Source organism: Mustela putorius, unplaced genomic scaffold (assembly GCF_011764305.1).
Source record: "Mustela putorius furo isolate JIRA1106 unplaced genomic scaffold, ASM1176430v1.1 tig00000508_pilon_pilon_pilon, whole genome shotgun sequence".
Lineage (NCBI taxonomy): Eukaryota > Metazoa > Chordata > Mammalia > Carnivora > Mustelidae > Mustela > Mustela putorius.
Window position 1 is genome coordinate 3,968,189 of NW_025421402.1, and position 127,735 is coordinate 4,095,923.

Sequence of the window (127,735 nt, forward strand, 5' to 3'; positions counted from 1 at the left end):
TGCCTTCAGCTCAGGTCATGATCTCAGGGTCCTGGGGTTGAGCCCGCATCTGCCTCTCTGCTCAGCGGGGAGCCTGCTTCCCCCTTTCTCTCTGCCTGCCCTTCTCCCTACTTGTGATCTCTCTCTCTGTCAAATAAATAAATAAAATCTTAAAAAAAAAAAAAAAAAGAATTCCATGGATGGTTTCCATAGAAGGTGCTATGTGCTCCCCCTTATCCCTGCAATCTTCTACCAGCTGGGCAGGAGAGAAGCAGCACAGGACAGGCAGAGGCTTATTTTGGACCTGGTTCCCCGGATGGATGACACCAGACAGTCTCCATCTTGGGGAGCTCTAAGTTCTGTGCCCAGCGTAACAAATCTAAAACAGTTTCTTTCTTTTTATCTGTTTAACTTTCCCTGGGTTCAGAAATAGGATGAGTATGAGTTACTGAGAAGCAGCGGGATAGGAAAGTAAAGAGAGGAGAAAAGGACCCAAATGTTAGGAAATCAGAGACGATGCTAAAGGACAGAAGGAAAGTAGACCCTAGGAGTCTAATTCACAGGTCTGTTTCTCCTTGTGCCTATGGTTCTCCATCCCGGGGCGGGGAGGACAGGATGCAAAGCAGGGCAGGGATGGTGTGAAGGGCTGGATTAGGCTGAATGGATCTAAGAGGCCTTTTCCCGAAGCCCTGAAGTTCTGCTGGGTCACCTTTTTCACTGCACAGTTGACAACCCTAACCTGTGAAGTATAGATCAACGTGCCTTCCAGAAGCACATGAACATGAATGAGTGGTGTGCCGAGGTAGGTGTGGGAATAGATCAGTTAATGTAGATGTGTTGTGTGAATCAGTGGATGGTACATGTTTGTACTTGAAAGCTACAATCAAAATCCAGGCAAAAGCTATGGGTGGCACTCTTGCACAGTGCTGGTGGGGGTGTGGCTGTGGAGGCGTGATTAACAATTTATAGGCTGTGTATAAGTGTGCATGGATGCCGGAGTGAGGGCAAATGAACATGGAAATGTGTGTTGGAGCAGGACACAAGCACAGGAAAATTCATGGACTTTGGAGTCGGTCTGACTTAGCTTTGCATCCTGGCTCTGTCCTTAACCATGTGTATAAATAACCTTGGGCCAGACACTGGTCCTCAATTTCCCCAACTCTGAAATGAGGATGATAATAAGTGCCTGCCAAGATTGCCGGGAGCATCGGAAATAATACCATGCATGCAAAGCTTTTCTGCTTTAGCCCACACACAGTAGGGCTCATAAGAAAGCAGCTATTATCATGCACTGTGGATGGGCCCCTGGTAGGTAGGGAGGCAAGAGGGAGCAAAATATGACCCAGGATCCTGTGTGTGTGAAGTCTGGGTGAGGAGGTGTGTGCTACGATATGTGTGAAAGCAAAGAGTGTGCATCCAAAGCAATTCCTTCTCCTCCAGGGAGCCCCCTATTGAGACGGGGGAAGGAGGGTGGAGGGCCAGTGACCAAGGTGTAGCCGACACCTTGGGTTTTGAGGTCCTGGGTCCAAGTGAGTAAGAGGATGAGAGGCCCTTCGGAGCTGCAGGAAACCAACCTCCCAGCAGAAGCTTCCTTTTTTTCCCTCCACCCAGCAACGGTAGAACACCACCACCCACATCCACTCCCCACCTCCACCCCCCACCCTACTTTCCTTCCCACAAGCGACAGCAAGGGCGGGGAGGAAACCCGAGAGAAGAGAGGATTCCTCCCCTCCATTTCTCCATTCCCCCTTAAGACAAACCAGGAAGCAGCTGCAGCTCGAAATCGTGCCACCTTAACAGTAGAGTAATGGTCTGGCCTCCAGCCAAGCCCCACCTCCGTCCCAGCTCTCGCTCCTCCCCCTTCTCCTCCCTCAATGCTCCAGAGCTGGTGAGCAAGATTCTGGCCGGAGTTGGCTGGAGCTGTTGCCATGACAAGCATTTTCTTAGGAGAGCTCTGCTGTTGAGACCGTCCAAAGCTGAGGGTTGAGGGGGAAAGCACGAACTTCCTGGGGAACCATCCCTCTGAGGAGAGCAAGGCCAGAGACACCGGTCCAGCACCCATTTTCTTCCCGGAACCTGAGCGGTCCTTCCCTTGGCCGGGGGAGGAGACCCAGCCCACTCCCCGGCGGTAGCTGGAAAGGCGAGAGAGCAAAGCCAGCATCAATAACGTGGTTGCCACACTGGGGAGACCAGTGGGTGGTCACCCCCATCCTACCCCGTCCATGGAAACCCGGAGGGAGAGTCCCGCTTGAAGAAGCCTGGATCTTTGCTAGAAAGAGAGGTAGGCTTGCAGAGAATGAATTGACTCGAGATTTGCAAACTTTGTTTCTTTCTTTGCTCTCAATGGCTTCTAAAACTCCCTAGCATGTTTCTTGCCTAGCGGGTTTCTTGCCACTGGGTTTGGAGTGTGTGTGTTTGTGTGTGTGCATGTGTGTCTGTGTGTGTGCACGCACAGATTTGTCAAACACTGTATTTCCTAGATTCCGTTCTGAGAGACCGCGTAATCAAACAAGTGATTTCTTTCTCTTTTCCTAGTTTTTGTCATTCCTGGGCCGTGGGGGGTAGGGCGATGGAGAGACTGTCTTTCTCACACCCAAACTGCGCTTTTGGAAAAAGCATTTATTTCCCTCCATCCGTTCCTGCCCTCCCCCTCCCCCTTGGCTTGGGAATGAGACGCAGAATGGAAAACTGTTGCAAAAATATTTTCCGCGTCTGTTCCCTTTCTCCAAAGCCCCAAAGAGAGATGGAAAAAAAAAAAAAAAAAGAACTGAGTAAGAAATTTTCAACAGGAAGGAGGGCCTGCGATGAGGGACTGGGAGAGGGGCTCACTGGGGGGGGGGGGGGTGGAGGTTGGAGAAGTTGGGGGGTAGGGAGGGTAGTGCACAAATTCACAAATTAAATTTCTTTAGCTTCGTGGAGAAACCTCAGCAGTTTCTCTGCCGCTTGCAAAACATCCTCAGACTTTCACGTCTATAATTAGCTGTGGAAAAAGCTGGGAGTTCCCTCGCCCCGCTGTTGTTGAGTGTGTGCCGAGCGTCAAGAACCAACTGTTTGAGTGTCTCTGAGGGCACCGCCCCACACATCTCTGGTCCCACGGGGGAGGAAAGAGCACGGGGTGAAGTTGGAAAGTTTGCAGTTCCAGGGCTGGTGCCTGTGGAGCTGGTGAGCGTTGGGCGGCTGGGGGTTGGTCACAGGCATCCTGGGGAGGGTCCCCAAGCGTCCTGAGCCAGGGCGCCGTCTTGCAGAAGAGCTGGAAATGGGGCCGGGATGGTCCCTCCCGCTCTCCTGCACACGCTCGCTCCCTCACATACTTGGCTGGCTCTTGGGGTGGAGGAGGCCGGCTGGCACCCTCCCCAAGGCGAGGCCCGCCTCCCGCACTCCCGCGTCTCCGAAGGACCCACCGCTCTTCTCCAGCTGCGTGGGGCGGGGTGGGGGGGACGCGGGAGTGGCCTGCGCATCCCGGGAGCGAGTGGGCACTCTGCTGGCCAGAGGCACCTCCCCCGGGCATTCCTGCCGGACTTACAACAACTTGCAGACGCGGTGTCGGCGCCGGCTGGCCTGGTAGGGGGGATGTCGGATGGAGAAATCGCGGGCACGCAACTGACGCGGCGGGGGAGGGGAAGTGAATCCCGGGCTACAGCGCCATCTCCTCTGGGTGGGGTGTCTGGCTGCAGATCCTCCCCTCCCTTCTAGAGCTCTTCCCCAGAGCTGCCCCTTCTTGCCCTTCCTATTCCGAAGCCCCCTTGCAGCCCCCTCAGCGCCGGCTCTCTTTCCGTGGAAGAAAGGGAAGAGACCAGGGTCATTCTAGGCTGGGACAAACCGTGGAGGGGGCGCCTAGGCGGTCAGGACGGGCTGGCTGGGGAAAGGTGAAGGAGGAGGAGGGCAGGAGGAGGTGGTGGCTCCAGTGGCTTAGTGAGGGGGTCCGGCTTGGCTAGGGGTGGTGGCGTGGGGAGCGGGCGCTGGGAGGTGGGTCCTGGACCTGAAGCTGACGGATCAGCGGGGTCGGTCTGGGGGAGGGGTGGGGGGGGAAGGAAGCACCTGCCTTCTGCCCCAGCTGGTTTGGTTGGACGGGTACTAAAGGTGGGAGCTTAGCAGCTGGGAAGAAGGAAGCAAAGGATTGTTGGAGGAGAGATTAAATGGGGGCCCAGGGAGCAACAGGAACCAGTTTTTATTTTGAGGCGTTGGATGACTGATCTGAGTGCACTCCAAGGCCAGGCAGCTTCTCCCTCCCTGTCTCCTGATGGAGAATGAAGTGAGGCCTTCCCCAACGGGCAGGTGACCGAAGACAGGATCCGTGCTCTTGCTCTGTAGGAAAGGGGGAGGAGGATCCATTTCTCCCCTCCTGCTGGGGAGCCCCATCCCCCTGCCACCATCTTGCTGAGGTTCAACCCGAAATCACCCCTCCCCCCCGCGCGCCCTGCCACCGCGGGGGCCCATAATTCCACCATCCCAGCGGCTGGCCTTCCTACTTTCAGTGCTCTGACTAGGGGTAGGTTCTGGTGGGTTCGGGGAGGGCTTGTCCCCGAGGAGCAGGTCCCTATCTAGAGCGCGCCGAGGCGCCGGCTCTCCCATCCCCCGACCCCGCCGAGGCCTGGAGTTGCGGGGCTCGGGCGATGGGGGCACCTCTCCTCTGTTCCCGCCTGTGCTGCAGCACACCCGCGGCCCCCGGGCTCCTGGCGGCCGGCGCCCCGCCCCGTCGCGGCCTCTCCCGCAGCTCGGCTCCGCCCCCCGGCGCTGCCTTCCCGCGAGTACTCCGCGCGGGAGGCGCCGGAGCCGCCGAGCCCAGGTTTGCTGCCTCCCGGCCTGTGCTGAGTCTCCAGCCCCTCCCCGGCCCGCCGCCACCTCCGTGTCCCCGGCTGGATTCAAGGGCAACTCTGGATTCGAGGCTGGATCGAAGGAGGCACAGTCTTAGCCCCGGGACTCTCAGCACAGTACCTGACATGTTACAAGGTGCTTGGTCAACGTTTGTTGAAAGAAGGAGTGACATTTCGGGAGAGCCGGAGAATCGCCCCTCCTCGGGGCTGATGCCTAGCTAGCCCTGTGGGCTTCAGTTCCCCTCCGCACAATGGAAAGACTGCGCCCGCTGTAATGGTGGGAGGGAGTGGCTGAGTCAGATTTGTCCGATCTCTGTGGTCTTTGGTGTCAGAACAAAGTCAAAATGGGAACGCCCAGTCAAGGGCAGAAGGAGAGCAGTTAGTTTGCCCAGGGTCTGAGTGCGGGGAGAAGGCACGTGGTGTGGAGGAGGGGGTGGCGGTCCCTGAGCAATGATGCTGGGAGCCTCAGTCTTCCCCAGCCTGGGCTGGAGGGTCTTCAGAGGGAAGAGAGCCCCTGGGGCTACTGGCCCAGCCCGGACTCAGCTGCCACCTGTCAGCTACTCAACATTCCACGGGAAACTGCCTCTATTTCAAGAATTTAGCTGCTCCCAGTAATCCTCATGGGCCCTTTTCTCTTTTGGTTTATGTTCTTGGTCTGGGACCCAGTGCCCAAAGACATGGATAAACTCTGCCTGTTTGGGGCCTTCCAGATCCATGAAGCTTTGTAAGGAGGAAAGAAGGGCGGTGGTTCTGGCTCCCCAGGACCTTAAGGAGCATGTTTGGCTTAGGTGTTTGACCCAGGTGTTCTGTCCAGGTGTTTGATTTGACCTTGAAGAGGAATGCTGGACCCTGAGCCCTCACTGCTTTCCCTGGAGGAATTCTTCTAGCACTTTGATGTCTTCCCCCAGCCTACCCCTCAGATAGCACTCCCCTCCCAGCCTAGGTCCCTGCTCCTCCGACTTGATTCCCATCATTGGTCAGACTGGGAGGACTTCCTTTCCCCTGCTCATTTCCCTTTTCCCCTTTCTGTAGAGTGGGTCATAGAAAGAGAGCAGCCCCTGGGGCTGGAGTCTCCAAGGTTTGTGTGGAATGTTTTGTGCTTCCTCTCCCAACATCTCTCTTTGTCGCCTTTTTCCTCTTTCCCTGGTATGAGCCAGGCTTGCTCCACTGACTTATTTCCTCTGCATGTGTTAAAAGAGAAATGACAGGGACTTCTAGATTCTGCCTCCACCTTAAGCCAGCCCACTGCGGTCAGCCCACAGTCCTGTGGGAGGGAAACCAGGCAGGATCCAGTTAGGACCAGAGCCAAGGGCTCCTGGTCAGCACAGGAGCTCTTGGAGCCAAGTTGTGTTGGGGAGTGGGCGGGGGTGAGATGTGGAGAGACCAAAGGAGAGAAAAGGGAGGTGAGAATCAGGCAGCAAGGGGCAAGGATCCCTTCTCTCCACTGCCTTCCCCACTCTAATTCCTCTCTGGCTGATGTCTTCAGCTTCATCCCTTCTCCGTGCTCTGATTTCCTAAGTGAAGTACAGAAAGCTCTAGGATAATTCAGGATGATGAACTGGGATGGCATCGGTGAGACCCCTTTGCCAGATCACTAGGGCAGGGGCAGTGTGAGGCTGTGTCTTTACTGGTGGGGAGGTCAAGGACTCTCAGATAGAGGCTCAGGGAAACTCTCAGCTCAGAACACCTCTCCCAGGATCCACCTAGGTTGCAAAGTCAGTGCTAAAAGTGCAATCCAGTACAACTCCTAGAGAGGGCAAGCCAGCAGTATCTAACCAAACAGCATACGCATTTACCCAACAGTCCTACTTCTAGGAACTTATCCAGAAAATGCACATTCACAGATACAAGAAGACATATGCACAAGGTGATTCTTTAAGGCATATTTGTAACAGGAAAGGAAATCACTGGAAGCTACCCAATGGCCATCTTTAACAGACTGGCTGAATGAACAACAGCACATCTACTCACTGGAGTACTATGCAGCCAAAAAAAGTAGGAGCTCCGTGAACTGATATGACATGATTTCTAGCATATGTTAAATGGAAGATACGAGATGGTAAAGAGTCTGTGTAGTATGCCACCTTTGCATTGAGAAAGCAAGAGAAGTAAGAATAGTTTTTTGCAAACACTCACACTCACACACACACACACACACACACACACAAACACAAACACATACAAAGGTTAAACCCGAACTTAATTTAAATGGTTACCTGTAGGGTGGGTGGGAACAAGGTAGAGGAGATAGAGATGGGAATGAAACTTTACTATGACACTTTTTTAGACAGTTTTGGGTTTTGTACCCGTATAAATATTTTACATAGTTACCAGTTAAATTAGATCGCAGAGAAAGAAAACAGTAAACCCCAAAACCGACCGCAACAGAAGTAATGAACCTAACTGAATGTCCATTTGATTACTCGTCAAAGAAAATAATTAATTCAAGTAATTTTTTTGGTGTAATGCCTCAATACTTAGTGGAATGTATATTCTTGGTATAAAAAGAACTACAAAAAAAATCTTGAACTTTACTTTATCAATGTGTTATTAGTCATGGTTGGAGTCAGAAATTGGAAACAGTTTTTTGTTTATTATAGGATAGATCTAATGAGTAACCATATTGATAGCTTTGGAAATGAGGGTTTCACTATGGAAGAAGAGAGACAGAAATACAGAACTGGGGAAGGTGAGGCAGAACCCCGTGATCCTTTAACTCCTAGGCCTATTCCCTGGAAGGGTCTAGAAGCAGTGCTACCCGGTAACGGTGAGCACATCTGGCTCCCAGATGTTTCTTTCTAAGGACCACTGCCCCCCCCCCAACCAGAAAGCAGTGCTCCCTGGAGAAATGGCAGGTTCTAAGTGTGGGACTGGGGACATACACGTGAATCATGTGATGCCAGAAAGCTAGAACATGCTCGTGGCCAAAGGACACCAGAGTTGGCTTCAGAAGGCTCCCCCACCGAATGCAGTTTTGGGACACATTGAGCCTTGAAAAGAATAAGAGTAGTAGATTGTGAGACACCGAATAAAAGATGTCGCGAGTCCATTCTGATGGTTAAAGTGGGACAGGGAGGGAAACCGCTTAGCAAAAAGATGCCAACTAATGAAAGATGGCGGCACTGACAGACCTTGACATTTCCCAGTTTGCGACCCCTCATGTAGTAGCTGGTACGCGCCAGGCTTTACTAATGAATGCTAAACCCGTTGGGTGAAAGGTTGATCTATCTCAGTGCCTGTCACCTCATGAATTACTTACTCCCTGCAAAATGAAACACCTGCCTTTGCGACGGGGACATTCAGCACTGATCCCCATAACCCAATAACCAAACATCGGCCCTAGCGGGCCCACCCAGCCCAAATTCCTCCTGATGAGTGAGACGTCACCTGTAGTCTTGTCAAAAATGCTTATCTGGAATCTAATCGTGAGGAGACCACAGGCAAATCTAAAATGTGAGCCATTCCACGTGACCGCGGACTGAGGCTTCAAAAAAGTGGATGTCATTAGTAGAAACGTTGAAATTGTGTGCCAAGGCAGAAGGGCAGGAAGGCAGAAGCCAGGCCAGATGTAAAGAAGCTAAAGAAACATTATAGCCAAAGGCCATGAATAAACCTTAAATGGATCTTGGGTCAAAAAAAAGAAAAGACCATAAGAGACATTCTGGGACAGGTATGAGATGATATGTCATTATTAATTGTTAATGATGTCACAGTGGTAATGAGAATGGTTTTGTAAGAGAATATTCTCATTCTTAGAGAGTATGCAAAAGTATTTAGGGGCCAAGGGTTTGCAGGTGATTGTCCAGTGGTTCAGCAAAAATAGTACGGTGTGTGGTATGTGTGTGCGTACAAAATAGTAGCAATCAGTGATTCTCAGTGAAGGGTCTGGAGTTGTTTATGGTACTGTTTTTTTTCTCAGTTTTGGAGTTTTTCTGATACTAAGCTGGGGAGAGACATCAATACCCAGGAAGGACCCTTAGGTTCCGGGACTCCTCTCTCTCCTCTCCCAGACTCCTGACCCACAGGACCACCCTTTCTCAGTTCCCCCAGCCCCATACAACACAGGGAGGGGGCATCTGGACAGCGTGGTTTCCCCTGGGGGTCCTCCTTCTCTCCCTCACTGCTGTCAGCACCACGCTTTCCAAACTTCCGGGTGGGAGCAGCTGGGCACAGTTGGGTGGGCCAGCTGGGCCAGGGGCAACACGTGGGAGCAGGCATTTCCCCACCATGCTGCGGGCCAGCTGAGAAAGGGTAGGAGCTGCAGGCTTTCAGAATCATCCACCTCCTTTTTGGGGAGGGGTCCCAGGCTAGGAGAGGAGGAGTCCACTGACGGCCCCAAGGCTGTTTCTAACCAACCTTTTGTATCCCTTCTGAATTCTGTAATTCGGTGATTCTCAAAGAAGCTGGCAGTGCCTGCCCTAAGCCTTCATGCTTGGGCTAAGCAAGGCCTTCCCGGCCCACGCCCGCCCCCCGCCCTCCTTGGCAGGGACCTGTACCCGCTGCACTGTCAGTGACCCAGATCATCACCGTGCTATCCACCCCCGCCTTTCCAGCCTGGTCCCAGCTCTGGAGAGAGATCAGGTTTCCAGGACTGCCATTCTCTCTCTCTGTGTCTCTCTGTCCCCTCCCTGGAAACCCTGGCATGACTCAGGGCTCTTTTCATGCAGGGGAGGGCTATCGATCCCTTAGTCAATTCCCCTTCTGTCTTGCTAGGAAGCCTGTAAGAGCGCGAGCCAGGAAGTTGAAAGGGGGCAGACAGGGCAGAGTTTGTCCTCGGGTGCTGCCACGCCTGCCAGAAGAGCATGGGACCGGGAGTCAGAAAACTGGTGATCTGGCCTTCCTGTGTGACCTTGACTAAGGCGGTGATGTCTCTGGGCCTTTGTCTCCCCCACTGTAAAATGAAACCAGGCTTGGTTGGACAAGGGCATTTCTGATTCAAGGCTCCTTTTCTACAAAAGGGTAAAATTCTCAGTGCCCAAACTGAACTCTTTTTATCTTAGGGCCTAGCACAATGTAGCACAGAAGCCTGTCGCCCAGTTGAGTCCTTCTATCAGGATGACCAGAGGTAAGGAGTCGTAAAGGAATCTGTCCTGGGGACAGCCATTCTTGAAGTTCGGGAGTAGGACAGGCCCTAAGACACCCCCACCTCACCTGCCTGGATGGTGGATTAAGATGTATCTATGCAGTACCTTTCAAAGCCACAATTCCGCTCTGTCCTAAGCCAGAAATGAAGGAAAATCAGCTAGAGATACAGAAGGTCCAAGCCTTCGGGGGTTTGCTCTCTCCTAGGGAACGTGACAAAGGTATGAGACTGAACCACGGACCATATGAAATTGCCACCAGATGCAACCACTTTGGACCTATAAAAGGCAATCTCATATGGTGCATCCTCGCAGGAACGTTAGCAGTTATTGGAAATCAGTGACTGCACTCCGTGCTGTGAGATAGATGTTTTCATCCGAACTGTGTGTCGGGTTTGGAGAAATTTGGCCATCTGCTGGGCCAGCCTGCCCTCCCTCTCAATCCAGACTTTTGGCCTTGGAGGTAGATACATCGGCCAAACCCTTGTCCGGACTCTGGCCGAGATTCCAACATTAGCCTTTCTTCGTAACTGACCAGGTCAGCTGCCCACAGGGGAGAGAGGGGAGTGCTGTCCATCCACAGTCTACTATTCCTCTGCCCCGAATGCCCTGCCTCATGTCTTGGGAGTTAAGGCTGGACAAAAGTCAGAAAGGAGCAAATCAGAAGTACCCACTCTGTTCTTCGTCTCCCTGCCCCCCCCCCCAAGTCTGGTGGCCGACAAGAGCAGGATCGCACACTTGAAGCCTCATCTGGCCCAGGACACATGACCCAGTGATGCTCGGTCTACAGGGTACTAGTGGGAATTTCGCGGGGCTCACCTGGAATTATTCTTGGAGGAGGTGATTGCCAGATGGGATCTGAATGGGGAGAGAGGATAGATTTGATGGAGTTGAGGTTGGGGGAGGGGAGGTGGGTTGGGAAGTAGACCTGGGCTGCTGCATGCAGCCAAGGGCAGAGGACACTGAGCATCATGGAACGTCCAATGCTGTCTGTTGCCCACCCACCCCAGTCCCCCCCCCAACCCCCGCCGCTGGAATGACTCCAGCCTTTGTCTGAGCCAGCACCCGGGTCGCAGTCAGGATGGCATCTGGCCTCAGTAGCAGCCCTCTGTGTGTATGGTCTCCTCGTGCTTGTGGACCATTAGGATGATTTTTTTGATGTTTCCTCCCTGCCGTCTGTACCACAGCCTTCTTTGTGGGACACACTCAGATGACATCTGTTAGCATGCTAGGATGGACACATCTGGCATCCACGTTTCCAGGGGCTCCCTTGACCTTGGTGCAAGTTACCGGCTTGGCCTGGAGGGCGGAGTGGATTGTTCATTTTACTGAGCCAGGGCATTCGAGATGGACAGAGTAGGGGAATGGGGCCATTGCTCTCTTTTGCAAGGGAGAAAACTGAAACCCGGAGACTTACTCACCCAAGGACACCTAGTGAGTTTGATAGTTTGAGGCCAAGCCGGAACTAGACCCCACTTCTCCCCACTCCATGTCTGTGGCTGGGCCCCTGATCCCATCAGTGCCATACATGTGACCCAGATCAATGCCCAACCTCCTCACTACCCAGTCTTTCTACCCAAGTCACAGAGAGAACCAGCCCAGCCCTTCCAAGGATGGCGTGTAATGGCATGGTGAGGTCATGTGTTAGAAGCACTTTGGAAAATGTCAGAAACCATAAAAGCGCTGTGCCATGGTTGTTATTGTTTCTGCTTTTCTTAACAATCAAGGTCATTAGCACTGAGGAAAATGCAAAGGAGAAGCACTTGCTGGCCCCACCCTCATCACTGTGGCGCTCCTAATGGAGCTGGGTTTCCTCTCTTGGAACTTTCTGCGGCTCCTCCCAGTGAGTGGGCCTGGAGCTAGGAGAAGCGAGGTGATTGAGAGGGGGAGCCGAAGGCCTGGGGAGGGGTGGGCAGAACTTCTCCCGTCTGGATAACCCTGGCCCTTTCCTTTCCACAGGGCATAGCATCTCTGAAAGGTCAGAGGAAGTGTGCAGGGGAAGCCCTCTGTTCTCCCCCTCTGTTGGGTTGGCTGCAGAGCTCTGATTTGGGGGCTAAGAGTCAGCCGATTGGGGCTGCTGTTGTGTGACAGACAGCACAGGCTGATGTGATTGTCAGGCCAATCTGTCATTCATTTGCTTGTTCGTTTATTCATTTGTTCTTTCAACAAACATGACGTGAGCACAAACTGTATGCCAGGCACTACGTTAGGATTTAGGGAGAGGTCATGTCCAGGACGCAGAGTGGCTAAGAATCACCTCCTTTCCGCTCAAGGGCAAGTGTCATGAGCCCTGGGGCCCATAGCAAGCCCTAAATGGCACAGTGTTCCAGAGAACTTGAATTTGTGTCCCTGGAGAGTGGGATAGGAAAACCTTTGACCTCAGAAACATAAGGCCTAGATTCCATACATCATTGAGCTGAGAGGGGGCTTTGGACACCACTGCTGGGCAGCCCCATGTTACCTATAGACTTCTGGCCAGATGGTGAGAACTTGAATTTGTGTCCCTGGAGAGCGGGATAGGAAAACCTCTGACCTCAGAAACATAAGGCCTAGATTCCATACATCATTGAGCTGAGAGGGGGCTTTGGACACCACTGCTGGGCAGCCCCATGTTACCTATAGACTTCTGGCCAGATGGTGAGAACTTGAATTTGTGTCCCTGGAGAGTGGGATAGGAAAACCTCTGACCTCAGAAACATAAGGCCTAGATTCCATACATCATTGAGCTGAGAGAGGGCTTTGGACACCACTGCTGGGCAGCCCCATGTTACCTATGGACTTCTGGCCAGATGGTGAAGGCTGTGCCCTTGTCCTTTACCAGAGGAAGTCATCTTCTGGGCCAGGGCGCAGTACAGAAGCTGGGTATCCATCTACCTGCTGTATCAATCCTTAGCCTACCCCGCACACCCACACCGTGTTGTCTGAGTTTGCAGTCCCTTGCTTACTACATCCAGGAGCCCCTGAGCTGGACTGGCCAGAGCTGTTCCATTGCTGGGATGCCCAGAAAGGATCTAAATGAGACCTTGGAATGAAAACAAACTTCGCAGAGAAATCCTCCAGTTTCTCTTCCAATCCTGACTTCCCATTTCAGCCCCTCTCTCCTACTTTTGAGAGGCACTGTGGTATCACCGGATAAAAGAGTGGATGTAGATTTGGTTGGTACCTATGACACAGATCTTTTTTGAACTTCAATGTTCCCCTCTATAACGTGTATATATTATTACCCTTCCTGATCTGCCCTATAGGGTGTTGTGATGGACAAAGGAAACGCAGTGGGGGAAAGCCTGGCATACACGCTGAATGGCTGGGGATGTGCGAGTGCTAGGTAGGCATAAGGATTCGTATTCCAGGGCCTCCCCCCATTCCCCACTGCTCCTTCCTTTCTTCCTTTCGTTCTTTCTTTTTTAAGATTTTATTATTCATTTACAGAGAGAGCGCAGGGGCAGGGGCAGAGGGAGACAGAGAGAGAGAGAGAGAGCACTTCAAGCGGACCCCGCACTGAGCACCGAACCTGATGTAGGGCTCGAGATCATGACCTGAGCCCAAATCAAGAGTTCATGACTGAGATCATGACCTAATCCCAAATCAAGAGTCGGATGCTTAACTGCCTGAGCCCCCCTGGGTGTTGCCACGGCTCATTTCCATTCCTTCTCTCTGCTGCCCGGCCCCTTGATGCCACTACGGAGCATATCCTTCTCTGTTCTCTCACTGCCCGCTCGGGATGCTGCTCTCCCTGAGTCCTCCTTGCTTGCCTAGATCAAGCCCCAACACAACACGAGTTGTGTCTTCAACAACAGCGATAGCAGCAGAAATGATAGTCTGACACACCATTCATTCATTATGAGCTAGATCCTAGGGTTCGCGCAGGTAATATTTGCAACAGGCTGTCAAGTCTTCGTTTTACAGATTAATGAAGGCTGAGGTCCAACCCTAGCCTAAAACATACATAGATTTCCTCTCTCCATTGCCAAGCGAGTGACTGACTGGTTGACAGGAACATGGGGAGATTCGACAACATTTATCGAATGTCAGCTAAATGCCAGCTGCTTTCACATTATGTCACAACAACCACCTTCTGAAGCAGGTACAGGATTCGTCTTCTAGTTCATCTGGTTACAAAGCAGGAAAAAGTGTGGGGGGGGCTTTATTAGAAGTTTATAGAAAAATATCACAAACCTTAGTAGGGGAAAGTGTAGCCCCCCTGGGTGGGCGCTTCTCTCTGGGGCTGTGTGCCCTCCCTTCTCCTCTGCTCCCTTGTCTGCAGGCATGGCACCCACTGTGGTCAACCCAGGCAGTGGGGTCAGCCTCTGAATCCATATGAACTTCCTGCTTAGCTCTCCAAGTAGATGAACAGAGTCGCTCAGTCCGAAGGGATGCCGAGAGATGCTGATTCCAGCATAGGTCCCGTGTCCCCCCTTGCCCCAATGATCTGTGGCTTAGGTCCTGAGTCCACAGGCACCAATGATCTGTGGCCTGCTGGAGGGAAGTGGGGAGGAATAAGATGTGGCCACCAGGCCTCTCCCTTCAACAGTGGCTCTAGGAAGGAGCAGGTATTTCTAGAGGGGATATTCTTTGACCTCACGTAGTGGATTCAAAACCAAATACTCTCTCCACCACACCAAACAGTGTCCAGGACATTGTAGACATGATGCCCTGGTCTCAGCCTCTAACCAGAGGACATGTGATTCTGTTGTCCCAGAATCTGGGTGTCTAGCTAGAAGGCCTAGAAAAATAAGATCAGCATTTGTGAACCCTGCTATATATCAGGCATTTTGTATACATGATTTATTTTTTAAGCTTTTATTTTGGGGGTGCCTGGGTGGCTCAGTTGTTTAAGCGTCCGTCTCTTGGTTTCAGTTCAGGTCTTGATCTCAGGGTCAAGTGTTGGTCTCCATGGGCATGGACCCCACTTTTAAAAAAAAATATGATTTTATTTTTAAGTAATCTTTACACCTAACATGGGGTTCATGACCCCTAGATGGAGAGCCGAATGTTCTACTGACTGAGCCAGGCAGGCACCACCCCCCCTTTTTTGCATGTATATTATTTTTAATCCTTACAGCACTATTAGGACATGCTATTGTCCCAACTTTTTTCTTTTCTTTTCTTTTCTTTTTTTTAAGATTTTATTTATTTATTTATTTGACAGAGAGAGATCACAAGCAGGCAGAAGCAGGCGGGGCGGGGGACTGGGGAAGCAGGCTCCCCACTGAGCAGACAGCCCAATGCGGGGCTCCATCCCAGGACCCTGAGATCATGACCTGAGCCGAGGGCAGAGGCTTTAATCCACTGAGCCACCCAGGTGCCCCATCATGTCCCAATCTTGTAGGTAAGAAAGCTGACACCCAGGGAGTTAAGTAGCTCGCCCAGAGATCTTCTGGACTGATCTTTGACCCAGGCCTGTCTGACACTGAGACTCATATCTTTTCTCTCCTGCACCATGGCCTCCCCCCAAAAAGGACTGTTTTACTTTGATTATGCTGGAATATACACTCCACGAGGGCAAGGGTCTTCTCTTTGTTCCCTGATGTTTCCCAGGCAGCTGGAATAGCACCTGGCATGTAGGAAGGACCTAGGGAAAAATTTGAGTGGATTTTGCTTTGGCACTCCTGGGCTTCCCATGGTCAGAAGACAAAAGGGTAATAATATTCTAACCCCTGGAGAGTGACCCACCGGGAGTCCCCTGATCCCCACTCCGCTCCCACAGTCCGTGTTGATAGGGGACATTAGGAGCCGTCCCTCAGTGTGGAGGAGACCAAAGAAATCTATGGTTCCGGAACCTTCTCTGTTTTCTGGCAAACATATCTGACCTAAGAAACTTCGTCTTGTGAGGGGAGGAGGGGAAGGAGGTTTCCCTGACACTGGAAAATCTGTTTCCTGGAACTAGGAAATGAATGCCAAGTTCCTCGAGGCTACAGAAAAGAATGCTAATTTCCATTAGGTTTTCAGCCCCAGGGGTCAGAGTTTACCAAATCCTGGATCTCTACCCACACCCCTCTCCATAGCAATGCAATGCTCTGTGTTCTCCGTCATCCCCGTCAGCATTCCCAGTCCCAGCAGCATGGTACCATATAAGGATTTGGGAGCAACCAATGGAACTGGGTTCAAGTCTGCCTGGGCACCTGTGTGCCCCTGGACACATCACTTGACCTTCTGGACTCAATCCTCTCACGTTCCAAGCTACTGGCACAGCTTAAGTGTTCACCAAATTTTCAGTTTTCCTCTTCCAAACCTTCATTTCTCTCTCTTCTCCATGGATCCTGCCATGAGCCTGCCTACCTGCTCCCCACTAACCTTTGGGCTCAGTACATTGACAGAAGGATAATAGCCCATTATTCCCCAGTAACCAAAAAGCCCAGACATCCCAGCCTCCTGCAGCTGTCCACAAGGGCCCCACCAGGGCTAAGCATGGGTTCCATCATTGCCTGTGACAGCTTACCCTCCAGGGATGTGCTGGAAATTTGTGCAACCACAGTCCTGGTAAAGAAGACAGAATGGCAGCAACCAGTCTTTCCTGTGCGCTCCTACCCTGCATTACTCCCTTGGAAGAAGACGCCGTTAAGAGCCAGTGCTGGGAAATCCCTTGTCGATGGAGGAAGCCAGGCTGGGTCACACCATGACCCAGGGATGTCATTACTCTTCGCTCACCCAGGTCAACTTCCCGCTACCATTGGAATTGAGCAGCACCCCTTGATAAACAGGCAGGAGAGTCCCAGTCAGGGAGCCTCCCCTCCCCTCTTCCCAACACATACGCACACAGAAAACTCTAGCAGGGAGGGATAAGGTGGCAGCTCAGCCAAGGTAGTACATAAGGCAGAACTTGTCTTCCCTGAGCCAGGAGGGGCTTGGCACCGAGCAGCTGGGTTGGGTCCCAGTTCTCTCTCCTGCTTCCTATGGATCGCTTAAGTGTTCCTGGTCCTCTGGGAGTGGGGGCCATGCTCCAGTCCCCTCCCCGTTTCTCAAGGATGGCATCTAGTAATGGAACATGCTTTCAGAGGAAACAAGGATGTAAATTTGAGCCAGGAGTTCATGTGAGCGGGCCCATGGTGGCGTGGTTGGCGGGCTACTGGCCGGTGCTGGCAACAGCGTCAGCCGAGCCCACTCACAGCCTGCGAGCCGCTTGGGAGGAGGGACGGTTCCTTAGTCATCCCTGAACACCCAGTGTTTATCACAGCGCTGGGTTCATAGGACGATCAGCACTAAATGTTGGGTGGATGGATGAATAGCTAGATAAACAAATAAAAATTTTTCATTAAACTAGAGTCAAGATTGTGGCCAAGTTTACCTTCTTCCTTCCAGGGTCACTGTCCCTGTTCCGCACTTCCCGAGGCCAAGGCCTCCTGCTGCCAGGAGGGCCATCTAGAGGCACGAGTTCTAGATTAGAAGTGGGGAGACCTGGGATCGGAGCCATTCGAGTTGCCTTATCATGTTTGGGAAATTGCTGAGCCTGTCTTTCCAGGCTTCAGTTTGCTCACGTGTGATCTGAGCAGTTTGACCTTGATGTTCTTCAAGGACATTTTGACTTGCAAATATCTGCCTCCTCCTACCAAACAAGCCTGTGGATTAATGAGAATTGGTTACCAACATTTGAAAATCTGAAGATTTCACATAGAAATCCAGGTTTCTTGCTTTGTCTCAGAAGTGACCAGTGCTGACACCATGGGCCCCCTCTCTCTCAGGGCAACAGTTAGCAGGAGCCGACAAGCCGCTGTCCCACTCAAACAAGCGTCTGCCGGGTTCTTTCTCCCCCTGTCACCTACTGCTCAGCCTGCTTCACTTACTTTTGTGCCTGCCTGGTCCCTTAGGCATTTGAATTTGCAAACCTAGAATGAGAAAAATGAAACTTCTAAGTGTGGAGGCAAGGATACCTAGGATGGGGTGACAGGCCCTGGGTGGGGAGAGCGTCTCGTGCTCAGCTGGGCTTAGGTGGCAGAGACCGGAGGTCACTTCCTGGGGAGCGGGGTGATGGATGTGTGAACAGAAAAAGGAGCCAGTGTCCGGGGACACTTTGCTTAGGGACTTGGTGCCCCGGAATTGTCGAGCCAAGCTGTGTCTCCCCATCCTTGACCTCTCTCCCCCTCCCGGACCCGTGCCGGGAGTGTAATTCTCTGTAACTGTCTAAATATACCTCTGTGGCCACTATTTCAAAGTGGGAAGAAGGCTGGGGCTCCATTTTAGAATTTTGGCCATGGCTGTAATTCCCTTTTTGCTCCTCTCTGCTGTCCAACGCCCCCTGGTATCTTTGGCACGAAGCAGGGCAGGGCATCGGAAGACCAACGGTTCCAGTGTCACATGAGGCATTCCAGGATCGCAGCTGTACCAGAACAAGTGGGGTGCACATTCTCCCAGTAGCTAGGCTCTCTCCTGCGCCACTGCAGTGAACAGCTGCCTGCTAGAGCTCCCCAGGGCGGGCCCAGTCCGTGTCCCGATCCCAAAGTCCCTTATCTACTGGCAGCTAACTTGTGCCCCTGTTGAAGTCAGGGCTGTTTCCCAGTCTGCTCCTTAGTCACCCTGTCTGAGCCCCAGGCAGCTCTGCCTCTGTGACCTCAACCAGGGAGCTCATCCCGGGCTTACGCACCCACCGAATCTTTTCTTTGTACTTTCCGCTTTGTATACTTTTCTTTAGCGTGTGACTTTTAGTTTGATCAATTACTCCATGGTCTGGCCTAGTCTTGTGTGCACGTGTATTTTGTTCTTAGAAAAAAAAAAGTCTATATTTCCTTTCCCCAGACATCATGACCATACTCTTGGTCATCATGCCTCATTGGACACCTTCTATACGGACAGGACATATCTAAACTCCAGTGCGCATGACAATTATGCTTGTCCTAGTCACTTTCAGAGACACGGCAGGTTCAGGCGGGCTTTTGTTGTTTTCCTAGTGTCTCTTCATCCAAGTGGTGGCTATTGAGCGAAGTAGTTCGTTGTGTTTTTACAGATTCTAACCTCCCCACCCCCGAATAACAGGAATGCGTAAAAATCTCGGACATTTACTGAGCACTAACTTTATATTAGGCACCCATACCAAATGTTGAAATTGCATGACCTCCTTTTCCTCCTCAGGGCAATTCTGTGAGGAAGGGGTCATTCCTATTCTCCCTTTTTGAGAGAAGAAACAGGCTCAGAGAGATAAAATATTTTATCCAAGGTGCCATAGCTACTAAGTGGAGGATATAGAATTCAAACCATGCCTCTCGAGTTCAGAGTTTGAGCTCTACTGCTTCTGTACAAGATCGTTCTGGAAAGTTTGGAAAATTCAGAAAAGCATAAAAGAAAAAATAAGATGTCTGTAAGTCTAGAGATAACTGTTAACATTTTGGTGTATTCTCTAGTATTCTTGTAAATCTTAGGTGAGCATATCCATATCTTTACATTGGAAACACATTAAATATTGATGTTTTTAAGATTTTATTTATCCTTAAGATTCTATTTTTAAGTAATCTCTACACCCAACATGGGGGCTTGAACCCCCAACCCGAAGATCCAGAGTCACATAGCTCCACCAACTGAGCCAGCCAGCCGCCCCTAAATATTGTGGTTTGGGTTCTAATTTTTTCCTCCCCGATCCTATCTGTATCATGAGCATTCTCCTGTGTTATGAGGAATGGGTCACAACTCGGTCTCAGATAGGGCCCGGGGAATCTAATAATAGCAGGCAACCAGAAGCAAAAGGTTGGTGTGATTTTAGAAGAGAATTAAAGATACAGATGCCCACAGCCTCTTCCTTCAAAGTGGACAGTCTGGAGCCAGCCGGGGTGGGGCGCAGAGGTCTGAACCTGAACCTGGGATGAAGAGATCAGAGAGGAGAGAAAGCTTGCAACTCCTGAACTGCCTTTGAGACGCTCCGTCCCTCCCTCTCTGTCTGGATCCCACATGGATATGCAGGCCCACTTGTGTTTGAAGTGAGAGTCACACATGGGAAGTGGCTTTTACAGGGGCTCAGGTAAGGGCTGGGAGTTCTGGAAGAAGATATGGAACACTCTACATCTAGCCCCCTATAAACCTGGGAGTGGAATTACTCACGAATGGCAGAAAGGCTGCCCTGCTTGGTGCGTGTGTGCTCATACACTGGCCTCTGGTAGGACAGAACCATGAGGCCTTCCTGCCTGCCTTCTCTGAAATGTGTATGTGTGAAAGAGGCGGGTAGATTTTATCTGTGGCTCTATTTTGAAAGAAAAGACACTTTTTTTTTTTAATTCATCCAAGAATAGAGCAAGGAGGGGCAGAGGAAGAACAGGAGGCTGTCACTAGCCGTAAGAGAAGGAGCAAATGCAGGACCAGCAGCAAAGACAGCATCTAGCCTATAGGACAAGCCAGACTGATGCTTGTGGTACGTGACTCGACAACACCTCTTGGGAATGACAGCTGAGTCGCCAGCCTCTTGAAGGTTGCACCAACCGCCTGTTATAAATTCAAGAGTGACAGAGTCCTGGTGGCCTCCATGACAGACACAGTCTTATCGGAGGAATGTTGGCGCGTGTTCAGTACAGGTTCCAGAGCTGAGATAGGAGGTCTCGGGTTTATCCACGAGCTGGTGTCACCTCACTGTGTGACTCTGGGGAAGACAGGCCACCTCTCAGTGCCCGTGATCTGTCCTCTGGTGTACAGGGGAGTTGCCCTCCTTCCTAGGCCATCTTAGGGAGAGAGATGGGAAAAATGGAGAGAGATGCTTTGAGTTTCCATTATGAATGTAGAGGAATCTTTTGATCACATTGGTTCTTCCAGAATTTTCTACAGCCACACAGGAAGAAGACAGGGTGCTGTCATTGCACATGTCACTTAACTGCTAAACGGTAGCCTTTTCATTCTACTTAAGCTACCAGATAATAGAGTCCCGAATAACTTACAGTGTTACTACAAGAATCGCATGGGGTGATGGATATGGAAGTGCTTTGAACACTGTAGAGTGCCTACAATATGTGGGTTATGATGTATGAAGAGTCTCGGATGGGGACCTGACTCCTCTGAGGTTTGGAAGGCCACTTCTCCAGTTTATATAAAATTTGACCCCTCTTCCTTGGGTGCGGTGGATTCTGTCTATGGCTGTAGATGGGAGGGCACATCCTAGCATGACTGAGTCACTCAAAGAGGGTGAAGAATCTGGGACCTTAATTGAATTCCACTCTTGACCATGCCCCTAGCTCACAGCGTGACCTTGAGCAAGCCCTTAACCTCTGAGGTCAGTTTCCTCATTGGTTATTTGTTCCTAATCACAAAGGATTGTTTTGATAACCTGGGGGAGAGTATAGAATTCACACATAAGTGTAGGAGAAGTTAAAAGCACTCTCTCTGTGTGAAACTACATCGTTAGAGCTCAGAGATGTTCCTGAGGATACTGAGCTTAGCCCAACCAGGGATCCATTAAGACCCGAAGTCCTAGAATTCTATTACCTGTCAGTGCTGGATGGAGCCACACCTCCAGCCCTTCAATCTTACAGCGGAACTGCAGCCACGGAAAGCACCTGGTTCCCACTTGTCCCCTGACCAGGCCAGGCTCTACCCTAGGGCTCAGGTCCCCCTCAGGCACAGGGGGATGCCCTCCAGTTTACCTCCCCCTCATCCCAGCACCGTTGAGTGAGAACTGAGACTGAGACGTTCTCTCTGTATATACTGTAGTAGCCTGTGTTAGAACATCTGCAATTTACCTGGGCCTTCCCTTCTAGGAGGTTGTAGACCGGGTCTTTCCTGCTGACATCCCAGAATCACCCCAGTTTCCTCCTAGCCTTCTGACATCATGCAAGCACTGATCATTGGCATTTAGGGAGCCTCTGCTCAGCCTGGCTAAGTGTGGGGCTAGTCCCTGCTGCCAGCGGCCAGGGCCTCTCAGGGTTGGGGTTCTCCCTGCTGCCAGCGACCAGGGCAGAGGGCAGCTCAGGGTCAGGACTGTCCGGAAGAAAGGAAGAAACCCTGCTGAGCAGTGGGCTGAGCCGCTGAAACCACAGGGCGTTGCTCTTGGGGTGTTAGGGAGGCCAGGTGAAGGGAAGGATGAGGTGGGGTGAGAACTGGCCGGCTTCCCCGAGGCCTCCGGAGGCTGAAGGGTGGAGATTCCTCCCCGGGGCGGGGCGCGGGGAGGACGAGGGTCCTGGGGGAGGGAGCCGGTCCGCAGTGAGTCACGGCTCCCTTGGTGAGCCATCGCTAGCTGGCCAGGGTGGAGCCGCCCGCCTTCCTGGGGGGCTTGGGCGCGGAGCGAGACTCGGAAAGGGCTATAGCGTTGGTGACCCCAGCTGCTCCCCGGGGCGAGAGGGGCTGGCAGACTCATCTACTGGTCCGAACCAGCCAGCCCCCTACCCCACCCCCGGGGGGGGGGCGAGGGTGGGTGCCCGGCCTAGTGGCCGGGTTAGCCGAAGGGGAGGCGCGGGGTGCACCAGCCGCAGAGCCGCGCCCCGGGACTCACGGGTGTGGGGCTCTCCGCCTGCCCGCCCACCCGGCCGAGCCACCGCGACGGGACTGGGTGCCGGGGTGTGGGAGGAAGTGCTGCGGCTCATCCCCTCCTCGAGCCCTGGGCCCAGGGCTCCCTGGCTGGGTGGGGTTGGCACCAGCTGTAGGATCCCAGAAGTCTCAGAGGGAAGGGGTTTGCTTTCTCCCCAAACTGTTTCACTTTGGATCCAAGAGGACACGGGCTCTTGGGCCTGGACCCCCAGTTGCTAATTCCCCGAGTCTCCCCCCTCATGAAATGATGCTGCTCTTCGGCCTCTCCCCACCCCAAGAGGAGACCAGGTCGCCGCTGCCTCTGCCTCCCACCTTCCTTCTGTGCGCTCCCCACTTCTGGCTCTCAGCCCCTAGAGGAATACGGGCCCCTGGGCCTGGTTTCCCTTTACTCCCATCTCTGCAACCCCCACCCCCGCCTGCACCCTCACCCCCAGAATCAGAATTTTTAAGTTGATTGATAACTTTCTTTTTAATCTCATAGGGTCCAATGCAGTATACTGTGTTGTTCAAGGACAATTTTAGACCATGAAATTGACGATGGAAGTTCTCATCTAAAACAGTCTTGCTAAGTTTTGGTAGATCCATGGCTATCTTTGATCGTGCAGATTAAAAAATGTCACAGGCAGAAATAGTGGAAACCTATTTTTCTTTTTCTCTCATCTCTAGCTTTCTTTATTTCTCTGGTGCACAAAATTGAATATTCAGGATACATTTTCTTCACTGGTTATGCATGTCTCTCTTCACTAATTATTTATGTAGTCATTTAGTATTTTAATAACCTAATGAAGACACCTGTACCCACAACCCAAGCCAAAAATAAGACCACTACCATAACTTGCATCCACCCATGTGCCCTTTCTAGCCCATGTCCCCCCTCATCACCCATTCCATGCACTATCCTAAATTTTGTGTTTATCATTCTCTTGATAAATATATGTATACCTAAGCAAATATATTACTTAGTTTTGCTTTATATTCTTTATTAAAAGTATATACTATGTGGAGTCTTCTGGGGCTTTTTTATTTTCATTCACTATTATGATACTAAGACTTATCCCTGTTGAATGTGGCTGTAGTTCATTCATTTTCACTGTTATATGATATTCTGTCAGTGAAGGTATCATCCTTTTTACATTTATGGACAGAACTGCCACAGGCATTCCTATTCATGTCTCCTGGTGCATGTGTGCAAGTCCCTCCTGAGTATAGCTCTCAGAAGGGAATTGCTAGGTCTTGGTATATGAATATTCAACCTTACAAGATAATAACAGGTTATTTCCCAATACACTGGTGGTGGTTTTGTCCCTATCAGTGAAGTATGAGAAATGCTGTTTTTCCATGTCCTCTCGAGGACTTGAGATCGTCAGACTTAAATTTTGGCCAACTGAGTGGTATAAATAGCATCTCTTAGTGGTCTTGATTTGCAGTTCCCTGATTACCAATGGAGTTGAGCAAAAGAAATAACACAAATAGATCAGACCCACAGAAATTGCAGATATTGGGGTTATTAGATATAAAACATAGGGACGCCTGCCTGGCTCAGTTAGTGAAACATGAGACTCTTCATCTCAGGGCTGTGAGTTTGAGCCCCACGTTGGGTATAGAGATTACTTAAAATCTTTTTAAAAATTAAAATAAATAAAATAATATGAAATATATATTTTAATATGTCCAAAGAGGGGTGCCTGGATGGCTCAGTTGTTTGAGCACGTGACTCTTGATTTCAGCTCAGGCCATGATCTCAGCTCCTGAGATCGAGCCCCATGTCAGGTTCTGTGCGGATCTCTTCTTGACACACTCTCTCTCTCTGCCCCTCCCCCGACTCTCTCTTCTCTCAAATGAATAAATAAATATTTTTTTAAATGTTATAAGAAGGAGTGCCTGGGTGGCTCAGTGGGTTAAAGCCTCTGCCTTCAGCTCAGGTCATGATCCCAGGGTTCTGGGATGGAGCCCCATGTCAGGGTCTCTGCTCAGTGGGGAGCCTGCTTCCTCCTCTCTGTCTGCCTGCCTCTTGGCCCACTTGTGATCTCTGTCTGTCAAATAAATAAATAAAAATCTTTATTTAAGAGAAATGTTATAAGAAATAAGAGGGTACTGAAAGAATGATGGACAGGAACTCCACTGACCAGGCAGATGCCCAAAGGGAACCTCTAGAAATGAAAAGATTTTCTATAATCACCATAAAGGAAATTTAAATTTCAGTAAATAGTTTAAAAAATAACATATTACAGGGGCGCCTGGGTGGCTCAGTTGGTTAAGCAGCTGCCTTCGGCTCAGGTCGTGATCCCGGCGTCCTGGGATCGAGTCCCACATCGGGCTCCTTGCTCCGCAGGGAGCCTGCTTCTCCCTCTGCCTCTGCCTGCCTCTCTGTCTGCCTGTGCTCACTCTCTCCCTCTCTCTCTCTGATAAATAAATAAAATCTTTAAAAAAAAAAAAAAAAAAAAATAACATATTACAGCTAAAGATAAAAGTAGTGAATTGGAAGGTATTTCTGAAGAAATTATATGGACGATGGAGAAGAAGATGGAAAATGTGGAAGAGGTGTACAGGCAGGAAAATAGAGCAGGGGTTGACAAACTTTTTCTTTAAGGAGCCAGAGTAAACAGTATAGGCTTTGTGACCTGCTTGTCTCTGTCGTAACTACTTAGCTCTGCTGTATGGAGTGTGGACGCAGCCGGTAGTTGATCTGTAAATGAAGGGCTATGGCCTCTTGCTGACCAAACTTCCTTTACAAAAACAGGCAACAGGCTAGGTTTGGACCCTGTGTTATAATCTGTCCATCCCTAGAATAGAGGAAAAAGACCCCAGTGTGCCTTTAGTTAATGTTCCTGGAGGAGATAATAGAGAAAACAGGAATATGACAATATTTGAAGAAGCAGTGGTCAAGAATTGATGAAATGCAACCATATTTATGATACCTAATGAATCCCAAAAGGGATAAATAAAATTCACCCCTACACGCATCAAAATAAAGCTATAGAACACCAAGGAGAAATTATTTTAGAATAAACCCAGAAGGTAAATTGCTCTCCAGGGAATGACATTTAAACTGACAACCGATTTCTCAACCTCAACGAGAAAAGCCACAAGACAGTGGGATATCTTCAAAGCACTGAGAAGATAACTGCTAATGCAGAATTGTGGCATCAGTGACAATCTTCCAAGAATGAGGGCAAATAAAGGCTTTTGCAGACAGACAAAAACAAGTTTCGACCAATAGGGACTTCTGAAGGAAATAGTTCAAGAAGAAGAAAAATCATCCTAAAAGAAGTCTAAAATTCAAGAAAGAATGATGAGTGAAAGAAATTTTAAACATGGTGCTCAATCTGAATACTGATGTACAGGAAAATAAAAACAACAATGTTTACTTTACAGGGATAAAATGAAAGTACAGTTAAAATCCCCAGTAACAATAGCATATAAATTGGAAGGTGAGTAATTGAAGTTCAAGTGTTCTGAGGTCCTTGTAGTGTTTGGGAAGAGGTTTCAGATATTGAGTATCAGGAGTTTTTAAGTTAAATACACATATTAAGATTTCTAGGCTAACACTAAAAACCAGGACTAACGTAATGTCAAACTAGGGAAGAAAGAAAAAGAAACATGAAGACAATAGAAAAAGGTTTAAGGTGTGATCTAGAAAAAAATAGTAACTATTATCATTTACTGAACAGCTACCATGGAGTCCTTTTGATTCATTAACTTTCATAATTTCATGTGATATGTGTAAGAGGACCAGGCAAAAAGAAAACATGAAAATCATAGTTTCTATTGTCATTGCATCTTTTTTTTTAAAGAGTTTATTTACTTATTTGACAGAGATCATAAGCAGGCAGAGAGTGAGAGGGAAGCAGGCTCCCCGCTGAGCAGAGAGCCTGATGGGGGGCTTGATCTCAGGATGGGGGTTAATCCCAGTACCCTGAGATCATGACCTGAGCTAAAGGCAGAGGCTTTAGCTCACTGAGCCACCCAGGCACCCCTTCATCTTTTTTTTTTTTTTTAAGATTATTTATTTATTTGACACAGAGGGAGAGATCACAAGTTGGCAGAAAGGCAGGCAGAGAGAGAGGGAGCTGAGCAGAGAGCCCGATGCGGAGCTCAATCCCAGGACCCAGAGATCATGACCTGAGCCAAAGGCAAAGGGTTAACCCACAGAGCCACCCAGGCATCCCTCATTGCATCTTCTGTATTCAAAACAGGATCTGGAACCCAGTAGATATTCATTAAACAATGAATGAAATGGAAGTGAGTATTGATTCCATCTAAAGATGAGCAAACTGAGGTCCTGAGAAATAGCATGGTAAAAGGGAAGGTGTCAACATGGGTATGAAACTCGCCTTCCCTACTTAAGAACTTTGTGGTATTGAACATAGACATGCCCCTCAGTCTTTTTTATTTATTTATTTATTTATTTTGAGAAATTTTATTTATTTATTTTGAGAGAAAGAGTGAGCACATGCGTGTGCTTGTACATAGTGAGGAGGGGCAGAGGGAGAGAATTACAAGCAGAGTCCTTGCTGAGTGTGGAGCCTGACGTGGGGCTTCATGCAAGGCTCGGTGTCGGGACTCAGGTTGTATCCTGAGCCCAAATCAAGAGTGGGTCGCTTAACCGACTGAGCCACCCAGTCTTCTCCTTGGTCTTCTTACCTGTAAAAATGAGTCATAGAGTCCTTGATGCCAACGAATGCTGATTAAATGCTAGATGCTCTCTAAATGGTAGATTTGGAATTTCACCATAGCTGCTTCCCCTTCTACCATGTCATCGGTTTTTCCTCTCTTCTCCAATACAGAAGCATCCTGTAACAGCTTGAGACTATGAGCTTTGGAATCAGGCAGACCCAGGTTCATGGCACATCGTGACCGCTACTTAACTGTATGACTCTGGGCCTCAATTTCTTCAACTGTTGAGAGAAGATAAGAGAAGCTATCATGAACAGGTCGTAAGACTCAGAGAATATGGACCAATTACTGGGGGATCACAAATTAGGTCCCAATTTTTTTTTTTTTCCCTTAAAGACAGAGATCACAAGTCGGCAGAAAGGCAGGCAGAGAGAGAGGAAGGGAAGCAGGTTCCCTGCTGAGCAGAGAGCCTGATGTGGGGCTCCATCCCAGGACTCTGGGATCATGATCTGAGCTGAAGGCAGAGGCTTTAACCCATTGAGCCAACCAGGCACCCCCCAATTTTTAATATAAGGGAGAGTAGGAGCTATGAGTAGGCTCATAGGGAACAGCAAGATGAGAATGGTTCCTAACACTGGACAAGAGATTAGTCTAAATGACTTTAAGTCCCTTCCAACCGTAAGGTTCCTTTACGTAGAAGCCAAGGAGATACTGTGCTACTTCCACACTTGCCTTCGGACTGGTGAGCAGGCCCCTCGTGGCTTCATACCTAACAGGTGAAATGGGCTGATGGATAACATTCCATAATAACCACCATAATTATTTGAGTGCTTACTCAAAAGTGTGCCTTTATGTGGATTATTGAATTATCGCAAAACATTTTAAATGAGCTACCCAGTCTTCTCAGTCTTTATTACTATTATTTTCCCCTGTTTATCACTGCCAAACTGATGAACAGAGATATTAACTGACTTCCTTAAGGTCAGACAGGTAATGACAGTGAAAGTGGGGTTTGGGTCTGTCTGCTCACAGAGCCCGTGCTCTCGATCACTGCCTTATACCCTAAGAGAAAAAAAGAATACGATCCCTCGCCTCTGGAAAGCACCTTCAAGGCAATATTGTGGAAGAAGTGTAGCCTTTGCCAAATTCTGGTTTGGATTCTAACTCTGCTTTACTATGTGGCCCTAGACAAAGTATGTAGCCAGTTTTCTTCTCTGTAAAAAATAAATGGGGCCGTGTAATCCACTTCCCAAGTTTGCAGGATGGATCAAATGAGATAATATATAAGGTCCTCGGAAAGGCTGGAGACCCTGTATTTCCACCGTGAGTCGGGTGCCTGTGTGCTCTGAGCCAGTGATGGGGTAACTTTGGGAGAGTGAGTAGGTGAAAGCCAACTTGTTCCGTCCTGCTTGAAAAGAGAACTGGTCCATCCCCTTCAGTGCCCTTCCACCACCACCTCTGCTGTCTGCACACACACATACACACGGAGCTTGGTGTTCAGAGAGCCCAGTCTGTTTCCCCTCCCCTTGACCTTGCCACTCAGCCTTGCCAGGTCACCTGTTGTGTTGTTTGATGTTGCGCCAGGCCCTCCCTGGGCTCCTGGCCCTGGACGTGTCAGAGGCCACGGTCTGGGATAACTGACCTCCGGGCCACTGGGCCTCCATTCACAATGCAGCTGAGCTCCTGGTGGCAGCTGTATCTGGGCTTCTCGGTCTTGAACTTTGTTCTGCTCTTTCCTTTTGCTGCTTCTTACCTGTCTGCACCAGCGCTTCCATTTGCTTTCCTATCTTTGTTTCTCTTTTTCTTTTAAGATTTTATTTATTAATTTGACAGACAGAGATCACATGTAGGCAGAGAAGCAGGCAGAGAGAGAGAGAGGAGGAAGCAGGCTCCCCGCTGAGCAGAGAGCCCAATGCGGGGCTCGATCCCAGAACCCTGGGATCATGACCTGAGCTGAAGGCAGAGGCTTTAACCCACTGAACCACCGAGGCGCCCCTGCTTTCCTATCTTTTTAAAAAATTTTATTACAGCAAAATAAGAGAATGTAAAATTTAACTTTTAACTATTTCTAGTTGAACAATTCAGTGGCATTAATTACATTCACATTGTTGTCCAGTCATCACCACCATCCATTCCTAGAGCTTTGGCATCATCCCAAGTAGAAACTGTACCCGCTAATCAGTAGCACCCCAGGGCTCCTGGGGGGCTCAGTTGGTGAAGTGTCCGACTTGATTAGGCTCAGGTCATGATCTCAGGGTTGTGAGATCAGGCTGTGTGCTGGGTGTGGCGCCTGCTTAAGATTCTATCCCTCTGGGGCACCTGGGTGGCTCAGTGGGTTAAAGCCTCTGCCTTCAGCCTGGGTCATGGTCCCAGGGTCCTGGGATCGAGCCCCACATTGGGCTCTCTGTTCAGCAGGGAGCCGCTTTCCCCTCTCTCTGTCTGCCTCTCTGCCTGATTGTGATCTCTCTCTGTCAGATAAATAAATAAAATCTTAAAAAAAAAAAAAATTCTATCCCTCTCCCTCTCCCCCTCCTCCCACTCTTTCTCTTAAAAAAAAAAAAAAATAGTACCCCACCTTCTCCCTCCAGCCCCTGGCGACCTCTGCTCTACTTCCTGCCTCTGAATTTAGGCTTAGAGTAGGTGCTTCATCTAAGCGGAATCTTAGTCTTCTGAGTCTAGGCTCTTTTTTTTTTTAAGAATTTATTTTATTTATTTGAGAGAGAGAAGAATATGAGAGAGAAAAAGAGCATAAGCAGGTGGGAGGGGCAGAGGGAGAGGAAGTAGCAGACCCCCCACTGAGCAGGGAGCCTGATGGGGGACTCGATCATGACCTGAGGCGCCCAAGTGCCCTGGCTGAACCTAACGTCCTCAAGGTTCATCCATGTTGTAGCAGGTGTCAGACAGTCCTTTCTTTTTAAGGCTGAATCATACTTCGTTGTCTGGATAGACCACATCTGTTTTGAAGCAAACCTCCTCTAGTAGCTCATAGCTTGCAGTAATATGGAGAGAACCGTCTCTTTCCTACAAGCAGGAAACTGAGGCAGTGGCCGGGGCAGGGGTGCAGCCCCAGGCGCTGTTTGTAAACTCTGCTCTGGGACCTCTTCTGGGGTTTTGCCCTTCCAGAGGTCTCTCTTCTCAACAGATAATGGGAGTGACTCCATGTGGACCTGGATGGCTTGCTGGAAAGGAGAGCAGGGGCTGTCTGGAGCCATGACCTCGCCTTAACCTGCCTTCCAGGGGACAGAGACTGTTCTTGGCCCCAGGGGGGCTTTGTTCTCAGTACAGCAAGCAAAGGGGCTGAAGTCTCCAGAGCAGCTTTTGTTTTCTGTGCTTGTTGTGGAGGGTTTCTTCTTGTGTGTTTCTTCCCCCGTCAAGGTGTCATCTCTGGCGTCCTGCTTGGCTGGATGCCCTTCAGGATTTCTGTGTGTGCTGTGCTAGGACTCCAGGCCTTCTTGGTACAGGCATGTCCTGTCTTCTTTATGAAGACTTCGGGGTCTGGGAGTTCCCTTCAGGGAGGGGCCCCTTCCTACCTTTCCCTGACTCTTCCCCGCCCTTTTCTGTTCTCCTTTCTCTTTGTCCCCCTTTTCTACCCCTTGGTACACCAGCGGCCATGGCGTCTCTGTCTGAACCACAGTCTGTATCCTCAAGGTGTCCGGAGGCTACGAGGATGACACACACTGACGTCACACATACCATCAGCGTGTCTCACAGATACCTCTGGGAGGAAGTGGAAGAATCTATATTAATCCTGTGAGCTCGTCAGGACAGGAATCCCCCAGCTCCAGGGTCCTGGGTGCGGCCTCACATTACCTGACGGGGGAACACAGGCTGCTCTCTTGTTCTCTTTCTCTTGTTTCTCCCCTTGTCACAAAGGACTCTGTGGCATGTGGTGCGTTTCAGTGTCTTCCTGGCTCTTCCTGTGGTTGCGTGGCCTTCACGGAGGCACATCACCTTTAAGACCACGTGTTATAAAATCGGTAGAAAGAGTACTATCATCCTTGCTGTCTACCTTAAAAAGCCTTCCCCCATGAGCACACGTCAGTGCTTTGAAATGGCGAGGCATCACCCGGATGTGAGTTCTTACCACAAGCGTCTTTGACTGTCATGAGCTTTTCTGCCTTTCTGCTTAGTCTTGCTGACACCACTTCACAAGGAACCTCAGGCAGACTGTTCCCCAGACGGAGCTGTGAAAGTTGGTAATTCTGGAGAAGTCCATGAATGGGGAGTACCAATGACTTCCTGGTACCTAGAGTCCGTGACCCAGATCCAGGACTGGGAAGCATAGGAGCCAGGTGGCCAGAGGCGCTGGGAGCCTCTGACAAAGACACAGCCTCCTGGCTTGGCTGTCATGGCTCAATAGCCTCTCAGTGCAAGGGCCATGGGCCTTTGTACACAAAGGAAGTGACAGTCCTCTCAGCTTTCATCTAAGGTAGGCTATTCTCATTATTCTTGGTTTTCAGCTGAGGATTCTAAGGGCTGGGAAGAATGGATTTGGAGGAAGGTGAGCGGGGGGTGGGAAAGACAAGCCCAATGGCTTGAGAAGAGCTGGTATGGGGAAGCCCGTGAGCTGAGAGGGGCAGGAGTCTGGCCAACGATGGGCCACTGAGGCCTGCAGGCAGAGCTTCCGGAGGGACCGGGGCCATGGCACTGGTTGCCTTGGCACATCATCCCTTCCGGTGCGTCCCCTGGTCAAACTGGATGCACTTCCGGTTTTCTTCCTTAGATATTTCTTAGGGCTAGGGACCCAGGGCCACACACCAGGTTGACAGCTAAGAGCAGCTACAAGCCTAAGGCACCCCTGTAGAGATGTTCGAAAGATGCCCCTTCATATGACTACAGCCCATGGGCACATGACCTGTCCGGTGACCTGTCCTTCACTCCCAGCCACCTCCTTCCCTGGTACCCATGTTCAGGGCACACTCTGCACGGCTGGAAAGCCCTAAGAAATCTCCCCAGCAGCAGCTGGATGGCTGCGAGCCATCCTGCGGGGCAGAGTCTGGGGGTGTTGGACACACACGGGGGAGCAGGTAGAGGAGAGATCTGAACCCTTGATTTGACACCCGATCACGGATTTCTTTGCCTCCTCGGCCTCTGCCTATATTCTGCTTTTCTGGTAGATTACGTAGCCTTTTTGTCCCAATGCCCAGCGCTGTGTTGGACTTGTCGGTGCTTCGCTGTAAAACAAGGGGAATTGTATTATATTTTCCTTGAAGTTCCCTTCATGACTGTGATTCTGGAATTCTGTGAGATGTCTGATATAGTGGGTAGGAAAAGCAGAGGGTCTGATTCCCGAAAAGGCCAGGAACTTTCTGGCTAGTGCAGTTGCCAGGGATGAAATTGGGACTAGGTCTGGCCCGCCTCCTAGCATGTGGTCAGTCGATGCCGGGCCCTGCTTGGCTTGGAGAGGACAGCAGAGCATGCGTGGTCCCTCACCTGCGGAGCTGCCGTAGTCGCTGCATCCGGGTGTGGCAGAGGCCAGAGCAGCTCTAACTCCTTCCCGTCTCCCCAGTGTGAGCTGAGCTGGCACCAGCTCTGGAGGAGACTGCCAAGGGGTTCTCCTATGATGCAGATGGCTGCCCGTGAGTCTGAAAGGGCAGTCCTGGGTCAGGTGGCCCTGTTGCCCAGACTGCTTCTGCTAGGAGGACATAGTAGCATTTTTGGCACCTGCCAGTGTTCTGCCGCATCTGGCTCCTTTGGAAAGAGAGTGAAAGAGTCCTGACGGGGGGCCTGGGAAGGTGGGGCATTAAGGATGGGCAGTGGGATGGGCTTCAGTTATGGGGATCAGCATCTCTCCACATCACTTGTGGGGATGGTCATCTCCCTGCCCTGCTTGCAAGAAAAACTCAGTCTTTGGAGGTCCTTGCCTTTCCCAAAGCAGCTCAGCCCTGCCTCCTAGGTTTGGTTGGCTGGGCCTTTTTTGAGAACGTGGTTGCTTGTCTTCCTATTGACTTCCTAGGTTTTTTCTCAGCCCCTGAGAAGTAAGTACCTTGTTGTTCTATTAATGGGGCCTTCCACCCTAGCCTTCCCGGGAAGAATGGGAGCTGTCAAGGCTGTCCGTTTTCTTTCCCCTAGAACCTTCTGTAACCTCAGCATTTTACCATATCCCCCTCTTGTCTTGGCTCTTGAAACTATTCCCACAGGAAGAAAAGGCAGTTCACCCTTGTAGCCCTCTTTAGATCCAAACCTCTGTTTGTTCTCTTGGAAACCATGGCAACCTGGCCTCAGAGACCATTTCCACCATCTTGGAAGTTAATGTCCCAAAGCCTCGCACTCGCAGCTGTGAGCTCTCTGGCTCCTTTTTCCAAAGGGGGACAAGAGCCTCTGATCTTTCAGACCTGCTACGGGGAGAAAGTTTCCGACAAACCAGCCCCTAGACGGTCTTTTCACAAGCAGGTCAGCAGTGGCAGCGACGTATTCTGTAGGGTCTGGAGTATGAACACAGGCGACGTTAGCTGGGAGCCCTGAAGAACATTCTGGAGTGTGGTCTGTGCTTCTTTTTCTTCGGCTCTTTTCTTCTCCTGCCCTCCTCACATGTATTCCATTAGAAGACTGGCGGTGGGGGCAGCTATCTGTTCGCTTCCACCAACTGTTTTGTTTTTTTTTTTTTCTTTTTCTTCTCCTCAACATGTTTGTCCTTCTTGCTCTGGTGCTACCTTTTAAAGCCCAAATCGGGCATCCAGGGAGCCACAGTGATTAACTGCAGGAGCCCAGTAGGAGAATTCCACAGCCTTAGACGGCAAAGTTTCCAGGCCTCGCTGCTCTGGGACTTCCCCCGTGGAGGAGTCCTCTTTCTTGCGCTGCCTGGAGGAGGGGGGTGGGGCAGGGAGTGCGGCTGCGTGTCCTCAGCTTCTCCTTGGACTTGGCTGCTGGCAGAGGGAGGGTTCAGCGGCTGAGACCCTGAAGGGAGAACACTGACCCCTCCCCCCGAACCGAAGAGGGTTGTTCTCCGGTGATGGAGAGCTTACTGATTTGGAACAGCTGGCCAGAGCATGTGAGCCCGGGGACATGGGGAAAGAGTGCCCCCACAGACTTTCGCAGAAGCCAGCATTAGGCTGATACCAAAAGACCCCTGCAGAGGTCTGGCTCGGCTGGGTCACGGTCCGTGAATCGTCGAATCCTCACACAGTGCTGGGACAGAAGGCGGCCCTGTCTTTCCTGGGAGCTGGATCCAGCCGCCATCTGTCTGTTCCCCACGCATGTGTTACAGGCTCGAGTGAAAATTAAGTGGGAGACTGGAATTATCTTGCAGCTTGTGGTGGGGCAGGACCAGCTTATTCCGTTCAGTTTTTGACTTTTCCACCTCTGTGGACGCATTGAGAGGAGCCAGAGTCAGAATGTGCCCCCTGGTGCCTTTCAGTCTGTCGAGGCTCCCAGCCCCTTCCTCCATCAGGCCCCTTCTTTATGCCAGGTTGAGAACCTGGCCGAGCATACTCAATCCCGATTTTAGTTTATAATCCATGCAGTGGTCTCGTATCCTTCCTCGTTCCCCATCTCGTTAGGGCTCCCCACTTCTGGGACCTTGGTGGTAGCCACTTACTTGCCTGTACTTCAAGCACAGTTAGATGCATGCCTTTGGCTTAGCCAGGCAAGCTCCAGAAGGCTGTGTGTGTGTGGGGGGGGGGGGGATGTAGGTAGCCTCACAGACTTCACGCCCTGTGCCCTTGGTCCATCATCCATGATCCCAGGGCATGGATTCGGGCTGTGTTAATGCTCACGGTGATAGCCCACCTGCTTCTCAGCGTGCCCATGCCCCTTCCGCTCCTCGTGCCAATGTGCGCCGGGCAGGGTCGATCGGTTCCAGAAACTACTACATAAGGAGAATGGAATTCCATCCAACTGGGCTGCTGCTGAAGATGTCGGGAGGAGAATGAGAGATTTTGAGATTGAGATAGACAGGGTGGGGGGAGCTGGGTGGGAGAGATAGAGAGGGAGAGAGGGAAGGAGGGAGAGACGGACTGGTAGACTGGGAGAGGGCGAGAGAGGAGGAAAGTGATCTATGTACATAGAAAAAAATAAAGCGAGAAGCTTGGGACTGAGGTATAGGGAGAAAAATGAGACCGAAAGAGTCTGGTGCTAGGTATTTTTCCAATGATTTCTGGCAGCACAGTGCTTCAGAAATAATCCAGAAAGAATCCTATTTTGCCACTTCCTACAGGCGTCCCCACTACCACCATACCGTACATCGTTCTCCCGGGCTTTTCCTTGGAGGTTCTGCAGTGGTGTTTAAAATGCTGTGTGTGGGAGTCGAGAATCGAAGGCGTGTTGGGAGAACTTCAATTCTTGATGTTTACCTCTGCCTCTCCCCTGAGAGGGGGTGATTTCTGCAGCGATGGGTGGTCTGCCTCTGCCTGCACCCGGAGATCCCTGGGACTGTGTCCTGGAGAACGAGCGAGGCGCCAGTCCAGCCAGTCTCTCGGGATCCCAAGAGGGAGGAGGGAGAGTGGGGCGAGTGGGGAAGGAGTAGTTCTTGGAACTCTCACAGATAACCGATTCTCCCTGGAGTTTGGGTCCCCTTCTGGGACTTATACACTTCTCGTTCGCTGGGAAATGGAAGCGAACTGGAGCAGAGAAGCTTGGTTCGCTCATTAAGTCCGCGTGAGGTCAGGCCCTGGCACGGGGGCTGGGATGGAGAGGTGAGACCACCTTTCTGCTCATTTGGAAGAGTAAGACAGAACTCTCCACTTTCTTGCCTCTTCCATCAACAATGACCGGCTGGAGCTGAGCCACTGCTTCGCTGGCCCTCTCTGTCTCTCAACAATGGGCTCTGTGTCTGTCACCACGGATCTGGGCTTTTTTGAATAGATGTTCTTTCTAGCCCCGTGGTATTTGGAAGCTTCCTCTACCTTGGGGGTTCTGAGACGTGTCTGCTTCTCTTTGTCTTCTTATGTATCCCTAAGTAGTGGCCACTCAGCTTGAATCCATACACTGAGATTTAGGAATAGAACCACTGGGATCTGGGACACCATTAGACTCCTCTCAACTCTCGGGGACAGTGCTCCATACTGGACCCTTTCCTCCCTTCCTCCCTCCTCGCTTCTTACCCTACAGGAACAATGGGACGTTTGATGACAGTCGGTTTGACAGGCTTAAAAACCGTGACTGCTCTGCTCTTTTGACCCCAAGGTGCTGCCATGACTGATTCTGTTCCAAGTTCTGATTTTCCCAGCAACACTTGGTCAGCGAACCAGGGCTGTCAGTTAGGACTTTGAGCTCTCCTGGGGCAGCCGAGCATGCTTCTCCCTTCTCCTGTCCTCTCCCCTCTCTCCTCCTCCCCATGGAGTTGTTTTCCTCAATATCCTTTCAGAGTTACAGTGGCATCTGGAAACACTCAGTTATAATCTGAGATGGAAGGGATTGGAACAGTTTGTGGGATTTTCTCTTCTTAATACCGCCCTAACTTTATCTGATTAACATGCCCATCAGCAGTGGGGTGGTTTGTGTTTTTTTCTCCTCTGAAGGATATGCCAAATCCTAAAGGAGCTGGAGTAAGGGGGAGAAAGAGGAATGATAAAATCTGTGGCATCTTTTGTATTCCCACCGGCTGTTTCTGGAAGGCGATTCTCTCTTATTTAGATGTCATTTAGTGATGGTCAGCCTATAGCATGTTTGACCAAGTGGGTACACACTCTTGGCTTAGGGGTATGTGTGTGCGTGTGATTAGCACATGGATTAGTTCCCTCCACTCTCTTGCCCTTCTCGAGCTACCTATGACCCACAGCCCATTTCTTTTTTATTTGTTACTTTCTTTTGGGTCGGACGAGTGGAGAGGGCAGAAGGCCACAGTGCCCCCAGCCCATGGCTACTCTCTGATCACTCCCTTCCTTCTCTGCCCAAAACCTTTCTCATGTGCCTGGTCCCTCGTGTGTGTGTGTCTGAGGAGGAATCAGTCTCACTTGTGGTCCTCCTTCAGCTCTGAACCTTGAGTGCCAACTCTGTGGCACCAGCTAGGGGTCCTCGCCACCCTGACTCAAACCTCCTGTCTTGTGCAGGACACCCCTTCACCCCAGAGCTCCCTGAAGGGTGAGCATTGGATGGAAGTTCTCTGTGTAAGTGGAGAAACACATGTCCTTGCCGAGGCACCTCTAGAGGTCAGTCCTGGCAGACCTCCAGCCCCGGGGGTGCTCTGGGGCTCTCTCCCCCTGACTCTTGGTGGAAAGCACCCTGATGACATTGGTAGCCAATGGGTGCTGATGGTGGGGGTTGGGGGGCGGCAAGAGGGGGGTGTGAGGAAAGCTGCTGGCTGGAGCTTGCCTTTGACAGGAAGATAGAAGACAGAGGGGCTGTGTCTCCTTTTCATATCGTAAGTGGCACAGAGGAGAAGGGACACGGAGTTTGGCCTTCCTCCTTGAGGAGGTGAGGCATAGGCTGGTAGGAGCAAGAAGACGCACATTCCCTGCTTGAAAGGAATACCATATTCTTTACATCAGCTTCCCTTTCCAGGACCAAGTCCTAAACTCTGTTCCCCAGCTACCCTCTTTTGGTTCCTGAGAAAGTTTCAGTGGTTCTTTTTTTTTTCTTTTTTTTTTTTTTTTTTTTTTTTTTAAGCTGTATTAGGGGGGTTGGGAAAGGAAAGCTTTAAAAGTAAAATAATAAAAAACAGACCACTCTGCCATTACAGGCACATAAATAGCTTCACCGTAGCCAGGCTGCACACTCGCTTTGCCATAGCAACCTGGAGCGCGTGTTTATAGCAGCCTGTCACCCCGACAGGGAAACAGCTGCTTCTCCCCCAGCCGCACCCCCAGCCTGGGCCTCAGAGCTGTGGGCAGCCGCCCGCACCCGCCCCACCCAGGGGCTACAGGGGTGGGGGGGTGGCGGGGAGGGCAGCCTGGGGTCCAGATGGGCCAGTGGCAGGAACACTGGGGGAGCCCAAAGCTCCCAAAGACGAGTGTTGGGCGCCTTGGGTTTCCACATTTCCCATCACCTGCATGCGGCCCACTCTGTCTCCCATCTCCTGCTGTGGGCTGTAGGAAACAGGGGTGCAGGGGGGCTTAGCTCCACCTGAACCTAGGAGAGGCCTGGGTGTTCTCTGAAGCTCACGGGGTAGCTTGTTTTGACGTTCCCGATAAGCCTTATCTCCTGTTCCAAGTCCCTGGAGGTCCTCTGGAGTCCCATTTTCTCAAGGACTCACAGGAGAGGGGCTTTCCAAGGGAGGATCGTGGTCTGTCTGGGAAAGGGGGAACCCTGAGATGACTGGAAGGAGAGACTGGTGCTCTGGGAGAAGGAAGAGCAGGAGGGGCTTTGTGACAAGATCTCCTCCCGGGCCTCTGCCATCAGCCTAGGTCCGAGAACCCCGTCCGAACCAGGCCCCCCTTGGACACCTGCGAAGGGCACTCCCCGGGTGTTATGGGACGTGTTGTTTGCAGAGATGCTCTGTCTCCTCTGCCGTGTCCTCTGCTGTGGGCCCCAGACGGGCAGCGGCAGCACCCTTGTTAGGGAGCGTGTTAGAAATGCGTATTCCCAGGCCTGCCCTCACACCACCAAATCAGAAAGTCTGGTGGCAGCAGCAGGGCCCACACCACGCATAGGTTGTACTCAGCCCTCCCAGAGGTTCTGATGCTCACCTGAGCTCCACAACCATGACTCTGAGGCCGGCTGCCAGGGCAGCCCCCTTTCCTGATGCCCACCATCGTCTCCAAGTGGAGTCCTTGGTCTTCTGCCTGGGACTTGCAGGAAATAGGTGGGCTGAGTGGAGGCCTGGGGGCAGGGGGGAGGTTCTCTGTGCTCTGTTCAGGGGAGACTGTCATGGAAGGGAGGGGTGTGATGGGCCTGTCCCCCAGGCATAAAGTCCAGTGTGCGGTACCCTGACAGCCGTCTGGGTCATTCAGAAATAGTCCTTGGCTTCCTCGGCTGCTGAGCTCTGGGGACAGAGCCGCGGCCCGCAGCACCCCCTCCTGGGGGATGAGCTGTGCCTTCTCAGTCCCAGGCCAGGGGCTCCCACCTCTCCCCCACTGCCCCGAGGACTCCACCAGCACCTGAGCCTAGGAGCTACAAGATCCTGCTCCAAGAGCCAAGGGAGATCGACCCTCCTCTTCCTTTCCACCAGCCTGGCATGACTCTGCTGAAATTTGTTTCTAAAAATAACCCAAGATCCAATCCCGCTGCTAAAAAGCCCCTTTGTTCCCTTGGAACCAAAATGTGGAAAAACCACAGAAAGCAGCCGCAAGAAAGGCCATGTATGTTGTCCAAGAGAACATACATAATGGCCATTTGCATGTCACTGCCCAAGGTCTATGTCCCGCCCCAGTTCTGAGGAGCTGCTCCCCACCTGGGTGTGAGAAGCAGACAGCCTTGCAAACCTGGATCCTGAGCATCTCCGTGAACAGGTGGGAGGGACTGGGAGAGGCTGTCGGCGCCCTTTTCATTAAACAGCAGACCTTCCGCGAGGCCCTGTCCCTCCCTCCTGAAATGGGCTCTTATCCTCCTTAAGCAGCTGAAGGAAATGGTCATTGTCACGGTTCCATCCTGCACCTTAAGCTCTAGCTTGCTGTGAACATTTCCCTGCACCCCTGGGGTCACAGGAGTGACCCAAGCCAAATTGACTCAGATTCTATGGAAGAGGGCACATTCCCCGTGGCTCTGGGCCTGAAGGGCTGCCCTTTTTCATCTTGATGGATTGATGCTATTTTAGGATAAAGCTAGAGGGGGACACTGCCCTCTCAGGCACACTCTGCTCTAGCGTCCCGACCCATGCCTCGAAGCTTCCTGTCTTCATCTCGATGGTTTCTGGGTCTCTGACGGGAGCTGAATCTCAGCAAGCCAAATGATTAGGGACAGGCTACCAACCTCGGGTCAATTCTTGGTATCACTGTGTAGAGAGAGTTTAAGCTTTCGATGGGCCCTCCCTCTCCCTGCCCCTTGAAGCCGTTAAGTTCGGTCCTCTTCGCCATGGCATATTTTTGACAGTACAGCCCTTCTAGGATTGCAAGTTTTCAGGATCATGGTAGGTTTTGTTTTTATTTGTTCAGATCTCAAGTGCAGAGTAGGAGGATGACCATACCATTGGTTCATGGCCCCTCTTATCACTGGGCCACGTGAGGCCCTCTGCACGCTCACTGGTACCCCACATCCCACATCTGTCCCCTTCTCCGCCCATGAGCAGCATTCTCATGGCCTCATATGTATCTTTTTGTTTAAATACATCCCTTAAAATGGATAGCATCCCTTTAGAGTATGTGTTTTTAATTTGCATAGACGCCATCAAAGTGCCCTGCCCCACCCCAGCGCTTTTTCTGAGATCACCGGCATCACCGTGTGTACATCTGATCTGTGTTTCTAACTCTTGCCTAATAGCCGCTGTTATCTAGAGCACAGATTCTGCCCGCCCATGCCTGGACGGGCAATCTCAGGTTGCCTTGACCAGCAGTAATGTTCCAGTGAACACCCTTACACACGCCCCCCACCCCGGCTGAACTTGCTTGATCGTTTTATTTGGAAGACGTGCCCTGGAGTACAGGATGGGGCCAGAGTGTTCATGGACATAGTTTTGCCTTAGAAGTACCAGCTGACTCTGGAGAAGAAGGAAGAATTCTGGATCCCTAAGGCTCAGGGGTGGACGGTGACCCTTTTTCTCCAGAAAGATGGCTTTGATTCTCGCACTCCATTCCTGCTGTGGGACTGAAGGCTTGCTCAGCGTGGCAGACGGGGAGGAGAGGGGTCAGTGAGCCAGCCTCGTGGGTGCTGCCTTCTAACCAGGAGGTGAGGTTCTCTCTTCAGGAAGGGAGAATCCTCTAGAACCCAGGTCCTAGGAACTGGCTGAGAACTAGCATGGGGTTGTAGGGCCTAGACCACAGGCCACATCATGCCATCCTGTGGTCAGTACAGAAGCCTGGTTTTGATGCCCTGGCCCTCACTTGGCTTCTTGGCATGAACATGGTTCTTGGGCATTCTGATGGGGGTGATGCCCACCACCCAGACTTTAGCCTATGTTCTCTGCTTCTGACCTTCTTCCCTCATGCCTCCAAAGGTTCTCCGAAGACTGAAGGAGGGCGTGTGCTCAGATATGCTTCTGCAGGGCAGCAGGCATTGGAGGAGCCACAGGGCAGGGCAGGCCTGGGGAGGGAAGGAAGAGCCTGGGACCGTGCTGGGGATAGGCTGCCAGACCTGAATGGCAAGAACTAGAGTCATGGAAATGAGGGGCCTGTAAAGAGGAGGGAGCAGAGAAGCCTGTGTGTGGGGTTTAGACCTTCAGAGAGAAGGGCCGGCCAGGAAAGCTTCACTTCACGCCAGGCAGCCCGCTGTGGTCAAGCGCTTGCTGGATTTCTTGACAGGGCATGGCCCTCTCAGAAGCCTGGGAGGGCCCGAAGGGCAAAGTAAAGCTTCGGAAACGGGAGGCGGCAGCCCAGGCAATGCCCCTGCTGGAGACAGGAGAGAGAGAGAGGCTAGAGCAGGGTCTCTGTGTCTCCAATCACCACAGAGGAGGTGGTCCCCTGCCCTGTTTGAGAGCCTTTAGGGCTGGCTCTTGGGCAAGGCATGGAAAGCTTTATGTGGACCTTCTCAGCAGGCTTTCCAAGGTAAAGCCATTGCTTTTTTTTTCTTTTGTGTCACAGGATGGTCCTTGTCCTTGGGGCAGGGTGGCTTGGATTCAGCCTGGGGCACTAACCCTGGCTTTCTGAAGCTGTTTCCCTGCCACAAAACAGCAGCGCTGCGGGTGAGGATTCAAAAAACAGTATGCGCAGTGATGGTAAGAGCTGCTGTGCACGGACCAACCACTCCACGTCCTCGGCCGCTCTGCCAGGCCCCATATAACACACACGCACACGGCCGCGGCTCTGACCTCTCTCGTTCCCACACAAGGTGCCTGCTGTGGTGCCCGGCTCGTTGTAGGTGCTCCAGTACTGTTATTTCCCTCCTGTCCAACCCCTGACCCCATTGCCTCCCTGTTCCTGCAAATAGGGAGGAAAACAGAGCCTCACTTGGGAAAGGGAGCCTCCAGACCAGAGAGAAGGGAACAGGGTATGGGAGGGGGTTGCTGGCACAGGTTTCATATTTCAGTTTGGTGCTATCTAAGGTGGGACTGGCCTCCCCTCCTCTCCCTGCCCCAGCCCACAAGAAGTCTTCCCTCCTCGAAGCCCGGAGGCCAGTGTTGAGGGCCGCCTTTAACTATTCCAGGCAGGTCCAGCTGCAGAGCGGAGCCAGCCTGATTCCCCAGCTCCTGGCCCCTCCTGTTTCCTTTCTCCCGTTTCCATTCATACTTCATTTCCCATGCATCGGGCCAGATTCAATAGGAGCCTTTGGCAGAGGAGATTGGGGGGGGTGGCGGTGGCTTCCTTTTGGATCCTCAAAAGACCCCACTCTATCCCCTACACGGAGCTACCCTTTCTCCTCGTAGTCTGGGGCTGTACCTCTTCCTTAGCGCTGGGAAAGCTTCCAAGAATAAGGGATTCCTTGGACAAAATTGGAGGAAACAGAGTGTCTGACTATTGTTTATGGTTTGGTGGCTCAGGGCATGCGGTTCTTGTCTCTGGCAGCTCCGTTTTGGAGCTCTGGAGCAAGCCCAGGAGGCCTGAGGCTTATCACTTTCCAGGAAGTGGGGGGCAGTTTGCTTCTCAGGTGCGTATGGGAGAGGGAGAGGGTCTGTTTTGGCCCTTGTAATGGAAATGTAGTTGATTCCCAACCAGAACGAGAAGGAAGAGGCCGCATTTCCTCTAAGTGGAAATGGATGTTTTCCAGTGGAAATGGATGTTTTCAGTACTCCAGAGATGCTGCATTTTAAAGGACCTCTTAGATGTTTGTCTGAAAGTGAGGAGGGAAGGAGTAAGGTGTCACAAAAAGAGCGCCAGGCAGCCAAGGATGCTGACTTGCCAAAGACTAAATCACTTATTTATTTTTTTGGACTTCAGTGTCCTCTCATCTGTAAGGGAGTGGTGGGAGGGGGGAGCTCCTAGCTGTCCTCCCTAGAACTGATACATGACCGCACTTTCACAGGTCATCCCAATTGTAGAACAGATGTTATAGGACTTTAGGAAGACAGACATTGAGATGATTCAGTGATCATGTAAAGGAATATGATCACTTGTCCCTGAAGGAGGCGATGGGAGAGGGTTTGCTCTCCCATGCTATCAACCTTTAAGCAGGCACAATGTTAGAAACCGGGACTGAGAACATACCTTACCCAGAATGCCCCAAGCTAAATGACTAATCCTGACCTGATGAGAGGTGGTACCTCCCAGGCGTCTGAGCGTTGAGGCTGAGGCTGAGGCCAAGGCTGAGGTGGTGTGAGCGCTTACATATGATTCTTTGCCAGTTGCCTAATAAGGACAGGGGCCAGGCAGGCTCGGCAGTTGCAGAGAGCTCACATTCTAAGAGCTCAGAGAGAAGCATGGGTCCCCGCAACGCCTCCAAATTCCAGAAGAACTTTCCTAGAGATCCCACCTTAAACCAGGGCCCCAGCTGACACCGCCTGCCTTGACTCTAGTGCTTGCCCTTCCTCTGTGAGTGTTTCTAGAGCTAACCTGAAGCAACAAACCTTGTTCCCACAAACCACATGCCCCATATGTTCGTGTCTGAAGTGTCCTCTTCTCACTGGTTGCCCAAGTGAGTGAAAAATGTCTCCTCTTTGATATCTTGAAGAGAGGGTCAAAGTAAGGAATTCTGACTCAGACTTGGCCTTTTCTAGAAATCTAGGCTGCCTAGCCTAGTGGTATTGCCAGTGGTTATACCCTAGCTAATGGTTATTGCTGATGAAGCTGCTTGGAATTTTCCATTCTTTTTGAGGGTTGGGAGTTCCCTCCGGCAAGGAAAGATGGAGGGGCGCAAGGAGCTTATTGGCCTTCTGCTTAAAGGGCTAGATCCCAGAAGTTCATTAGGATCAAAGTAAGCCTTCTCCCAGCACTTGAGAGCAGACATGCTGGACGCTGGGCATCTTTCATCTAAGCCTTCCAGCACTAGTTCTAGCTCTCATTTGCTGTCCTTGATCACTTTCTGAGGATGGCATGAAGAGGTAGGGCTCATTCCCTCCCCCACCCCCAGGTAAAGGCAGGAGGAACTGAGCCCTAAGAAGGACAAGAGACTTGCCCAGAGGATGCCTGGGAAGATGGTAAATCTGGTTTAGAATCTGCTCCCAATTATTTAACAACGTCAGATTAACTGGATGCCTACTGTGTGCAGGCTGTCTTCACGCACTGGGGATGAAGCCCTGGACGAGACCAGTGCAACCTTTGCTCTCAAGGAACATAGAAAACAAATAAATAGAAAAAAAGTAAAATCTGATTTCCGGTTTAGCACTCCATCAGTTTGGTTCTCAACATCCTCTTGAAAGGTTAAGGAGCTCTACTTAAGGGTCAAGATGGGTTTCTTACGGCTAGAGCCCTTCCCACTGCTTCCAGGCTTAGGCGGGAGGCCGAACTGGAGGGACATTCTGTGGTACCCCTGGAATCCTTGGGCCAGCGGGATGATGGGAATCTGACGCACTGCCTCACGTTCCTCCCGGACCTCTGCTCCCCAGGCTGCTGGACATCTAAAAAGAAAGGCAGAAAGAAGAAAAAGAAAGGCAGTATGATATTTGGAAAACAATAGCAACAACGAAACAAAACCCTGCCTGCTTAGCCCTCTGTCGGCCAGAGTCGCTCTAAAAATCTCTGGGAAAAGGAAGAAGCAAAGGGTACACTAAGGGGGGAAGCAGGAGTGTAGCCAACTCCATCCCCTGGGACCTGCCGGGAACAGGATTCATGGAAATCAGCCGCAGCTTTGGCCACATGTGATTTTTGGAAAAGTAACTGGTAAAAGGGGCAAGCCTTTATCTCATGGTTCTTGTGCTTCTCCATTCACCTTCTGGCAGGGAGGATGTCATCTGTGTGTTAGAGAGGGGCTGTCCAGAGCTCCTTGGCACCCCCTGGTAACTGAACTCAAGTCAGCGGGTTCTGGTGCTACATTTAGAAAGAGCCCCTTTGGGATTCCTGGGGTGGCCCTGTTGGGTATGCATCTGCCTTCAGCTCAGGTCATAATCCCAGGGTCCTGGGATCGAGTCCCATATCAGGCTCCCTGTTCGGCGAGGAATCTGTCTCTCCCTCTGCCTGCCGCTCCCCCTGCTTGCACCCTCGCTCTCTCTCTGACAAATAAATGGATAAAATCTTTTTTTAAAAAGGGGAAAAAAATACCCCTTCATGTTTTTTGAGACTCTTCACATTTAAATGATGTGGAAGCGCCTGGGTGGCTCAATCAGTTAGACGTCTGACTCGGGTTGCAGCTCGGGTCATGGTCTCAGGGTCGTGGGATCAAGCCCCACATCAGGCTCCGTGCTGAGTACAGGGTCTGCTAAAGATTCTCTCTCCCTCTGCCCCTCCTCTGCTCTCTCTCTCTCTCAAATAAGTGGCTGATGTGTGACAGTGGGTCCCTGAGAGCTGGCAGGAGCTGCTCTCTGAAGTAAGGACAATGCGGGGATGAGCCTTGCCACCGTCAGCCCTTTATAGCCTCACTTGCTTGTAGCTCGGCCCCTCCCCAGAGTCAGAGGGGGAGCCCCTGGCTCTCTGAGGAGAGAAATGCTGGTCTGAGATAATCTAGTGCTCGCCCACTTGCAGGCTCACACTGCTCTCGTGCTGACCTTGCTGTGGCCTTGGGCTCCAGCCGAACTGTTGCTGTCTTATCCCTGCCAGCGCAGTAACTTTAACTCTCAGATTTACCCTTAAACTGTCTTCCTGCTCCTCCGAGGTCCTTCTGTCCCGTTTATGTAAAAAGGCTCTACCCCATATGGCCGACTGCCGGTTCATTTTACTCTCCCCTTTCGGACTGAGGGGAAGCTTTTTGGAGGTGTGGGGCTTCACTCCCAAGACTCGAACCCAGTTCCTGACCCATTGAGGGCAGCAGCGGCGGGCTGTGGTATTTCCGGCTGGCCAGAGGCTTAGTATTCTGAGGGGCCCCAGAGGACACAGGCATTGTCTATGAGGTTACCCTCCTGGTTTGTACCTGTGTATGCTGGGTACAGGGTGTGCGGGCGGCAGACTGGCCGGCCACCCTCCAGGTCACTCTGGTCTGGACTCGTCTTCTGACCTCTTCTCCCCTGTTCGAGGCAAGGTCAGACCAAAGGATTTCATGGCGGGGCCCTCAAACTGACAGACAAGGGAGAGCATGAGAGCTGTTCGTTTCTGGAACGGCCGGATCCGTGTCCCTTGGCTTGAGAGCACTGTGATGGCAGGACGGAGATGTATCTAAAATTACTTCTCTACAAGGGGGTTCACAAGCTGCGGGGGCCTCCCAGGGAGGAACGGGCCCCTCCTGAGTCCGTCTGCTCAGCCCGGGCCTCTGCCACCGGTTGGGCTCAGGCATCAACTGTCACCTAAACCCTTGTGCTAGAATGAGTCCCTCTTGCCGTCGCAGATGCCGATCCTCGTGGCCGTTCTAATTGTTTTTGTCTGTCTTTGAATCTTTATTCCAGAGATCCAGTTGTCAGCAGTATCCAGGGAGCCCTCCTCTTCCTCCTCCTCCTGCCGCCTCTCTACCACTGCCGTTGCTGGTTGTTGCTAAGGTGGCCTCCATGGTAACATGCACATCCTGTTTATACCTCCATCTGGGCAAGTTGGTCTAAGCTAGGAACCTACCTACCCTGGACAAGTGCTTCCGTCACTCCCTGGGGACACCAATCATCGTGACACGTGGTCCGGCTTCCACTCGGTTCCCCCATCCTCTTCCTCCTCTCGCTGCCAAGCTTCACACACAAAAAAGGATCTGGGCTAGAGGCTGCTCTGGTCCCATCTATTTCCTCACTGGGCTCCCCGAGAAGCAAGAAGTAAGAAGAAGTGAGGCAGAAAGGCGGAAGTTCCCGAGCATTTGAAGGGAAACTCCTCGTTTTCTCTGGTCGAGGGGCTTGGTAACAGCAGGCAAAATGACGAACCCAACAGAACATGCCTTGCCGGCCAACTCGATGGTTGAGAGCCACGAAGGGGACTTTGGCTGCACAGTAATGGAACTGAGGAAGCTCATGGAGCTGCGTTCCTCTGATGGAATCGACCAGATCAACGTCCACTACGGGGGGGTGATGAATCTGTGCAGTAGACTGAAAACCAACCCCGTGGAAGGTAAAGGCCGGACCAGGGGCGGGGACCCGGAGCAAGGTGGCCGGTGTTCCAAACCGTTGCTTCCTTAGCTCCTGGAGGAGGCAGGGAGAGACCTGCCTGGTGTACCTGTGTCTTTTGCGAAAAAAGTGGTCTCTGAAGCACCGACGGGGGGTGAGGCCATGGAGAGCCATTTCTTTCCTAGAGATGGTGTTCTCTGAAGATCAAGCTTTTCTTCCTTTTTCTGTATCAACGTACAGAAAGGAGACGGTTCGTCTCTATTTTACAGATGCTTGTGTTAGATGCTTTTATCAGCAAACAATCAAGTCTCTGATTCAGGATCGGTCTCTGATTACCAAAGAATTTAAGATACGGTTCTGCTCCACACTGATCGTACAGTGTGACTGGGGACAAGGGGCACTGGAACAATGGATGAGTCCATCTACCTAGTGTGCCTCCTCTCCATCGTGGACAGTTAGGAATAGGGTGGAAAGTCATAGGGTATATGGGTATACCTACCATATCTTTGGATTATTCACTTTATGTCATGTCAGGGAATTATTGATGACTTTTTCAACCCCGCCTGGTGTGCTTTACCAATCATTCTTCTTAATCTCTTCTTAAAAGAGAAGGGGAAACCTGGCTTCATGCTTTCTGCCTCAGTTCAGTTGCCTGATAAGCCATGGTAACACAAAATTTTGCCTCCTCAAAATGGAGACAGAACCAAAGGGACCTTCTTTTCTTACGTACACATGGTTATAGCCGCCCTCTTACAGGTTCTTACTTGGTCCTGTCAGTGAGGCGGGGCACAGCTGAGCAGCACGAGACAAAGCAAAGATCTTGCCCTTTAGATGCCTTTAACCTCTTGACGTGTGCTATTTTTGAGCCTTTCTTGGAGGCTACATCATTTTTCTTGCCAAGTCTAAGAAGTTTTGACCCCTGGCCAATGCTGTAATTTTGTGACTTAGAATTCAGACTCTTCAGAATTAGAGAGAGAGAGAGGTTTCTGTCTATTTCTGTACATTGCCCGTGTCTTGCTTTCTTTGCAATCAGAGAGAGCTGCCCTCCGTGTTCTCTTTCCTTCTAGAATTCAGTTTCCTATCTCTCATGAGTTCAAACTCTAGCTCCATCATTTTTTAGCTTACAGTTACTAGTGTTCATATCACGGAACAGTTTTCTTAGCCTCTCTGAGTCTCTTTCTTCTTTGAAACTGATGTTAGCACTTAGCCCGTACGGTTATGGGAATTAATCATTGGGATTACATATACATATGATGTGTGTGCAGTGTTCAAGCTTATAATGGGTATTTGATAGATGGGCTGTCTCAGATTAAAACAGAGCCCATGTGTCTGATAGCCATTTGCCGGAACGTGAGTGCCCGTGGAGTGCAATGTATTACCTTCTCTGGAAAGGCTCCCTTAGCCGGCGGCCATTTCCTCCCTTCACCTCTTGATGTCGGAGAGATGTGGTTCGGATGCTTAGCTGCTTTGGCGAGGCTCACTCTTTGCCTTCTGGCTAGACTCTAATGACTGCCCTTTGGGCACTGCTTACTTCTTGTCAGCAAGATTTCTTTATTCTGCCACTTCTCTAGTAGTTTTGGCCTTAAATAAAGGCTATTCATATTATATGTTGGCTGAGGAGCTTGGGGACACCCGTCAGAATTTAGGCGGGACCTTTGTTCCCTTCCTGCACCATTCATGATTCTTGTGTTGAGCTGTCTGTTTCACAAAGTAAAACTCAGGTGTCCAAATCAGCTGGAACCTGGGATGCATTGATGTAGTTAATGCCCTTTGATTCTTTCCCAGTGCTAGTTTCAGACCTATAGTTGAAAGCCATGCCTTCTGATGGCAGGCGCCTCTGCTGCTTTGGACCCTGGCCGTGTCTGAACCCCGGGACCCCTACCATGGGTGCCGTTGTCTGTTGCCATCCCCCTGCTTCCTTAGATCATAAATCTGTATCCTGATCTGTTGCAGTGTAAGACTCGTCAGAGGGCTGCTGCTGGAGCTAGGGATGCGGGGTGTCCGAAAAAAATGTTTCCCTGAGTAATATTTACTCCCCAGTGCCGACAGTGACCTCCTCGTGTGTGAGAGGAATAAAGGCATCGAAAAGTAGATACAGAAGAGCTATGACACAGAAGTCCCCAGACAAAGATGATGCTGAGCTATTTAGTGGGGCAGGCCGAGAAAAGAGCATCACTTTCCGGGTGCTTCAGTGAGCTGATGCTATAAAAAGCCAGCCGGTTCACAGAAGACCACACTGAGGTGCCTGACAGCCTTGCATAGTTCTGTCACCCGTGGGAGGCCCCTGCGGACTAAGAATAAGAATAAAGAAATTCACCTGGTGTTTGAATTCTGCCAGTTGGAAACCTGGTGACATCTGGGGAGACAGGTTCCTAGAGGATGACCCTTCCCTTTTATTTTCTGCTGGGTTTTGTGTAGGTTTGACAGATTGTTTTACACCATAGCTAGTAAGGGGCCTAATGGAACTTGGGGTTTATAATATTTATGACACTGATGTGGTTTTATTATTGGAGATTTACACAACTGTGGAGGCAGGGGAGGGGGATTTAGTGCTACTCATCCCCCATGCCCCCTCCCAGGCCCAAAGGCTTAAATGACCCGCCTAAGTTCTTATGACTGGGTAGACTGTGATGAAGCAGAGATAATTTAAAAGTTTGTTTTATCTTTCATGGCCTGATAAAATGTCTAATTGTGACGCAGTGCTAATATTAATGTAATAGTAGCTTATGTGCCTTGAGCATGCGGGGCTAGTTGGAGCAAGAGCCATTGCCTCAGGGGCCGAGGGCTGGTTAGACGCGAGGATGCTGGGAGGCACTCAGCTTCCACAGCGTCCGTCCGGTAACAACAAGACGCCAGGCTGAGAGTGTGTGCAAAAAAGGGAAGGAAAGTTAGGGAAACCAGAAGGGGTGGGAGAGACATGAAAGAGGATACGAGCTTGTGTCTCAGTGACTAAAGGCCTCCGCCTTCATGGCTCTGTCAGACAAAAGCAGAGGCAGGCCTGAGTGAGTGAGCTGTGTGGCCTGGGCTTCGTGTAGGGAAAATCTGAGCATTTCGCATCAATGGTTAGTTGGCCTGTTTCTTTCTTCATTCCAATGTTTTCATCCCCCTCCTTCTATTATCTTCTCTCGCCCCACTCCATCACCCCCTCCCCAACCAGTCTCTCCATCCCCCAAAGAGCAGAGTGTCTGGATTGCACCCCCTGGGGGATAGGCTTTGGCCTCCCAACTGGCTTTCCATGGTTCGGTGAGCAGGAGAAAGCTTTGTGACTCTGGAAAGGGAATCTCTGGGGCATAGGGAGAAGGAAAACGTCATTTTCCCGAGACTCAGTCTCTCTTTGTGTGTAGGAAGAAGAGATAATCCTCTTGAGATTCTTTGGGTCTAGACAGAAGAGTTGCATGAATCCTTCTTCCTCCGTAGTACTTCTCCACATTGGTCCTCAGCTCTGCTTGCCCTCTTCGGAGGAAGAGTGATGTCTCCTGAGGGAGAGCTAGGCCAACAATCAGGAGGAGGGTCTGAGCACAGACCGGAAAGGGCAGACAAGGGAAGCCCTGATTGAATAATAAAGCATTGCCTGTGGGCTTCTTTCAGAAAGCTAAAGATAATTGCTGTGGATTTGGATCTAGTGGAGCAGAATGTTGGTGGGAACTTCCGTTTCATCTTCCCTCTGTACCCCTCGACTTCTCTGCAGAGCAGAGGCCGTGGCAGGGATCCAGAGGACTTCCTGTTCCCTTTCAGCCATATTCAGAAGCTGGGGACCCCATGGCGGATACGACAGACACGGTCCCTCCTTCCCTCGAGTTGATAAGAGGATACACAGAAACTAAGGCAATTTCAGAAATACCATCATGGTGCTATGAAGGGGAAGAGCTGGGTGTGATGGAAGCAGCCAGGACAGGGACCTTAGCTAAAAGGACTGCAAGGGAGGGGAAGGGACTTGGAAGGTGAAGGTGACGCCTATACATCTGATTGTCTGGGGAGGCTCTGGCCTGGCCTCGTTCTGTGGTAATTGCTACTGCTCACCAAATGCTCCTGATAAAAGATGCAAGCATCTTTGCCTCACAGAATCACTGAGCAGCCGCTAGGTTTGGGGAGCTGAGATTGTCTGGGGAATAAAAAGCAGGAAGGGAAAGAATCCAGCCCAAATTATGATTCTGGTTCATAAACTGCAAGATTTGGGGTAACACTTCCTGCCACCCTAAGATCTCTTACATTCCTGTTCTCAAGCCTTGGGTCAGTGGCTTGTTTTACCAAGTATTATCCATTTTTTCCACAAGCTGGGATGTGCAGAGATGGGCTCTTCCTCCATGGGGCAGATTGAAATTTCCAGTAACATCTTCAGTCTGGAGAAAAACTGATTAATGCAGTACTACTGCATTATACTATTAATATACTATTAATACAGTACTACTGCATTACTATTAGTACCTCCAATGCTAGTATTATTTATATAGTAAGGTAGGCAAGAAATGGAAGTGGATGAAGTAATATAAAAAGTTCTGGTATTTCTCCCACACTCCGGCAGACAGATGTATGCGCCCTACTTAGAGACCACTGCTGTAGAAAATGCTAGTGTTGGGGGGGAGGAAAGAACCAGGCGAGCGAATATGGGATTGGGGAGGGATGTGAGAGGAAGACGGCAACTGGTTTCTTTGGCATTTCCCTCCCTATCTTTAGAGCGTATGGTGTGTTTTAGAATATCTGTATTTAGGAGTGCATCAATTTCAGAATAGAAGTATAGCCAAGCTCCGTCTCTTTCCTCCAGCCCGCTGCCCTGTGGCCATCACCTTGAACTCTTGCCCCAGCTTGACTAAAGATGCCAAATAAGTGATCCCAAAAGTCGTGTGTGCGGGCCCGGCTGCAGAGGCCAAGAGTCTGGCCCGCTCTGCCCATCGTGCTTTGGGCAGATCTATTAGCTCTACTTCGAGATGTGGGAAGGACGCAAGCCAGAAGAGTATCTTGGCGGAAAGGGAGCGAGAGTGGAGGTGGGCAGACCAGCTCAAACAGCCAGAAAGCAGCTATGCCGTGATGGAAGTAGTTGAGGCAAGTCCAGTAGCTTCATAAAAAAAAAATACTTAGTACTGTATAGAGGAGTGGGAAAGGCTTCCTACCGAAGCCCGGGAAGCAGCATCCACGGCTGGAAGGAGGAGGGCGGGTGCTGGAGAAAGAGCAGAGTGAAAGTGCCCTACCTCTGTCCCTCCTTCCCCTGCAGGGAGTTCCAGAGTTGCATCCTGGGAGTTCCCTGTCGGATTTGACTTACACGCCCAGGGCTGAGCGAACAATGTGTGACCATGACCGCTCTGGGCCTTCTCTTCCCAGCCCAGCTCCCCAGGCTCAGTGAAATCTGTTCTGCCCCTCCTTACCCAGAGCGGGGCTTCTGGGCTAGCTGGCATAATGCTGCCAGGCAGGGGCCAGAGAAGTCTTGAGGAGAAGAGCGAAGGCCCCGAGAACCCTCCCCTGCCACCTTGCCAGGAGCCCTTTGTGCTGCATTCCTTTGGGAGTTCTGCAGAAACTCCTGCAAGTTCAGTGTTGTTCTGAACTTTCTTCTTGCCTTGCATTGAACATCGGCTGGGGCTGGGAAGAAAGATCGCACTCCCTCCTTGGCTGAGGCAGATGTCGCGTCTCCCCTCAGAAGTAGGGCTTTCGCTCTTTTTATTTAGCTCCAAGGTGTGAGCACCAGGGAGCGTGACACTGGAGGGACACGCGCGCACACGCATTCCGTGTGGGAGCAGGTGGCCGAGCAGAGGGCTGCAGGGGGCAGACGAGGGGGCTTTCTTTCTCTGCGCCCCCTTTGGAGTGTGCAGAAAAGGCGTAGAGTGGAGGGCCAGACAGCAGGAGACGTGCTGCCTTTCTGAACTGAGAATGAGGTAGAAGCCCTTCTTCCCGTAGTCTGAAGTCTGCCACCCGGGACAGACGGCTTTATCTCTAGGGGCTGGAATTCCCGCAGACTGAGAGCACATCTCCCAGCTCTGGGTGTGATGAGCCGCAGATGCTGATGTGGGGAGATGTTCGGTTGGTTATAACCTGTGGTCCCTGTACTGATTTTGAACTCCTCCCCTGAGCCCCCAGTCCGAAGTGTTTCAGGTAGGACTTGAAAGGTGTCTTTCTTTCGTCGGACTTGAGAGGTACTCCAACGTCTGTTCTCATGCACCAAAGCTGACTGCCTTCGAATCAACGCGAGAAACCTCTCCCTTGTACTAGCTGTGTGGGGAAAAGGTTCTGCTGTCTCTTTGGCAAGGCAGCATAACTCAGACAGCTGGGAAGTCCCTCCTGATGTCTAACCTCACCCCACCCTTTCTGGGGCTAGGCTGGTTCTCATAAGGGTTGCCTCTGCCGCAGTCCTTGGCGTCCTAGGGAGGATGGCCATGGCCCTTCCCTGCTGGACCCAGGCCACTGAGGGCTGGGCTTGCAGCCTCTCCTCCCAAGCGCTGATTCCCTGCACAGGCTCACAGCAGACGCAGATTTTCCACCGCTGCCTGCTGGCAGAGGCCGAGTAACTCCCCAGCATGGGGTGGGGTGATGACCTCACAGCCTGACATTCTTGTCGCCTCTCCCGGCTCATGTGTTCAGTCTGGTTCTTACGGCCAAAAGTACTCCTGCTTTGGGTGGGGCTTTCTCGCTCATGTTCTTGGGGACAAAGATTCCTCTCATTTTTATTTTTTTAATGTATTTCTAAGGGAAATCCTTTTCCTGCGTTTCTAGCGTTCTCTCCCTGCCAAGTGTTCCTTCCCCTCTCCAGGAAGCTGTGCGAGTATTTTAGAAGCAACTGCAAAGATCGGGGACTCATACCCTCTCCTTGGTTGGCCGAGTATTTCTGTGAAATTACAGCTGCTGAGAGCAGGGCCTGAGAGCCTCTGGGGGCAGGAAGAATGGAATGGAAAGCCCAAAATTGGGGATTGGCTGAGCTCCCAGTCCGGCATGGCTTTCCCGTGCCCCGCCACAGGTCCAGAGAGAGGATTCCCAAGGCTGTGAGGCTCCAGCCCCTACCCACCCCTCCCTGCCCAGGGCACGCTGGGAACTGGGACAGCCACTTGCCGACTTAAGGTAGCCACCACTACAGCTGAGGGTCGCTTAAGGTGGAGCAGACAGAGGAGAGAAAAGGGCAAAAAGGCAGTAAGCGTGTGACTCAGAGCATCTAGGCAGGAGCCAGTCCTGGTCTTTTGTTGCTGTCCTTAATGAGGCTCATTTGGTTTGCTTGGGTCCGAAAGGGCCATCATGGACCTTTGATTGAGTACCAGATCCATAGGCTGGCCTCTAACGGGCCTGGCATCACCAGCTCTGAGGACAGGAAGAAGGCAGGACTAATTCAGCGCAGGCGCGAACAGTGGGAACAGGGCTGACTGGCTTCGAGGCGCAGATGGGAGCAGCACGTGGGCTGCTCTGCCCCGAAGGAAGTGGGGTGACTGACCATCCTGTCATCCTGAGACTGAGGGGGGCTACAGTTTCTGTTAGGGGGGAGCGGGGAAGGAGCCTGAGTGACAGTGCCCAGGAGGTCCCAGGCACACCAGGGGACCAGTCAGTCACCCACAGTGCAGCCTCAGTGTAGCTGCTCCCCACCCCCAGGCCCCTTCGGTGTTGGGCCTGGCATCCAGCTGCGGCCCAGGGTGTGGTATCACCTCTGCCGACGGCTTACATAACCTCCCCAGGCCTTAGTCCACTCCAGCGTAAAATGGGGTTCATAGTAACTGCCACCTAGGGGTTTGCGGTGCTTGGATGAGAAGATACAAGCGTGCCCGCTGAAGCATCTGGCACATAGTAATCACTTAGATGTTAGCAGCCTGATTTATTACTCATCCGTTCAGTTCATTCAGCACATTGGTATGCGTGCCATGTGCCAGACACTGCTATAGACCTAAGGGACAAAGACGAAAGTCCTGCCCTTGTGGAGGGCGACAGACAGACCTCCTAAGGGAATGCGTCATAGGCTGTCTCAGGGAGAAGACCTGTGGAGGAGAACACTGACATAGGACAGGGGCATGGAGTCCTGGAGCAGAGAAGCCACAATATTAAATAGGATGGTCAGGGTCGGCCTCACTGAGAAGGGGACATGTGCTCAGAGACCCCAAAGATATAAGAGAATGAGCCCTACCTAGCCCGTGAGGAGCCCACTGAGCCAAGGAGAGAGCTCGTGCTAGGCCCCGAAATAGAAGCTTGTCTAACGCACTCAGGGAACGGCAGGAAGGCTCGCCAGGCTGGAGCTCAGCAAACCAGGAGCAGACAGTAGGAGTTAAAGGGCGGGAAGCCAGGGGTTCTTTAGGGGCCTTACAGAGCATCATAACGGCTTCGGAGCCCAGTTTCAGTCCCAGTAAAAGCCAGCAGAGGATTCTGGGTCGGCGAGTGGCCGGGGTGGGTTTGAAGAAGATCATTCTGGCTGCTCTGTTGGGAGGACTGGGCACAGGACAGCTAGGGTGAGAGCAAGGTTACTGTTTAGAGGACGGCTGTCATCACCCAGGCGAGAGGCAGTGACAGCCCAGACCAGGATGGTCAGTGGAATGTGAGACGTGAGAGGACCTTTGGTATTACTGCCAGGACGTGCTGGCTTCATGGATAGAGTGAGGAGAGAGCGAGGAGGCAAGGGTGGCCATGGGTATTAATCTGAGACCAGAGAGGGCGGGATGACCTGAGATGGGGGCTTTCAGTCCGATCTTTGTGGTCACTGCTCTTGTTTTGGCCTCTGCTGGGCCCTTCCGATGTACCTTGAGATGATCTCTAATACCTGCTGTGTGCTTTGCTCTCACTTCATTAGGGGAGGAATGGCATCTCCTCGTGGCTTCCCAGGGAGATGAACAAAGGATCAGAATTCCTTTCCCTCAGGCCAACCTGGCCTCCAGTACAGCAGCCCCAAACTGGCAGAGCCCTGGGCTCTCAGGTCCTTGGGGAGAAGGAGCCAGCCAGGACCCCCTGGCTGCTCAGCCTCTGCCTGCCTGGGGGTCAAGAGGCCCTGCCCAGAAACACTCCTTTCCCAGGCCCTTGCTTTCCCTTCCCACTGGGAACCTGACTTCCCAGAGCAGTGGACACAGGGAGCCTCTGGGAAGCAGCCCAGTTTGCTTCCAGTGCTTTGGCCAAACTCCCTCCCCTGTGGAGCTTGGCTGTGCCACTCAGCCCTGTTCAGCTGGAGGCTAGTGTGGTGCATCTGGGTACCAGAAGGCAGGAGGGCCCAGATAAGAACATCTGCCCTGCTCCCTGTTTTCCCTCTCTGAAGCACTGGCCGCCCAGAGGGACCTCCCTTCCCCGACTGCACAAGTGCAGATGCCCGTCCATCCCCTGACACTTCCCCTCCACGGAGAGTCCTGCGTCCATCCTCCCGGACAGCTGAGGGTCTCGAGGACCTCTCCTGTTGGTTTTGGTTTTTGGGTAGAGAAAGGGAAGCCATCTCAGGCGCTGCAAGCAACACCCCCTTAGGGACCTATTTTCCCATTTTTCGAAGACTTTTTCTGTCCAAATGTCTTCCTTAGGTCTGGCCCAGATCTCTCCTCTCACCATGTAAGGTACCACTCTTGGTTCCTATGGAGTGGAGAGGGGGAGTAGAGGTTTGCCCACACGCCATGCCCCAGTCCGTGCCAGGGTAATAGCGCCTCGCACGGACCCCAGTGTGAGGACGTCCTCGGCCTCAGTAGCTCCCCGTTCTCCTTGCTTTCCCTCGTGTGCTGTGATGCTTGCTGGAGTGCCCCTGTCCTCTGATTCTAACTCTCCTCTGCAATGACTTTTTTCCAAGACAAAGGTCAACCTCTCCTCCCCCCCGCCTATGCATGGGAACCCATGAACAGGGCCGCCAACAACTTCACGTGTGAAAACCCTGCCTTACTTGCTGCTGTGTGTAAACAACTTTAATTGAAGTCTTAGGATTTCCCTCCTTCCCTGACAGCCCAGCAGAGGGGCCCAAATATAAGGCCTGAAATAAAGAAGGCCCAGGAAACAAGTCTGCCTGTTCTTCCCCTCTCTGGGCATGTGCCTGGACCCGGCAAGTGTGCTCACATAGGACGTGTGTGGTCATGGGGAGACACGGGTAACCGAGCACTGTGTACTGTCTGACTTCATGGTTTCACCTTTTTGTTCTTTTTTTATTCAACATGAGTAACAGTGGTCCTGTTAATGCCTAACTTAGTCTCAGTAGTACTAAGTACACAGTACTTAACAGAGTGATAGTACCTCTTAGTGCTAGGTGTCTGTGTCTGTGTGTGGGTGGGGGACTGACAAGGAGGGAATGGACACTGCACCTGGGCACCCAGAGTAGGAGGCTAAAAGCCCCTCCCATTGATCTCTGGAAGCCCCTGGAACTTGGAATCAGGACAGCTGGTTGGGCCCTGTCTGCCAGCCTCCAAGCGTGACCTTGAGCAGAGAGCTGCTTCTTTCGGGCCTTTGTGTGTGCGCCAGTGGATGGAAGCTAATTCAGTTTTGAAATCAGCAACAGCAGATACATGTTTAATGTGAGAGAAAAGTTCTGTCAGCGCCAGGAACCATTTGAATGTTTGTGTTCTTAGAGCTGGAACTTGCAACCTACTGGTGAGAGGAGGTGAGGTTCCAGATCCCGGGGAGCTCACCCTGGACACTAAGAGCAGTGAAGGACCATCTTGTCCCAGTTTGCCCATTTTGAGACTGAAGGTTTCACAGCTCTCTGCGTCCTGGGCAAACTAGGTGGGGGGGGAGGGGGACTGGTCACCCTAACTGGATCTCCTACCTGGGCAGAACAGGAAGCAGGCAGGTCTTTATTTCAAGAAGCTTTGGACCTCCTTCTCCCATCATTCATTTCTTCCCCCTTGTTTTTCTTACCTGTTCCTCCCACTCATATCTCCCATTTCAGGTCTATCTGGGAACCCTACGGATCTGGAAAAACGTAAGCAAGTGTTTGGACAGAATTTCATCCCCCCCAAAAAGGCCAAGACCTTCTTAGAACTGGTGTGGGAAGCCCTTCAAGATGTCACACTCATCATCCTGGAGATCGCAGCCATCATCTCCCTCGTCCTGTCCTTCTATCGCCCCCCTGGGGAAGAAAATGAACGTGAGTGTCTAGAACAACCTGGTGTGACTCTGATCCGTGTTCTTTCCACCCCCACCAAAAAAGCACTAGTATTCATGATTGACACGTGTAGCTTAAAAGTTGACCCTTCTTTCCAGAGTGGGTCCTCCAAAGAAAACCAACGAGTAGCTGGTCAGCCATTCCTCAACCCATCCTGATTCCAGAGTCTTCTTCCCCTTCTCCTACCAAATCCTTATGCAGAATACTTCTACCCTCACCCAACCACCAAAACCTGCTTCTCAAAGTGCTCCCCACCAATTATCTGGCATTATGGGAAATAGCAGTGACCTAGAGCCTGGAGCAGGGGCCTGGCCTTGTTGGGAATCGTGAGTTCTATGCATATGCTGGCCAGTAATTTGTACTGATGTGCTTTGTGCTACTTACTCGTTAACTTCTTTTGGGTTAACATAAATGCTTATATTGGTGTTGACATACATGACGCCCCGCCCTGCTGTCCTTCAGTGTCCTCGGAGGATAGATCACCTGCCCAAGGGTTGTGTTTTCTAATTATTCTCTTTCCCTGACTTTCCATTCTGGAGGGTTGTGGAAGCACTCCTCCCATTTTTAGTGTTCACCAGTGCCCCCCGATGACCCTAAAGTTCTGTCCTTTCCCTGGGCCAGAGTGTGGTCTGCCTGTCAGTAGCCCAGAAGATGAAGGAGAGGCGGAAGCTGGCTGGATTGAGGGCGCAGCCATCCTGTTCTCCGTGATCATCGTGGTGCTGGTGACGGCCTTCAATGATTGGAGCAAGGAGAAGCAATTCCGGGGGCTGCAGAGCCGCATCGAAAAGGAGCAGAAGTTCTCTGTGATCCGAAATGGCCACATCATCCAGCTGCCTGTGGCCGAGATCGTGGTGGGTGACATCGCCCAAATCAAATACGGTGAGAGCTCATGCTTCTCGAACCTATGTCGTCCTCCCCACCTGAGCGCTGGGTCCTTTGGCACAGGGGGCTGGGAATCACTGAGGACCTAGAAAGATAAAACCCCAAGCAGCATTAGCTTCTGGGTTAGTCGAAGGAGGTTGTTGAGAAGGACTCAAAGAAAGAAAAAAGTCTCCCCAAAGAATGTCAACTCTTTGAATTTCTAAGGAGTCTTATCTCAGGTGGTGAGAGATGAAGCCGTCTTTCAGATGAAGCCTGCCACAGGCTTTCCCAGTGCTGTCTGGGCCATTGTCCTATAGGTAGGGCCTGTGGGAGCAGACCTAAGACAGGGTTGGATGGTTCCCACCCTCTGACAAGCTCTTCCGTCCCCTTTCCCTGTCGCCCCTTCCCCTCTGCACACTAGGCGACCTGCTGCCTGCAGATGGGATCCTGATCCAGGGGAATGATCTCAAGATTGACGAGAGCTCTCTGACTGGGGAATCAGACCATGTCAAGAAGTCCCTGGAAAGAGACCCAATGCTGCTGTCAGGTATGGCTTCTGGTTGCTCCAGGCCTTGCCCTCTGTTCTGGCCCTGCCCCATCTCTTTCCCCTGGGTTCATTTGGAGCAGGAACATATTAGTGGGTTGAATACAGGCTATCAGTCAATGGAAAAGAAGTTCTCTGTGAAGTGAGTGTTATAGGGGCCTTGATAGGGCTCTGCTGGTTAGTGGTTGGGGAAAGAGGGAAAGAGCCTTGCTCTAAAGCAGCTAGACACATTTTTCTTCTTACCTCCCAATTTGTTTGGTCTATTTTAAATGGGCCCAGCTCTTGACCTTTTCCTGCTATCTGCTGGGTATATCATTATCCATGGGGGAAGAAGGAAGAGGGACTGTTTTTTTCTAAGTTTGTATTCCACACCGAAGCATGGCTAGGTATAAGAAACAACCCTCCTTCTATCTTCTCCATTCTCATATAGGAACCCATGTCATGGAAGGTTCTGGCCGGATGGTAGTAACTGCTGTGGGTATCAACTCCCAGACTGGAATCATCTTTACCCTTTTGGGAGCCAGTGAGGGAGAAGAGGAGGAGAAGAAGAAAAAAGGTAAGGTCATGTGGGATGAGATTGTGAACCCTCCCATCCCCATGGCCAGACTAGGAAGCAAGGGACCAGGCGTGCATGGGATGTCTGGTGGGAAGAATTTGCTGGATGAAGAATGCAGATATCCAGACTTCTTGCGGAGATAAAGATGTCGAGCCTGGCTCCCCAGGGTGCTCTGATGAAAACCAAATCAGGTCGCCTTTGAACCTCAACTCCTGTGTGTCTGTTCGTGGGTTGTAAAGGCGAGAGATGTAAAGCTTGCCCCAAATGAGCCGGCTAGGTGCTGTGACCCCAGCAGGCCTCTGCGTAGTCCCCCAATGCTTGCCCCTTCCTCCCTCAAATGTGAGGCAGTGAGCGAACCGTCCAGGCTGCAGGAAGGCTGCTGAAAGCCTGGGCTCACAGTGGGAGAGAGGTAACGTCTACCCCCAAAGTTAGTCCCATCTTTGCCATTCACTTGCTCCTAAAGGAAAGACAAACAAGGAAGGAAGGTAAACAAGAAAAAGATACTAAAGACGATCGACCTTTCCCTCAGCATTCCTTCTTTCCTTGGAGAAGAGAAGGATTTCTGTCACTTGGCCAGAGGACCATCTGGGCTGTTCCGTGGAGGGCAGTATATCAGAAGGAAGCAAAACCCGTTCCGTCGGGAACTAGACTGTAGGCCAGCTGCTGATGCATAAGGAGGAAGCCGGCCTGGTGCTGGCGAACGGACACAGAGATACACCTCTGCCATCAGGCAGAACCGGTTCCAACCTCTCACTTTCTAACCCCTACCCCATTTCTGTGAGTGATGGGACTCGAGCTGGGAGCAGCCTCCTAGCGGCCCCGGCGCAGGTGTGCGCTCACCTTTGTGAGAGGTCTGGTCCGCATCCCGGTGGTCCTGCGCGCCCCGAGGAGGCATGGATGTGAGCAGAGACATGAACTTCCTTTCCATTTCCCTGCCCCGCCACTCCACCCCTTTCTGCGGTGGCCCTTTTGGGCTCGGAGCGGGACCAGCAGATCATATACCTGATCTCTTAATAGTCACCTTGGGTCTCCACCCCACTTTTCTCTTTCTTGTTCAAACAGGTAAAAAACAAGGAGTCCCTGAAAATCGCAACAAAGGTAACCTCTCCACCCACTCATTTACCATGTTTACCTGCCCACACTAAAACCAGACCTTTCCAGGCCATCTGCCTTCTCCCTTTCCCTCTCCATAAATCTGTTATCTGCTGCCGGGGCCTGATGCCTCATCCTGAGGAAGGTGCAGAGATTTTAGGGGTGGTCACCAGGTCCGGGTCCCCATCTATGATGTGACAACAGCACCCCCTGCTGTTGTCTCACGGACCCTCCTGTCAAGGTTTCTCTTGAGGAGCAGGTGGGAAGGATCTGCTCTTCCCCGGGCCCGCTGAACTCCCCACTTCACCGCCCTAGGCCGGATTTAAACACCCACGGGCATGGTCATGGTCATCCGTTTCTGGGCTGGAAGACTTCAGAGTCCCGACAGTAGAGGGAGTTGGGGTGGACAGTCCCTGCACCCTCCTCTTGCTAGCTTCCTCATCGGTGTCCTCTTCTGGCCTGGATCCTTCTCTGCTAGTCTTCTTGGGGTGCTTGGACAGAGCCCGTTCTCTGTACCTCTCCCCACCTCCTTCTTTGTTCTCGCCGTCTGTCTTCTTCTCCCGATCTGGTGTGTGTTTCTTTTTTGGTGGCTGTGTTTACATCCCGTCTCTGTCTTGTTTGTGGAGTCTGACAACAGAGACACTATCTCAGGAAGGGCATCGTAAGCAAAAGAGCCGAGCTATGCAGGGGTGAAGCCGGAGGGGGAGGGTGGGAACCGGCCAGAAAGGCTCTCTTGAGACAGCTACTGGAGATTTTTTTTTTTTCCTTTGTACCCACGTCATAGTAGTCTTTAGGAATAAAGTCATCACATTGGAGAAGCAGGGCCTCACAGAAATAATTCTTTAATTTTAGGTCTCTTTAACTCTTCTTTGGAAAGCAAAATGGATTTATATGTCTGTCTTTATCCCTCTCATTCCAGAGGGTCCCTCCTACCAGCTTCTTCCCTCTCCCCCAAAAGACTTAACCCTCCCCGCTTTGTATATCCCCACCTTTGTCAGACAGGGGAGAAGGGACATTTCCTTCCCCAGTGATTCAACTGATATAAGAAGGAACTGGAAAATACCCTGTTTGGGGGGTCTGTGTTTCTTCCCTGATGGTCTAAAAGGAGAAAGAGATGAACCTTTTAGCAGAGCAGACTGGGACCCTTATGCTCTGGAAAAATCTGCCAGCCTTCCCTGTCAGCCCCTTTCTGCACTAAAGATTCACTATTTTAAGCGCTGAATTCCAGGAAGGATGGTTGTTGGTAAGAGCACTTAGTGGCATGACTAATCCTCTTGCTGGAATAAACCTGGCTTGGGGCTCTGAGGTGGTGCCAGGAAGCTGCCACCGAAGAGGAAATCCATACCCTCAAAGCACTCCCGTTTCTTTTCCCGTTGTCAGAATATCATTCTAAAGGCCGTAGCAGAGGGTGGAAGTCATGTCCCTTGCCTGGCATGGGGTGAGAGCGGCCAGAGCTGATGCTGGGGGTCCAGGTGACTTCCGGGAAGGAGACAGGAGTTTTGGTTCCCATGCGCTCGCTCCTCGGTCCTGCCAGCTCGTGCACTCACCTGTCCTGTTTGTGTGCACACCCTAGCAAAGACTCAGGACGGAGTGGCCCTCGAAATCCAGCCACTCAACAGCCAGGAGGGGATTGACAATGAGGAAAAGGAGAAAAAGGTGACCAAGCTGCCCAAAAAGGAGAAGTCGGTGCTGCAGGGCAAGCTGACGCGCTTGGCTGTTCAGATCGGGAAAGCCGGTGAGTAAGGCAGAATTTTCTCATTACTGGGGCCACTGCGGATCCTCGCCACTGCGGCTGTCCACCTTCTGTCCCAGCCAGGCTGGCAGAAGGAAGCTGACCCTTCCCAGGGGCTCATGCAGCACAGGGTGGCTGCGCCTCTCTCTCTGCCCTCTAGAGAGAAGTGTGTGCCTGTGTGTGAGGGGCGAGGGTTAAAGACCCCGCGTGGTCTCTTGCCTCCCACCAGAAGGGAGGTAAAGGACTTCTGTCTGACAGGGGACATTTACTTTAGCAAGAAGGAGACCTAGCCGACCATGCACCTGTTTCATGTATTGGCTTGTAAATCCTTCAGGAGAGAGAAGGCTCCTGTTTGCCAGCGGCGATGCCTAGTGGAGGGCTAGCACCTGGCCTGGCAAAGTGCGATGATGAACGCAGAACAAGGACTAGAGGAAGCGGGAAGACTGTGATTTCCAGAGGCTTTTTGCAGAGGAGGGCATCACTAGGGGCACTCTGACCTATCGTGAGAGGAAGTGGCTTCTCCAGCCCCTGCCTCTATATTCTCTCTCTACCTTCTGTTGGGGGCTGGGGCAGGGGTTGGAGGAAGAAACAAAAGGAAGAGTGCCCCTTCTGTGGACACACCTCTCATGGGACCACCTTATACCACTGTCTTGTGTGCTTCTGACCCCAACCCACTGTCTCATGTGCTCCTGACCCCGCCCCTCTGTCTCATGTGCTCCTGACCCGGAACCACTGCCTCATGTGCTCCTGACCCCGACCCACCGTTTCGGGTACTCCTGACCCCAACCCACTGTCTCATGTGCTCCTGACCCTGCCCCTCTGTTTCATGTGCTCCGGACCCCGCCCCTCTGTGGACCACAGTCAGTCTAGTCCTGTACATCTGCATGGACAGCTCACCTGGGATATTGTTAAAGCACAGATCCTGATTCAGGAGGTCCCAGGCAGGGCCAGGATTCTGCATTTCTGACAGGCCCCCAGGTGATGTCAATGCCACTGCTCTGCTATCTGCACTTTGAGTGGCAAGAATCTCTGCAGGGCACTGCCATAGCCACTAACCACGTGTGGCTGTTTGTTGCCCCTTAAATGAATTACAGTTAAATCCAAGTTAACATTCAGTGCCTCCATTACATCAGCCTTGTATCGGTTGGTTGATAATCACACACTGCTAGCGGCTACCGTATTGGACAGTGCAAAGGGAGGACATTGGAAACATCACAGAGTTCGCTGGGACAGCATTCGTCTAACGTAGTCATTCAGTTCCAGTCCCCAGCTGATGGCGAGCACGTGAAATCTCTTGTGTATCAAGTGTACGTGGAAGACATGAATTGCAGGTGTAGAATCAAGTTACTGAGCCTGGCACACATGTTTGAAACATTAAACAGATCCCACTAACCTCTCCTGTGGTCCACGAACCCCTGCTTGCTCTTTAGGGAGTGCAGGCTCCCTGATGGCCGGCCACTGGTCCCCTCTCTTATTTCAGTTAATGTTCTAGGCCAGGCCCCTAGGAAGGGAGGCAAGTCTAGTGCTTTGTACCACCCAGGGAGGGAGTGCTTCTTTGAATTTTGGACCCTAGGCACCTTGTTTGCCTCACCTTAGCCCTGACTCTGCTGAAGCAAAATTCAGAAGAATACGCTTTTATTGAAATAATCACCTCTAACCTTGCTCGGATGCTGTTGCATCATTAGGCTCTCAGGAAAAGCAAAGACCCACCCTAGACTATGGTCTGAAGCAAAACTTTTCCCAGATACTGAGCCACAGATCCGCACAGGGTGCCCAGATTCTGAGCCCCTCAGCCTTCGGGGTGTCCAGGCAGCCCCCAGCAATGTTGGAGCCCCTAAGCCAGCTGCTTTCTGACATTGAAAAAATTCTCCCATTCATATCAGTCTGTTGGACGGCCAGCTTGTCCTGGCTTGCTGGGGACTCTCTTGATTTTACCACTGAGAGTCCCACATCCCAGCTGCTCAGTCTCAGGCAAACCAGAATAGTTGGTCCCCCAGCTAGGGTGCCCTTGCCGAGAAACCCTTTTTTCGGGAGGTGGGTGTAGGGATGGGTGAAATAGGTGTTGGGGATGAAAGACGGCACTCACCATGATCTAAATAAATAAAGAAGATGAACTGGTTTTAAAAATCATGATTGTCTTTTGATCTTCTTAAAAAAAAAAACTCTGTGCCTCAATTTCCTCATGAAAGGGGATGATAATACTAACTTAAACTCCCAGGGGTTTTGTGAGGATTCAATGAGTTGGTACACTTGAAGTGCGCTGGCCTGTATAGTAATCATTATAGAAATATTTGCTCAGTGTAAACATATACATTATTGTCATCTTCTGTCTACGCCATGGTAAGAGAAAAGTCAGGAAGCTCCGTTCTCAAGGTTAGCCACGTAGGTGACGTGGAACACCATACGGTCCTCGCTGTAGACAAGTCGGGTGAATTACCCGACGTTCCCCCGCTGCTGGGGGAGAAGCCCAAATTGTTAAACTCCTAGGAAATAGGCAGATGCAGTCACTACAGTATGAATTGTCAAAAGAAGGTAGGTCTGAGATAGAATCATAAAATGCTCTTTTAGAAAACTAGACCTACTCCTTATTTACGAATGAGGAAACGGGCCGGGAGAGAGACTGTGACTAGTCCAAAGCCACGCGTCAAGTGGGTGTCATGCTGAGACTAGAACCGGTGTCTGTGGAGGACAAAACCCGCATCCTTTCCCCTACGCGACAGCGTACAGGTGACCGAAAATGGGTAAGGGACGTGGACATGTGTCCTTAGAGACAATGGATTTAAACCTCAGTAGCGAGGCTACACCTTATGCTGGCTGCTTGTTTGCTGGACAGGTCTCCTCATGTCTGCCATCACGGTTCTCATCCTGATCCTGTACTTTGTGATCGAGAACTTCGTGATACACCGCAGACCGTGGCTGGCAGAGTGCACGCCCATCTACATCCAGTACTTCGTCAAGTTCTTCATCATCGGCATCACCGTCCTCGTGGTGGCCGTGCCGGAGGGGCTGCCCCTGGCTGTCACCATTTCACTGGCCTATTCTGTGAAGGTGAGACTGCAGCAGGGCTGTCTCTTCCTGTAGGACAGAGATGGGAGGGGAGGGTGCCCTGTAGCCTCTGGTGAAAAGGTGGGCCATCCCCTCTGCACAACCCCCGGGTGGCCCTTCACGAGAGCAGAAGCCGCTGGCTCCGCTCAGAGACAAAAGGACCATATTGATCGGTGGCATCCAGGGTGAGATAACCCAGTAGAATCTGAAGAAGATTCACAAAAATTGTCTCCCGCATTTTTGCGCAGACCAGAGCGTGAGACGTGGAGACACATTGAATAAAAAATGGCCTTTGACCTATATATGGCAGAGCTCTATCGGTCCGTCCTCAAGTCTGTTCTTATCTCCTTTGTAGAAAATGATGAAAGACAATAACTTGGTGCGGCACCTGGATGCTTGTGAGACGATGGGCAATGCCACAGCCATCTGCTCTGATAAGACCGGCACGTTGACCATGAACCGCATGACTGTGGTACAGGCTTACATTGGAGACACTCATTACCACCAGATCCCAAGCCCTGATGCCCTCGTGCCCAAGGTCCTGGACCTTATTGTCAATGGCATTTCTATCAACAGTGCCTATACCTCCAAGATTCTGGTAAGCTCTTCCTTTGCCTGGACACTTAGAGTGGGTAATTGGAGGGAACTGTTGATTTTCTCTGGACAGAGGAATTGTCCCTTGTTTGTTCTGCTTGAGTTGCCACCCCCACGTTTCCACTTCCTACTCCTCGGTGAACACGTTTGGGGTGACCAGGGATGGATCCATGGAGTAGAGTTGGGGACCCGGAGGCAGGTAGAAATCCAGGTCTCTGAGAGGCCCGCCAGTCACCATATCATGTCAGTATCTCTAGGAGAGATGGACGTATCAGGGGTAAATTACATACTTTCTGGAAACTGAGAGAGGGTGTTCAAATGAGACCCACATAGGGTGAGATGCCAGCACCAGCCCCAAGGCAGACTAGAACTTCACTAAGCCTGGGATGGCTTGGGGACCACAGTCACCACTGACTACTGTCTGCCTACCCTTGGAAAAAAAGGCAGATGCTGTCTCCCTGCGTGGGTTCCGGGTACATACGTGAACATTTCTTCAGGGAGTTCTCTCCTTCCTGAGCTCTCTCCGTAGTCGGGGCATGTTATCAACAGCATATCCAATTTCTCTCTCAGCCTCCGGAGAAGGAGGGAGGTCTCCCGCGGCAGGTGGGCAACAAGACTGAGTGTGCCCTGCTGGGATTTGTCACCGACCTGAAGCAGGATTACCACGCGGTACGCAACGAGGTGCCTGAGGAGAAGCTCTACAAGGTGTACACCTTCAACTCTGTGCGCAAGTCCATGAGCACGGTCATCGAGAAGCCCAGCGGGGGCTACCGCATGTACAGCAAGGGTGCCTCTGAGATCATCTTGCGCAAGTGAGCCCCCCTCCCCCGCTTCTCCTTCCTTTCCAGATCCTCCCTGCCAGAAGGTCTGGGGGACATGTGCCATGCTGAGCCCACCTGAATGGTCCATGAGCCATTGGACCATCGTGACACCATCACGAATAGCTGAGCACTTACTCAGGCCGAGGCTTGTTTCCAAGTGCCTCAGGTGGCCCCTTCTGCATAATCTTTACAACCCAGAGCAGTAGGTGCTATTATTGTTCCTGTTTTATAGATGAGAAAGCAGAGGTACAGGAAGCGAAGTAACTTGCTTGGGGGGTAAAGCTAGTAGGGGCAGCCAGGATTCAGACCTTGATAATCCAAGCTTTGATCTGCTCATGTAAAACCCGAGGAACACCCACGGGGTTACTGTGATTAGATGGTTCGATGTGCGCCTTGGATGTGGCGTGAGTTCAGTTCTAGACTGCCGCGATGAAGCGAGGTGAATGAGTCTTTTCAGTTTCCCAGCATACAAAACTCATAGTTCCACTAGACTGTATAACCATACATAGTTATAACAGACTGTAGTCTATGAAGGGTGCAATAGCCTCTTATATAAAAAAACAAGTACATACCTTACTTTAGAAATACTTTATTGCTAAAAAATGTTCACCATCATTAGCGATCATCATCTTTTGGCTGGTGGAGGGTGTTGCTGGGTGCTCAGGGCACTGGGTGCTGAAGGACTGGGAGGCTGTGGCACTTTCTTAAAATAAGACAATGATGTGTGCTGTGTTGATTGACTCTTTCTGTGAGTGATTTCTCTGTAGCATGAGATGCTATTTGATAGTAAAACTTCCATCAAACAGTGAAACTTCTTTCCCATTTGGAGTCCTTTCCCCTCAAACCCTGCTGCTTCTTTATGCACAATTCTAAGTCCTCTCTTGTCGTTACAAGAAGTTGCATAACTTGATCAAGCAGCTAGACCGTTCACAGATCATTAAAGGCTGACCTGTGTGGGCCCAGGGCCAGTAGCTGGATTAACCCGTGCCTCTCTTTGGCTCCACCACCTTCTTTTGATCAACCCGTTCCTGTGGAGCCCGCCCTCCGCACCGAGTACCATTCTAGTACTATGCTAGTACTGGGAATTAAAAATGTGTCTCCCTCTTTGAGAAGTTCAAAGAGCACGTGATCCATCCACAAGTGACCCTCGGTGTCACATTCACAGATGAGTAGGAATAGACGACATGAGAGAGTCACCCCCTCTGCTTACGTAGACCGTGTCCGCCTCCAGACCACCCCACCTTGCACAGAGGGACTCGGTGGGATGATGGGTAGAGATTTCTGGCCTTGGGACAGTGTCTGTACGAGTATAGCAGAGTCACCCGAAGGTCTGTAAGTGAGCATAGAGGCATACTGGGTGGGAAGGGGGAGCCACCTCCTGACTGCGTGCTTCCCTAGGTGTAACCGGATCCTGGACAAGAAAGGGGAAGTGATGCCATTCAAGAATAAGGACCGAGACGAGATGGTCCGCACTGTCATCGAGCCCATGGCATCACAGGGCCTCCGAACCATCTGCATAGCTTACCGGGATTTCAACGACGGAGAGCCCACGTGGGACAATGAGAGCGAAATCCTCACTGAACTCACATGTATCGCAGTGGTGGGCATTGAGGACCCCGTGCGCCCAGAGGTGAGGCTTTGGCTTTGGCTTTGGCCAAAGGGTAAGGAAACATGATGGGAAGCCTTCTACCAGCGTCTGGCCCCGGAGCGAGGCAAGCGCGACGTACTAGGAAGCCACCCCAGAGTCCCGGGAACTGGGGGACTCGTTCCATTGCTAGCTGTGACCCCAGGCAAGTTACCCAACAACTTCTCACTTACCCAGATAGATGTTTCTGTGCCTCCTGCTTCCCAAAACTGTGGAGTGCTGAGTTGGTAGATGCTGGCATTCTCACGGTGAATGCCATCCGAGGGGTGAGAGGCGTGGGTTTTACCGAGCTTGTGATCCAGTTCCTAAGAGCAGTCAGGAGGCGGGGTTAATTGCAGCACCGGCTTTGCCTCCAGCCACCTTCTCTCAGTCAGGACGTTCTTGCAGAGTGCCCTTAGGATAGCTGAACCATACTCTAAACACTAAGGCATTGAAAAAGTCTCTGCTTATAAGAAGTCCAGACAGATGGACTTTGAGTTGGTCAAGGCCCAAGGCATGGGAAACTACAAAGAATGGACGGGCTGGAGTATGCACCAGGGCGGTGGAGAACGGTGAAAACTTCTGCCAGAAAGGAAGGCAATGGCCAAATCCCAAAAGAGGAGACAGACGCCCTGCCAAGGAGTCTAGATTGTAGGGAGAGTCCACTTCCATGCCTGTCTCCTGAAACAGATTTTCTCTTCAGTTCCTGGTACAGGAAGACAAGGTCAAGTGTAGTGTCCTGGGTAGGGACGGAAGTGAGGCGGCACCAAACAATATAGCAATGACCAGACGTGGCCCGTGCCTTGTGGCACTGCTCCCGGGGTCCCTCTCTCCTGTCCACAGTGAAGGGACCCCCAACAGGGGCAGGCGCCACCGCTCCCACCTCCTGCTCTCCCTTGCCTTACTCTCCACAGGTACCCGAAGCTATTGCCAAGTGCAAGCGAGCTGGCATTACTGTCAGAATGGTGACAGGTGACAACATCAACACAGCCCGGGCCATCGCCACCAAATGTGGCATTGTGACACCTGGGGATGACTTCTTGTGCTTAGAAGGAAAGGAATTCAACCGACTCATCCGCAATGAGAAGGGAGAGGTGGGTCCCGGCTGGGAAAACCCAGGGCCTCATTTGGCACCTGGTTGGGGGACGGGGTGGGGGGATGGGGGGGGGCTCTCGTTGTAACCCTCCTGGGACACACATCTGGGACACGGGAGAAAGCCGCTGGGTTTTGTCATTCTTGTTTGTTTGTTTAAGATCTAACTGCCTTTATTAAATGGCTTCATGACTTGAGCAGAATCCCATGTAGCTAGTAGGGGGAGCTGTGAGGAGTTGGACCACCAGCAGGTGGTTTTTAAACTAAAATCTATTCAGAGCGAACTTTCCTTCTACCAGGGCTGCTCAGGTGGGAAAACTGGGAGTTTTCTTTCTTCTCATTATCTTCCTTCATAAGCTCTCTTTTGAGACAGTGTCACTAACTTTTCACTTTTTCCCGATTGTGTTCAGTCATAGGATGCTTTCGTACTGATTCCCCTCCACCTCACCGTCCTGTGTCACCGCCTTGTGACTAGTGGTGGGTGGCATGGGTCTGCGAGAGGATGTGGTCTGGGTGTGGAGCAGACCAGAGCTTCCTGGTCTGCCTAGAAACCAAACCAAAGACCTCAGAAGCACTTTGGCTACCTGAACCAACAGCCAGCTCTGGCCCACCTCCTATCAAGGGTCCAAGAAATAGGGGACTGGCTCCCCAGTAGGGAATTGGAAGGGAAATGAAGACATGCAGGACCTGGATGGTCACCATCAGTGAGTCTGCCCTGGGAGACGGAGCTGGCTGTCTCATCTCCCCTGGAGCCCAGGATGGTACACCTGCCATGGGCTGTGGAATGCTAGCTCTCCTGGAATCTCAGAGCGTGGGGAGATGTGAACTTCTCCCGAATGGCTGCTCTGAGCTTGACTGACCTGGTGTGGTCTGGTGTTGGCAGGTAGAGCAAGAGAAGCTGGACAAGATCTGGCCGAAACTTCGAGTCCTGGCGCGATCGTCCCCCACGGATAAGCACACACTGGTAAAAGGTGAGCTTGGCTCTTAACTAGGTGCCTGGGGCAGGTGGCGGCAGGCTGGGCAACGAGGTACACAACGAGAACCACTGGTGAAAGCAAGTCTCGTGTCTTGAATAGGAAGGCATCAGGAGAGCTCTCCAGCTCATGGTGGGGCAGGGAGCAGACAGGTCAGCAAACATCTATATAGAACACATGTAAAGAAGGGATCTTCGAACATCATATCTTGTTTGCCAATAGTACTGTGTACTAGTCAGAGCGGGTTCAATTACTCCCATTTTTGCCACTGAGGAAGTTTGAGGCTGAGTAGACAAAGAACTTACCCATATTGCCTCGCTGGTGAGCGGAAGTGGCACGGTTCAACCCCCACCCGGGTCTCTGTCTTCAAATCACCTGGCGCTTTCTCCAGCACAAACTGGCCACCTTGGGGCCCTCACCAGGCTGCCTGTCGAGGACGGACTCAGAGCCCAGTGCGCCACTGAGAAACAATTGACAGCCTTAGGGGGATAATGTAGAGCCTCCAGCAAGGGGAAGAAAGGAGGAAAGAACAGAGTAGAAAGGGAGGTGGTACACGCTTAACACACACATACACACACACACACTCACACACTCACACTCCTATGGCTCCAGCCTGGACTCCAGAGAAGGGCACCTAGAGAAGGTTTCACGGATGTGTGTGCAGATGTGTGCACACATGCATGTGTGTACCTGTGGTGTCCAGCTCTGACACCCTAAGCTTTCTCCTGTCCTCTCCGTGGCTGGAAGAAGCCCGCCTCCTGGAAGGGGTAATTTTCTGCTTGACTCTTCCTTCCATTTGGGTTGCTTCCTGCTCTTGCTCAGGGAGCACACGGCCCTCCTTGGCTGAGATGGGATGGAGTGGTGTTCGGGCTTCACCCGCTGGCTTTGGGACCCTGCAAGGCCTTTCCCCTCTCTGGGTTTCAGTTTTCTCATCTGTAAGGTGATAGGAGTTGCTTAGATCATGGATCTCTCTGGATCCCCTCCAGCCCTCTGACTGTATTATACCTGTGACCTGGGGCTGGCTGTCACTGGACCCTTGGCTTCCCCCTCTTGCAGGAGCTGTGCTTACTGGCGCAGGAGGCTGAGACACTGCTATCCCCCAACCACCAGGGGGGGGATAAAGAGCAGGACAGCGCCATCCGCTCCAGTTGCCTGAGTGGCCGCCTGGTGCGGGGTCAGCCAACCTCACCCCCATGGGGCCTGGTCTTACCCCTTCCCGTGGTTGTTTTCAGCTGGCAGCTGGACTTCTGTGTATGCATTTCTCTGCCTGCTGCCAGGGTGAAGGCTGAGCCAGGTGCTCCTCCCTCCCTCCCTCTCACTCTCCAATGCCTGAACAGAAGAACAAGGCAGACCAGTAACAGCTTCTCGGGAGCTGACAGATCTGTCGGTGCTCAGAAGGGGGTTACACGTTCAACGTGCTCTAAAGGGAGCTTGTCACCCACAGAGAAAAAGAAAAAAGGAAAAGAGGTGGTGGCAGGGACCAGGGAAAAAGACCCAAAAAGGGCCTGCGTGGTGGAGCAGAGGGCTTGCCCCACAGCCTGCGACAGCGCATGTGGACTCACGGGGTGTGTCTGTTTTCCCAGGCATCATCGATAGCACCGTTGGGGAACAGCGACAGGTGGTGGCTGTCACGGGTGATGGCACAAATGATGGGCCAGCTCTGAAGAAAGCAGATGTTGGTTTTGCCATGGTAAGCAGCTGGGTATGCCGTCTCTGCCTGCAAGCAGCCTTCTCCACCCGGGAGTCAGGACGGGCCTCCCGGCAGCCTGCCCCTTCCTGAACCTTCACCCACCCCTGCCCTTGGGCTCTTTGCTCCGATGCTGTCTCTCCTGCTGACCTGGCCGGTAAAAGTCTGTGTCATGGGAGACCCGTCAAGTACGAAGACTAGATGACCCAGGCAGGGAAACCCTGACGCCTCATTACCACGAACCCACGAACGTGGTGATGTTGTCTGTCTCGGCGCACCATAGAAAATTTGGGTTCCCTGTGAAGTACGTATTCCATGGCCAACATAGTTATCACTCTGCTTCTCACTTGTGAGGCCAGGAGCATCAGAATCACCAGGAAAGTTCATTTAAAATCCTGTATCCCAAGGTTCCACAGGTGAATATCTTGATTCATTGGCATCTGGGCAGGCCCAGAGATGTTTGGCGTTTCTTAACAGGCGCGCTTGTTGATTCTGATGCCGTAGCAAACATGGGAGCCCCCAGGTGGCCAGGAACATCTTCCCACTCAAGTGGCTTGTGATTATAAGCCTCTCGTGTGTATTGAACTATTGGTGATTTTTAAGCAGCGGAAAGAGATTCAAGAAGTAATCTGTGTTTACGGTGTTCCCTTTAACACCCACAAGAACATTGATTCTAGGAAATTTCAAGAAGACACAGAAGTAGAGAGAATAGTTTCATGAAGCCTTGTGTACCTGTCACTCAATATTAATTATGGACACCTGGCCCCTCTTGTGTCACTGGATGTTTCCCCCACCACTTCTCCCATCTGCAGCTGAACTGTTCTGAAGCAAGTAAGGGACGCCCTGTCATTTCATTTGGAAGAACGTTAGTATATGCCTCTGATAAGTGTACATCGAGGGCATACATCTAGAATCATACCACTCTTATCGCACAATAATCCGAGCCCTTATTGTCATTAATCATCTGGTCCATTCCCCCATTGCCCCAAGTGCTTCACAAATTCTGTCTTTATCTTTCTTTGTCCAAATCAGATCTAAATAAGATCCATGCACTGCAATCATGGACTGTCTCTCCTAGAGCTCTTAATCTATAGCAGTCGTTTTGGAAGCGTGCTCCTCCTCCCAACTGGACCTGGAAACCTATAGAAATGCAGATCCCCCCACCCAGGCCCGCCCCAGATTCTCAGCTGCATCTGACAGCTCAGAGTTGGAGCCCAGCAATCTGTGCTTTCACAAGCTCCGGACATTTCTGCCACACCCTAAAGGTTGCGAACCACGGGTCCTGTAGGATCATTGTGTCAGGGGTCCCCAAGAGCAGCTTTACATTTGTGGATTCACTGAAAGGACTTATGAGACTTGGTACAGAGCTGTCCTCATGGCTAAGATTTTTTTAGTGCATGGGTGTAATAAGGCAGAAAGTCGCAGGCAGAGTCTGGAGGAACCCGCATGTAGGCTTTCTGTTCTCTCCCGCCGTGAGGGCTCACATAGAGCTCGCTCTCCCCCTCCGACAGCACATGTGGGATGTTTCTACCCAGAGAAGCACATCAGAGATTGCAGTACCCAAGGTTTTTGTTGGGCTTGGGCATATAGTCACTTTCTGCCTAATATGAGCTAAGATCTGGACTCCTAGGTGTGCCTAGGGGAGGCTCTGTCTGTTGAGCAACCAACTCTTGGTTTGGGCGCAGGTCATGATCTTAGGATCGTGAGATTGATCCTGATCGATCTCCGCATTGGTCTCGCCACTCAGCAGGTAGTCTGCTTGAGTTCTCTCTCTCCCTCTCCCCTCCCCCTATTCTCACATGTTCCCACTCCGTCTCTCTCTCTCTCTCTCTCAAATAAATAAATAATTAAATGTTTTTTAGTTAGTTAGGTTTTTTTTTTGTTTTGTTTTTGTTTTTTTAAGAGAGATTCCGGACTCCTAGAAGGAAAAGAGGTGCTCAAGAGAAAACATACTGTTTGGGCACGGTCTAGGCACAATGAACCACCAACTAATATTCAGTTGATTGTTGACTGCGGCGTTCTGAGAGCCAAGGTCCCAGATGCCAGCTGAGGGCCAGCCTCACAAATAGCCCTTTCTAAAGATAACAGGATGCAATGTTAGCTCTCCTGCCCAACCCCCTCTGTCTTTTGTCCTAGCTATTTAGTTTTGAAGGAACCAGGCTGGTTGTCTACATAGAATAATGCATAACATGGGTTTTGTTGACCGTATTCTTGTCATATGCAGTCAGATTCTAGATCCCATCTTTCATTAGGGCCTGCAAATTTACGTCCAGATTTTCTCTATTAACTTGAAGACTTCTACAGAAAGAAACCTGCCCTCCAGGATTATTTGGTAACTCTGAGGTTGAGGTTCATGTTCCTACATGAAAGGCAGCTAAATACCTGATCCTTTTTCTTTATTTACTAGTTTTCAAAATGAGTTGACTTTTTAGGATACTCCCAAGGATAACCAATAAGTTTTATATGTGTGTGTGTGTGTGTGTGTATACATATATATGTATATATACACACATATATATATACATACACACATATATATATGTTTTTAAATTTTTTTAATGACTTTATTTATTTTATGAGAGAGAGAGAGAGCACAAGCAGGAGGGAGGAGCAGAGGGAGAAGGAGAAGCAGGCTCCCCACTGAGCAGGGAGCGCAATGTAGAACTCAATCCCAGGACCCCGGGATCATGACCTGAGATAGAAGCAGCCACTTAACTGACTGAGCCACCCAGGTGCCCCTAACTTGTATTTATTTATTAAATTAAGTAGGCTCCATGTCCAACGCAGGGCTTGAACTTAAAACCCCAAGATCAACAGTTGCCTACTCTACTGTGTGAACCAGCCAGGCACCCGTGAATTATATTTTTTAAAATAACCCTACTAAGGAACTCTACTAAAAACAGCTCATTTTTAAAATATCGTTATGAACTACAGATTAAAGTACATTTGATGTGTTTCAATCCCATTGCCCTTGTTATTATTTTGACGTTCACATTGACCCGTCATTAGCCTCATGAATCCTGCTGGGTCCTTTAGATACAACCCTAGTTATTCTTAATACCTTACTTGGTTTCTGTCATAATAACATGTTCCAGAATCATTATATGTATTTCTCATCCTAGATCTAGAATCATCCATTTCTCAAAGTCCTGCTTTTTAGTAAGAAATGGTGCTTAGAGAACCAATCTGAATGTCAGAGTTTCTTACTATCAAGGAAATCATTTCTAGATCTTTGCAATGGGAAAAGCTAGGAAATATATCTTTTATGTCTCTTTTTTGTTTTTGCGTTTCTTTGTTTTAAAGATAAAACGCTTCATGAATCCATGTTGGTATTTTCAGTTCAAATTTAGAATTACAGAACTCTAGCTACTTTTATTTAATTTCCCTAATTTTATATCTGTACCTCTTAAGCTGAAAATTTTGATTCCTAATGGCATTAACATAATCCTTACTTATTTTACCCTAAAATATAGGTAACAGTCTCAAAATAGCAATAATAATACAAGTGCTTTTGTATTATTATTATTATTATTATACATAGTATTATGTATTATTATATATTATTATCTAATAAGACAAAAAACAGTTCAAGATTCTTCTTGTAATTCTTTTTATTCTATAGTTATACTCTGCTAGGGTCTACCATCAAGGTACTGTGTTTTTTTAAAAGTCATTTGGAATATTTTTCCTTTGTGTGATTGTACTTTCCACTGGTTGTACCAGTACATTCACACCATGTTGCTTTCCATTTTAGAGATTGCTTTTTTTTTTTTTCTTTAAAGTAGGCTCCACATTGGGCCCCAAATGTGGGGCTCGAACTCATGACCGTCAAGAACTGTGCTGAGATCAAGAGTCAAACACTTAACCCACTAAGCCACCCAGGTGCCCCTAGAGATTGCTTTTTAATCTTAGTCTTGATTTATACTCAGATAAAGTAGCTATATAGTTCTAAAGTCAAATATACAAAACAGAAATCCAGCTTCTACCCCTGTCTCCTCCATCCTATTCCCTCCCCACTTCACTCTAACATTTCTTTTGTTTTGGTGTATCCTTCTGTTTGCTCCTTTAAAATATAATCAAATGTATAATGTATTTGCATCCTATCCTCTTCGATAGATGATACTTACCTGTACTATATGTATATTTTTCTACACACATAGCATACACTCTCTTTTTTCACGTTGCTTTTTTTCATTTAACATAGCCTGAAGATTATTCCTTGGTAGAAAGTATATATAGTTCTCCTTTCTTTTTTTTTTTCCCCTCCTTTCTTTTTTCAGGGCATGTGACACATGGTGGGGATGCATTAGAGGACTTTTTGATGGGGAAACCGAATTGTTTAATCTGTAACAGGTGTTTGTTTATTGCAATCTGGATAGGAAAATATTACTACCTGGTAAAGAGAACAAATGGTGTACTACTGCGAACCAAATCAATGAACACGCCCCTCTGTGGGTTTTAGGCTTTGCAAGACACGGTACAGAAGTAGGGGCGGGGACCTTAGGGATGGTTTTGGTCTCATAGACCATTAAAGATAGATGGGGTTTAAATAGGTGAGGAAGGAGGATGTTCCAGGTTTAGGGAAATGGTGTAAGTAGAAGTCTAGACTCCAGAGTGAAGGAGAGAATCAGAGAATTGTTTAGGAGCAGACTGGAAAATGAATCCCAGTTCACCTGTTGAGGGCTCTGAATACAAGTCTAGAAATTTTACCGTTTCCATAAGCACAGCTTTCACCCATTGTCTATTGAGAAACCTTTCGTGGTTCCCCAGGAACAGGAATTTGAACAAGAGTAGGACATCTGAACTGTGCTGCCAGACTACTCCCCCCAGAAAAAAAGTGTAAAGTGACTTTGAAGTGTGGAGAAGACAAGGACATAAGTGAGACACTGGCAGTGGCAAAAGAAATATAAGAATTTAGGGGCAGAAAAGAATTTAGGGACACCTGGCTGGCTCAGTCGGTGGAGCATGTGACTCTTGATCTTGGAGTTGTGAATTTGAGCCCTATGTTGGGTGTCAAGATTACTTCAAAATAAAATCTTTGAAGGAAGCGAAGGGAAGGGAGGGAGAGGGGAGGAAGGAAGAGGGGAGGAAGGGAGGAAGGGTGTAGGAAGAGTGTGGGGATTTGGAGGTAGCTTAGGACACAGGTTCCCTGTCCTTTCCTTCATTTCTAAGGTGGGGGGCTGGCAAAGAAGGGAGAAAGGAATATCAAAGATAACTGTCATTTCCACTTTAGGTTCAGGAGTAAGATGGTGGCATCAGGCCCCAGCCCTGCTTGCTGTGGACTGAGGGTGACACATTTTCTCTGGAAGAGAGAACTCGGAATACGGTGGCTCGGTCACTGGCATTAGCGTGGCGCCTGCGCCCCCTAGTGTTTATGGCCAATTCGGAAGCTTCTTGGGGGTCTGGAAATGCAGTCCGGGTTCAGAACGCAGATCAAGTCTGCATATCTAGGTCCTCACTGCTTTCCCTCCCTCTCTCACTCAGGGTATTGCAGGCACAGACGTGGCGAAGGAGGCATCAGACATCATCCTAACGGATGACAACTTCACCAGCATTGTCAAGGCAGTGATGTGGGGGCGAAACGTCTATGACAGCATCTCCAAGTTTCTCCAGTTCCAGCTCACTGTCAACGTGGTAGCTGTGATCGTGGCCTTCACCGGGGCCTGTATCACTCAGGTGAAGGGAGCACGGGGTGGGCCAAGAGGAGAGGGATGAGGCAGGGGCGAGGGAACGTGGGGGATGGGGTCCTGGTCACTGAGGATTAAGGACAGGAGTTGCGCCAGGGGTGTAGGGGCGGGAATTAGCTCTCCTAGGTCCCCATCTGCCCACGTGGCACCACTAATTTAGCACGTGCATGTCAGCCACTGGGATGAGTACCTCTGTGGTCTTCAGAAACAACCTTGCAATGGGATATTGCCCCCCATCTTACAGGGGAGGAACCCAAGGCTCAAGGAGGTTAGGTAGTGTTCTCAAGGTCACTCAGCTAATGAACAGCCAGATCCAAAGTCTGCGTGGATGGTGGAAGTGAGGCCACTGCAAGGGCAAAGCTGAGGCTGCTGAGTGAGCCAGGGGTTGGTTTCTGGGGAAAGCTCAAAGCACGGGTGCTTCCTCCCACCAGGATTCCCCGCTGAAAGCCGTGCAGATGTTGTGGGTTAACCTAATCATGGACACTTTTGCTTCGTTGGCCCTGGCCACGGAGCCTCCTACGGAGTCTCTGTTGAAGCGTCGCCCCTATGGCCGCAACAAGCCTCTGATCTCGCGCACAATGATGAAGAACATCCTGGGCCACTCCGTCTATCAGCTCACTGTCATCTTCTTCCTCGTCTTCGCTGGTGAGCCGCGGGGGCGCTGGGGACAGGGGTCTGGGTGCTAAGCAGGGACGGGGGCAGAGAATGGCCCGCGGAGAGAAGGTGGCACGGGAGCAAGCCGACCACAGGACTAGGGGTGACAGCAATGTCACCCACGGGGTGTGTCCCCTTGCCCCGCTCTGTGCCGCCCTGCACTATTTGGTATACTCCTCTTAAGAATTTCACAGGGTGGCTTTCTGTACTTTTTTTTTTTTTAAGATTATAAAACTGAAGTGTGGGACCCGTGTTGAATATATAGCGGCACTAAGATCAAACCTGTGTCTGCCAGACCCTTGCACAGCCCCCACCCCCCAATGCCACACCATAAGCAGTCAGAGTCACTGCAGCGGACGTGGAGAGAGAGTCAGATATGCTGAGACCAGAGCTGACACTCAGAGTGTTTGCTAGCTAGTGTGGCTCAGATACTGACCCGAGAGAATGGACACCGGCCCTAGGACCCTGGCTTGGCCATGCCTGGGTGTCATTCTGACTCAAACTGGACCCTCACAGAGACTGCGCTTAACCCGCTAATGCTTCCTTTGTCCCCACTAGGCGAGAGGTTCTTCGACATTGACAGCGGGAGGAAGGCGCCCCTACACTCCCCACCCAGCCAGCACTACACCATCATTTTCAACACCTTCGTGCTGATGCAGCTCTTCAACGAGATCAATTCCCGCAAGATCCACGGAGAGAGGAACGTCTTCGCGGGCATCTTCCGCAACCTCATCTTCTGCTCCGTGGTCCTGGGCACCTTCATCAGCCAGGTGAGCCTCTAGCTGGAGTCGGGGCAGGGGGGCTGGGATGGCAGAGGGCAGAAGCTGGGAGCGGGGTTGCTTAGGTACCCGGGAGAAGGAGGGAGGGAATGATGGGGACTCGGGCTGCAGATCAAGAGCTTTTGGATTCCCGGTTGACTTCCATCTGCACATTGCTCTGGAACTGGAGCCTGCTGGGTCAGGTGCCATGGTGCAAGGCAACACGTTGGTAGCAAATAAAACGAGATGAGTGGGTTCCTTCCTTGTCTTTCCAAAGCACAGAATTTTCCCAGAGTGGCCAAGGAGAGAGTCACTCCCCGAGGTCCTTTCTGTCCCTCCTGCCAACATACATGAGATAGGCAGACACATGCCATACGGGCTCCCTCCTTGTTCCCACCCCTGCATTCGTGCGGGGCCCTTGGCAGAAGACAAGGTGCAGTCCACAGACAGAGAGAAGGAGTGGCAGGGTGCACGAGCAGTGGACAGATAAAGCTGGCCTGGGTTCTTCTCGCAGAACTGGGGTCAAGGCATGGCTGCCCCGGTGATAGAAGGATCAGGTGTCTTCCTCCTTGCCCTAGTCTCGGGTACACTGAACACCTACAGATACAGGAGACTAGGAGCTCGCCCCACACCAAGGGGTCCTGCCATCCCCTGCCGGGGTCCCCCTCATTGGCCTGCCTCTTCAAATCCTCCTCTCCCTCACTGTGCCTTCTCTTGGCACCTCGCCCACTAGCTATAGTCACCAGAAGCTTCCAGCCCCCTGGATCTGTCAGGTCTTACCTTAATAATATTCATAGTAAGTAGCTCTGTCTCCCGAGCAGAGTCTCTAGAAAGACTGTGTCTGTCTTCTCTTCCCCGCTCTGGATTTCCTCTTTCTCCTCCTCCAACAAGCAGATTGGGCCTAGGCCCACAGGGATCACGGGCCGGGGCACTGACGCCGTGTTGGTGGTCTCGGCTGGAGGGCTAGCTGCCCGTGACTCGCCTCCCTGATGGTGGGCTGCCTTTCTCGGTTCTAGATTCTCATTGTGGAATTTGGGGGTAAACCCTTCAGCTGCACGAAGCTCACCCTATCTCAGTGGTTTTGGTGTCTGTTCATTGGCATCGGAGAACTGCTTTGGGGCCAGGTGAGTAGCAGCCGGCTCGCCCAGTGTGGGTGTGCGGCCGGCAGACTCTCTCCTCTGGAGGAGATGGGACATGCGATGGCAGCGCCTCCCAGCTCCTCGCCATCAGCTTCTTCCCCCCAGTTTTCCAGGTCTTTCCATCTTGCAGGACCTGTCAGTGCCCCCCACTTCGGTGGCTGTGGATCTCCTCTAAGCATGCCTAGTGGCAGGCAGATCCCTTAGCGTCTCTGAGATGGGAGTAGAAATGTTCAATGGAATTTTGCTAAAAAGAGAAAAACAAAATTAAGGGTCTTAGAAGTAGATGTTTACAGAGCAGAAGTCTATTTTAATAAAGCCACAGTCTGGCTGTGAGCTGCTGGGCTGACCTAGTTTAGGACTCCCCTGCCTCTCATGTTCACCATGGCCTGAATGGGTTGACTGGGTCGAATGGCTTACTCTCACCTGAGATAAATACAGACCCACGAGAGCTCTAGAGAAGCAGCATAGCACCCAGTTAAGAGCATGGACGCTGGGACCAGCTCCCCGGCTTTGAATCCCTTTGACCAAGTGTCTTAACCACTCGTGCCTCAGTTTCCTCAGCTTAGGAGAACAGGATCATTGTTCCTCATTGCTAATGGGCCAATCTGTTATGACACAGAAATGACTTAGAACAATTTCTAGTACCATCTAAGGACACAGTAAAATTTAGCTATTGGATCAGATCTGGCAAATTTTGTTCCTTCCCAGATACCACTTTGCACACCCTCTTATCCCCAGCTCTGAGCCAGGAGAAGCTCTGCTTTGCAGACATCCAGTCTCTACCAATAGGCTCCAAGCCACCTGGGTGACAGCTTTGTTCTAAGTGGCCCCAGCGATCCTTCCCTGGGACCACTTCCCCGTAGACCTGCTGGTTGTTTCTTTCCTGTGTCCCAGATGCCTCCCTGATGAATTGCTGTCCTGATTCCTACCATGAGCCCCTCCTCCCTGTCCCATTCGGTGGCATTACTTTACCAGTGGGACCCTTTTACACCTGAGTGAAGCTTGGTTGTTTCACCAACTGTCTGGAACTTCCACCTGGGTCTAGTCTCACAGATGGCCATGCGGCCTTGATGCCGGGTACCATCGCTGCTCCTGTGTCCCAGCAGCACCTTCTAGTCATCCAGGAGCAGACATTCTTCCCCTTTCAGAATCCTTGACTCCATGCTGGGCCACTCCTACAGTCCTTCTCTTGTCCCAGTCCTGTCTATTCCTCGTCTGTGTGTCAGGGAGAGCTGATTGACGCTTCCTGAGCCCAGCCTACTGCCCCATGTCTGATGATACCTGAATGTCCCTTCTTCCCTGAGCTGTCTCACCCCAAGTCCAAGAAAACCTCTAGTATCTTTTCACCTTCGTTTTTCTGGGTGGGTTGTTTTGTTTTGTTTTGTTTTTTCACCCTCGTTTTACAATACAGGGATTTACTCTGCATGCGCTAACTAGAAGAGGATCCTTCCCTTCCAAGACTTCTCTTCCCTTTGTCCATACACAAGCGACGTGACCACCCTCTCCTATCCCTAGCCTTGTCTTCCCTTGGGCCCTGGTCTCTGTCCCTTCCTACCATGTGCCATGCATTATAGTTCCTTCCCTTTCCTGGCAAAATGGAAAGGAGCAACTGAGACGGAAGGAGAACCAAGTATATAATTAACCAGGCAGATGGCTGCCAAACTTACACGCAAATGTAAGTTCTCCTTCGTGTGTCCACAAACACAGAAAACCTTCCTGAGGGCCTGCCATTGGGAGGCCTTGAGGAGTGCTTGCCTGGCCGGGTTGGTACCTCTCCCACTGCCCCTCCACCCCCCCCCCCACCTCCCCGGTGCTTGATGAGGCAAAGAGTGACCTACGTGAGGGCCTGACCGTGTGAGCTGCGTGACCGCCCTCTCACCCGGATTCTGGTATCTCCCCTCCACTGCACCTGTTCTCAGATCATCTCCACGATACCTACCCAATCCTTGAAGTTCCTGAAGGAGGCTGGGCACGGCACCACCAAAGAGGAGATCACCAAGGACGCAGAGGGGCTGGACGAGATTGACCACGCGGAGATGGAGCTGCGCAGAGGCCAGATCCTCTGGTTCCGGGGCCTGAACCGTATCCAGACTCAGGTACTCTGACAGTGGCTTGTCCTCGCTGGGGAGAAGACATCCCTCCGTGTGGGGAGGTGAGGGTTGGGGGAACAGCCGTTCCTGGTGGCTCACATCTCTTCCCTCCCTAAGGCTCGCCGCTGGTGGGCAGCCCGAGCTCCCCTAGCTCCAGGGACCAGCTGCCTGGGTGCCTCTGAGAGGAGAGTAGTCAGAGGGCTCAGAGCCCTGAACACAAACTGGTAGCCTCTTCCTTCAGCTTCTATTTGGTTCTAAAGCCCATTTTGCCACCCTCCGTGGGGCCAGCAAGCTCCCTGTGTAAGGTCTCTTGCAAGCACCAGACCTGACCTCTGACCTCGGGGTGGGAGATGCTCGGCGTCCTTCCCCGCCCTTCAGGAGAAAGGAGCTAGGCCGCATCTCTAAACCAGCATTGACAGCGTACGCTTCGTGTAAGTCCTCCAGCTGCTGCGAGGGTAACGTAGCTGTTATCTGGAGGGATCTTTGCCAAAGGAACTCACCCTCGCATATCTTCCCCACTCATACTTTAAGGCCTTGGTGGGGAATCTGACGGCTCGGTGTATCTAAATGACCAAAGTCTCTCAGTGCCTGAGTATCTTTTGCAGGATTCAGATTTGCTTCCCCAAAAGGAAGAAGCTATAATTTCCTCAAACCTTTTCCCTTCTCGAAATTTCTGAACTGGCATAGATGCTGCCCTTAGGCCCCCTTGCCTGTGGAGCCTTGCTGTAACGTTTTTCTTCCCACTTTCCATGCAGCAACTGTAATCCCCTGCTCCTAGGTGGGCGGCTAGTCTAGGCCCTGGTCATTCTATCACTTTCCCTGTTCTTGCCCTATATGCCTCTATTGTATTAGTCAAGATTTCCGTCTCCAGAGAGCAGGCCTGTTCCTCTCTGCTGATTGGCTGGAGATCCCGGAAACAAGTTCCAGTCTCTAAAATCAGCCTTGCCGATGGCGTAGAAAGTTCCCTAGTCAAGCCCACGTCCTTCAGTCATAGGAAGAGAGATCAAATGAAACCTCCCCACTGCATACCCACTGGGAACCTGTCTCCCATAGGCGAGACCATGATGGGGGTGGGAGGGCAGGGCTAGTTAGGGAACCACTGGGACTCCTTTCCCCTCTCCCGGGTTCCTTCCCCCCAGAGGGGGAGACTCCCCGGGACCTGCAGACACCACCCCACCCTCTAGGCCACTGGCTCCTGTCTCCGAAGCCCTGGTGCTTTCCTTCAGGTCTGCTCCTTTCATAATAACCTGTCTGCTTTTCTTCCTTTCAGGGTCCCTGCCTCCTCTCCTCCTATGTGATTTTTTTTTTTTTTCCCTAGCCAGGATTCCCTCGCTCCAGCATCTCCTTGGCCCCTCACCAGTCTTCTGTCCTGGGGGGCTGAGGTTCACGGATCTTCCTTCCCTTCCACTCCCAGTTCCCACTCCTTTGACTCTGTACCCTGGGTTCAGATGCATGGCCTTACGGCGTTGGGCAGACTGCCTTTCCTTGCGGGACCTGGGCTGGCGAGGCGAGGGAGGCATTCAGGCCTACACCTAGGCAGCGAACGCAGCCCTCAAAGATGCCACGGACACCCAGCCCCTGCCCTCGCGGAGCACACCTGGCCCCATAAGCCAGTGAGCCCAGACCCCTGGAGCTCTCTCCTGGCAGCAGCTTGTCAGCCTCAGCAGGATTCACACAAAGCCCCCTGCCGCCGGGTTGTTGATCCTTGCTGTCACTCTAACTGAAACACCCGGGCGATGGCGGGGGCAGCCCAGCAATGGTCCGCTCCTGGTTCCTTTAGTTTAGGGAGACCCAGAAGCACTGGGGAGCAGAAGCTTTGGGAAGGTAACCCTGGGATCCGTGTCCCCTGTGGAGGTGGGGGGACCTGTACCAGTCCCCTCCCCATGTGCAGCGCTTTCCCTCCCACAGGATCAGGCTCCTCTGTCCCCCAGAACTAAAAACTATGTAACGCAATGAAGGGATGGTAGTCTAGCTCAGCCTTTGGTCTGAATCCAGAAACCAACCCTAAACATTGCGTGGCTTCTCAGGAAACTTTATAAATAAGAACAGCGGTCTGCCGCATAAGGCACCTGCTTTGTCCCCTTCTCACCCGAGGAACTGAAGCCATTCTGGTGAATGGAATCAGCCCTTGGTCTGAATCCTGCAGGCAGTTTTATGACGATTCTACCAGATCCTAAAGGATAAAGGAATTCCTTTTGATTTGTTCCTTGTCACCTAGTGGTCAGGGACCAGGACAGTAGTTTTGTCCCAGGCCCCAAACCAAGGCCATCATCGGTAATCAAATGGCATATAATCACCTGTGTCCGAGAGGTAGGACACAAAACTAGAGACCACTTGCTACACTGTTGCCACTGATCACCGCCAGCCAGCATGTCTCGCTCCCCCGCCCTCAGTCTAGCTACTGAGTTACTGTCAGACATTGCCAGACATTTTAGCACCCCCGGTGCTGGTGGCACTCTTGCTAAAGAGCCTGGCTGCTGGGTTCCTGAGCTCCCTTCTCGGGCCTTGTCTGTTTCAGCCCAAGGAGAGGGGGCTCTCAGAGCAGACACCCAGAAGCAGGTGAGCCCAGCTGTCGTGGTCTAAGTGCCTTTCTGCCCCGACCACCTGGATGTGGCCTACGACAGGCCTCACTTTTTTTCTTTGAACACAGGAGTTAACTTTCCTGCAAAATCTTCAAAAATCAGTAGTCAACATAATTGGTTCAGAGGTTCCTGACGCCCAAAATTCAGTTGATATATATACTTTCCCTTCTATCTTAAATGACATGCCTTGTTTTTTAAGAGTACAGGTCAACACAACGAATAAGCTGTCACTCTCTGTTAGGAGTCACAGGGTGAGAAGTCCCTTTAAACTGTAGATACTTCTGGACCCCTGCACACTTAAAACATCACTTGTAGGCTGCAAAGGAAGAGAAGACCGGATTCTGGCTGGGTATCTGGCCTCCACGGCAAACTGTTCCTTAAAATTAGTCTGTGGCGCGATTAATGGTTCCCCCGCCTCCCCACCCTTCTCCTCACCATTTCTTTGTGTACGAGGGAAACGTCTCTCTTGCTCCTGCTCCTGTCCCCTTCTCCCAGCACTTTCCACCCCTCTCTTCCCTAATCCTCCAGGACCACCCCCTACACCCCCCACCCTCCCCCTTTCTTCCTCTCTCTGGACTGTGGAGCAAAGCTGTCTCACTCTCTGATTCTTTGCAGATCGACGTAATTAACACATTCCAGACGGGAGCTTCTTTTAAGGGAGTCCTAAAGCGACAGACCATGGGGCAGCACCTTGACGTTAGACATGTTCCTAGCTCATCCTATGTAACAGTGGCGCCAGTCACATCTCCCCCCGCCACTTCTGTTCCTGCTGCTGTCTCATCTCCTACTCTGGGCAGTGAGTGAGAGTCTATTATGATGCATGATTTGCTAAAATGACCACAAGAGAGCACGTGGCATCCACTTTAACCAACTGTGGTTATCTTTTCCTTTTGGTTTTTCTGGCCTTTGATCTCTGACTTAAGGGAAAAAAAGATGGGACCGAAATCCCACTCCCAAACCAGGCTGTGTGCCCTTATATTTTATTTTATTATGTTGAGAAACTATTAAACCGTAACCATTTTAAAGACAGTAATCCTGTTTTCTGAACGTTCCTCTGCATTGCTTGTTTCTTCCTTGAGTTTTTTTGTTTGTTTGTTTGTTTGGCTTTACTTTGAGTTGTTGGTTTGTTGGTTGGTTTTGCTTTGTTTGGATATGTTGGTGTTCCTCCCTTCTCCTCCTGCTCCTTTGAGTGTGAACTTGATCTCCTGAGGTTAGAGGTGAGGTTAGGTCAGGAAAAACCCTGCCCTCTCTTCATGGGGCGGGGAAGGGGGCAAGTGTCAGACCTCCTGAAAGAGAGTACAAAAAGATCTACCCTTCCCATGAGTTTTTCTACCAGGAGATCCCTCATCACTGAGCCAGCATTGAACTTGGCCGATAATAACGGTCCTTCTGGGCTACCGCTCTGTTGTGAGCTGACAGTATTGGCGTAGAAGCTATAGCTGAGTGTGAGGAAGAGAAGGTGTTCAGTTCACATGCACAGGGATGGGTGTCCACCCACAGGGCTGGGTGTTTCACTTTTCAGGGACGTCAAACCAAGCTCTGGTTTAAGAATCAATGTGTTCATATCTGCACAGGACAAATATATACGCAAAGGTCCAAATAACTTACTTTTCCTCACTCCAGCTTTTTTCTTTTTAGGAATTTCTGAAGAGCAACTTTTATTTTGGTTTGGGTTTTTTTGCCTCCCCTTTTCCTCTAGTTCGATTGTTTCATCCATAGCCAGCCCTTCTCCCCTTATTTTGCGCATAAAGTTTCAGGAACCCCTTACTCAGCCAGCCGATCTGCTGGAATGCTGTCAGTGTTTGACCTAAGATCTGGAGTTCCCGTCAGTAGATGGTGGGATTCTTGCTAATGCTTATGTCTTCCTATTCCGGGTCATTTTACCTTCCCCAAATGGGACATAGAGAGGAGAGAAGGCTCTTTGCTGATAGTGCTATTATGGTATTTGGTGGGGAAGAAGTCTCTGTGTATTAAGTCTATTGTGAGCTTCAGATATTTGACTATTTTATTTATCTCTTCTACCCCCACTTTCAACCTACCCCCTCAAGCCCCCAAAACCCCTGAAGGGGGGTGCACTAAAGAAAGAACAGGTGCATTGTCCGTGGTTCACGTGATTGGGAGCTAAACAGGCTGACCAGAGACCAGACTTAAGTTATTTGTTGTCTTTGTGGCCAAATGTAAAAGTATTCTGGTGTGAGGTATGAGGGGTGGGTTTTCTATAGACACATATTTCTTTAGGCCCAAAAGCAGTCAAAGAACTGAGTAAGTCTTACCCTGCAAATATCTAAGAGCTTCTCCCTTTAGTTCTTCCATATGCCTCTCTTACTTCTCTTTTTCTTCTAGCTTTTCCCTGCCCTTCTAACTAGTGCCTGTTCTTTTTTAATCATGCCTTTCTGTGAGGAAGGGCTAGTGTCAGCCGTCCCAGCAATTTGAAGGTAGAAAGACACTAAGCAGAAGATAGAAACCCATTGCGCTCTTATGGAATTGCCAGTAGAGGGTAAGCCACTGACCCTCAAAGGCAGAAATTGGTCAGGAGACACAGCCACACCTGCTCTCTCTCCAGCTCCTCCTCCTTACCTGGACGTCTTAGAAGAAACAGTCACGCATTTCAGGACCCCAGCCCACATTCCAGATCTCCAAGTGAATTCAGTTATTTGTCTAACCTTCAGTAAATAAATCTTGAAGACTTCCCTCTCTAGGAAAGCTCTAATCCCTTCTCTTCCCCTGGTTTCCGAAAAAAGAACAGAAGACTCTGGAATCTAGCTGGAGAAAGGGAGTCTTCATCTGCCCACTCACTGGGCTCCAGGGAGTGCTTCTAGCCTTCATGCCTGATTGAAAGTCCGACCTCACTGGGACTCCTGAGAACCGAGAAAGATTGCCCTTTAGTCAGCCACTTCTTCCTGTAGGCAGAAACCCCAGAAAAGCCACTTCCCGGAGGTTTGGAGGGACAATAACTGGGGAAGGAAAGGCTGACTGGCTGAGTGGAGAATGCCTACAGCTTTCCCAGCACCCGCTAGCCACATCCTGTTCCCCGTACCCCGTTCATGCACCAGGCCTCAGGGAAGCAGGTTGCCCCCTTTGCTTGGGGTGGATTGATGGGCATGTACCTTTGTGATCATCAGCATGTGGTACGTGTTCTCTGAGGCCATGTTGGAGGTGAGCAGCATCGTGACAGCCCCCAGCTCTCCACCCTTCACCCTTCTCTCCGCCACCAGGCCACTAGATGGGCCGCCAGCTCCCTGACTCCTCTTCCTTCGACCTTCCCTTGCAGGATGCTGCTTTCCCTTTAGATTCTAGAAGCCCTTCAGTCTAGCTGGATGACTGTTCCTTGCTCCCCGAAAGACATTTTCCCCATTTTTTCCATCTACCCATTCCGATTCACTTTCATCTCCCTTATTGTTTGCCTATAACAGTGATATTGATCACCCCAACAGGTAAGAGGAAAAACCAGAAAACAGGGCTCCAGACCCTGACCCTAACCCCCATTTTTAAGAATCTGTTTTCTCTACTGGACTTCACATACAATTATTTTTATTAAGTATTCAGTTGCTTTAAAAAAAAAAATGGAAGCAAGATGTTTGAAAATTACTGATATTGAAGATAACCAGCTGGTGGGATAAAGGTACCTTTCTTCTCCAGCACTTGTTAAAAACTCGGAAATTGCAAGAGCAGGTCCAAAGTGTGGGCTCTGTCATCCCTCCTACAGGGGCTAGTATGACTTTGAACCCATCTATTAACCAGGGAGAAAGCACTGGGTTTGGGCTGGCTTCATCCAAGGTGCCTTGCTCTCAGATTTGACGGAGATCGGTGAAAGCTTGGTGCCTCCAGAAGACCAGATGGAGCCTCTGCTCCATCTGATCTCACCCAGGTCTGGAGCAAAGAGAACATGTCAGGTAAAACTCACCCATCAGATGGTTGACAGCAATCACAGAAGGATGGAAACGTAGGTCCTTACTTTCTGTTCCACAGGGCACATGTGCACCCAGGTCCCTTGCTTCCTCTTGGCTGAAGCATGGAGCCAATTCTACTGAGTGCCAGAGAGGCCCCTGCCTTCTTTTTAAAGATTTTATTTATTTATTTGACAGACAGAGATCACAAGTAGGCAGGGAGGCAGGCAGAGAGAGAGGAAGGGAAGCAGGCTCCCTGCTGAGCAGAGAGCCCGATGAGGGGCTTGATCCCAGGACCCTGAGATCATGACCTGAGCCAAAGGTCCCCCAATCCCTTGCCTTCTAAGCTCTGGACACCCTCCGTCCTGGGGGGGTCTGCCAGGCTGTCATGGAGTGAGGCGAGATAAGGGAAGCCATAGCCAGCAAAGACACAACTCAGTAAGTCCTCTTTGTGTATTGGTTTTGGAGAGTCTATCCAGTGATAGAAAGCATTGCCTGACTCTCTCTGTCTCTGCTGTCAGCACATTCTTGCCTCTTCTCCAGGGACATATTCATTGCTGAAACAGCAGAGGCATGGAGGAGGGGCCCCAGGCCAACATTCAGCATTCCCTCCTTTGCTCCTCCTACCACAGCCGTCTCTCCTGCATCAGCCTCATTTCTTTCCTGAGGGAAGAATTTTTGGACAAGACTAGATCAGCCTCCTCCCCATGACTAACACTGTCCTCCAGCCACCTGCCTTCCCCCCGGCCTCTCTCTCCAACTTCTCGGCATCCAGCCTACGGCCCCAACCCATTCTGCCAACCCAGGTTCTAAACCAGACTTCAGAGAGGCCTACCATTCAGAAAAGCAGGCTGCCAAAGGAGCTGATGCCCGTGGATGAGGCAAAGGCTGGCCCCGGGAATCAGTTGCTCTTAATTTTTTTCCTTTTCCCCCAATTGACTGAATCCCTTCCCTTATTTTGTGCGGTAAAAAGAGACTTCGACACGTACAGGGCCGTGTGTTTCCCTCTGCCCACTGAAGCCACGTGGTATCTCCATTCCTCCATTCTCCATCCACCTCCTCAGAAAAGCGGCTTCTCTGTAGCACAGCCTCCGACCCGGGGGGTTTCTCTCCTGATGCTGTCCCTTCCCTGCTCCACATAAGGTCATGCTCCCCTTCCCACTGCAGGCCAGGCACACGTGCAGTGCCCCAGAGGCATGGACGCGCACTTGAACCGTGACAGCCAGCTCTTCTCTCTGTAGTCAGGAGGAAGGCATCTTCTCGTACCCGTGGTTTAGCCCCATCTGCCAGGGGAGGGATGGGAGGGGCAGACTTCTGCTGTCTTGGGGGGAAGGGGACATGGCAGAGGTTGTGGGATGCAAATAGATGTATGTTCCCTGACCCAAAGAGCAATGATTAAACCAGAGAGTATAATTTCTTGCATGCTGCTGACACAAATGATGAGTGTTTGGTCTGCCTTGCTGCACGGTGTCCATCGCCACTTATCGCCTGAAGCATCTTATGTACGGACTGGTATGCGTTCGACCCTTTAAGGGCTTTAAACCGATAACTCCAGTGTGCAGTTTTTCCACCCCACGTTCACAAAATGTCTGGCCTCAACACAGAAAGCCACATGTCTGAATCATCTTTTAAGTTCGGCTGTTCATTTGCACCTGGTTCCCATGTCCTTGCCCTCATCCAAAAGAACTAATGAATCTTTGTTTTCTGTTTCGTTTGAAGAATGGATTGTTTGGGAATGCTAACTTTGCTTTGGGTTTTCTACATTTTTTTTTTTTTTTAATGCAGCTTTGAAATATTCAGCTGTTTGCCATTACTCACCCTATGCCACACCCATGCTTGAAAGTTGACGTTCCTCGTTCCTCGTGTTCCCTAATCTCTTCTCATGTGTTTGGTTTTGGTTGCTGAGCCGTAGTGTTTTGTAGTTGGGGTTTTGTTTCTCTCCTCAAGCCACCAGTTCTTTGTTGTCCTAGCCAATTCTCACCTTTGTGTTTTCTCATTCCCCTTTTCCTTCCCACCCCCGCCCCCCCGTATAGATCAAAGTGGTCAAAGCGTTCCATAGTTCCCTCCATGAAAGTATTCAGAAACCCAAGAACCAAAACTCCATCCACAACTTCATGACCCACCCTGAATTCGCCATAGATGAGGAAGTGCCACGAACACCGCTCCTGGATGAACACGAGGAGGAAAATCTTGACAATCCTACGTCTGGGACTAGGGCGCTCCTGTTGGATGGTGAGGTCACGCCGTACGCCAACAAGAACAACAACGCGGTGGACTGCAGCCAAGTGCAAATTGTCGCCTCCCACTCAGACAGCCCTCTGCACAGCCTGGAGACGTCCGTTTGAACTTCGTCCTCCGGCTCCCATCCCCGCTTTCCCCGTGTCCTTTTTCATCTGTCCCATCTGTAAGGTGACGATGGGACTTTTCACTGTCGTGTCAGCTGTTCCCAAGTGTGTGTGAACCCCCACCTGACCATGAAGAGGCAGGAGCACAGACCTCCGAGGATTTCAACTTCAACTTGAGTTGGGGTTCGTAGCAGGACCCACTCGAACCCCAGGCACGTAGCGAATGGTAGGGTCTACTCCTTGGGTGTGTCCGCTGTCATTTTTAAAGAAATGATGACAATTCTCTCGGCGTGTCCCCCAACCCAGTCTCTCCCCAGTATGCATATGTATGTTACCATCTCCTGACTTCAGGATTTTACCCTACGAGTCTGTGCCATTTATAAGCTAAGTCGAGGGTTCCAAGAGACAAACGTTCCCAAATGAAATGTGTAGAGGCAGGAATGGAATGTATAGAATCAGCCTATAGAGCAAGTGTTTTTAAAATGACTTTCCCATTTTCAAAACTTACACCTAAAACCCTCTAGCTCTTTCTGCCTTTCTAGTCAAACCTGCCTACGGTTCTTTTGGTCTTTTGTGACCACTGTGTGCCCTACCTTCACTCTTTCTTTTTCTTTTTTTCCTTTTTTTCCTTTTTTTCTTTTAAAGTTGTGATGATTAGGAAAGTGGAGTGGACATGGCTGAATTGGGTCAACTTTGGCCATTCTCCCTTCTGGCCCCAATGGAATCCTTAGCTTAGTCCTAGAGGCAGGGAGGTTGCTTTGCTAATAGGATCCCCTTGAAGCAACTGAGAGCTGGTAAGAATGTGTTTCTGTGGTTGCCAGGTTACCTTCCACTTCTGAACTGCCGTCTTGTCAGGTATGTGTCCTTCCTAAGTGCTAGGGAGATGAGCCTTGACCATGAAGTTTGCATAGGCTCATTATATAGTTTTGACTGTAAGCCCAAGCTTTCTTCTGTTCTTAAAGTGGTGGCAAAAGAATGGATTGAGAAAGGCCCTGCCTCCTTACTAGCCTGGGATCCCGAGGACCAGCAGCAGGCAGGTCCAGGACAAGACAGACCATCAAAGCCAACTCTTCTGCCATCCTCCCTGGGTTGACCACTACTACTTTCAAAGCCTTCTGCCAAGGTTCTTCTAGGACAGGCCCTGCTTGTTGGGGGAGTGAGTACTGAGAAGCCTTGGGAGAGGCCAAAGGGCCATACTAGCAGGTTCTGAGAAACCTTCCTCTGAGAAACCAGACACCTTGAGCTTCGGTACCCAAGTACCAGCTTTGACACACCCCTCAGCTTTGTCATTCTGCTCTGTCGTGACCTCTAACCCATCCGGTCACTCAACAGTCCCCAGCCTTTCTTACATGTTCTGCTTTTGAAAATATGCATCCCAAGTGGGCTCCAGTGACATTTTGCTGACTTAAAGGAACAAAAGACCCGCCTTGAAATGTTCTCCTTCCTCTCTTCCTATTTCCCACATGCCCCACTCAAGGCCCTCTCTAGAATGTGCTTGACTGCTGCACGATTAAGCCCTGTGCCTTCTTTCCCTGAACACTGCCCAAAGCATCCCCTTCCCACCTGCCTCTACGGAGCTGGGGACCTCACTAGGAGACTTTTTTAAGTATTCCTTAATGGGACAAGGTGGAACCACGTTTGCGGGAGCTCCATTTTTATCCCTGCTGATGTTGACGTCAGCTCTTCTGTGCAGGGGTCCGTGAACTCATGCCTACCAATTCCCATGAAAGAAATGATGGGAGTGGGGGGATGGGGCCCGAGGCTCTTGTGAACTGCCAAATTTCCACTTGTGAGAGTAAGGCGGCCTGAACCCATGTTCTCCAGCCTTCTCTTCGGGATCCCTCCTGCCTCACCCCTTCCACCCGGGCTATCTGAGGCAGGAAGAGCAAAGAACCAATACCGCCTGCCCAACCCCATTACTGCACAACCCGCTAGATTTGATTTGGGTTTTGTAAAAGGTCACATGCTTCAGCAATCTTTTCTCTGTCTTAAATCCTCATGTGGGAGTAAAACAGCTCACCTGAGGTGTTAGGTGTACACATATTTATTAAGTACTTTGGGAGATTTCGTTCTGTCAAGTCTTTTCTTACCTCAGATCAGTTTTGAAAACAAGCCAATAACAAACTTCGGAGGCTATTGTACCATTCCTGTTCCCAAAAGACTCTCATGGTGCCTGACAGGTTACTCTTGAAGGCTTGTGTCTACTTGTTTAAAGTCAATGGCTTTTGTGTGTCTTCTAGTTTCCATGGTAGGAGAGAAAATAGAGAATATTATGCAAAAATATATAGTTTTCTTTAGCTCAGAAATGGATATTTTTGAGTCAGCCATATGTATTTTGTTTAAAGGATTTGACGTAAAGTGCTGTCGTGTTACCCTGTGGAAGGAGCACAAAACCAGCTGTTTGACATGACAGGCGAATTTGTATATTTGCGACTGGTTTTAAAACCAACGCACCATACTTCCTTTCTCCAAACAGCCATCTTTATACTTAGCGGGGGGAAAATGTGTTGGGTTCTAGACTTTTTTAATATAAATTTTGTTGATATGGAATTGAGTAAGTTTAAGTGTTTATGTGCATATGTTTTTTATATAAGTTTTTTTTCTATTCAGTTTTAGTGATCCAACTGGCAGTGAGTAAATATGGCGTAAGTTAATAAAGCTTTCCGCCCATATGGTGCTTTCGATCTGAAAAGGGTCGGATGGGGAGAAGGTGAGATAATTCTCCTAGAGAAACCTAGGAAAGCGGGCAGTGGGCTGTGGATGGGAAGGAAAGCAGCCAGCGAGAAATGAGGGTATGATCCCCCCACCCCCACCGCCATAAAGATGGGTGCCAGGCTTTTTCGTAACCAGCAATCAGGGTCAGGGGCCTTGCCTGGATGTGTTTCTTTTGATGAGTAACTGGCAGAGTGGTACCCAAGGTGTGAATATCTCTCGGGCTGCAAGGATGCTCTGATTGGGGGTTTGCATTCACCCAGGAACATGGGTTCCTTCACCCATGTTTACGGGTTCTTTGCCCTGGGAGTTTTCCATTAGTGAGTTTTTGTGCAAGGCTCCGATTTGGGACTTCCCCTCCCCTAGAAAGGTCATGTGCGATCTGTGAGATGGGGGAGAGAGTTCTAAGTGGAAGTCACAAAGGCTGGTTCTAACCCGCGATGACCATCTCGGGGCTAGGTCCTTCCCAGAGGTGCCCTCTGCCCTCTGAAATGATGACTCCCCATCCCCAAAGGTGTCAGCGAGATCACCTCGCGATCCTTCTGACACCCGTGGGTTCTGTAGGGTCTGAGATTCTTCTTCCACTCGAGCTTCAGAGGGGAGAGTCTGTACAGTGGTATCTGCGCGATTACCTCACTGCCGAAAACCCAGGAAGGTGCGGCAAGTCCGCATGCAGCCTCCAAATGCCTCACCTCCTTCCTCTCCTGCTTCCTTGACCTGGTGATTGCTCTCAGCAGCCCGTGATACCATCACAAAGTGCGCACGTCCTCACTTCCCGCATCTAGGGACCACCCACCGCAGCGGCGGGACGAGGCACAGGTCAACACCTGCTATTCTGAAGCCATTCCAGCCTTTCCCTCAGAATAGACCAGATGCCCTTCCATGTAGCTCAGTGCCAGTGCCTCGCCTGCCCAGCCCTGCTGTCAGGCCTGCTGTCCCCTTTCCTCTTGATGAGGAGAGACGGAGGGAAGGGAGCTCCCGGTGACCGAATTGGCCTTTGGTTCGCATTTGCTCCCCATCTGTATATATGCCATATGTGAACATGCCGGACGTACGTGCCAACAAGATCTATCTACGTTGTGCTTTTCAAATCAGCACGCAGATAGGAATTTCGAGTTTCTTCTTCTTTTTTTTCCCCCCCAGTAACGAGTATAACAAGCACTGGTATTTTTGTACAAAAAAGGAAAACAAACAAAAGATTGACGGTTGTGGTCTGCATGACATAAAGCAAACACAGTGACACCCAAGGAATGTGTACCCCAGCGTGTGTTGCCATAATCTGCCTTTGGCTTAACGGTGTTTGCATTCGGCTATTATTTAAGCTCTCTGTACAATGTTTTGCATGTATTTATATGGTTCTTTGGGGGGGGGGGAATGCTGTAAACTGGCAAATCTGAAATTTAAATATGTTGTCCACTGAGTCAGGAAGAAGAGGAGTTTGGAAAGATAGGATTAAAAAGGGATAATCTTATTATTATTATTATTTTTTTTTTGGAAACCAATAAAGCTTGTTGCGGATGAGCAGAAACCAGTACTGCTGTGCACCGAGAATAAAAACCCGTGCCCACCAGTACCTGTGCTGTCCTCAATGTGTCTCCACTCGTGGGTGATGTCTCTGGAGTTTGAGAAGGGACCCGCCACAGCCGCATCGAGACCCCTGACCATGCAAGCCCGGCACTCAGCTTGTCACTGGCCCCTTCCACGCTTCCCCTGCCAACACGGCCCTCTGGCCCCTCGTGGTCCCGCTTGCCAGGGCTATGCGCTAGCAGGACAAGCTTGGCTCAGCTTGCTTTGGGCGGAGTCCATAGTTGGGGCACATGAAGCCAGAGGTGAACCTGGAAGGATGACAGTCCTTTCTTATTCTCTTTGCCCTTTTTTTGGTTTGTTTGGTTTTTGTTAATGAAATACATTCTGGACCAATTCATTCCTCTGATACCAGCACCTTTTTTTCCTATCTTGCCTCTGGGGCTCTCCTGTCCCTCTTTTCGCCCAAGTTTTTGTTCTGTTCCATTCTGTTAATTGTTCCATTCACCGACCATTGAGGCCCCCGGTTTGGACCAAAACAGCTTCCTGGCAGGTCATCTGGGTTCTGAACTTTCGTATCTCAGAACTCAGAACTCCCTGCACCTTTCATCCCGGCGCTCCATCAAGTTCCCTGCTGTCTCGGAACACATCAAAGGGAGGAAAGGACTTTGTGGGCTCCCCATGGTCTGCTAGGAAAAGTATGATAGAGAAAGACAGCCCAAACTCTGCCGGCTGTTTGAACAGGCTGCTTCTGAAGGCGGAGCCCGCCCTGGAGGGAAAAGCTTCTGGAGTATGAATTCTCATCCCCACGTCTCCTGCCTGCCCCAGCTCGCACTCCAGGGGCACGGGCACACTGCCTACTTCCTTTCTTTAAAACAGGCTAGGGGAGAAAAAATGAATAATACACAACGGGGGATAGGTCTTGCTTGATAACAGAAGTCATTCACAAAACAGAACTAGTCTCTTTTTCCCATTATAGTTTCCCTCCCAATTACCCTTGCTAGAAGAAAGGGGTGCAAAGCACACAGGCAGGCAGACACACACACACACACACAGCTAGAGTCCTTTCTAAAGCTTGGGCCTGGATTGCCCCTTGTCCTCACCCTGTCTTCCTTGGACCTAGGATCTGTGCCTCTCTACGAGCCCAGACTGAATCTTAAACATCTACGCCTCCTAACCCCAGTGCATGGTGAGATGTGGAGAAAGCTTCAGAGTAGCTCCCTGGTCGAGACCAGTGGAGCGTCGGGTATTGTTTTAATGGCATCTAGAGCCAGCTCAGTTCCTTGGCCTGAGCAACGGCACAGAAAAGCACATGCTCTTCTGTCTCTTTCCCCACCCCCAATTCTAGAAAAGCATAATTGCCCCGCCCCCCACCTTTAATAATGGTTTGCAAGCCTTCCTAAGCCACCATATCCTCTCCCTGCCATCACTGGGTTTGTCTAAAGCTCTCCACCGAGACTCACTGGTCCCCTCCCAAGTGCACACACAACCAGGCAACTCCCTGCTGATTTACTCGGTAGCCCATCCAAAGGTCATTGCATACCGACGAGCTGGTGACCAGCCCCTGACCTGGGTCTGTTAGGGCATAGCCTTCATGTCACCGTAAGCAGGAAGGAAGGTAGAAATGGCACAGCCTCTACCAGCAAATACTTGGGAAACCCTGTTATAAATAAAACCTGTAAACATGCTGCCATGTTGGTGGTGTCATGAACGCTCAGTTGTCCCCAACATGAACCCAAGCCATGAGAGACGACAGGCTGCTGGATCCCTAGACCGCCCTCCTTTAGCCTTGAGAGAGTGTGCCTTCTGGGCTTGGCCATATCCTGACGCAGAACGAATCCTCCGTCTTCACCTCTCCCAAACTTGTGTCAGAGAATACTTTTCTGTCCTCAGAAGCCGCACACATAGAAGGGAGCAGTCCCTTTGGAATGACCTCCTTCTGCCATCCCCTCAGAGGCTAGTGGCAAAATAAGAATGTCGCTTCACCCTGACAAGGCGACCCGCCTCCTAGAAAAGCCAAACGACTGTTGGAAGCTTGGCTTCTGCTCATGAAATCTGAGCCAGGGGAGTGACCAGAACCATCTGAATCGCTGGAGGCTTCACACTCCAAGGTGGGTGCCTCCACCTCTGCCCTTGGATAGACCTGGCCCCTGCGTTCAGGATCATCCAAACCCAGTTTCTCCTGTGTCCCCTGTAATAAGAGGTCTCAGGGAGCACCCTCCAGACACAGCACTGTCAGTCAGCGGGGTTTTTGGCCTCATACCAGGCCCCGTAACACCATGTTGAAGGACTGGGAGGTGTGTTTTAGAACTCCAGATGCCCATGGGTTGGCCTTATTGAAAGTAAGTACACATGAGAGCTTAGTGGAAAGAGGAAGTGAAGCTGAGGACGTCAGGGTCAGGGACTAGCAATGGCCTTCAGCTCCCGTAAGAGGGAGAACTAATACTCCTGTGGTAATCCAGAACCTTTCGTGTGAGTCAGGAATCCCAGCATCTGGGGCGCCTGGGTGACTCAGTGGGTTAAGGCCTCTGCTTGCGGCTCAGGTCATGATACCAGGGTCTTGGGATCAAGCCCCGCATCGGGTTCCCTGCTCAGCAGCGGGCCTGCTTCCTCCTTTCTCTCTCTGCCTGCCTCTCTGCCTACTTTTGGTCTCTGTCTCTCAAATAAATAAAATCTTTAAAAAAAAAAAAAAAAAAGAATCCCTGCATCTTCCCTACCTAACCTTAGGAACTGAAACTGCTGCCAATCGAGTAGGAGAGAAAAGGGGTTCAAATCTTTGCTGCTCACCCCGTGGCAGAGGTTCTGAAACAGAGAAGTTGGGGAGGTAGAGTAAGATGCCCAGGGGGGCAGGAGACCCGCATCCCCAACTGTGCCTCTTGAGTGGCTTGATTTTCCATCTGGACAAGGAGACAGGTGAAGCACATCAGTGATTTTCAGATTACACTTTGAAGATCCGAAAGACATTCTTTAGAGATGATTCAGAGCCCACAGGTGTCCAACAAAAATAGCTTTAAAAAAATCATATTTAGCCTATAGGTCAGCGATAGCTTTGAAAAAAAAAAAAAATGCCTTAAAGTTACTGTGAACGGGTCCTCTCTGAGGTCCCTACCGGCTCCGAAATGATCCAAACGTGGGTGACACCATAACAGCAAGACTTGTGGAATTAGATACACGAGCAATCCTTATTTGGATCCTGTCTTGATGGTTTCCCATTGTAATCACCCACGTAAGCATAAACACAATAGAGTCAAACTTAGTGATTGGCATCCATCCATCCTGCTAAGATGGCCATCTAGCTGATTCACCTTCGGAATTTGTTGTAAAGAGAGCAGTGGTCCGGAGATGCAGAAATCTCATGCAGTGGAATGGCACAGAATCACAGAGGAGAAGCAAGCCGGCTCCCTTAAGCTACGGTGGTGTGTACCAGCCTGGGAATTGGAAGACCTAGGTTATAACCCTGACCCTGACCCAAGGGTCTCCCCAACTCGGGCACTCTTGCCATTCTCAGTCTAGTGTCTCAAATTGCTGTCAGTAATCACGGGAGAATTCCTGAGTGACACTGCACTCTCATTTGCTTTATCTCCCCTGGAATGTGGCATCACCACGTGTGCCCTGGACACAAGCACATGCCAGGACATGTGTAGGCAGGTCGGCCACTTACACCTGCAACAAAGACAAATTGCTCCACAGTCCTTAAAGCACAAGAAATCAGTTTCTTCTCTAAAGCCAATAAACTCTAGTACCAAACTAGCTAGCGACTCACCACCATCTGCAGGAGGGTCTCTCTTATCGGTTTATTTATAGTCTCACCTCCTCCCCTTAGATAGTGGTCCTCTCGTCGCTCAACAAGCATGTGCTGTGCCAGGCGCTGTTGTAGGAACCAGGGATGCAGCAGGGAACAAAACAAAGCCCATGCTCTCTTTGAACTTGGTCTCATGGAGGAGAGACAAAGAAGTATACACGTAGCATGTCAAATGATGACAAGGACCAGGGAGAAAGGGAAAGTGTAAGAGGAAAGGGTGAATGGGGCATGAGGGTGGATCTTTTGTTTTTTTTAAAGATTTTATTTATTTGACAGAGAGAGATCACAAGTAGGCAGAGAGGCAGGCAGAGGGAGAGAGGAGGAAGCAGGTTCCCTGCTAAGCAGAGAGCCGGATGTGGGACTCAATCCCAGGACCCTGAGATCATGATCTGAGCCGAAGGCAGCGGCTTAACCCACTGAGCCACCCAGGCGCCCCGAGGGTGGACCTTTTGATGATTTTATTTATTCTAGAGAAAGAGAAAGAGGCAGAGGGAGAGGGAGAATCTCAAGCAGACGCCCCAGAGCGCTGAGCTTGAAAGGGGGTTTGATCCCACAACCCAGGAGATCATGACCTGAGCCAAAACCAAGAGTCAGTCACAACTGACTGAGACCCCTAGCGCCCCAAGGGTTGCTCTTCTGTAAAGAAGACCTCTCTGATGAACAGATATTCATGAAGATATGTGAAGGGAGCCAGAGAGTGAGCTAGATAAATATGTGAGCTAGATAAATAAAGAGATTCCAAAGGGCCCAGCAAGGGCAAAGGTCCTGCCGCAGGAGACCGCGATGTGTTTGAGGACATACAGGGGAGACAGGAGTCGGAATGGAGTGACTGAGCGGGGAAGGGCAGGCAGGGAGCTGGGAGCCCGGCCGAGCCGGGAAGCCATCGTAGGGTTGGCTTTCATGAATCAGGAAAGAGCTGGAAGATGTTCACCTACGGACTGCAGTGATCTGCCCTCTGGCTGAAGGGCCTGTCGTGTGGCTGCCGGCTGCGGGAAACGGAAGGACAATGTAGATTTGACGAGTGCAAGTACCATACACGTGTGGACCCAACTTAATGCTGAAGGACACAGGTAAATCCGAGCCCCCTGTCACACTGGTGTCCTATGATACACAGAAGAGTGAAAAGAAAATGCTTGCTCCAAGAAAATTCACATCTATGACTCGTCCCCAGAGTTCAGGAACGCCCGGGTTAATGAAGTGATGGAAATGACATTCTACTCACTCACGCAAGAAGGAAACAAAGAAAACCCTCTCCACCTGTGCCCTTCCTGTTCCAGCCTCCCACTCCTATTGCCACACCGGTTGGCTCGTCCCCGGGGCCTCTGCCCTCAGGCCTCCTCTGAGGTAGGCTGGGCCTCATCTGATTTCTGCTGTGACTGCCCACCCACCCCTGTGCTGCCGAGGAGAGGCCCCCTTCCTGCTCAGAGCCCCAGGGTCAGAGCCTCCCAGCGTGTGTGGGCTGGCTGAGGGGAAGCAGCGTGCCCGCAGCCCTGGGGCTAAGGGGAGACTTGGGGCTGTTAGCAAGATAGCTGCTCATCGGAACACGCCTCACAGCTCGCTTGGCTCCACAGCTCTGCCGAGGCCAGGGCTCAAGGGTTGTGGGGGGGTGGGGCAGGGCACCAAGCACAGACTCCAGAAGGACCCAGGGGCAGAGGTCTGCCCCGCTCTCAGGACGCCAGCCTTACGGAAAGGGATCTCTTGCCTGTCAGCAATGCCAGCCCACCTCCTCCACCAAGGCCCAGCCTAAGTGAGTTCAAACGATCCCCGACCCTGAGTCGGCTCACACTCCTTGCTTTCAAATTCTCCCCTTGCTCCTCAAGGGCCTCGGGCAGAGTGGGGGCGGGGAGCAGAGAAATCCTTCATACTTTCCAAATCTTTTTGTCCTAACCCTGCTCTCTCTCAACTTTAACTTAAAAGGGAAGTATTTGCTGCCTTTGTTCTCGGTTTCAGACTTGCCCAGACTGGAGCAGGCCTCTGGCCCAGAAGCAAGTGAGCCAAGAGGTAGAGAGGACTGCCACCCTTAAGGCTGCAGCTGTCACCGGCTAGGGTTGTCTCAGCCCCCAAACCTTCAAGAGCAAAGCCTGGCTGGGGCTGTCTTTCCCACAGGGCAACTTCGGCAGTTGGGGGCCCAGAAATACAAAAGCCACCGTTCACCCCTTCCTGGGGCAAAGGAGGCCCCAACACAGGAGCCACATCGCCCTTCCTACAAGGAGCAACGAGGACCATGCAAGGCTTGTCTCTTTCCTTCACAGCTGAGCACACAGTAGAACAAAATACCAGACGCCCATTTCTTTCTCAGTAGCTCCCCCTGCTATACACTCAGGGTCATAAATTCCTAGCAGCCGTAGGCCCCTAAGAGACCTCAGGGGGCCCCCTGTTCTGACAATCAGGCACTGGGCCAGATGCCAGAGATGCAATAAATATTTTATTTTATTTTTTTTTATTTGAGAGAGCGCACACACAGAGGGAGAGGGAAACGCAGACACCCACCGAGTGGAGAGCCCAATGTGGGACCTGATCCCAGGACCCCGAGATCATGACCCAAGCGGAAGGCAGACGACTAACTGACTGAGCCCCCCAGGCATCCACAGAGATTCAATAAATCAAAGTCCCTGCCCCAGAGGGGTTCAAAGGCTACTTGAGGAGACAGGCATTTAAACAACTAATCCCAACAATCCGGAGGTATCGTGCCGGGTTGCCCTGGGGACCCAGAAGGGCAAAACCCAATTCCAGAGGGGGAAGTCTGCGCAGAGGTGGTGACACTTACAATGTTATTTTTTTTAATCAATTTTTTTAAACGACACCTGATCTTTATAATAATTCAGCAGTAGAAGTCCAAAGAAGAAAGTAGCAAAATACCTCAAGCCCCACAACCCGGAGATAACCGGTATAAACTCTTCAGATGGATTTTATTGGAATTTTATGAGACAGAGGAACTGCAGTCACAATAAAGGAACCAGTGCAAAGGCCCAGAGCACGGAAGTGACAAAAGCCAGGTGTGCTCACCCAGGCTCAGCACGGCCTGCGGGCCTGAACACACTGCGCATGGACAAAGTCGGGATGCCCAGTGCCAGATGGTGGGACACTTCCCGTAAATCCGCATCGAAGGTATAAAGGGATACATGGCAGGAAGGCAGGCGGAGCATCAAGAGAGGAAGAAAGAAAGGCCAAAGGAGGCAATCCTTTAAGTGTAAAGATCTGAGCCCAGAGCCCAATGAGATAGTCAGATTAACAACAGCCCCCACCTAACGAGCTTGCATACGCCAAATCCTCAGCCGAGCATTTTCATCGTTAGCCCGATTAATTTTCACAACAGCAGTGCGCCTAAGTAGTGGTATTGCTATTTTACACCCAAGGAAACACCCAGAAAGATTAAAGGACCTGTCCCAGATAACCCTAGCCGTCACGTAGATCCGAACTTGTGTGGATGCTCTTAACACAGCACCTCTGTCTTTCCAGAGGATTCTGAAAGGTTTTTAATATTAGTAACATCGCTGAGTTGGAGCAAACCCCTCCCCTTTGCTGACTTGGAGGCACAAGTTCTGTCGTTTAAAACCAATCTTGATACTTTTTTTTAAAGTAGGCTCCATGCCAGGCTTGAACTCATGACCCTGAGATCAACATCTGAGCCGATGTCCAGAGTCATATGTGCAACCAACTGAGCCACCCAGGCGCCCCTAATTGTAATACTTTAGGATCATACGTCATGTTGAACCCTGAAATCATTAAAAGTGTTTAGCCACTTTTAGCGAAGCACCAGAGCAATCAGGTTTAAAACATGTGCCCTGTTGCCCGGGAATCAGTAGTTTTCTGCCATTATCATGATGAATGATTTTACACAGCAGGTTTGGTTTTTTGTTTTTTTTTTTTTAAGATTTTATTTATTTATTTGACAGAGAGAGATCACAAGTAGACGGAGAGACAGGCAGAAAGACAGAGAGAGAGAGAGAGAGAGAAGCAGGCTCCCCAGCGAGCAGAGAGCCCGACGTGGGACTTAATCCCAGGACCCTGAGATCATGACCCGAGACGAATGCAGCAGTTTAACCCACTGAACCACCCGGGCGCCCCCACATAACAGGTTTGTGGTGGTTGATTTGGCTGGTCGTGGCAAGGCTGAAGGGAAAGGAGAGACGGAGGCAGGACTCAACCCGGTCTGGAAACCACGGCACAGCCTCCGTTCGGAAGGTTGCTTCCCTCAAGTGTGGGGGGAGGAGGGAGTCAGGAGACCGGAGGGAAGATTAGTCTGACTCAAGCGCTCTGGGTAGATAAGAGTGAAGTCTTAAGAAGATCATGCAGGAGAATTTCTTTTAAAAAAGAAAAAAAAAATTTTTTTTTTTAAAGTAGCGGTCAGGGTTCTGAGGCTTGGTCCTGCTGGCCCTTCTCTTCATAGTACCGCCTGCCAAGCTCCCGGTTCACACACAGCCTTCTGCTGGTACCAGTGGCTCGGGATAGGTCCGGGGAGCCTCGCTGTCTCGCCCACTAGTCCCAGCCACAGGGGCCGGGGAGCGAGGGATCTTTTTCTCCTGAGGAGTTCTAGTTCTACTCAGACCCATTCCCGAGGACAAGCGGGCAGAGACCCAGATTCCAGCTCTCGGAACCAGCTGCCTCTGGCATCGCCTCCGCTTCCTGCCAGGTAAGGCCATGTGGAAGGAAGGCAGCAAGGACTTGGAAGGCAGCGTTCCCGGGAGAGCCAGGCGGACCCAGTCTCCCTGCTTCAGCCCCTCTCCCCTGGGGGCCTGTGAGAGCCTGGATGCGCAGAGCAGGGGTAGACAGCCCCGGGAAGCCTGGGGCCTTGGTGTCCGCTGGGAAGAGATGGGGGAGGGCCACGGTGCTGAGGCACTGGCTGTCTTCCATGCCAGCCCTCTGGGAGTCCATTTCCTTGTGGAAAGCCTGGTCAGAGGCCTTTCACAGCCTCCTAAAAGTCTCAGTGACCCCTTCTCTGTGGACTTCCCCAAGCTGCAAAGAGTTTCAGGAGATGGGTAAGAGAAAGAGGAGGCAGCTAGAAACAAATTTTGAACAACTGTCTAAGTTTGGGACACTTTGGGTCGGCACAGGGAATGAGGGGTCTGGCCTCTAAGACAGGTACACAGCAAGCAGGACTGGGATGATCTCCAGAAGAGCCCTGCGAGAGTGAGGCAGCCAGGGGACCAGGAAGGGCAGGGCTTCAAGAAGGAATGGCCTTCAGGGCCCCGGCTGCCCCAGCATGGGCTCCATTCTGAGCGTCATCTCCAGAGAGTCTCTAAATGTGAAACACAGACCAGCTTTGTCCAAATCACCCGGGGAAGTGTCGATGAAAACCGCCTGTTCCCCTGTAGAAGCCCAGAGAAATAGTCACAAATCCCCCCCCCCCCGCCTTGCCCCATCTTTAGTCACACTCCCTACACCTACAAGTCCACAGCGCTCCTGGCCAACCTGGGGAACAGGGCCTGCAGACATGTTTTCTTCTCTTATTATAGCTGAGCAGCATTTCCTGTGCCCCGTGCTTCATAAGCACGTTGGTGGTGTCGTTTCCTGTGACGACTCTCTGTTTCCATTCTGGCAAATGTTTGCTCTTTTCTGTCTGCTTTTGGGGGTTGGGGGAGGATGAGTTTCTCACGGAGTCTCTCTCGAGCCTCTTGGCAGTTTCCCCCTCTGTGCCCCTCACACATGCACCAGAGAGCTGAGAGCATGCCGTCTCCCTGAGCCACCTCTCTAGGGGAGCCCCGCACTCGGCTGAGCGCTCACCTCCCGCAGTGGGCACTGTAGCCACATCCAGGTAGAACCAAGCCTGTCGTCATTTTTGTGTTTGGGGTTCACACAGCCTAACATTTCAGGGGGAGAGACCAGGGAGATGCAAGTTTGGGGGGGAAAGAAAGTTCTAGAAAAATTGGAAAACATGGAGGCGAGGAGGATTTCTATCAGTCTTGTCTACTTAAAAAAGCGTTTCCGATGGTATGTAAAACCAATTTTGCCTTTTCTCCTGGGGGATGGCAACTTAGGAAGAGCCAGGAGAAGTGGCAACATGTGTTAGCTGTTGACAATTAAGAAAAGGCTTAGGAGGAGAAGCTGAAGCCAGAGAGGTTGCCGTGACAGCGGATATGATCACCCCAACTCTTTCCAACATCGGAGGGAGGACCTTGGAGGCCAGGACTCTTCAGGTGACTGAGGGCAGCCTGGACAGGTAAGTGACTCGGGGTGATGAGCTCCCCCCTCCCCTGATTTAGACAGACAGCCCTGGGCAACCCTGGGGGCTCCTACCCCAGCAGTGCTCCTTGCCCTCACAACCACGCTCAGGTCCACTGAGACCACCAAACTCTAGGCTTAGAGAAGCTTGCTCAGGACTGCTGGGAGGAAAGGAATAGGTTTAAAAGAGAAATGGGAGTCGCAGGGGGAAAGGGAAAGCAGTGTTAACACAGGATTTCCTAAGACCTTGTTGCCTGGCCTGGCTGGATTTCTTACCTCGCAGAGGCCCCAATTGCTGTCCTCAATTCTTCCTGTCTCGGGTCCCAACAACCACTCTCCCCCACCTCCAAAAGAAACTAGGTCCCACCATGATGGAAACAAAAGGCCCGTTTTTTTCAACAATGTGTTTCAAGGTTCTAAAAACTTTCCATGAGTGGGAAACGTAATCATAGATGTGATCAAGATACATCTTTAGGATATAAAATCTCACAGAACTAATCATGGTTATAAATTTTACTGCTCAAATGTTCAGGATCATACTAACAAAAATTAAAAGTCCAATAGCAGTTGGAGCTTCGGCAACAGCTGTAGCTATAAATCTCAGCTCTGTGATAACAGAGTAACTCAGCCATTTAAAATCGCTGTCGTTCAGGGAAATAAATGCGATTACCATGACAAAGATGTGTCCCCCGCCAGTGGACAGGAGCGCTGATGGGGAATGAATTCCAAAGTTGTCCGAACCCTGAAGCACCCCCCAAAATATTCACTTCTGTGTTCATTCATGTTTGTTAATTCACTCATTCATTCGACAAATATCTATCTTGCCCTTGCTAAGTGCCAGGCACTGTTCCAGTCACCAGATCAACAGGATCGACAAGTCCATGGCTTCCTGGAGCTGACAATCAAATGGGAAAGTCAGATATAAACAGATAAACAAAGAGATGTATAATATAATGTCCATCAGTCTTAAGTGTATGAGGAAAACACAGAACAGACTTGAGGAGCCTGAGAGTAATAGGCTTGTCCGAGCCGGTGACATTTCAGAAGAGGCCAAGAGAAATGAGGGACTGAGCTACATACCCCGACACCTGGGAGAGGGAGCTGCTGGTCGGAGGCAGGAATGTGCCGTTCGTGGCCAAGGACAGGCCAGGAGTCCTGGCTGCCGCAGTCAGAAGGGAAGTGATAGGAAATGAGGTCAGATGGTAGGCATAGGGGTGTCTGGGTGCTCAGGCATTCAAGCATCTGGCTCTTGATTTGTACTCAGGTCATGACCTCAGGGTCGTGGAATCGAACCCCACATCAGTTCTACACTCAACCCGGGGTCTGCTGGAGATACTCTCATCCTCTGCCCCTCCCCCATGCACACATGCGCACATTCTCTCTCTAATAAATAAATTAAATAAACCATTTTTTAAAAAACAAGGAATAAGAAGGTAGGCAGAAGCCAGAACATAAGGTGCCATGACGTCCTCACTGGGTAGGGACTGTGGCTGTTATCCCAAGTGTGATCAAAGTCACATGGGTCACAAGAAGAGGGGAGACATGATCTAACTTACTGTTAAGAAGATCACACTGGCTCCTGTGTGAAGATAGGATGTTGGGGTCAAGAGTGAAAGCAAGACAACGCTTAGGGAGGTTACTGCAAAGGTCCATGTGGAGCACACAGTGAGTTGGGGGTGGGGGTGGAGTGGTGGTGGCAGTGGAGGGGTGACAGGTGACTGGGTTTGGGAAAGATGACCAAGGTTGAGCAGATGGAATCTGCTCGTTAACTGGAAGTGAGGTGTGAAAGCAAAGGAGCAGTCAAGAATGGCTCCAAGGCTTCTGACCCACCCACTAGCTAATGGGCAATACCAGAGGAGAAGCAGGCTTCTGGGAGAAGAACGGGCATTCTGTTTCAGATGTATCTGGTTTGAGACATCCGTTGGGCAGCCTAGAGGAAAGGTCTGGTATAAGTTGGGTAAACAAGCCTAGGACTCAGGAGCACAAAAGTCTTCCCTGGTAGCTGATCTGGTTTCTAATATTTAGGTCTGCTAGAGACTCTGCTGTCACCCCCACCCCCACCTCCCGGCGACTTCTCATTACAGTAGGCAAAGCAAGGCAGTAACCCCAGCCCTGTCAGGGAATCACAAGCAGCAGGAACTCACCCCTGCATGTGCAGTGGTTACGTTCCACAAAACAGCAAGTGTTGCTTGGAGACCAGCTCCACAAGTTGGTAAACGGGGTTTGAAAAATGCCCACAAGGCAGACTCTGTCACGGAGCAGCTCCCTCCCTACACGGCGGGTAACCCCTTCTTCCACACAAGACAGGATGCCCAGGAAGAGGGAATGAGGGTGAGTAAGGGCAGATGAACCTGATTTGGTGACTTTGGAGGACAGGGGGATGCAGTAGAAGGAGCATGGTCTTTGGGCCCCAACAGACCTAGACTCACTTTCCATCTCGGCTCCTCCCTACTGTGTGATCTTTGATATATTACTCTGCCTCGCTGAGTCTGAATCCCAGGTTCCTGGCCCCAAGGAGAGATGAGACTGTTGTAAAGATCAAATGAGTTTCACACACACACAAACCCAAGGCACCCAGCAGGCATTCCAAAGGGACAGTGCCCTTCTCCTGTGTCCAGTTTCCCTCCATCCACATAGAAGACCCTCTCTCCAGCCACACAGCCCACCCACCTCAGGCTCCCATTCCAAGTCCTCGGGCTCCAGTTCCTGCAGGAAGCCTCTTCTCCGACCTCCTCAGCCTCCTACAGCTAGACATGGCACTTATTTTTCCTCACAGAGAGAAAGACCAGAGCAGTGCCATCTTTTCCGGGTTTGCAGGATTCCTTGCCATCCTCCTGACTACTGTGATTTTCTACAGCCTGTGGAACTGGAGTAAATGGAAGAAGTACCGTGAGTCCCTTGATTGTCCCAAGTTGAGATGCACAGGCATCAATCACACAGCCTGGCATTCAAAGCCCCGTTTATTCTTCCAGGATAAGCTCTTACACTGGGAAATACTCCGTTCTTCTCTGACACACTGGTCACTGTCTTACTCATCTAAGCTGTGGCTCCAAAAGGCTCCGTGCTGACTGGAGTTCCATTTTTGAAAGTTGTTGCCCTGGGACACTCATGTCCAACACCCCACATGCCTCCATTTCTTCCTCCTGCTTCTGTGTACCAAGTCTTCTAGCTCAAAGCGACTTGGGCAAGTGTGAAAATGTACTTTTGATGATACATAGTGAGAGTGGGGAACATTTTCAGGGACCATCTCATCCCCAGGGGCCCCCACATTTTGTAACAGTGGTCTCTCATTGTCTTGCAGGACAAGCTCCCTACTTTCGAGTTACCATCATGCCCTTACTGTCTCTGTCTCGACCCAGACAAGGAGCTAAAAATATTTATGACTCCTTACCCCAGAGGCGAGAAGAGCTGGGTAGGTTTTTCTTTCTAATCTATGGAGCACGCATGTCACCAACCTTCTGCCCTCAGAATGTCCTCTCACCACCCAGAGGCAGCTTTCTTTAAACACTCAACCCTTCTGCCCTTCAAGGAGCATGGAGGAGGATGAGCTAGACAGAAACAGGAAGTAACTCCACTGGGGGCCTAGAGAGCTCTGAAAAGGGAGCTGGGGGTCTTCTGGGTCAGGGGAGGGGTTGTTTTATCTTGGTATGAAGTTGGCCAAAGACAGATGGGTATGTCTAGGGATGGGGAGACATACAGAAGGAGAACATGGCCTCCGGGATTACAGGTGGATAAGTTTTGCCTCAGGAGCCACGAACTACTGTGCTAGTTTGTGCCCTCTGGTCCTTGCTAGAAACCAAGGACAGTTCCAGGCCTCAGAGCACATCATTCCCCCAGCTCTGACCCTCTTGCCACAGAACACCAAGCCCTAAATACCAGACGCCACAAGAACCCACTTCACCCTCTCTGCGGGGACTTTTTAGGCTGAAGCGTTCGGGGACTGGCCTGCGAGCTTCAGGACTCATTCTCTGTTCTTTCAGGGAGACGTCAGTCAAGAAGTAACCGTATTTTTAGTACCGAGAGCCTCCTGTCCAGAAATTCCGATAGCCCTCCTTCTGAGCCTGTGGTAAGAGTCAGGTGAAGGGACGAGCCCCTTGGGAGAAATGGCATATTTCTGACTGAACTGAGGTAAACGAGTTCAGGTCACAGATCTCCTTTCCCGACAAACAGCATGTCCCCTGGCAGGTGCTCTGTGACCCTATTAATATATTAGGAAGACGAGCTCAGGACCTCCCTGCAGCCCAGGGAGAAAAATTAAGAAAGGTGGAAACAATTGTTTGGGATTTGGGGGAGGGCATCAGAGCGCACGTATTCAAGGAGTGATGTCAGAACAGAAGTGGATTGTTCTAAGACAGGTAACGGCTTATCCCAATAGAGTATTGTCCCTTACCTAGTAAATCACCTCAGGAGGGTACACAAATATTTCAACAATGCAGCTTGTGCTCAAAACCTCTTTAAAGCCCTCCTTGGGGAATTCCTCCTGGGGTCTGGGGCAAATTGTTTCAGTTCTCCTCAAGGGCAGGTATCTTTGTAAGTCGTTGAGGACTGTAGCTGGTGTAGAAAGTGATCAAACGGGGGATTTCCGAGGTTACCAGGGGAGTGCTATGGTGAATGACCGTGACCGTATGTGTCATATGATGTGGAGGCAGCCGCCAGGCAGGAGTCCTGTAATACTGTGGAGCAGAGACCCCAGAGAGTAAAAGGAAGCCTTTGAAGCTCGGGGGCTCGTCCCATAGATAAGTTCTCTCTTGCTCCTCGAAGAATCGGTCCCTTCAATTTGTGGTCATTTCAAGGAAACACAATCTTACCGCGGCTGCTGCTCCTGATGCTCCCCAGCCTCTCATTAGCCAGAGCTCTGGGTTCATTACCATGTGGTCACCTCCCGGTCCCGCCCCCATGTGTCCCACGCTTGGGCTCTGTTCCCATCTCCAAGACTTCCTGGGGTTGCAGGTCCTCCTGGCTGATAACACGCAGGGAAGAGGAAATTCCGCTGCCAAAGTGAGTTCCGGCGCTCAGTCCCAACCCTGTTTAAGGCCACAACACATCTGATTTGGACTCTGTAGCATGTGAACGATACGTTGAGCCAGTTGCCAGCATCTAAAAATTGAAAAGATTTCACATTAAAGTCTGGATGTCCAGCTTTTCTTGAAAAGTCAGAAGTTCTGGAAACAGCAAACCGGCGTCCTTAAATGGCCGTGAGGGGCTGAGTCTCTATGTCAGCTGCCCCTTTACTAATAATACCAACAGTGTTAATGCTTTCCATGGGCGGGGAACCTTCCATACACTTCACACATAGTCATACACTAACACCTCACAGAACCCATATTATGGCGGTATTATGATTGTCCCATTTTATATGCTAGGGAAGAAAGGCACGAAGGGATTAGGTAACTTGCCCACACAGAGTAGTAAGGTGGGATTCACACCCTGAGTCTAAGGCTGAGTCGCTACCTTTGCACACTAGGCTGTACTGCCTCATGATGAGCTCTGAGGCAGCCCGCTCTCTCCAGTTTCTAATACTCCCACCTAGAGACTCTCCGTTGAACACCCACACTGTGGCCAAAATCCAGTAGGAATTTATGATCACATTTACACTGTTGCTTTCCTTAAGCTTCACCCACTTTGTTCATACCTGCCTAGGATCTAAGGCTTTGCATTTGCAGACCCCCAACTTAGACATTTTCTCCAAGGGGAGAACCAAGTGAAGGAGTTATCAGATAGCGGTACTGGATGGGGAAGAAGAAAGGCTTCGTCGGTATTTCTGCTTCCATCCTGTCACTGGCTTTCTCTTCTTGCTTATAGCCCTCCCAAGCAGGCAGTGGCCTCTGGCTGCACGGAGACCATGCTCCTGCCAATGGCTATGCAGTAGGCATCTATGACAATGCCACATGGCTCCAGATGTGTGGGGACCTCACTCCCTCGGCAAACTATGTCAATATCAGAACAACCAGAGACTGCCGGAGCATTTCTTCAGAGGATTCAAGAGATTACATCAATGTCCCCACAGCAGAGGAGATTGCTAAGGCTCTAGCTTCTACCAACAGCACCCCTGAGAACCTCTTCACCCTCCCAAGTGCCCAGGAGCAGAAGCTAGAGCTTATTGAGGAAAAAGACAAGGGCTATGGGAATGGCAGTGACCATGCCAGTTTTCCGTCTCCAAGATCCAAGAGTGATGATCCACTCAGTGATGAGGAAGGCTCATCTGAGACCTCGAATGACTATGTCAACATGGCAGGGTTGAATCTTGAGACCCTCCAGGGGAAGCAGCCACGGATGGCTTTCCAGTGCTATCGGGATTATGAAAATGTCCCATCAGCACTTATCAATAGAAACCACCAGCAGGTGGAAGAAGTGATCCCCTCAAACCCAGACCACGTAGAAGGCAGGACGGAGAATCCAGATACCCACATCCAATTTGTCATGCAATCAGGGAGGGTTCTGGCTCTAGGGGAACCTGTGACCCGTCAGCCATCTGCACAGAGTGAGACTAGTCAGATAGAACATGGAGAAGAAATGTCAAATGACACTTCTAATGACTATGAGAATGTGCTACCTGCCAAGTCCAGAGACAGGGACTCCACGCACAGGCCACACATAGCTTCTTCCTGACAAATTAGGACCCAGGCACCCAGCTGAAGAGTTCCGTGGAGTAGTCTATCCTGCTGGATCCATAGCCTCTAAAGGGGCTGGTGTAGACCACTGACCATCCTTGTATTTCAGAGTTCTTTCAGGTAGACTACAAAGAGGCTGAGATACACAGAAGCTAAGGGACTCACAAAAGCCAGCATCTGGGAAAGCCAGAAAAGAATTCTTCCCAAGCAGGGTGCTGGTAACTCTCATACCAACCTAAGAATGTTTGCTGAAACTGCCCTATAGGATGGTTACTAGATTAAAAATGAGAGTACTTTCATGCACAGTAGAAACATGAGGTGTCCAAAATTGTTACCTTGGCAAATACCAGCAGGACACAAAACAAGAATACGGATTAGTTTGTAATCCTGGCAGAAGCCAAAAAGAAGGAAGAAGTCGGAGTTGGGGTGGGGTGGCAGTTTCCCGTTGAAAAAGAGTGTGGACAACAAAATGCTAGAGAACATGTGGACACCAGAGGGTCATTCATTGCAACTGTTTGACAGTTTCTTTTAAACCTGCAATTACTATACAGCCAACCCATTCCACTCCTGAGTGTTTACCCAAGCGAACTGAAAACTTGTGTTCATACAGAAGCCCATATATGACTATTTATAGCAGCTTTATTCACAATTGCCAAAACTAGAAATAAGCCAGATGTCCTTCAACAGGTAAATGGAAAAATGAACTGTGGTATATCCATGTAATCCATGTAATAAAGTTATCTATACTCAGCAGGAAAAAGGAATGAACTATTGGTTTGTGCAACAACATGGACAAATCTTAAATACATTTTGCTGTGAAAGAAGCTAGACCTAAAAATCTACACATTGTATGATTCCACTCATATGACATTCCGGAAAAGACAAAACTATAGGGATGGAAAACAGATCAGTGGTTGCCAGGTTTAGGGAAAGGGAAGTTCACTCCAGAGGAATTTTTAGGTTGCTGGGGTTCTTCCGTATCATATTGTGGTGATGGATACAGGACTCGGTGCATTTGTCAGAACACAAACTATATAGCACCACGAGTGGCTTTTACTGCATGTAAATTTTTTTAATTAACCACGCTGTCAGGGGAAGCCATGATGGAATGCAGATTAAGACAAATAAAGCTAACTATATTACAGATGAAGGGGGTGGGAGGGAAAAGGAGCTGGTCTAATTAACTTTGGGAAATCATGTTTTCACTTGAAACTGTAAGATAGAGACACACAGAAAACTACACAAACACTGTACTCTAGTTGGTAAATTCATATCTCAGAGGTATATAGGTTAGAAATCTTGAAACTACTTTAAATGTATACTAAGATTCAACAAATAAGTAAGTATAGATAAGGAGGGGTAGGCTTCTCACTATTTGAAAGGCTACAATGGGGGCGCCTGGGTGGCTCAGTGGCTTAAGCCTCTGCCTTTGGCTCAGGTCATAATCCCGGGATCCTGGGATTGAGCTTCGCATTGGGCTCTCTGCTCAGCAGGGAGCCTGTTTCCACCTCTCTCTCTGCCTGCCTCTCCACCTACTTGTGATCTCTGTCTGTCAAATAGATAAATAAATAAAACATTTTTTTTAAAAAAAGGCTACAATGAATTCTGTGGTACTGAATTAGAGTTGGAACTATAGTTTGAACTCTTGTTTATTTTAATATATACGAATAGATACAGAAATATAGATATGTGTATACGTAGGCTAGCAGACATATATTTCTTAGCTCTGTCCACTGGAGGGTCTAGAAGAATTGACACCCTAGAAGCAATGAACACACTCAGCACCCAGGTCTTGGTTTCTAAATCTCATTGTCAGTAGAAGGAACCAGAGCTCCTTGGAGAAATGGCCAGTTCTAGGGATGGTGTAGGGAAAACACAGGGACAGGGAGCTTCACCATCTTGTAGATGGTCTTTAAAAAAAAAAAAAGAAAGATAAAAAGAAAGAAAGAAAAAGAGAGGAGGGTGTCAGGGAAAAAAAACACAAGATAATATGAAGGTACGTCAAAAGGAGCCATCTAAAAAAGTTCCCGGGGACAAAGCTAGAACAATTTCAGCATAAAAATAAATAATTATGATATAAATTTGTATGTCAAAGAACAAAGTAAATATTCTTGAGGCCATACCAACAAGTGAATAAAATGGAGGAAAGGGAGAACTCTTCCTTCCTGATGAATTCTGAATAATAAATATAGAAGAAAGAAGAAAATCACTACTAAGACACCATAGAACTGTATGTTAACTATACTGAAATTAAAATAAAAACTTAATAATAAAAAGAAGACTCCACAGAATAATTGCTGAATGCTCATGAATGCTAAAATTAGTGGATGACACTTTAAAGAGAAATAAGATAGTTGTATAGCTTCAAAGATCTCCCCCAAATATTTATACATTACTATGATGACACTAACACGTCTGTCCACAAATTAGTCAATACTTCCCCCAGAAGTTAATTCCCCTTCCCTTTGGTGTGGAGTGTGGGCTGGATTTAGTGACTCTTTTCTAACAAATAGACTATGGAATGGCTGGTGGGGGTGGGGGGGGCAAATTTAGACCAGAAAAACTTGGCAGACACCACATTAACCATGTGATCAAGGTTAACTCTCTGGTAATAAGTCAGGTTGTTTTATGATCAAGGAAATCATAAAATCATAATCATTGATCATAAGATCATATGATCATAAGATCATAATCATTTACTTCACTTCTGTAGCATTCTTCCCCCAAATCCACAAAACCTCATTCTTTTTTTTTTTTTTTTAAGATCTTATTTATTTGTTTGACAGACAGAGATCACAAGTAGACAGAGAGGCAGGCACAGAGAGAGGAGGAAGCAGGCTCCCTGCTGAGCAGAGAGCCCAATGCGGGGCTTGATCCCAGAACCCTGGGATCATGACCTGAACTGAAGACAGAGGCTTTAACCCACTGAGCCACCCAGGTGCCCCCAACACCCCATTCTTATCATGAGAAAAAAGTCAGAAAATCTAGATTGCCTAACATTCTACAAACACCTGACCTGAACTCTTAACCATGGTAAAAGTCACGAAAGACAAGGGAACACTAAGAAACTGTCACAGAATAGAGGACACCAAAGAGGCCTGATGACTAAATATAGAATAATGGTACCTTGGATTAGATGGATTAGATCCTGGTACAGAAAAAGGACATTAGTGGGGAAAAAAATGATAGCACTCAAAAAGTTCACATTTTAGTAAATAGTATTACACTTATGTTAGTTTCTTAGTTTTGATCATTGTATCATGGTTATGGAAGATGTTACCAGTGGGGGAAGCTCGATGAGCGATATATAGAAATTCTCTCCTAATTTTGTGACTCTTCTGTAAATTATTCCCAAATTTAAAAAAATAATTTTAAAGCATGTATAAAGTGAAGACATATAGTTACAACCCACTTAAAGAAATATGCTTTGTCCCTTCTTCTACAAAACGGGTATAACGTTAAAGCGTTCTGGGTATTTTGATTTTCTGCATTGTTTTGTTAACATATTTGATCAATCTCCCTATTAATCTGTATCACTTTGCCTGCAGGAAAATATATTTAAGTCCTTTGTATACACCGTATATCTTAGCCCAAGGCCCAAGGTAGAGGCCGGTTATTGATAATTGATGATTGATGATACGGTTTCAGCACATGTACTTAGCCCATAAAATGTTGAGGGAGGTTTTTCCCCTGTCATTCAGGAATCCAGGCTAAGGCCTAAAGCTGGGTATAAAACACCCCACATTCTGAATTTAGCATGCCATGAGCTTTAGGCATCAGCCTAGGGTTTACTGAGAACAGGAAAATAAATCCTACCAAACACCGCCTCCACCACTCCATGTCCCTGCTCCATGGCCGAGGGGTTGGAGGCCAGGCTTTGAGGAGTTTGCTGGTCAGGAAGAGAGGTTCTTTCCTCCTTCCCTGCCCCCATCCCTGGGCAAGTAACCACCTTCTTCTGCAGAGCGCCTTGCACCCTTGGGAAAGGAAGAAGACGGTATTGTCAGAACGGGTGGGGGGGGTCGGTTCTGTGAAGCAGCCAGTCACCCACTGTTGGGCAGAACTGCAATGAAAGTATCACCAGGGGAAGGTGACTGGGCCTGGGCCACTCAACAGGGTGCCAGGTAAGGGGCCTCTAGGATGCCTCTGTTAGGTGTAGACCATCTGAGGTGGCCTTACAAGCACTTGGGTGGGTACTGTAGACTGAACATGTGTGTGCCCCCCAAAATTCATATGTTGAAACCCCCATGTGATGGTAGTAGGAAGTGGGGGCCTTTGGGAGGTGATTAGATACGAGGGTGGAGCTCTCAGGAATGGGATTAGTGCTTTTTAAAAAAAATATTTATTTATTTGACAGAGAAAGAGAGATCACAAGTAGGCAGAGGCAGGCAGAGAGAGAGGGGGAAGCAGGCTCCCTGCCGAGCAGAGAGTCTGATGCGGGGCTCTATCCCAGGACTCTGGGATCATGACCTGAGCCAAAGGCAGAAGCTTTAACCCACTGAGCCACCCAGGCGCCCCAAGGAATTAGTGCTTTTATAAGACCCCAGAAAGATATGCTGTCTGTCCCTTCTGCCACGTGAGAACATGTGGAGAAGACAGCCATCTGTGAACTGGGAAGCAGGCCTTACCAGACACCACATCTGCCGGCATCTTGATCTCGGACTTCCCAGCCTCCAGGACGGAGAAATGTTGTTTACGCCACGCAGTCTATGGTTTTTGTTAGAGCAGCTTGAACAGACTCAAACAGTGGGATAAAGGCAGATGGTTCCAGGATCTAACTCTCCCACACCTGGTGACAGTATCGTGGGCAGATTCCTTCAGGGCTGTCGGGTTCACCTCACAAGTAACCAGCGTTGACATTCCTGCCTCACAGGATGCACCATGTCTGGGCTCCTGGCCAGTCGGGGCACTGCAGGCAAGCAAGAACAAGCCCAGAGAGGGGCGAAACCCAACCTGGTCAAGTAAGGAGACGGGAGAGTCAGAGGGGAGAAGGAAGACTTGAGCAGAACTGAATCTTACATAATGGCTTGACAGAATTCTCACAGCCAGGAGGAGAAGGAAAAATGAAGCGATCAAAATGAAACTTTTCAAAGAGGGCTACCGCCCAGTAAGAAAGGGAAGTTCAACCAAGCACCTTCAGGAGGCAGGCCTTGGAAAAAATAAAGCCAGCTTATGTCTATACCCCAATAAGCCAGTTGTACTTAATGTACGTTCTCCCAAATTAAGAATGAGTACTAAACTGTATGAAAGAGTAACCTTCCTGTTTATTTTTTGTTCTGAGTTTTTTTTACAAACAAGTGAATGAAAAACTGTGTAGGACATTATAATTCGTGCTTTCCCTTTACAGTTTCATTCTCCTCACATTAGTTACCAGGAAATTTTGAGTTAAACTGAATGCCTGAGTGCGGTAACTGGCTCCTCTCCTGAGCCGGACAAGGTGGAGGAGGAGGTGGTAATTTTTTCAAGATAAGGATGAGGAAGTAGGAACATAACAAATCTGTTATGATTCCTTAATTATTTAAATATAATAAATCAATTATTCGAGTTTGTATTATTTTGATTGGACCTCATTCAGAACACTGTTTAGTATGAAATACAGTTTGCTAAGTCTCCTTCCTCTTTGGAATTCATGCTTTAATGGTGAGCAAAAGACAAGGTCTTGCTGTCCCTCTGCTATGCCTCCTCCCTGGGCACTCCCTTAACATCATGGTGCTTTGTTATCACTTCCGGTTTCCCTGTGGGCTGAGGGCCTGTAGTGATGTGCGAATACTTCCAGAAACTCTGACTCTTAAAGCAATTGATAAGCAGGGATTACAGAAAGAAGGCAATAGTGTTCTAGCACGGATGACCTACCATAGCCTTCCTCACTTCCCTTCCTTCTTTATGTTAGTTTTAACCACTTATGTCAACAATGGCATGGCAAGAGAGGGAAAAATAAGGCAACCCACAGTTTGTTTTGTTTTGTTTTTCCTTTCAGTCTTCCCTTTCTCATCAGTTAAGTTAACGGTGGAGACTGTGGGTAGAATGTGGGCGTATCAAGAAGTGGAATTAACGATTCTGACTCATCATCTCCTGTCTCCCTCTTACAAGGATCCTTGTCCTTACGTGGGGCCCACTCAGATAACCCGGGATAATCTCATCTCAAAGTTCTTAACTTAATCACACTGTAAAGTCCTTCTTACCATGTAAGGTCACATATTCACAGGTTCCAGGGATTAAGACATGAACACATTTTGTCCCCCACAACTGCACAGCAAATCAGTATCTGATGACACATGAACCTGATAATATCTGAAACGAGTTATAAGACTCAAAGATGTGCGTGCACACACACCACACACACACACACACACACCACACACATATTCTCACACCCTGGGTTTTAAAAGATGAAAAAGTAAGAAGAACGCTGTTAGGCTGGTGCACTTGCTCCTGATGAACTGATATAGATTAGGTACCAGATACAACATTAATTTAGAGGAAGTACTTCCTTTCCTGGAAGTCACAGCAAACATCAAAGCAGAAGGAAGCCACAGAAAACCACCAATGCTCCGAGAGATAGCAGGCAGACACCTCAGAGAAGGTCTCCACTGGCACTCAGAATCTCGGACGGAAACTCGGGTTTGTGCCAGGTGTCCTGGAGATCTCTAAGAGGAGAAATCCATTCTTCTTCTTTTTTTTTTTTTTAATATTTTATTTATTTATTTGACAGACATAGATCACAAGTAAGTGGAGAAGCAGGCAGAGAGAGAGGAGGAAGCAGGCTCCCTGCCTAGCAGAGAGCCCAATGTGGGGCTTGATCTCAGGACCCTGGGATCATGACCTGAGCCGAAGGCAGAGGCTTTAACCCACTGAGCCACCCAGGTGCCCCGGGAAATCCATTCTTGGTGATCCCAAGTCAAGACATAATTCTTCCGGGGTATTCTAATTTTGCAGAATCTCACATGAAAAGAATATGTGCTCAGATGCTGTTGAGTAGAGTACTCTGAAAATGCCAGTTAGGTCAAGTTGATCGGTAGTGCTTTTCAGGTCATCGACACCCTTACTGATTTTCCTTGCATGGGTTCTAGCAATTACTCAGAGAAGTGTTGAAGTCTTCAAATGTAATTGTTGATTTTTCTATTTATCCATTCAGCTTTACTCCTTTTGTCTGCACGTATTTTGACATTCTGTTGTTAGTTGCATGCACGTTTAGGATGGTTAGGTCTTCTTGGTGAATTGACTTCCATCATCAGATGACGGCCCTCTTTATCGCTGGCCATCTTCTTTGTTTTGGAGTATACTTCATCTGACATTAATGTAACCACGACCCCTTTCTCCCTTCCTTCCTTTCACAAAAATTTTAAAACCTTTTTATTTTGAAATAATTTTAGACTTACAGAAAAGTTCCAAAAATAATGCAGAGATTTCCCACATACATTTCAGCAAACATTCTCAAATGTTAACACCTTGCATAACTTTGATATGATGATGAAAACAGAGTGATTAACATTGGTACAGTATTATTAACCAACTTACACACTTTCCCAGGATTTTATCACCTTTTCACCAATGTGCTTTCTCTGTTCAGGATCCATTCTAGGATCCCACAGAACATGTACTTACACAACTTCATCTCCTCCAATCCATGGGAATTCCTCCCTATTGCCTTGTCTTTTGTGTCCTATTATTTCTTCTAACGTTTTTCTGCATCAGTCTCTCTTCTCTTCTTTGGAAATTCAATGGCATAAATATTAGAACTTTTGTGTTTTTAAAGATTTTCTTTTTTATGTAATCTCCACACCTAATGTGGGACTCGAACTTACAACCCTGAGATCAAGAGTTGCATGCTCTACAGACCAGGCCTGCCAGGCACCTCAATATTTAGAACTTTTGGTATTGTTCCACAGATCCCTGGGATTCTATTCTTTTTTCTTCCCGATTGTTTTTCTCTTTGTTCTTTAGACTGAATACGTTCTATTGATCTATTTTCGTGTTCATTGACTCTCTCTTTTATCATCTCTTTTCTGCTGTTAGCCCATCAAAAGAATGTTTTAATTTCACATATTGCATTTTTTCAGATATAAAATTGTTCTGTTTGGTTATTTATAGTTTCTATTTCTCTACCAAGAATGTCTATCTTTCCATTCATTTCAGGCATGTTTACCCTTAGTTCATGAAGCACAGTTGCTTCCCTACTTTAAAGTCTGCATGGCAATTCCAAGTTTAAGGTCATCTCGGGTTGGCATTTGTTAGTTATTTCTGGAGAACTAGTCACACTTTCTTATTCTTTTTATGTTAAGTAATTTTACATTGTATCCTAGACATTTTTTAAAAGATTTTGTTTATTCATTTTTAACTAATCTCTACACCCAATATGGGGCTTGAACTCACGACCCTGAGATCAAGCATCCCATGCTCCAGGGACTGAGCCAGCCAGGTGCCCCAATCCTAGATATTTTTAATATTTGTTGTATAAACTCTGGGTACAATTAAAGTCCTCTGAAGAATTATTTGTTCCGTTACAGCAGATAAGCAACCCAGTTAGGTTCACAGTGCTAGTGATGCTTCATGTTCTGTGGGCAGTGGTGTCGCTATTCGCTCAGTTCTCAAAGACTTTTCTTTTCTTTTTTTTTTTTAATTTTATTTATTTATTTGTCATAGAGAGAGAAATGAGAGCAAGCACACGCAGACAGAGTGGCAGACAGAGGCAGAGGGAGAAGCAGGCTCCCTGCCAAACAAGGATCCCGATGTGGGACTTGATCCCAGGACGCTGGGATCATGACCCAAGCCTAAGGCAGCCGCTTAACCAACTCTGCCACCCAGGTGTCCCTCAAAGACTTTTCTATGCTGATTTGGGTCTGATCCATTCAAGCACAGGTGGAGTGTGATCCCATGGTGTGGACGTTTTCCTATACAAAATTAGGTGGCCTCTTTTGCAACTAGTACCTGCCCTCAGGCTCCTTTTCTTCTCCTCATGAGTTCTCCTGGCTCCCAGGCCCTCAGAGCCACTTTTCTGGTGCTTCTGGTCACATAGGATATCAACTTTAATTTTAATGGCCTGACCTGCCACCAAAGCACAGCTCCACAGGAAGGGCCCATCTTCAGGGAAAAGCTGAGAGAGGGGGAAAAAAAATAAGGATTATATACATACATTTTCTTCAGTCTCCTCTTCCTGGTTCTTCTTTCCAGAAAGATACAGTTTCCACCATAGGCTTCAACTCTTCTCTCCCCTTCCCTCAACACGCGTTCATTTTTGCAACTAGTACCTGCCCTCAGGCCAAAACTATGAGAAAAAAGGAAAAATTTGAAAACACAAAATTCTTTTCTGTAGCTCACTTCTCTCCACAATTCATCTCCTTTTGTTGATTTTCAAGATCCTTATATGCTTACTTTTTTTTTTAGATTTATTTATTTATTTGAGAGAGAACAGGAGGAGGGTCAGACAAAGACGGAAAGCATCTCAAGCAGGCTCCCCACAGAACACAGAGCCCAACACAGGGCTCAGTCCCACCATCCAGAGATCATGACTTGAGCCAAAATCCAGAGTCAGGAGCTTAACCGACTGAGCTACCCGGGTGCCCTCTCATACTTGCTTTTTATGTTGTGTCCCGAGTTTTTAGTTGTAATCCGTACAACACAGTGGCTGTAGTGGGCTTATTCCATCTTGGATAGAACCAAAAGCCTTACTTCTATTATTTTTATGTGAAATTATTTGATGAAAATGAAAGTGGTTGCCTCATTTTGCCCCATACAGTCCATTTTGGAAACTCTTGTATCTTCCATCAGACATAATTTCTCCCAGAATGAAAGCAGTTTGGATAATATTCTTGGAAAGATGATAGTTGGGATGTTCCATAGAAAGGTCAGGAACCACCGATCTGACAAGTTATAGTTTAAGTTCTGGCCACTCTGTAACCAGGAGTCAGCAGAAACACATTCAGCTGGCTATCTCATTGGACCAGGGTAGATTTCTTTTTAATGCTATTCTCAACAGGCTTAGCCTCTTAGTTAACTAGAAAATCATAAAATTCTGTAATACCCTGTTTTCTATGTGTTAAGACCTATTAGGTTGCATTGTCTATGTGCCTAGGGCCACCAAGCAATTTATCAACCACTCGGTTCCTTTTCCTGACTCTTCGTCTCTCTAGCTTTCACATGTTGGGACTCCATGGCTGGGACCTGCATCTCTTTCCTCTGGCCTGATTCTATGCCTAGGTGACCACTTCTTCCATGGCAGGAATGGTCTGTGTGTGGGTTTATGACTTCCCCAAATTCCACATATCCCATCTAATTACCTACTGGACATCTCTACCCAGCTCTTGGATAGTGTCTCAAGAGTCATACATCTAAAGCAAAGATCTTGGGATGCTTGGGTGGCTCAGTTGGTTAAGCCACTGCCTTGGGCTCAGGTCGTGATCCTGGGGTCTTGGGATCAAGTCCCACATCGTGCTTCTTGCTCAGTGGGGAGTCTGCTTCTCCTGCCTCTGCCTGACACTCTGCCTGCTCATGTTCTCGTTCTCTCTGACAGGTGAATAAATAAAATCTTTAAAAATAATTAAATAAAGCAAAGATCTTAATTCCCCATGTCTAGATCTGGTTCCCCTCAGTCTTCCACATCCCAATAAATGGACTACCATTTCCTCAGCATCTACTTGCTTGGGCCCCAAACCCAGGAGTCATCCCTGACATCGTGTAAGACTTTCTGTCTCCAAGCTGCCTGCTCTCTGCTTCTGCCCACAGCCATTACCTCCTCTGTCATGTCCTCCTAGATGGCAGCAAAAGCGCCCTGATTGCTTTCCCCACTTCCTCCAGCCTTTGTAGAGAGAGTCTTTCTCTCTCTGTAGCACATTCTACAGTAGAAATCACATTACTTTGCATAAAGCCCTTACATGGCTTCCTTTGGCAACTAGAATAAACCCAGATGTCCTTTTGTGGTCTCAGAGGTGCCGCGTGACCTGGCCCTGTCTCCATCCTCCTTTCTCACCGTTCTCCCATACGCCCCAGAAGGAAGACCGGGAGAGTCTCTGGTCACAGAAGCCATGCGGAGAGAGTGTTTCCAAGGACGATTGGTCCCTGTGGCCATTAAGGCTGAGGAGCTGAGTGAAAAGGGGCAAAGACAAGGAATCTGGATTAGCCCATTTGGAGGAGTTGGTGACTTCACTTCTTCCATTACTAAAGTGTGTTGTTCTGAGGAGTATGGCTTATGGAGAGTCTGTATCCAAGACATCATCAGTCTGAGTTCAAATAACTTTACTTCTGCAGCGATAGTCTATCAGTCATTCTCAAACCTCAGTGTTTATTAGAATCACCCAGAAAGCTTATTAAACTACAGCTTCTCTGATTCATTAGGATGACACTTTGCAATCCTTTTTTTTTTTAAGATTTTATTTATTTATTTATTTATTTATTTATTTATTTGACAGAGATGGGGAGAGAGAAAGAAGACAGTGAGAGAGGGAACACAAGCAAGGGGAATGGGAAAGGGAGAAGCATGCTTCCAGTGGAGCAGGGAGCCAAATGTGGGGCTCGATCCCAGGACCCTGGGATCATGACCTGAGCTGAAGGCAGAGGCTTAATGACAGAGCCACCCAGGTGTTCCCAGACACTGCATTCCTAACAACATTCCAGATGTTGCTGAACCTCATCCTGTTTGACAAATAGGAAGTTACAGTCTATTCCAAGGGTTACCTTCTGCTCTTTTTTGAGAATCCCCATGGTGTTTCTGTGTCTGTGAATAGTCTGGGTTACTGTTTGCTATTTCAGCGCCCTGGTGAGAAGGAGACCAGAATACCCTGGGAGCTAGGCTCTGCAATTCCCGGTCCCTATCAACCCCTAACAGATGCCACTCTGTCCAAGTCACCCATGCCTGCTGGCCTCTGCCCAGCTCGGGGCAGCCAAGCACCTGCTGCGGCTGCTAATAATGGAACCACAGATCCACCACTCGGTAGAACTAGAAACCTGTTAATGTCATTGGTGTCAGTTTCTTGACTTAAATCCCAGAAGTCCTGAAGGAATCAAACTCTAGTTTCCTGACTTCTATAGACCTTAATGTCAGCATCCCTACAGTTCCCCCGACAGTAAAACTTCAGTGCGGTGGGAAGGAACATGTTCCAACCCTACAAAACCCAGTCAGAGCCACAACACAGCAAAGGCCGCCCCGCTTTCCGAGGGGTGAGCTCACTCAGTTCACACACATACACTACTCTAGCATTGCCTCCTGCCACCACCACCAGAACTCACCTTTGGTGCACACACGACACACCATTAAAGGGGCAGCCCTATAGTACATTAAGTTGAGCCTGGGTCACTGGTCCCATATCCATTTTCCCTCACCAGGATTTTTCTCTTGAGAAACTGCCCCTCCTTTCCTGAAGTCCAACTTCAGCGAGACCTTCCCCACCTATCAGTCATGTCTTTGCAGCCTCGAATCTCAGTGGTGGGATTGGGGGGGGCGGTCAGAGTTTCTGGTCCCTCTGTTTTGTGGGATGGGTTTGTTTCTGAATAAATTTGTGGCTGCAGAAAGATACAAGGGATTTCACCACGATTCACTGATGAAGGCAAACAAATCCCCAAAGCAAGCAGATATACTGGAGGAAAGTCATTGTCAAACTCCTCTCCGCAAGAACACAAGGTCCGCCCGGGCCAGTAAAGCATTAACATATACATGGTACAGATGTTCAAGAAGTGATAGCCATTACTATTATTGCCTGTTTCTGCCCTAAAATCCATTCTTCTCCCCAACCCAGTTTCTCCTTGGGGTTTTCCTGCCCATCCCAGGGCCACAACCCTAATCTCCACTCTCTTTTCTTCCCACCCAACTTGTGCCTAGCGCTTGACTACCTGATCTCTGTCCCTCCAGCTTCTCTCTCCCCAAGTCCATTTTGTCCTACCCTTCCCTTAAACAAGAAACAACAGGTCCCTATTTGTAATCATCCAAACTCCTCTCCCTGGCCTTCTAACCCTGCTCCCTAATCTCTCTAATCTTAGCATGTCTTCCCCCAAATCCATCCAAACACACATCAAATGCCTTCAGGCACTGGGACTATAAAGATGAACAAGATGTTACTGCTCTCAGTGAGCTCACTGTGTACAGAAGGAAGCAAATGAGGAATAAGCCAACTCCTAAGAAGTAAGAAAGCCTAGGCTTCTGGATCCCAGTCATTAGGTTGATTGAGGGGGAAGAAGAGGCATTTGAGACAGAAGAAAGCAGATGTGCAAAAGCATGGTGGCCTGAGGAGAAGAAAACACTGAGGTCATTCCAGGTCATTCAACATGAGGGTAGAAAAGAGCTAGAGGAGAATGGTCTGACAATTTTGGGGGATGAAGAAATAGGCAGGAGTAAGATTTTGCATATTAGTAAATATCCACAGAAGCTTAGGATTGACCTTAAGGTTAATGGGTCATAGCTGAAGGATTTTCAGTAGGGAAGTAAATTTTAATCTTACTATACAGGTTTGAAATTGCTCTGATTCATGGACAAGTCCAAATTAAGGGACATGTTTAAAATGTGTTTGGTGGGGGCCTGGGTAGCTCCATCATCAATTAAGTGTCTACCTTCATCTCAGGTCATGATACCCAGGTCCTGGGATTGAGTCCCAGGCGGGGCTTCCTGTCCAGAGGGGAGTCTACTTCTCCCTTTCCGTCTGATGATCCCCCTGCTTGTCCTTTCTCTTGCTCGCTCTCTCTTTCAAATAAGTAAATAAATCTTTTAAAAAACTAAAATAAAATTGTTTTAAGGATCTTACAATACAGAGAGATTGGTATTTGTGAACACAGAAGGAACGCTAAGAGGAGTGACCAGTATAGTTTTCATTATACCGCATGAATCAGAGTTTGTCTTATAAAAACAGTAATTAGGCAGTCCATCAGGGAATGCAAAATTAGTCATTACTGGCATAATTGCCCTTCATTTTGCATAATACTGTGTATCTGCCAAGAATCAGTATTAATTCATTCATCACAGTGATAGGCAAGTTTGAAGAAGCAGCTTCCAATTAGTGTAGGACAATACAAGAGATCTCTGCCTCCTCTCATGGCATGGATCAGATTACCTATTCAAATTATATGCATTGAAAAAATGTGAGTAGATGGATAGATTAGATTACCTATTCAAATTATATGCATTCAAAAAATGTGAGTAGATTAATACATAAACACAGTGTAAAACTCAAACACCAAAAGCCAGTGAAAAGTAAGCTTTACCCCATGCCACCTAGTAAGTTCCTCGCCCCCTTGATCTTCCCCAGAGGCAACTACTCTTGTAAATTCTTCTGAAGATCATTCTATAACACGCAAATGGTAAAACTTTATAATGGTCCTTTGCGTATTTATACACATTAATACAGGTGCACAGCTCAAAGCACATCCTTGCTCTTCATGACAGCATAGAACTGCGTTGTACAGCTGCACTACTTTGAATCTAGTCATTATCATATTTATAGGTTAAATCACAGCCATGTACGTATGTCATTTCTGCTTTGTGTGAGTTCAAGTACAGGACAAACTTCTAGATGTAGAATTGCTGGGTCAAAGTATAGAGATATCCATTTTTTAACTAGTTTTAATAACAAAAGTAACACATATGTAGTAAAACAAGATTCAAACCAGTACCAAAAAGTACAGTGAGAAGTTTCCTTTCTACCTCCCATATCCAGCTCCACTTTCCTCCGCTTTTAATAGATTCTCCAGAAAGTATTCCTTGCACAAGTGTGTGGGTGTGTGAGTGAGTGTGAGTGTGTGATGTTTAGATTATACTTGCATTTTATTTTTTACTTTTTGAATTTTATTTATTTGAAGATATCGCCACACCCAGTGTGGGCCTTGAACTCAAGCCCGAGATCAAGAGTTGCGCGCTCTTCCAACCGAGCCCGCCAGGCGCCCTTGTACTTGCATTTTGGAAGAGAAATTCTGTGGTTCTTTGCAAGATGAGACAGGGCAAGGTGGAGAGGCAGCAAAACCAATGAAAAGGTATGGCAGCAATCCCGAAAAATGAGCAAAGAATGTTATCATTCTACAAGCAGAAGTAATGGGGATGGAAAAGCAAAATGCAGATTCAAGAGATATTTAGGAGGCCAAGTCCATAAGGTTCTTAAGCATTTGGACAGGGGAGGTGAGGAAAAGGGAGGCGTTCTGGTTCACTCCCAGATTTCTAACCTCAGTAACTGGGTGGAGGGTGGGTGGTGCCCTCCACTAAGACAAAGACGTCAGGAAGAGGAGGAGATGTAGGAGACATGAGGTGA

The 127,735-nt window shown here is 49.9% G+C and overlaps 2 protein-coding genes across 11 annotated transcripts; both read left to right on the forward strand.

Moving 5' to 3' along the window:
- Positions 1–1,845: 1,845 nt before the first annotated feature.
- ATP2B4 (ATPase plasma membrane Ca2+ transporting 4) lies at positions 1,846–95,988 on the forward strand. 7 transcript variants are annotated; one of them, XM_013058162.2, is made up of 22 exons: positions 1,846–2,260; positions 46,293–46,932; positions 57,727–57,924; positions 58,564–58,821; positions 59,225–59,350; positions 59,778–59,903; positions 60,966–61,001; positions 62,569–62,730; positions 65,561–65,775; positions 66,128–66,370; positions 66,937–67,178; positions 68,586–68,817; positions 69,726–69,905; positions 70,787–70,874; positions 72,461–72,567; positions 78,049–78,240; positions 78,683–78,896; positions 79,464–79,675; positions 80,680–80,787; positions 82,722–82,898; positions 86,090–86,197; positions 91,395–95,988. In XM_013058162.2, the coding sequence occupies exons 2-22, from the start codon at positions 46,740–46,742 to the stop codon at positions 91,704–91,706; spliced, it is 3,729 nt and encodes a 1,242-aa protein (XP_012913616.1). In that variant the 5' UTR covers positions 1,846–2,260; positions 46,293–46,739; the 3' UTR covers positions 91,707–95,988. The 7 variants fall into 7 exon arrangements, with proteins under 7 accessions (XP_012913616.1, XP_004756416.1, XP_044936968.1 ...); XM_004756359.3 differs by having other exon boundaries at positions 86,090–86,270; positions 91,395–91,567; XM_045081033.1 differs by lacking the exon at positions 60,966–61,001 and having other exon boundaries at positions 86,090–86,270; positions 91,395–91,567.
- A 7,809-nt stretch (positions 95,989–103,797) lies between these two features.
- On the forward strand, positions 103,798–113,679 carry LAX1 (lymphocyte transmembrane adaptor 1). 4 transcript variants are annotated; one of them, XM_004756361.3, is made up of 7 exons: positions 103,798–103,822; positions 104,135–104,377; positions 105,723–105,904; positions 108,683–108,795; positions 109,208–109,318; positions 109,887–109,972; positions 111,709–113,679. In XM_004756361.3, the coding sequence occupies exons 3-7, from the start codon at positions 105,822–105,824 to the stop codon at positions 112,513–112,515; spliced, it is 1,200 nt and encodes a 399-aa protein (XP_004756418.1). In that variant the 5' UTR covers positions 103,798–103,822; positions 104,135–104,377; positions 105,723–105,821; the 3' UTR covers positions 112,516–113,679. The 4 variants fall into 4 exon arrangements, with proteins under 4 accessions (XP_004756418.1, XP_004756417.1, XP_004756419.1 ...); XM_004756360.3 differs by having other exon boundaries at positions 103,808–104,377; XM_004756362.3 differs by lacking the exons at positions 103,798–103,822; positions 104,135–104,377 and adding an exon at positions 104,404–105,499.
- Positions 113,680–127,735: the final 14,056 nt, after the last annotated feature.

What these genes read in the sequence shown, in the direction of transcription:
- ATP2B4 (XM_013058162.2), top strand. Translation starts at nt 46,740, where the DNA reads ATGACGAACCCAACAGAACATGCCTTGCCGGCCAACTCGATGGTTGAG. An exon ending in AGACCCAATGCTGCTGTCAG is followed by an intron (nt 59,351 to 59,777) that starts GTATGGCTTCTG and finishes ATTCTCATATAG; the next exon opens with GAACCCATGTCATGGAAGGT. An exon ending in TGAACCGTATCCAGACTCAG is followed by an intron (nt 82,899 to 86,089) that starts GTACTCTGACAG and finishes GATTCTTTGCAG; the next exon opens with ATCGACGTAATTAACACATT.
- LAX1 (XM_004756361.3), top strand. Translation starts at nt 105,822, where the DNA reads ATGATCACCCCAACTCTTTCCAACATCGGAGGGAGGACCTTGGAGGCC. An exon ending in GAGTAAATGGAAGAAGTACC is followed by an intron (nt 108,796 to 109,207) that starts GTGAGTCCCTTG and finishes ATTGTCTTGCAG; the next exon opens with GACAAGCTCCCTACTTTCGA. An exon ending in GCCCTCCTTCTGAGCCTGTG is followed by an intron (nt 109,973 to 111,708) that starts GTAAGAGTCAGG and finishes TCTTGCTTATAG; the next exon opens with CCCTCCCAAGCAGGCAGTGG.